The sequence below is a fragment of the Aethalodelphis obliquidens genome, unplaced genomic scaffold, assembly GCF_003676395.1.
Source record: "Aethalodelphis obliquidens isolate GAN/ISIS:26980383/991018 unplaced genomic scaffold, ASM367639v1 scaffold89, whole genome shotgun sequence".
In the NCBI taxonomy this organism is placed as follows: domain Eukaryota; kingdom Metazoa; phylum Chordata; class Mammalia; order Artiodactyla; family Delphinidae; genus Aethalodelphis; species Aethalodelphis obliquidens.
In genome coordinates, this window is record NW_020838033.1 from 1,683 (window position 1) to 128,971 (window position 127,289).

Consider the following 127,289-nt stretch of genomic DNA (forward strand, 5'->3'; position numbering starts at 1 on the left):
GGGCTTCCCTGGTGGCACGGTGGTTGGAAGTCTGCCTGCCGATGCAGGGGACGTGGGTTCGTGCCCCGGTCCGGGAAGATCCCACGTACCGTGGAGCGGCTGGGCCCGTGAGCCGTGGCCGCTGAGCCTGTGCGTCCGGAGTCTGTGCTCTGCAGCAGGAGAGGCCGCAGCAGTGAGAGGCCCACATACCGCAAACAAACAAACAAAAATTCCTTAGTAAACCCTTGCATCTTGATTTGAGATGCAGAAAATGTGCTTTTAGTCATTATCAGTCCATATTTACCCCTTGTTCTCTCTGTAATCAAGTCAGATTTTCTTGAACTCATAAAATTACATATCTAATATATGAAGCAAGCACTGAACTAGATGCTGGAGATACAGAGAGTAATAAAATATTAGCAGGACAGAAATATATTAACAAATGCACGTCAAGGATGGGTTGAGGGGAGGAGGAAGACTGCTCTCCCTGAGGGACTGGTATTAACTTCTCTTATGGACAATGTGGATCACAGAACTTTGTTTTTTTCTTAATGGAATCAGAATGATAGCATAGGCAAAGTAAGATAATAATAGGTATCATTTTCCCTCATTAGGTTATGAACAATAATATCCAGTGGTGAAATTTTATCACTGTTTAGCTGTCAAAGAGAAAGAAGGGAAGGGGAATGTTCATCCCCATCAGTGGAAATGTCATTGGCATAAAAGCCTTTTTGGAGAGCGGTTTTTATCAAACTTTTAAATCAAAAATTTTAATGTCTTTATCTAGCAATTCTATTTCCAGGTATCTCCCCTGGAGAAATACATATGTGTACAAAGAGCCTGTATAAGACAGTTAATTGCAGCATTGTTTAGTTTACAATAGTAAAAGACAGAAAACTACCCAAATGTTCCTCAGTCAGAGAGACTATGCAGTAGTTACAAAGGAGGTCAATCCATACGCACTGCCATATCGGCTGGGTAAGTGAAAATAAGTGCAAATAGTGAGTTGGAGAATACTGCAACTTGGGCCCATTGCTGTTTAAAAAATAAAACAAAAAATTTTAAAACATGTATGCATGTATCTGCGGCAAGCACTGTTGGTTTTCTCCCAACAGTCATTCCCTCCTCCTCCTCCCTCCTTGCAAACTGAATGGCCAGAAGTTTTCAAGCAACAGGCAGATAGCAATGTGCTATCTGGGGGCAACAGGTCCCACTGCCAGCCCCTGGGATGAAGCATGATTGGTTTTATGGAAAAATCGGTCCTCTTAGACAGTGATTGGTCTAGAGGTGGGCTTGTGACCCTATTCTGCCAAGGAAACATTAGGGAAAGTCTGCAGGGAGACTTCCATCAAAGACTTTCTCCTTTGATCAAAAAGAAAAGCCCTTGGCGAGGATGTGGAGAAAAGGCCACCCTTGTACACTGTTGCTGGGAATGTAAATTGGTGTTGCCTCTATGGAGAACAGTATGGAGGAGCCTCAGAAAATGAAAAATAGAACTATCATGTATGATCCAGCAATATCACTTCTGGGAACATATCCAAAGGTAACAAAAACACTGACTCAAAAAGATATGTGTGTTTATGGCAGCATTATTTACAATAGCCAAGACATGGAAACAACCTACGTGTCCACTAATGGGTGAATGGATAAAGAAATTGTGCTATACACACACACATATATATACACACACACACACATATACACACATACAAGAGAATGTTATTCCACCATAAAAAAATGAGGAAATCCTACCACTTGCAATAAAATGGACCTTGAAGGCATTATGCTAAGTCAAATAAGTCAGGCGAAGACAAATATTATATGATCTCACTTATATAGGGAATCTAAAAATAATAATAACCAAACTCACAGTAAAAGAGATCAGACTGTGGTTACCAGAAGTGGGGGTGGGGGGAGAGAGGGAATTGGAGGAAGGTGGGCAAAAGATACAAACTTCCAGTTGTAAGACACTTAAGTACTAGGGTGTACTGTACATAATGTGCAACATGATGACTAGCGAACACTGCTGTGTGTGGCATATAGGAAAGATGTTGAGAGTAAATCCCTCTGCCACCTGCATCTATGTTATCTACTATTAATGGAATTTTGTGCAAATCCCTTTGGGTGTATTGATAAACAAATTAATATGCAAGTCATTTGGGGGGATCTATATACTAGCTACAAATTTTCTATGCAGCAAACATGGTTTTTATATAAACTGTAAATTTATCCAACTAATCTGTTGAAATAATTCCAATGAATTGGAAATGCTAGGACTAAGGATATCCAAAATTTATAGTTTGAGTCCAAACTAGATTCCCCCCTACTATATATAGATGGGACCTCATCAATCTTGTCCCGTGTTTACGTGGGTCTGTTTCCTAAGGCTGTACAAATGTTAGATTTTTAATCTTTGGTAATATGATATTACAAAGAAATTGCTTTTCTTCTTATTGTTCAGCTCAGTCATCTTCATATATGCTTAATCCTTACTAGTCACTTGTGTTATTTCATTTTGTTTTTTCATTTCCCTTGGTACCTCAATGTCTTTGTTACTGGTTTCTAAGAACTCATTTATGACTGAGGATGGTAACCATTTGTCATGCAATGCAAATGAAATACCATACTTTACTGCCATCAACTTACTATGGTGATTTGTATTTTGGTTGTATATTAAAATATAATCATGTTGTGTTTTATAAAAAAGAGTAAATCCCAAGAGTTCTCATCACAAAATTTTTTTTCCTTTATCCTTTTCTTCTTTCTTTTCTTTTTATTGTACTACATGAGACGAATGTTAGCTGAACCTATCGTGGTGATCATTTCACAATATATGTAAGTTAAACCATCATGGCTGTATGCTTTAAACATATAGAGTGACGTATGTCAATTACTTCTCAATAAAACTGGAAAAAAGAAAAAGAAAAGCCCTGCCAGGGAAGAGACTATTTTCTCCCTGTTCCCTTCCTTCCAGCTTGGAATGCTCTTGGGTTGTGTGAGGATGTGAGACTTCAGGTACAGCAGCCATTTTGCAGCCATGAGTAACAGGCAAAGAGAACCCCAGACACACTGACCAAAGATAGGGCATTGCTGAGCCACCGAATGGATTCTGAAGCCAGCCTGCCACCTCTAGACTTCATCAACGTTAAATGTCCTTATGATTTAAGCCACTATTTGTCAGGTTTTCTTGCATCTGAACATATAATTGACTCAATACCCCCCCCAAAAAAAACTACTAGCAAAATATACATCAAACTGTTAATAGAGGTTCCGTTGGATAGGAAGGGAGAGAGGACTTTCACTTTTTCTTGAAATATATTTTTCCCCAAAAATATATGAGTATTGCTTAGGTCAAAAATGGAAAAAAAAAAATACAGTTCAACTTTAGTAACCACACATGGCCTACATATTTGGCTTCTAATTTCCCTTGTCTTATTCATTTTCCCAGGCTCTGATTCACTATTTTCGCTCTTTACTGTGTGTTTTGGAAGGCCACTTCCGATCTTCTGTTGAAAGACTGTATTAAAAAAAAATGCAACAAAGGCTATAGGTACTATAATAGAAGTCCATCTCAGTTTTGTTAGATGTGCAGAGTTTGAAAGGCAGAAATAGTAAAGGCAAGGAGGAAGCATCAGCAAGAACAAAGGCATGTGGGAGAAAAACAGCTAAGTTTATTCAGGGAAATCTCAAGTAGCTCAAGATTTCTGGAGTGGTGAGATCTAGAGAGATGGAAAGAGGCTGAAATAAAGGGTCCTTCTACGAGCATAGGAGCTTGAATGTCAGCTTGAACCTGACTGTGGTCATGATGATTCTAATGATGGCAGCTAACATTCACTGAGAACATGTTCTGGACCAGGTGCTGTTCTGAATCTAATAACTAGTCCTACAAAGCAAGTCAACTTTTATGCCCTTTCCATAGATGGAGAAACTAAACAGTTTGGGAGAGATGAGCTGTTGAAGGATTTTAAGCAAGAGTAGCATGTTGAGATTTATATTTTTAAAACACATCTCTATACATACTTAAATATTTAGAGATGAAATGATACATCTTGGCTTTGCTTCAAAATAACCAGTTTGTGGGTGGGGATATAGATAAAAATTCCCAGGAGCTGGTCATTGTTGAAGCTGGGTGATGCATAGAAGAGGGTGTGTTATACTAACCTCTCTTCTTTTGTATACATTTGAAGTTTTCCATAATAAACGTTTTCTAAAAATCTCTGGCTGCAATATGGAGATCCAACTGAAAGTGTGAAGTTAGGGTATTAACAGGTGAGAGCTGATGAGAGTCGGTGAAGTGGCAGTAGGATAAAAAAAATAAGACATTTTGAGAGAAACTAGTCTTTGTGGTGGGGGGATGGAGAAGCGGAAAAACCTCAGGTTTAAAGTCAGTCTTAGGTACCTAGCTTAAGTGACGCAGTTAATGCAGCAGCTGTTAACATTATAGGGAATAAAAAAACAGGTCTGGGAAACAGTGAAAGGAAGGGTGTGGAAGTGTGTTCAGTTTTGGATATGTCAAGTTTGGTATGGCAGTGTGTGGGGCATCTAAATCAGTGGGCCTTTCATAGAAAATCCTTGAGTATATACCTTCAATTCAATCAAACCTATTTGTTTACAAATTACCTAAATGATCTATATTAATATGTTATGTAACAAAGATACTTTTTGCATGGCATAGAAGTTCTAGCATTTCCTACCCACAACTTAATGGGCTCTATTTCATACTATTAAGAGCATGGACACACTACCCTTTGAGGACCACTGATCTCTGTAAGGGTGATGGTTTTAGACTGGAATGTTCAACCTCTCTGAACCTCAATTTACTTCCATGTTAATAGAAAATACTACTTTCCTTACAGAGGAACAATGAAAATGTCATGAGATATACATATATGCTGATGTGAGCACAAGTATGGTGCCAGGGGCTGCAAAATGCTGTTTATACTCCATTCTTCCTTCTCCCCACACCTCTTGCCCCAGTCTCCATTTCCTCCAGATTAGAATAACAGAATAGCCGATGCTTTTTGCTTCTTGTGTGAGGAATCTGGAGATGCATTTAAGTGGACTCCCGAGTGGCTTGAGAGCTGATTACAGGTGTGAGCAAGCACTTCATTTCACAGGCATTTGCTTGCTGACATCCCATCCCCAAGGTGAAGTGCAAAAATGCTGGTCACAAACCCTGCAGCTGGTCACTTCATTCTGCACAGGCTTAGAAAGGGTTACATACCCTCACCAGGAACACACCACACTTAACAGCTAGTACAGCAAGAGACTTCTCACAAATGAAGAAATTTTTCAAGAGGCTAAGAATTCTTCAGTTCATTGAGTATTAGCAGGGATTGGGCGAGAGATGAGTTGAATACACTAAAGGTCAATTCATTACTCCAAATAAAGCCCATGTGGCTCTAGATGACAAAGTATCACCTCACAGCTTGACAGTCCCCCCAAAACACATATAAGCCACATTCTTGCTACCTTAGCAACTGCCAATAGAGAAGTGGGTAAATAAGTTCATGACTGTGGCTCTTACCTCCTTGAAGAGTTCGCTTGGCACTGGTTACAAGAAGAAGGATTTGAGCTTGACTCAAATCCTCTAATCCCCATCAAGGGAGTAAAAAAAATTAGAACTGGGAATTCTTTATTCTCCCCCTAGTAGACTATAAATATGACCTAGAGATGTTAACAAAGTAGAATTAAAATTTAAACTCTGGGGGCTTCCCTGGTGACACAGTGGTTGAGAATCCATCTGCCAAAGCAGGAGACACGGATTCAAGCCCTGGTCCGGGAAGATCCCACATGCTGCGGGGCAACTAAGCCTGTGCGCCACAACTACTGAGTCTGCGCTCTAGAGCCCGCAAACCACAACTACTGGGCTCACGTGCCACAACTACTGAAGCCTGTGCTCTGCAACAAGACAAGCCACCGCAAGGAAGAGTAGCCCCCACTTGCCACAACTAGAGAAAGCCTGCGCACAGCAACGAAGACCCAATGCAGCCAAAAATAAATAAAATAAAATAAATTTAAACTCTGCTTCCATTATTTTTTTCTAGAACGATAAATTCCTATAAGTCTTTCACTCTGAAAACCACATGCAAAATAAGCACATATAACGCTTAGCGTCCATTTCTGAAACAATGATTGAGCTGAAGCTTAAGATAAGGTGATGACAAAAAGCTACAAAAGCTTCAATTACTCATAATCTAATGCTGCCCTCTAGCAACTCAAAAGAGAAATATTAATAAGCCTACTGGATCTAGGACTCTGAAATTTTTAGCCTTAGTATTATTTACGACAGAAGACGCTGAAAAAGGAGGCCACATAGGGTCTCCACAATTGTACAGCAATAGCTCATCTTAATAGAAAATGTTCTTTTAGAAAGATGCTGGGATACGTTAACACAATCCAGTGGGCTGCTCGAGGTCATCACCCGTAGACCTGGAAGGACCCTGAAGACACTGAAGGTACCCAGCACTGGCCTGTTTGTTTGTACATTTAAGTGGGATCTATTACTTCTCTGGGCAGAGCCAGAACCATTTTTTGTCATTGGAGTAACTTCCTTTTCTAACCTGCCATTTCTTTTCCACATTTTAGAAAGGAGGTGGGGTGAAATACATAATATAATGTCAGTTTTTCCTAAGAAACATAGGGACTTAAGCAAGGTTATACTATGATTAAAGAACTATGCAATCAACTGACAAACTTGGAACCTCAACTAAAACTTTTAAGTTGGCGTCATGTACATTTCCAGGAAGGGGAGTGGCTAGTAATTGGTAGGACAAGCATACCAGGTTTTCATATGCCCCCTTCCCCACAAAGTAACAGTGACAATCATTTGAAGTACTAAGCCCAGAAAAGTCTTTTCGCTTCCAAAACTACCTTTCTAGGAAAACCTGAAGGTTCAAAATTTATACCATTAGATCCCATGGTTCTCATAAATGTGGACTGACCTCCAGCTCATCAGAACCTCTGTTAGCTGATACCCAGAAACACAGAGAGATCTATGCTGAGAAAGGGGGAAATACTAATCAGGGTTAACTGTGAAACAGGAGACTAACTACCTGTATTATTTTTGGCTACAGACAGGTGTTTCCAATCTCTCATGTTGGGTCTTAAAAGAAATGCACCCAAATTAGCGTGTGTGTAGGTGGAGAGGGAAGAACCACATACACTTAGTTTCAAACAAAAGTTACTATGGGTTTATTAAAACATTTCTGGTAACTTAAATAAGCACAGCTGGCTCAATATATCATTATCCTTATATTATCACTCATTCTGGAAAGTTTCTGAGAAGATTTATCGGATGGGTTTCTCTTGTGGCTCAACTGGATCTGAGGAAAGAACAGAAGAAATTATATACTTGATTTACCGTCACTGGTCACCAACAAACAACATGCACTGGCAGTGCTGTTTTGGGAGGCAAGGCAGCTGGACTGCTTTCCCCTCCTGGCTAACGTTTTGCTCAAAGTTCCACCACCTTCAAATATTCTTTCCCCTAATTAAGTCTACATGCACTCCCAGAGTCTCTCCTCAACATTTATGAATCTCGTTAGTCAACTGTGATGAACAGCTGGTCGCAGCTCCACCTCAGAACCACCACCATATCTCAGGTGAAAAATCAAGCCATAGGAAGAGAAGCATGTCCTACTGTTTTAAATACCAAGCAGCAATTGGAGGAAGGCACAAATCTTGTACCTGGAAGTCAAAAGGTACAAACGTCCAGTTATAAGATAAATAAGTACCAAGGATGGGATGTACAACATGATAAATATAATGAACACTGCAGTGTGTTATACAGGAAAGTGGTTGAGAGAGTAAACCCTAGGACTTCTCACCACACAGAAAAAAGTTTTTCTCTATTTCTTTAATTTTTATCTATACGGATGTTCACTAAACTTATTGCGGTAATCATTTCATGACGTATGTGAGTCAAATCATTATGCTGTACACCTGAAACTTATACAGTGCTGTATGCCAATTATATCTCAATGAAACTGTAAGAAAAAGAAATACATATATGGCGTATATGTGTACATATATGCATATGCCAAATATATCTACTATATACGGCAGCAAAACTAATGACCACCATTAACTAGCTACAAGGCAAGCCACTTATAATCTCTCAAGAAACATACAAAATAAAAGGGTTTGAGCTTACGGAAGCTATAATTATATCTGGAGATACTTATCTCTCTCAGTTAAGTCTCTTCTCCTTTGTGGATTAAATATTCAGTAATTATAATTTTGATGACCATTATGGACACAATATTAAAGATCTGCCCTCAGAAGAACAGAGCCAGACTGTTGTGATTTGGGATAAAAAATTCCCAAGGAAGGTTCAAGTCCAACTAGGCTCTTCCTGATCTACATCCATCCCACTCCCTTAACTGAAGACAGAGTAACCCAGAGGCAAAGAAACAAAAATCAGTTAATATGGTCCCTCTGCCAATTGACAGCAATGGGTGTAACCTTAAAACTTTGTAGGATGAAAAAAAAAGTGAAAGATTTTCTTACTTCAAATAATCTCTTTAAAAGTCTGAGTAATGATGCAACCTGAAAAAGTAAAAGACACAATCATCAAAACAATTTTGTGATTACCCAGGATACTGTCAATCAGATCGCAGAATGACACTTAGGAAGACTTTGGTGCGGAAATGTAATCACAATCACTCTCACTAGGCAGCTAGGTTACTCCTCAAGCTGCCATTCTGAAGTATCCTAATGCTAATACCTCAGATTTTAGATAAAAGCCATCAGCTTGCTCCAAAGCATTACATCACGGTCTATGAAATACCTGATCAGCCACATCCAACAGAAATGCTGTCAGTCCAACCCACAGGCTAGAAACAGTCTCACTAGAGACCAATGCTCTGGTGAAAACTCTAATGAGCTTTGGGGCTTAAGAAAAGAAACAAATCAGTTATAATACACCAAAGCTTTGGAAGAGAATTCCTAAGTTCAGTAAGAATCTGCAGCCTTTTATAAAATCCAAACTGAAAGAACCACTCCAAAAATGATGTGAAATGAGAATGATGGAATTATCAATTTTCCCGGTACCACCCAACCATTTTCCTTTCAAAGTAAGTAAAACTATAAGCCATATTATTGTTTGCTCTGTTCTCTTTTCAAAACCAATTTGTATTCCTCCTCTTCTTCACCCCAGATTTCAGTTTCTTTGAAAGCAGGCCTTCCCTGAAGCATACAAACATAAACACAGGGCTCTATGCAACATTCACTGCCAACACATGGGAGCAAGGAAAGGTGGCTATTATTTTTAAGTCACAGGTTCTCCCCCAGAGCTACCTTGTCACCTGTATCTTCTAGCAACAATGTAATTAGATTTTATTTGTTCTTGCTTTATAGCCAAGTAGGTTGAGCACAGAAAAGAACCTGGACAGAGCACAGCCTTTTGGTATCTTTGTAGTTAACATCCTTATTTACAGCTTACAGCTGCAGGAAAAGAAATACCTCTTAAAAAAAATCACTTACATCTAGTGGAATAAATAGAGCATTGTCAGGTCAACAAAGGCTAATCTAAACATAAGGCACCATGAAAGTGGCAGTATTATTAAAGTGGCAACTTTTCCTCAATCTGACATTTTCAAAATATAGCTTCCCCCTTTCCTCCAAAAATTCCCCAAGTAAATTTTCTGCTAGAAAAATCTTATGGTAGAAAAATGCACATTTTTTTTTAGATATGACGATGGGAGTCGACTATAAACACTCTATAATTTATCAGTTAATAATTCTTAATTATAATTAATAAACTACAGATCTAATAAATTATATATAATTATAGACTTGAGAATGTAACAACTTTATCTTCACATTTTCAAAAGAAGCTGAGACTTCTTTCTGACTTCTAAACATAAATAATACCTACCTATACATCAGGGCCTTGCCCTTTTCATTCCCCAAAGCAAAATAACCACTTCTGGGAGAAAAATCCATAGTATAAACAAGAGAAATATTCTTCTTTTTAACAACTGGGAAGTTTGAAAATACTGTACAGGAAGGAAGGTGGACCTGCAGGAAATAATAAAAAGCTTTAAACTACAACAATTGGGAGCTCATGTTTCTTAAATTGTAGTCTTCATTCTGTCATTTTGCTGGAACAAAAAGTTCATTTTGATTGTAGCACACATCAAGTACAGTTCTCTTAATAAGGCAAAGTGTTCCAAAATTAAAATTTGATTCTCAATGTGCTATTAACTAAGAAGGAAGGGAAGGAAGAGAAGAAAGTGCTTTCTTGATGCTGCATTAAAATGCAGCATCTAGCATGGGGCCTGGGAGGGTCAAACGAATAAGTGAATGAATAAAGTGAAAAGTCAACAGTAGAGCCCATTAATGCTCTAACTTAATAACCACAGTAAAGGATACTAAAATTTAATCACAAGGAACAGATACTTCAAACATTATGAAGAGTTTGAATCCAAGACAAAGTCATATCAAATCTTCCAATATCATCTAACTCCCCTTTTTTCAGTTTTATTTCTCAATTTTGTGGTATATTCTTTGCCTTTTGCAATCTCTCCTTGAGGGCTAAACCATGAAAACCTAGTTCATCAAGTGAAACTGTGTTCTGATTGAGAAAGAGCCAAAAGCTCACCCCAAGGCCAGGTCTCTTTCTCCAGGAAAGTCTACTTGGGGGAAAACAGGCCCAAATCCAAGCTAGGCAAGACAAGTCCCCGTCCAATTTGCGGATAAATAAAACCCAAGCACGGAAGCCGTTACCTTAAGCAGACTAGGATTTTAACAAACTCTCATTTTCACACATTCTCTAGCTCTTCCAAGAAATACACCACCTTAATACTCACATACAGAATTATCATTCAGCTATTAATCATGGTAGTCTATCATCCTTCACTTTTAGATGAGACTTTAAACCACCCAATCAAGGTGATTTTCATAGACAAGTACCAGGTAAAACCCACTGTTAGATACACCTGTCTATTACACTGGTTTCAGTCAGTCACTAGGCCCTACTCCCCCAATAAATGCCTATTGACCATTTTTTGTCAAGAAAGTAAAGTTTACAGTGAATCTCCAAGCCATTTTCGATTATTTTCAACTTCTCTGGGAAGCAGGCTCTGCCTGCACAGCCTGGCATCAATGCAAAGGCACTAGAAGTGGTCTTGACCCATTAAAGCTAAGAAGTTCACAAAAGTTGGGGCACAAGACACAAAGCAATTTTTTAAAGTTCATTTTTACTAGAAGGTAGCTGTGTATTTTTCTAGCTAAATAAACAGAACAATTCTGTTACCAAAATTATCAGAAATACTACAGTAAATACAAACACAAAGTTTATGATGTAAATGGAGTCTCTTTAGATGTGGTGCCTTGTGCAACAAATAACCTACACAACTGTACACAGCGGCCATCGTTTCACACGACAAGCTGATGTGTTCTTCCTGATGGAGGATAAATACCAACTTATGGGCAATTTAATTTTTTTTTTTTTTGCAGTACGCGGGCCTCTCACTGTTGTGGCCTCTCCTGTTGTGGAGCACAGGCTCCGGACGCGCAGGCTCAGCGGCCATGGCTCACGGGCCCAGCCGCTCCGTGGCACGCGGGCTCTTCCCGGACCGGGGCATGAACCTGCGTCCCCTGCATCAGCAGGTGGACTCTCAACCACGGCGCCACCAGGGAAGCCCTGGACAATTTAATTTTAAATTTTATCTCCCCTACTGACTTGGATATCAGGGGCAAAAAAATGTTTATGCCCTCCTAAAAGACTCAACTGTAACTATTCCTCAGTGTTTTTAGTACATCTTCCCTCAGACCAATGACCCCCACCTGGTTAGAACTCAGCTGTGCTCTAACCTCTCTTTATGACCCCCGTATTAAAAGCTGTAATTGAACTAATAAGAAAAAGTCCTATAAAAACCCAACTTCTGGGCTTCCCTGGTGGCGCAGTGGTTGAGAGTCCGCCTGCCGATGCAAGGGACACGGGTTCGTGTCCCGGTCCGGGAAGATCCCACATCCCACGGGGCGGCTGGGCCCGTGAGCCATAGCCGCTGAGCCTGCGCGTCCGGAGCCTATGCTCCGCAACAGGAGAGCCACAACAGTGAGAGGCACGCGTACCACCAAAAAAAACCAACTTCTTTAATTCAGAAAGTTCCCTTTATCTCCAACGTAATTTCTGTATTACATTTAAGGGTCCAGATACCAAAATTCAACAAATAAAAGGTCTCTCATCCTTAATTTAATGGATAAGGAGTTCCACAACTTCTACAACATCCAAGATTGTAGATGTAATAACAATTTAACTTCTGAGTCTCTGACTGGTGCAATGGCTTAGATTCATATTCACTGCTTTGTGCTGGAGTAACAGAACTCTTTGGATCATTATAAGAGATTGCATTTAATGACACTACCAATGTTTCACTGAGGCATTCTGAAGCTATGCCTGGCTTCTTTCCATTAGATATTATGGTTGACTACCATTTAAAAAATGGGAGTTAAAAAAAAAAAAAAAGGGGAGTTGGCTGTTACTAATGAATTCCTTGTGTGATTTTGCCACAATAAAAAACCACAAATGCTGCCATGATCACTGAAGCAAACTAGGCAGAACTAACTACTAGGCATCTTGCAGAATACATTATGTCAACAGAGACTGATCCCACGGTTTTCTAAAACAACTTACTACCATTAAAATGATAAAAGGTTAATATGTACTAGTCCACCACTACCATTACAGGAGCGGAGATTTTAAAGCTGACTTGAATTAGGATCCCCTCATTTATCAAATGATTCATTCAAGAGGCAATAAAACACAATGCTATATTTTCCAAACACTTTTTCCAGCAGAACTCTTTCTTCCCTCAAAGAAAATCTTATGCAGAATGCCAATACATACCACAAGTAATACTGAAGCTGCTCTATATAATACAGGGAGGAGCTTAGCCTCCTACTTGCCCTACTTACCATCTGAAGTCCTATACACATTCTAGGGCTTTGAGGAGTTTAGTCAGAAAACCATTAAAATGTTAGAAAGAATATGGAATCTAGCATCACAGTTCACTGCCCTTTACTAGCTGTTGACTTGGGGTGAGCCAATCCTCTGAGGACTGTTATTTGGCTCAAAATATTTTTGTACAATTCTTTATAAATCTTTGTAAACTATACACTATTAAAGCTGATGAAGTGTGTATGGTTTATTTGCTGAGTAAGCAAGATAAGAATCTCTGTAAAGTGCTTATGGTATACACATAACAATAGCACAGTGTAATGCTGCCATTCAAAGTTCTATGCCATCTGCATACCTGGCCCACAGCAAGTAACTGTTGAATGAATGAAGAAATTGGTTCTGCCTGAAGGGTAGGAAACTTCACACAGATGGAGTGACATTTAAGCTGAACTCTGAGGTTGGGCAGAAAAGAGTCAACACTGGCCTGAGGCTGCTATCCTTAGAAAGGCCCGCTTGCAAGTGGCTCTTAGATGGCGTCTGGGAACTTGACTGGCATACAGGTCCCTACACACATGGGAAACTTTCCCTAAATGATAAGGACAGCTCACTATGCCTAAATGATTTGTCTCATGTGGTTTATGCTGAACACTTGCCTTTACTTCTGGGAGCCTCTACTTTGGGTACCTCCTAGGCAGAGGGTACCTACATGATCAACCCCCAATAAAAACCTTGGGCACTGAGTCTCTAATGAGCTTCTCTGGCAGAAAACACTTAACACATGTTGTCACAATTTGCTGTTGGAGGAATTAAATGTGTCCCATGTGACTTGCACTGGGAGAGGACTTGTATTAAATGCGTCCTATGTGACTTGCACTGGGAGAGGACTTGTATTAAACGTGTCCTATGTGACCTGCACTGGGAGAGGACTAGTATTAAATGTGTCCTATGTGACTTGCACTAGGAGAGGACTCTTGGAAGTCTGTGCCTGTTTCTTCCAGGTTTCACCCCATGCACCTTTTCCTTTTGCTGATTTTGCTTTGTATCCTTTCCCTATAATTATTCTTAGCCATGAGTATGACCATATTCTGAGTCCTGTGAGTCCTTTCATTTACTATTCTATTCACCAAACCTGGGGGAAGTCCTGGGGATCCCTGGCACAGAGCTATCTTCACAAGTAACTATCCAGCTATTTAAATTGCACTCTTTGTACACAATTTATTTTCAAAAATTAAGAACTGTCTCTACTCCATTATGACACCAGGCCTTAAAAAAGTAGATGAAGAAAGAAAACTAGGGATTTCCCCGGTGGCACAGTGGTTAAGAATCCGCCTGCCAATGCAGGGGACACAGATTCGATCCCTGGCCCAGGAAGGTCCCACATGCCGTGGGGCAATTAAGCCCGTGTGCCACAACGTCTGAGGCTGAGCTCTAGAGCTCACAAGCCACAACTACTGAGCCTGTGTACCATAACTACTGAAGCCTGCGCACCTAGAGTCCGTGCTCCACAACGAGACGCCACCTCAATGAGAAGCCTGCGCACCACAACTAGAGAAAGACCGTGCACAGCAACGAAGACCCAATGCAGCCAAAACTAATTGAATGAATTAATTAAAAAAAAAAACTATAGAGGAATGAAGTGTTTGCTTTAAACATATTCCTTCATGTGTATGCCGAAAGAAACCTCTGAAAATGAAGACTACCACTTAAGAAATGCTAGGAATGGACAGCACAGCTTTCCCAAAAGAACTGACATAATACAAATTTGGTGGCTACTGTTAGTCATTTCTATAATAATACCCAAAAGCTACAGTATAAGGAATTTCTACATCAAAAGAGGCTACTCTTTTTAAAATAATCCAACACTTTCCTATTATCTTTCCATGTTTTCAACTTTAAATTTTAAAATTATCAATGCTAAAAGGAAAGGGTAAAGAAATATTACCAATCTGACTGCTTCTTTCATTTTTTCTGAAGCAATTGCCAAGATTTCTGTAGTAGGATTGAAGGTCAGAGAAGTAACACCTGTAACCAAGTTCATTATAGCTTTTATTGGCTTTGGGTTTGCTTCTTGGAGACAAGAATCTTGATTGTATATGTTTACCACTCCACAATTAGAACTGCAAAGAGAAAAAGGAATACAACAGATTAAAAACAAGCAAAAGAGTTTTCACCACCTAAGTGAATAAAGATTTAACCCCCCAAACTGATATTTACAGGAATCGTATTGTGTTACACAGTGACCATGGGTTGGAGAGTTCATCCCAAGGCAAAAGCTAGACACAGTCTATCAGTTCTACTGTAGTCTTACCGAACTCTTGTTAACTCTGGCAGCTTTTTAGTTACTAGCCTAGCTAGAAAATCCTACAAAGCGTAAAATCTTCATTATTCATTCCTTCAATAACTATTTACTGAATTTCAACTCTATGCCAGGCACTATTTAATCGCCTGGGATGCAAAGGTGAACAAAAGAGAGTAAGACTGCCACTCTCATGGTATTTATGGCCAACCTAACATCCTAATATGCGAATGAGAGCTGTCCTTCCCCTATCTAAATAGGTCTCCTCCTTTCCTTTTTTATTCTATTCTATTTATGAGAACTTCCAAAACAGTGCTGAACAACAGCTGTAACAGCAAGCGTATTAATTTTTTGCTCTACCAGGAATATCTACAGTCAAGAGTTATGGAAATGATCATCCACTCCAAGTTTACTGAAACATTTACCAGCAATGAATTATACCCAATATTCATAAAAAGTAGATCTTAATGGCTTTAACAGAATCATCCACAGACAAGAACTTTCAGTAAACTTTTTGCCCTCAGTGTTCAGACAAACTAACGTTATGGGCATCATTTGTAAGGAATAAGAATAAGGTATTTGTAATTCATAGACACTTAATTCAAACTTAATTAGCAAATGCAACATCAACCTGAAAGATGCAAGAAATTAAGCCTCAAACTAACAAGGGCGACACACATGTATTCCACTAAGTGTTCTCTCATTCCTATACTCATTCTCACTTAAGCTTACTGCCTACAGTGAACCAGGCACAGTGCATACACAAGATAAATTCAGTTCACATACAAGATTCCATAGCTTGAAATTATAGCCAACACACAAATAGTATGTTAGATTTAGTGCTTTAAAGTCTTCAAACTGCTTACATATACAGTTTTTGATATATATTTCATATACATTAAGAACGCCTTAAAAAAAAAAAAAAAAAAAAAGAACGCCTTAATTTAAGGACAGCTAACTATATAGTCCATATTAACCACTCAGGAGAAACAACATATATCCTGGGTTTATATAATTTTGTTATGGACTGAACGTCTGTGTCCCACTGAAATTCTTATGTTGAAATCTTAATCCGAAATGTAATGGTATTAGGAGGTGAGCCTTTGGGCGGTAATTAGGTCATGAATGGGATTAGGGACTTTATATGATCTTTTTTTTTTTTTTTTTTGCGGTACGGGGGTCTCTCACCGTTGTGGCCTCTCCCATTGTGGAGCACAGGTTCCATACGCGCAGGCTCAGCGGCCATGGCTCACGGGCCTGGCCGGACGTGCAGGCTCAGCGGCCATGGCTCACGCGCCCAGCCGCTCCGCGGCATGTGGGATCTTCCCGTACCAGGGCACGAACCCGTGTCCCCTGCATCGGCAGGCGGACTCTCAACCACTGCGCCACCAGGGAAGCCCAGGGACTTTATAAAAGTGACCCCAGAGGCTCTCTCACTCTCTTTTCACCCTGTGGGGTCACAGCAAGAAGCCAGCCTATTGCAACCTGGGAAGAAGGCCCTCACCAAGGACCCAAGCATGCTGGCAACCTGATTTCAGACTTCCAGTCTCCAGAAATGTGAGAAATAAGCTTCTGTTGATTATAAGCTACCAATCTATGGTACTTTGTTACAACAACCTAAGACAAAATTTATATTTTCCTTATTTATATATTTGACTTGGATCAAAATATCTATTCACTGTACTTATTTTATACTAAATCTCTTTTCTTGCTGAAAACTAATTTATGCCTAAATCCATCTTAATTAAAGATGAAAAGTTATAATCCATATGCTCTCTTCTAAATATCAATTTCAGATCAAATCTTATCCTCGTGAACATCAGAGTACCCTTAAATATAGCCTATGTTGCTTAGATGTGTGGAACAAAAATGGTACAAGTTAATCATTTTGACATATGGGAACTTACAGTGGTATTTGTGCTAAAATATATTGATAACTGATTCTAATATGCTACTGAGAGTGGTTATTTATTGAATGATATCTATATAACCAGCAATACGCAAACTGTCACAGGAACACAGAACATCAGAAGGAATTTAACCCCAGAAAAAATACACCTGCAAGAAATACCCAGAAATACAGGAGAACATAAGCTAAGCTCTTTACGTGATCTAGAACCTCAAAGAAGGGAAAAATCAATATGAGGTGAAGTTGCTCCAGTGAAGCTCTGTGGAAGAGGTAGGTAAGACGTGAGATGGAGAAGGGAAATATTAGGTTTAAAAAACAAACAAAGAACAACAACAACTAAAACCAGGTATCGTAAGTGGAAGAACAGGACCAAAGGGAGAAAGGAGCTCATCCCTGAAATCCAAACTAAAGAAACAGACATGACTGTTATCTTTCCACCCTCAACCACAGCTGATTGGACTAGAAGCAGGCTCTTGAATCAAGAAGCCAATCCATTAGCAGATCAGCAACCATGACGTATCCTGGTACACAAAAATCTTCCCCAACAGGAATGATGGCAATTAACCACATCAACCTACCTCTAGTGTCTCTCTCATCTCATTTACCCCCATGGACCATCAGTGTCTTTAATTCCACTCACTTCTAACTGCTTGTGGAACAGCCCTGTGACACGCCTATCTCTGGCACGCCTCCCTCCTCCACCCTCATTCTATGGACAACTCCACTCTTCTGGCTGTCTTGGCCAGGAGCCTGATAATGTCACTGCTTCTCTCCCATCCCAATTTTCTAAGCAGTTATGACATATGTTACAAGCATTGTTTACCTATCTCCCTATTCCCATTCCCACCTTTACTACTTAATGCCTGGATTATTGCAATGACCTCAAGGCTCATCTACCTGCACCTCTATTCCCCTTCTGAAGGCTGTCATGCAAATTATCTACTTCAAACTCTAAAATTCAAATATCATCATGTTTCTCCTCTGCTTAAAAACTCTTAACGGTTTCTCTTTCCACTTAATGTCCATATTCTTCGACACAGCATAAAAGACCTTTCTACAAGTTATCCCCTGACTGCTTACCTTTGTAGCCTAACCCCCCTTAAGAGTCATCCCATCCAGACTTCTCTCAGAACACAAACCTGAATTTTCTCATCCTTTCCACTATCTGCAATGCCTTTCTCTGAACCCCACCTGGCCCTCAAAATGGCCAGCTCAAGTGCCAATATCCCCCAAACCCTTTTCCAGACATTCAACAATAACAGCCTTCACCATTCCTAACATTCTTAAAATTAAAACACTGTATCTCAACTGCAGCCCTTAAGACGTCTCACCTTGTAAATAGAGATACATGTATGCATGTCCTCACATAAGATCAAAAACTATGAGAAGGTGATGATGCATAGTTCTATCTCACAATCTCCAGCTCAATGCTCAATAAATGTTTTTATGAATGAGGAAACTGAAGCAAAAACATATCCCTGAATAAAACAGGTTTTCCTTGCGTTATAAAGCATACATGTCCTGAACAATCTCTAGATGAAGCAAAATGAAACCCATTTTATATGTTCAATGAGAGCCCTAAAATTAAAGAACTACTAATTCCAGGCCCTAAATCATAACAAATTTCATACTTTTCTATAGCCCTGAATTATTCAGTATTCTTTTAAAATAAAATCAAAAATACTTGGGGGTGGCAGTGTGGAAAGGACACAGAACTGGAAACTAGACAACATGAGTTCCAGATCCAGCTCTGCCAATAACTAGTTGATAAGTAACAACACTTGAATTACCTAACTAATAGACCTCAGTTTCCTTATCAATAAAATGACTGGATTAGACTGGCACTACTCAGTATACCTTTCTGTGATTCTGGAAATACTCTATAGCTGTGCTGCTCAATATGATAGCCACTAGACACGCGTGGCTACTGAATACATAAAACGTGGCCGGTGCCATCAAGGAACTAGATTTTTTTTAAATTTTAATTAATTTAAAATTAAATAGCACATGTGGCTAGAAGTTACTGTGATGGACGTGCAGAATTAGACTAAGACACCAGCAAGAAATTAAAAACAGATATACAAACAAATGGAAAGATAACAGAAAAGGGACAATCATCATCAGAATAAACTAATACTGAAAATATCTTAGAAAGAGAAACTTTTTGTTAGCTTTAAGTTATAAAAGACTAGTTTCCACATTCTCCCAATCCAGGTAGATTACTGAAATCACAAAAATCCTGAAGCAAAGTTTTAAGCTAAGGGTTTAAAACACAGATTTAAGTAGGAAAAATAGCAATCTAAGGTATATTTAGACATTTTAAAAGATAAAAGATAAAGCTAATAAAAGCTGAAGCACAGAATGTTTGAAGCTGATGTTCCAAAGGGATTACATACATGGCACAAAAGGATTCATTCTAAAGACACACTGGACTAAATGTTCTTTACTTCTTGTAAGACTCCTTAATTTGCAAAACTCCTAGTGATTGTACCATTTTATATTTAAACACATCAACACACAGAGATGTACCGTTAAAAAGGCAGTAGAACTCAACCATAAAAAACAATGAAATGTTGCCATTTGCAACAACATGGATGGACTTGGAGGACATTAAGCTAAGTGAAATAAGTCAGAGAAAGACAAATACTGTATGACACTTATATGTGGAATCTAAGAAATATAACAAACTCATAAATGTAACAAAAAAGAAACAGACACAGATATAGAGAACAAACTAGTGGTTACCAGTGGGGTGAGGGAAGCGAGTAGGGGCAATATAGGGGTAGGGGTCTAAAAGGTACAAACTATTATGTATAAAATAAGCTACAAGAATATATTGTACAACACAGGAAATATAGCCAATATTCTAATAACTATAAATGGAGTATAAACTTTAAAACTGTGAATCACTGTACTGTACATCTGTAACTTACATAATATTGCACATCAACTATACTTCAATAAAATAAAACAGCCCAGACAAAACTATAATTCAAAAAGATACATGCACCCCTATGCTATGAGCAGCTCTACGTACAATAACCAAGACACAGAAGCAACCTAAATGTCTGTCGACAGATGAATAGATACGGATGTGGTATATATTTATATTCAATGAATATACTCAGCCATAAAAAAGAATAAAATAATGCCATTTGCAGCAACATGGATGGACCCAGAGATTATCATATTAAGTAAAGTAAGTCAGAAAGAGAAAGACAAATACCGTATTATATCACTTATATATGTGGAATCTAAAATACGACACAAATGAACATATCTACAAAACAGAAACAGACTCACAGACATAGAGAACAGACCTGTGGTTGGGGGTGGTGGGGAGGGGCGGGAGTGTGGGATTAGCAGAGGCAAACTATTAGATATAGGATGGATAAACAACAAGGTCCTACCGCATAGCAAAGGGAGCTATAGTAAATATCCTGGGATAAACGATAATGGAAAAGAATATGAAAAAGAATACATATGTATAACTGAGTCACTTTACAGCAGAAATTAACACACCATTGTAGATCAACTGTACTTCAATAAAATTTTTAAAAAGAAAACAAACAAAAATTTTAAAGGTTAAAAGCTCCAGCTCTGGAGCCAGACTATTTGTAATCTTGGGTCTTCCACTTACTGTCTGACCCTAACCAAGTTACTTAACTCACAGTGCCTCAGCTTCCCCACCTGTAAAGCAGGGATCATAGTACCAATATCATGGAGTAGGAAATGAGAATTAAGTTAGATTATATATGAGAAGATATCTATATATATATTTATATACACACATACATATGTAGCTTACATATATACACACACACACACAAAATACACATATACAGCTATATATGAAAAACAGTGCTTGGCAGATACTAAGTGCTGAAAAATTTTGCTATTAATATTATAAATCTTTTTATTATAATTATTATTCAGAGCACAGTTTAAGACTATTTAGATGGAAACTAGTAAAAAGACAATCTTAATTTGTGTATTTTTAAGAAGGTAATGAAGACTAAAGTCAATAAGTATCTAACCACCTGATAGAACTTTGATGAGAAAATATAAAAACAGGTATTTTTATGGCTTTGACCAACAGTTCTCAAAATACAAAGAGCCCGAAGTGGTTTATAGGTTGCACACCCCCAGTCAAGGCAGGAGCCCAAGCCAGTGACGTTCCATTACTGCAGCACAAGATGCTCCTAACTTCTTCACTGTAAAGCAGAGAAAATAAAGCAACAGCAACAAGATACAGGGGATTCTCCAAGTCACCTTACGGGGCCACCTGAATTTAGTGAGCTATCTTCTGAAGTCTATGTATTCAAAGAGCTGTCACATGCAAAGGAGAGAATATGCCAGGTCTCAACTTCCCATTCTTCAATATACAGTGCTTTGTAATACATAGCCAGCATTCAAATTTTTTTTCTTTTTTTTTTTTTTTTTTACTGACTGACTTCTAGACTAGATAGGAAGTCACAAAACACACTACTGCATATACAGAAGATGCAGCAAAGGTACAACTTAACTAAGATTCTACCCAGTAGAGCGAGAAGGGCACTGCACCTGGAAAAGTAAGACTGCAGGCTTCAAGACCCCTCCTTATCAATGATTTCAGTTGTGTCTTACAGAACGCTTCAGGGCATCAGCGCCCCCGACCTGTAAGGAAGGGTTAGCCCCTAATGATTTCCCAAGTATGTCCTAACACTGATGTACAAATTAATGTGAAAACTTTCTAAAAATATGCAGCAATCCTTATATTAACCAAAGCCATAAAAAAAGATACTGCAAACTAATAGACCTCTCTATTTACAACATTCTTAGTTTCCCTATTTCCCTATCAGAGCAAAGCTGTAAATCAAAAGCAACCACTTTATGCCAGGACACTGAGAAGAGTTAATAGACACTATCAGACGAATTTTGAGATCAAGGGAGGAGTTAATTCCCAGCAGCAAAGTCCAGGATAGAGAAATTTCACACCAGTACATGGAGAGGGGTAAGAGAGGGAGGTGCGAGGAAGGGAAGGAGCAGCCAGCCAACCAGTCAAGTGAGTTCAGTTTCTCCTACCTCTGCCCTGATTCCACCACCAACTCTTCCCCGTCTGTCTGATAACATGGGAAATTCCTCTAACAAGGGTTAAGGCCTTTCTTTCCAGGTTTAACAATAAAAACCTAATAATGGTCTTTGACCAAGCACATCAGAATTCAATTACACTGAAAGGCAATTAAAATCCAATGAGTTTAAACAACTAATACTAGATTCTTTCCTCTTTGGGCCCTTCAAAGGCGATTAATAAAAAGTGATACAAAAAAGAGAGGCAAGGACTAGAAAAAGATTAACTTCACAGATTTGAGTGAAGGTTATGTTTGTGCAGTTATTCTTTCCCACATAAAGGCAAAAGCAGGTCTGCTTAAAATTATTTATAATTAATTTAAATACCAGTCTTCATTCTAAAGGAGCTTTAGTCTCAGAAGACCTGCTAATCATGAACTGCTGCCATAGTGCACAGTGCTCTAGCAACGCTGGGCTCAGGCTGCCCTACTGCCTATGGCAGACCCACGTGATGTTAGCCTGGCCTCCAAGCTCCACAGCCTGGTTCCACTTTCCTTTCTTCCCAGGCCCCAAGGTAGCTGCTGACCAATTTCCAAATGGTGGTAGGGATATTTATAAGCAGTTTCCCCAATTTTAACCTTTGAAGGAGTGAAATGAAGAAAAAGTGGTGAGTATGCTATAACGGCAAGACCCACTGGACCTCCCACCAAGGGAGAATTTGAAATCTCTTTATGGATCAATTGTGTTTAGTCTAAGAAAGTCATGAAGATTGACTTCTGGAAGTTCTAAAATTACAGGTGCTGATTAGTGATTTGGTAGGTAAAATCGTTTAGAATTATAGGTAAGTATCCAATACCCCCTCCTCCCACCCTGCATCTTTAAAATCAAGTAGGACAATAAAGCCATCTTTTCCCCAGTGTAATAACCATTTTTTTCAGCAATGACACAATAACATGTTCTAGATAATATTTTCAAAGTCTCTAAAATACTAACAACAGTGTTCCCAAAAAACATGTTTTTGGTTTATACCACCTAGCTAGCTAAAGGCAAAAATGCTTTAAGTATCTTTAAGACTTAAACAAATATTTCAAACATAAGAAAACATACCATAACATAAGGTAGTCCAGTATTTTCATTGCTAAAGAGCTGAAAAACTGCCATTAGTATTATTAAACACAAATATTAACAAATATTATTAAGACAATAAAATGTAAGACCTGGGTTTATTAATTTCATATTACTAGTTTATAAACAGAACTACTAGGCACCATTCAGTATACTCAATTCTTTTTTTTTTTTTTCTTTCTTTTTATAAGTTTATTTATTTTATTTTTGGCTGCATTGGGTCTTCGTTGCTGCACACGGTCTTTCTCTGGTTGCAGCAAGCAGGGGCTACTCTTCGTTGTGGTGCGCGGGCTTCTCCTCGCGGTGACTTCTCTTGTTGAGGAGCAGGGGGTTCTAGGCGCTTTAGTAGTCGTGGCTCGTGGACTCTAGAGTGCAGGCTCAGTAGTTGTGGTGCACGGGCTTAGTTGCTCCATGGCATGTGGATCTTCCCGGACCAGGGCTTGAACCCATATCCCCTGCATTGGCAGGCGGATTCTTAACCACTGCGCCGCCAGGGAAGCCCCTCAATTCTTTAATATTTTCTCATTAGCAAAAGGTGATTAAAGGTTACCAGAACCTCAGTTTACTTACCCACAAGCCACATACTGTCCATTCCTAGACGTGGCAATGCTTAATCCATATAAACTGCCTTCATCAACAAATCTGTTAAGGCACTTCCTAGAGTTCACATCCCAAACATAAACGTCTCCATCCCCTGAATGAAACAGCCAAAAATTGGGTTTGGTTAATTTTGTTTTAAACTTGAAAGGCAAGTGAACTGACTATTCTTAGTCCCTCTTTAATAGTACAAGATACTACAAATAAAGACCTACTATATACTATAATTGTCCTAGGTCTAGAAAACTGGCCTAAAAATGTTTCTTGTATACATTTTCATATATAGAAAACTACATCCTCATTAGTCATTAATAAACAATATCTTTAGGTTTAGAGTGAAAATCACAAACTCTTGGCTTGAGTTGAACTTTCAGAAAAAGTTTCTACATTTCACTCAGATAAATTATTGGCGCAAAATTTGAAAAAACAAAAAACCCACCAGCAAAGGTTTTCCAACATCTATCAAGAGGTATCAGAGTACCAAACATGTAAGGCTAGGTGATCTAGATACCAAACTGAGGATGAAGTTGACGACAGAGGAGGAAATGAAGAACGAACTGCTCCAGACCAAAAGGAATTTATAATTTAATTAAGGAGGTATGGATAATTTACTGTAGTAAGCACAAATAGTTTAGAGAAGGGAGAATGTGTGAAAGATAAAGGATATTAAATCTGATGAGAACACAAATATTTTCATGATAGAAATGGCCATCTAATTGCCAAAATCAGTCCTCCTTTTTTCTCTCTCCTATACACTCAATATTGATGATCACCCCCTTCCTCACACCCATTATAGATGTGTATAATGACCCTATACCCATCTCAAAGATGGCTCCTCACTCATGTATTTCATCTTTCTTTTACGTGGATATTGCTCTAACGTTCACCCTTCTATACTATTATCCTTCCAATGAGAATTCAATGAATCTCACTGTTTCAACTGTTTCATTAAGAAACAAAATTTCCCAGGCTGGCATAAGGGTTTAGGTTAGGTAGAAGTAAAATATGTATTTAGAAAAAATTTAATAGGCTCAAATTTTAAAAACTTTCTGTCTGTCTGTAGGGTAATGGTACGATAAAGGAAGGGGTTTAAAGATCAGCCTAGCTAGCAACAGACTAAAATGGGAACAGAAGGGATCAAGGGCAGGAAGACCATCTAGAAAGCAAGTGTATTAGATGGTCATAAGTTGATGTTGACTTAAGAAGCAATAATTAATCCAAGAGAAAACAAAAAGAAAAAACTGGTTCAGCTAAAAAGATAAAAGGTAAATTCTTTCTTCAACACTCCTTCTATCAAAATATTCTTTATATATATAAAACAATAAATATGAACAATATGCCACCAATCACATAAATCACTCCTTACAGAAGAAGGAAAGGAGGAAGGGGAGGGGGGAGAACACCAATCAAAATATAGGTAACCCCTAACTTACCAAGGCTCAACTTTTCATTACTCCTTCTCTGATTTTAGGACCTTTCTTATGGTAAATTAGACCTCCATGGTACTAACCTAATTTGTAAATATTTAACATCTATATCCAATTCATATAACCAAATCTCAGTATCTGTGCTGACCCTTCAACTCTTCTCCCCAACTCTGACTCTCCCAGGATCCAAGGGCCATTTCATTAGGAGCATTATTTCTCTGAACCAATGTTTATTCCTTACCCCTCATAAAACCTAGCATATTAATTAATAGAGACTATATATGCTGCTGACATTCTTATATTATTGGATTAAAAACATACAAATGTAAGTAACTCAACCTTGTGAAAGTTTGATTCTGGGCCAAAACCAAAACAAAAATTAAAGTTAATGCTAAACTTAATCCTTTTTTTAAAAAAAGTTATGAACAGATTGAAGAATAATACTCACTGGCAGAACCACTCTAATTCCTCCCACTACCAAACAGCATGAACTACGCTGAGCTTGTGATGGTCCCCAAGATCCTTTAGGAAAAGGCGTAAGAGTCACAGGACAGTCAGAAAGGCCAGCAGAAAAGCACAAGATTAGAGACTGTCAGGAATGATAAAGGGTTGGTTGGTAGTACTAAAGAAATGTCAGAATGAGATCAGAATTGTTTTCAGTCAATAATGAATAAAATTCCAAACATTATCCAAGTCGAAAGAGGCTAATAGAAGTGATGATTCTAAGTAACTTTCAAAAAGAAAGTAAGAAAGTCTCAGAATAAATCATCTTTTAAAATGCATTTTCTGGGGACTTCCCTGATGGTGCAGTGGTTAAGAATCTGCCTGCCAACGCAGGAGACATGGGTTTGATCCCTGGTCCGGGAGGATCCCACATGCCACGGAGCAACTAAGCCCGTGCACCAAAAACTACTGAGCCTGTGCTCTAGAGCCCGCGAGCCACAACTACTGAGTTCGCATGCCACAACTACTGAAGCCCACACACCTAGAGCCCGTGCTCTGCAACAAGAGAAGCCACTGCAGTGAGAAGCCCACGCACCACAACGAAGAGCAGCCCCCGCTCGCCACAACTAGAGAAAGCCCGCGCGGCAACGAAGACCCAACATAGTCAAAAATTAACTAATTAATTAAATAAAATGCATTTTCTTCCCATCTTTTCCCCAAACAGTGCATGTTAAGTGGTTAACCCTTCACCATTACTAGTTAGTAAATGAGAAGGCAAACAGCAATGAAAAATGAATTGTAAAAATAAAAATGATTTTCTTACTAACACAAAAAAGTCTAAAATCAAACACAGTTTTGGTTAAAGTTGGTATTTAAACACACCCAAAGCTTCAAAGAAGCTTCGGATCATCTTATCATTAACTTAACTTACCTGCAGATGCATATACTTTCTTACTGTCTGAAGAGAATGTGGATGCTGCAATCCTTCCATTAATTTTCATACTACCAAGTAGCTCTTTAGTCTGGAAGAACAATAAATATTATTTATCAAATTGTTAGGCACTGCAGAGAAGAATCACAACGTGCAGAATAAAAGCAATCTAGTTCTCTATTTTGAGCACCTACTCAACTTTGTTTTTCCCTACCCTCAAAAAAAAAATTCTTCCCGAACTGCCCACAACTTCTCCCGAAGTCTCAATATGCTCCTCTACTTGAGATGCAGATTTAAGGACACCATGAGTTATGGTTCAAGACCATCCCTACATTAATGTCTTATCCTAGAAGAACAAGCAACAGCTAATAATGGTTCACCTTCATTGACAGCAAGTGAAAATATCCAGCAACACCATTTATAAGCAAAAAGGACCCATCTGGGGAGACTTCGAAGCTCCTCACTATCTTCTCCTTCAAACCTAAGAAAAGAGATGAATCAATAAGGATTAATGGTTTACAGTAAAGCTTTCACTGACAATTGAGAGTTTCTTACTTTTTAAGTGCCTTAAATAAAACATGGGCTCAGACTCTGAATAAGTCTGACCCCATGCATCATTGAGTATGACCGAAATACAAGGTCACTACAAAATGCTTAGCAAACTTCTGTTCTTTGTCTTCGTTAACATTCACCATTCTAATTACAGGCCTGAGAGCCAGCTCTCCAACCAGTAAACTTATCGACTAATTTTCCAAATGTAAACAGTAATACCTGTAAGTAACTAAAAGGATAAATTATACTTCTTTGTCAAAACGTTCATCACCAGAAGGAAAACACACTGCCACAGAGACAGCTAAAACACACTAACATGCAGAAACTAGTTGCTAGCCACCTACAAAACATCCCATGATGAATGGGAGTCTAATTCTTAACTTTGTGGATCAAAAAGAAAAAACAAAACAAAACCATGTGTCAGTAGTGTATTCAAGAGTTGATAAAGAAGAAGTAAAGTTGTCACTTTACTTTTTTGCAGATGACACGATACTATACATAGAGAATCCTAAAGATGCTACCAGAAAACTACTAGAGCTAATCAATGAATTTGGTAAAGTTGCAGGATACAAAATTAATGCACAAAAATCTCTGGCCTTCCTATACACTAATGATGAAAAATCTGAAAGTGAAATTAAGAAAACACTCACATTTACCACTGCAACAAAAAGAATAAAATATCTAGGAATATACCTAAGGAGGCAAAAGACCTGTATGCAGAAAATTATAAGACACTGATGAAAGAAATTAAAGATGATACAAATAGATGGAGAGATATACCATGTTCTTGGATTGGGAGAATCAACATTGTGAAAATGACTCTACTGCCCAAAGCAAACTACAGATTCAATGCAATCCCTAGCAAACTACCACTGGCATTTTTCACAGAACTAGAACAAAAAATTTCACAATTTGTATGGAAACACAAAAGACCCTAAATAGCCAAAGCAATCTTGAAAAACGGAGCTGGAGGAATCAGGCTCCCTGACTTCAGACTATACTACAAAGCTACAGTAATCAAGACAGTATGGTACTGGCACAAAAACAGAAAGATAGATCAATGGAACAGGATAGAAAGCCCAGAGATAAACCCACCCACATATGGGCACTTTATCTTTGATAAAGGAGGCAAGGATATACAGTGGAGAAAGGACAGCCTCTTCAATAAGTGGTGCTGGGAAAACTGGATAGGTACATGTAAAAGTATGAGATTAGATCACTCCCTAACACCATACACAAAAATAAGCTCAAAATGGATTAAAGACCTAAATGTAAGGCCAGAAACTATCAAACTCTTAGAGGAAAACACAGGCAGAACACTCTATGACATAAATCACAGCAAGATCCTTTCTGACCCACCTCCTAGAGTAATGGAAATAAAAACAAAAATAAACAAATGGGACCTAATGAAACTTCAAAGCTTTTGCACAGCAAAGGAAACCATAAACAAGACCAAAAGACAACCCTCAGAATGGGAGAAAATATTTGCAAATGAAGCAACTGACAAAGGATTAATCTCCAGAATTTACAAGCAGCTCATGCAGCTCAATAACAAAAAAACAAACAACCCAATCCAAAAATGGGCAGAAGACCTAAATAGACATTTCTCCAAAGAAGATATACAGACTGACAACAAACACATGAAAGAATGCTCAACATCATTAATCATTAGAGAAATGAAAATCAAAACTACAATGAGATACCATCTCACACCAGTCAGAATGGCCATCACCAAAAAATCTAGAAACAATAAATGCTGGAGAGGGTGTGGAGAAAAGGGAACACTCTTGCACTGCTGGTGGGAATGTGAATTGGTTCAGCCACTATGGAGAACAGTATGGAGGTTCCTTAAAAAACTACAAATAGAACTACCATATGACCCAGCAATCCCACTACTGGGCATATACCCTGAGAAAACCAAAATTCAAGTCATGTACCAAAATGTTCATTGCAGCTCTATTTACAATAGCCCGGAGATGGAAACAACCTAAGTGCCCATCATCCGATGAATGGATAAAGAAGATGTGGCACATATATACAATGGAATATTACTCAGCCATAAAAAAGAAACGAAATTGAGCTATTTGTAATGAGGTGGATAGACCTAGAGTCTGTCATACAGAGTGAAGTAAGTCAGAAGGAGAGAGACAAATACCGTATGCTAACACATATATATGGAATTTAAGAAAAAAAAATGTCATGAAGAACCTAGGGGTAAGACAGGAATAAAGACACAGACCTACTGGAGAACGGACTTGAGGATATGGGGAGGGGGAAGGGTGAGCTGTGACAGGGCGAGAGAGTCATGGACATATACACACTAACAAACGTAAGGTAGATAGCTAGTGGGAAGCAGCTGCATAGCACGGGGAGATCAGCTCGGTGCTTTGTGACCACCTAGAGGGGTGGGATAGGGAGGGTGGGAGGGAGGGAGACGCAAGAGGGAAGAGATATGGGAACATATGTATATGTATAACTGATCCACTTTGTTATAAAGCAGAAACTAACAAAAAAAAAAAAATTGAAGCCCGACAAAATTTATAACATGGCCTTGAGAAAGAAGATACAGAGCTTTAAAGATGTCAGGTGTAAATGTTTCTATGGATTACGGAATGAGTTTTTTTTTGGCCACCCCACACAGCATGTGGGATCTTAGTTCCCAGACCAGGGATCGAAACCATGCCCCCTGCATTGGAAGCACGGAGTCTTAACCACTGGACCGCCAGGAAGTCCCAGGAATGAGATTTTTAGGTCAACTGCTGAGCAACTGATAGATAAGAAAAGAATGGCCAATTTAATTAGAATAGAACCAAATTCCATAGGATGGGAAGTGAACTGGTGCTTAGTTACAATCTTCTAAAAAATTCTTTTAATATTTTAGAACCCTTGAGCTTACAGAAAGAGAAAACTAAGGCTCAGCAATGACCATATGCCTATAAATCAAAATGGCTGCCTGACTAACTGAATTCCCAAATGGTCAAATTCTTTGTGAAGACAGAGCTAGAACAAGACAGCTCCCTTAAGAACTGCCCTTCTGGGACTTCCCTGGTGGTCCAGTGGTAAAGAATCCACCTTGCACTGCAGGGGACAGGGGTTAGATCCCTGATCAAGGAACTAAGATTCCACATGCCTCGGGGCAACTAAGCCCACGCACCCCAACTACTGAGCTCGGGCACCTCAACTAGAGAGCCTGTATGCTGCAAACTACAGAGCCCATGCGCTCTGGAGCCTATGTCCCAGGCACCACAACTAGAGAGAGAAACCACACACGCCACGACTAGAGAGAAGCCTGCACGCTGCAAGAGAAGATCCCACATGCCTCAACGAAGATCCCGTGTGCCGCAACTAAGACCCGATGCAGCCAAAAATAAAATTAAATAAATAAATAATAAATAAATCTTTAAAAAAAAAAAAAAAGAACTATCCTTCTAGGGACTTCCCTGGTGGTCCAGTGGTTAAGACTCGGTGCTCCCAATGCAGGCAGCCCGGGTTCGATCCATGGTCAGGGAACTAGATTCCACATGCCAAAAATAAGAGTCCACATGCAACGACTAAAAGATTCCCGCATGCCGCAATGAAGATCTTGCATGCGGCAACAAAGATCCCACATGCCACAACTAAGACCCGGCACAGATGGACAGATATAGATAAAAGAACTGTCCTTCTAAATGATGCAACAGAAACTGCTTCTGAACTTTGAAATAGTAATCTGTGGTTCTTAACCTTTCTGTGTGCCAGTCTGGTGAAGTGTATGATACCCTTCTCAAAATAATGGTTGTTTAAAACTTTCTTAACTGAAGGAAATGCTAAATTTCATTTAGAGATTAGTGAAAATAAAGATGGAATGTTTTTCCTATCCAGCTTCACAGACCCCTGCATTTTGAGAGTCCACGGACCCCACTTTAAAAGCCCTGACAGGTTAGTGGAAGGAACCATCAAAGTGGAATTCTTCAGAATGCATCAATTCTGAATTCTTCATTTTTCAGACTTGCATTTGCAAGAACCAAGAGCTCACATACATGTAAGCCTTGCACATCCTAACTTGTCAGCAATTTTCCCCCTTGTTCTACTGTCCTTAATTAATTTCGAGTTATGAATACTGTTTTATAATCACGAGAGACTGAGAATTATATTCAATAACAACATCACAAGAAGGAATACATTTGATTTACTATTATAATTATCATTATTACCAAGTTATGCTTATTGAGGAAAGAGAAGGAAAAATATTAAAAGGCAAAGATAAATGCCATGTCTTAGAAGAATCCGGTGATCAGATACACACCCCTGCACACCAGCAGATCCACAGTGGACATCACTAACTACTGGATATCAGCCACCCCTGGTTTGCTTTTCCCAAGAGGATGCAAGGCAAGGAAGGACCAGAGCACATTCCTTTTGATTAGTGGAATGACATTTAAGAATAATAACTACTACATGTTGTTTTCTATTTCAATATGGGGAGACAGTTTAAGGTTTTCCAACTCAAAGGGAAGTCCATGGACCAGTAGCATCAGCAGCATCTGAGAACTTGTTAGAAATGCAGAATCAGGCCCGCCTCAGAACAACAGAATCAGAGTCTGCATTTTAACAAGATCCCCAGGTGATTCGTATGCACATTAATGTTTAAGAAGCACTGATTTAAAGCATAAATAGATAAATTAAAACCGCCCTTGGAGGGCTTCCCTGGTGGCGCAGTGGTTGAGAGTCCGCCTGCCGATGCAGGGGACACAGGTTCGTGCCCCGGTCCGGGAAGATCCCACATGCTGCGGAGCGGCTGGGCCCGTGAGCCATGGCCGCTGGGCCTGCGCGTCCGGAGCCTGTGCTCCGCAATGGGAGAGAAAGAGAAAAAAAAAAAGGAAAAAACCCCTTGGAAAGGATCACTGAAAGTGTCAGGAACACAGGAAAGACCAGACCGGAAACACTGAAAATAAACTTCATAAATGTTTCTAAAGTTGGCCTTACTCACTTTTAACCACTAGCAGAAAAAAGGCTGTACAGAGCAACGTGTAACCTTTACAGCCCCACATATGTGCAATTTAACAGGGAGACTGCCAGCAAGCTGTAGCGTATGACAACACCTCCCAAGATTTATAATGTTAACCCAACCAACTTCATTACAAGGACTTTAGTTCCCAAAGGATTCATGAAGGTGTCATTATATTTTTGAGGTAATGGGAGTAGGAGAATGCAGAAGACGAGATAAGGCAGAGGAAAGATAAATTTTCATCTGATAAAAAAAGATGTACTATTTAAGTAGTTCATTCTTCAAAATACATTACAAATTCCAAAAGCAGTGCTTTATTTCCTTTAAACGTAAACCAAAATTGCATTATAACAAACAGCAGAAGAACTGGAGGGCACCCAAATTTCAGATCAGAGGAGTGAAATAATTTGTCCAAAGCAGTAGAACCCAGGTCTTCTAGCTCCCAGGCTCATGTTCTTTCTGCTGCAGCAACTGCTAATTTTACAGCCAAGTATTTGCAACTGCTTTTCTGGTCTAGGGGAATATATATTTGCAAATTATGATTTTCTTCCCATAGGTACTCAGTAAAAAGTCAGTTCACTTTTTTCATTCAAACAGGTTATCTCAACAACACGACATTTTCCAAATACTAAAACCAAAGAAATCCTTATATTTAATAATTCTATAGGGAGGAAAAAAAGTGGTTGTAATACTGTTAAACAAACTCAACTATGGGCTGGGGGGGGCGGGAGGTGCGTGTCAGCTGTATGTTCATTAGAAACCTTACCTCTTACTTGATGCACAGGAATTAGCTTTCCAGCCAGCATATCATAGACATAAAGAACCTTGCTGTGAGTACTCGTGGCTAAAACCTCTTCTCCATTAGCACTAAAACAAGCTTTAAAGATTGGAAACTTTTCCAAATAGATGCTCTGAATCTTAGGATTTGTTTTTCCATCAACCTATAAGGAAGTACAAATATTCCTTTTGATTATTTCCACAGACCATGTAAGCTGATTGTAAACACTTTTCACTACAAGTCTTTTTTTAAAAATTTATTTATTTATTTTTGGCTGCAGTGGGCCTTCATCGCTGTGCACGGACTTTCTCTAGTTGCAGCGAGTGGGGGCTACTCCTCATTGCAGTGCACGGGCTTCTCATTGTGGTGGCTTCTCTTGTTGTGGAGCAAGGGCTCTAGGCACATGGGTTTCAGTAGTTGTGGCACGTGGACTCAGTAGTTGTGGCTCACGGGCACTAGAGCACAGGCTCAGTAGTTGTGGTGCACAGGCTTAGCTGCTCTGCGGCATGTAGGATCTTCCGGGACCAGGGATCAAACCCGTGTCCCCTGCATTGGCAGGCGGATTCTTAACCGCTGTGCCACCAGGGAAGTCCCTACAAGTCTTTATTTAAAAATGCATACCTGGGGCTTCCCTGGTGGCACAGTGTCTTTCCCTGGAAAGACATTTCTAGGGCATCAAGTGAGTAGAAAGGTGCCACTTTAGGTAAGATGGCGAGGAAAGACATTTCTAGGGCGTCATGTGAGCAGAAAAGTAAGAATGAGGGTTTCCCTGGTGGCGCAGTGGTTGAGAGTCCACCTGCCGATGCAGGGGACGTGGGTTTGTGCCCCGGTCCGGGAAGATCCCACATGCCATGGAGCGGCTGGGCCCGTGAGCCATGGCTGCTGAGCCTGTGCATTCGAAGCCTGTGCTCCGCAACGGGAGAGGCCACAACAGTGAGAGGCCCGGGTACCGCAGAAAAAAAAAAAAAATGCATACCTGAAATAGTGATACAGCATTATCTAGGCCAGCGACCATCACAACCTGTGCACGAGGATGGAACTGCACAGACGAGATCCGAGCAGTAGTAGGACGTTCAGCATTAGCCTGCTGGCAGTGCTTCATCTACAGAAAAATAAAGCTGGAATTTTATCAATTCGAATGGGTTAACATTATTTTCTTTAAAGCAAGAAGACACTATAAAGTAGTTTACAATGCAGAAGAAAGTGCATTGGAAGAGTAACCAGAAGACCACAGCTCTGCTACCAACTAGTATTCTAGTACAGTGCTTTACCATACAAGAATCCATTTTTCGGGGGCTTCCACTACATTGAAAATGCAATTACATAAAAAACACAGTATCGTATGATGTTTTCTTTGTAACCCCTGAAGATAAATTTTTGTGATGACTACATTTTCAATGGAGGTGAATTCACCCTATGAGGAGCTAAATGAATTATCTGCACAGGGTGGGGAGAGACAGAATCACTCTGTCTAATAATTTACCATAATAAGGTCCCCTCTCACCATCTAAATTCGCATGCTACCCTTTTATAATGGGGAAAATTATGTCAAAGAGAGAACTGTTCATTTGGCATATATTTAACTGAAGCAAGTGCTGGGTAGGCACTTGGTTACCACAATGAACAAGTGAGACACAGTGATGAGTTAGACAGTAACTAGAGTAAGCCACTTCAGATAGGATGGCAAGGAAAGACATTTCTAGGGCATCATGTGAGCAGAAAGGTGCCACTTTAGGTAAGATGGTGAGGAAAGACATTTCTAGGGCGTCATGTGAGCAGAAAAGTAAGAATGAGGGCTTTGCTGGTGGCGCAGTGGTTGAGAGTCCGCCTGCCGATGCAGGGGACGTGGGTTCGTGCCCCGGTCTGGGAAGATCCCACATGCCGCGGAGCGGCTGGGCCCGTGAGCCATGGCCGCTGAGCCTGCGCATCCGGAGCCGGTGCTCCACAACGGGAGAGGCCACAACAGTGAGAGACCCGCGTACCGGAAAAAAAAAAAAAAAAGTAAGAATGAGTTGGCCACTGGCAGTGCTTAAAGAACACATGGAGGGATGAGCAAGAGCAAAGGTTCAGGAGCAAGAAAGAACTTGGCATGTGCAAGAAACAGAAAGAAGGCCTGTGTGGCATGAGTAAGGAATAAGAGGAAAAGGCATCAGATGAAGTTGAAGACATCGGCAAAGGCCAGATCCTGTGAAGGGCAGTGTAGACTATGGTAAGGAATTCAGAAGTTTTCAAAGAGCAATGAAAAGTGACAGGACATGATATTTTATTTTTAAAAGATCCCTCAGGCTACTATGGGAAGAACAGTTTAGGAAGAAGGAAAGTGGAAGTGGAGAGTCTAGCCACAAAGCTGTTGCTATGCACTGGGCGAGAGATGAGAGCAGCATGAACAAGGCTGGTGCCAACAGAAGGAACAAGAAATGCAAAAGGAGGAAGCAAATAACATTCCTAAAAAATTCCTGGGAACATAATTTAATCTTGTTTTTGCAAAAGGTAAAAAACCTAACACAAATATTTACCAAGTCAAAATGATAGCAAGCACATTTAATCCCACAGATAACAGGAATCCATACATTTGTAACTGGGAAGTATATTGGATTTCAGAGGTAATTAGTTGGATTGACCCAATTTTACTGATTCTCACCTTTAAGATTCCTTTAGGAAGAGAGGTTGATGTGGATATGAAATTCCCAGTCCTTTGCAACAAATCATCTTCATCCTCTTCACTTTCATCTAAATCAAACAAACCCATAGGCTGATCTTCAGAATCAATGAGATGGCCATTACCTATCCCAAACATCTATATTTCAAACTTCAACTCCCCTCCCAGTCTCCCAACCTCAATCGTTTTATTTAAGCTGCAACTGGTAAAACAGCAAAATAAATTTGAAGGAGAGGAAAACGATGACAAGACCTCCATGTATATGGTTAAAATCAACGCCTGACTCTGGAACAAAAGACACGCATTCACTACAGTGACTAAAACAACATGAAATGAAGATGAAACGGAGTCAGCATTTAATTTAAAAAGAGAAACTCGTAACAGTGGCAAGATGGGCAACAGGATGAACAGCAGATCCAGCTTAACAACTCACAGGAAAAAGAACTAGAACTTTTAGCTGACTGAAACAACAATGCCAGCAAACTGTGTATCAAAACTTCCAAGAGAGGTAATAGGGCTGCTTTTCCCCTGGAGATGACTGACGATTCTAGTAAAGAAAGCTGAGAAGCTAAGCAGAGTGTTTAAAACACTTGTAGGGTTAAGAGAGCAAGAACTAGTACCAAAAGCCCTCTAAGGTTCCTAAGGAGTCTGGTAAACCACCAGGCTCTGGATTGTTGCCACAAAAGGCTATACATAAAATTAAAGGTGAAATCAAAGAATTAGGAGAAAATCTCCCAAGAACGGAAACCCGGCATTGAATCCTCACACTCTCTCACTAGAATAAGATGTTCTAGGATTGCTAGTGCCCACTGCCCAACCACCTACCCAAAAACAAACATACAAATTCTCTGGAGAAAGATACCATTGTCCTAGACCTCTAGTTAATCAATACTATTTCTCATATACAATGCCCACCACTCAATGACATATAACCAGGTAAATGACAAGGTAAGATAACTTAACTGAAAACCTAAAGAAAAACAAACAATCCTCACAGGAGATCTAGATAATGAAGTTATCAGACATAAAATTTTTAAATATTACATTTAAAACTCATAGAAAAAGAGATCAGGTCTGTGGTTACCAGAGATGGAGGGTAACGTGAGGGGAATTGGATGAAGACAGTCAAAAGGTACCAACTTCCAGTTATAAGAAATAAGTACTAGGGATATAATGTACAACGTGATAAATATAACTCTGCTGTATGTTATATATGAAAGGTGTTGACAGTAAATCCTAAGACTTCTCACCACAAGAAAAAATACTTCTTTTCTACTTCTTTAATTTTTATCTATTTTTATCAGGAGATGATCGATGTTCACTGAACTTACTGAGGTAATCATTTCATGATGTATGTAAGTCAAATCATTATACTGTGCACCTTAAACTTATACAGTGCTCTATGTCAATTATATCTCAGTAAAACTGGAAGGAGGGCTCCCCTGGCGGCACAGTGGTTGAGAGTCCACCTGCCGATGCAGGGGGTCACGGGTTCGTGCCCCGGTCTGGGAGGATCCCACATGCCGTGGAGCGGCTGGGCCCGTGAGCCATGGCTGCTGAGCCTGTGCATTCGAAGCCTGTGCTCCGCAACGGGAGAGGCCACAACAGTGAGAGGCTCGCGTACAGCGAAAAAAAAAAAAAAAAAAAAAAACAAACTGGAAGGAAAAATAATAATAAAAATAAAATAAAATAAAAAATTTATGTTTAACATATTAAAGATAATGAAAGGCAAGACTCAGAATTAAGCCAGAGAACTAGACTATTAAAAAAAAAGAACCAAATGGAAATTCTAGAACTGAAAAACAGTAATTAAAACTAACACCCCAGTGGATGGTGTTAACAGGATATCAAAATTACCTGAAGAGAGAATTAGTGGTCTGGAAAAAGGATCAGAAAAAAATATCCAGACTAAAGTACAGAAAGCAGAAAGACAGAAGATACAGAAAAGAACACAGCCATACCACCCTGAATGCACCTAATCTCATCAGAAAAGAACAAAGAATGTTTTAAAAAAATTTTTTAACATACATGTAATTGGTATCCCAGAAGGAAAGAAAGAATGGAACAAAAACGTGTGAAGAGATAACAGGCAAGAATTTCCAAAACTTAGAAAAGACATGTAGCCAGATTCAACAGCACCTATGAAGACCAAGCAGAATACAAAGCAAGCTAAAAACACTGGAATACTGCGGCAGGGGGCTGGGGGGTGGGGGGTGGGGGTGAATAAATTGACAAAACAGCAACAATAAAACTCCATAATATTAAGGAATTACTACTGATTTCTGAAGGTGTATGATAATAGCATTATAGCTGTGTTTAAAGGGAGGAGTACTTCTCTTTCAAAGATGCTCAATCTAGGGACTTCCCTGGTGGTCCAGTGGTTAAGACCTCGTGCTTCCACTGTAGGGGGCACAGGTTCAATCCCTGGTCAGGGAACCTGCATGCCAGTGGGCCAGTGGGGGCGGGGGGAAGGTAATTCAGGGAAAAAAAAAAAGATAATCTAGTATTTACAGATAAAAACAAATAATACGTTGGAGATAACCGTGAAGCTGGGTTGTAGTCACCACTCCGCCAATAAGTATACCTTGGACAAGTCACTTCTATCTTTTTGAACTTTACTACTGTCATATGTACAATTAAGGTATTAGACTTGGATATCCCAGATAGTAACAGACTGGCTAACTGTTGACCTAATTCATTTCCTTTTTCTCCTGGGCACAAAGACAAACTATATTTCCTCGTATTGCATGCAGTTAGTGTGGCCTCATGACTGAGTTCTGGCCAATAAAATGTAGGTGAAAGTATCACGTACCACTTCCAGGACAGGACAATAAAAACTTCCCTTGGTGAGTTCTCTCTCTTCTCCTATAAGTCAACTGGTGGTCAATATCCTAGGCAACATTGGAAGAGCCAGCCTGAAGATGGCAGAACGTCTATAAACTTGGGTCCCTTAAGTAGAGCATCACCTTCTCACCACCTCAATTGTACTCATAGGAAAAAAAACAATTCTACTGGATTAAGCCACTGGGATCTGGGAGATTTCCTCCTTCAATGTCAGCATAAACCTAATCTATATCTAAACTGCTGTAGTTCTATGAATCCAATATTCTAAAATGGATAATAAAATTATATTTCATCCAGGGCCAAAAAAAAAAAAAAAAAAAAAACAGTGACAGGACAAGATGATTAACATATTTAAAAAAACCCGGAAAGACATTTCTCAAATAACAGAAGACTTTTATATGAAAGAGAGATAAGATTATATCTCTTCGAAAGGTAGGACTACAGTGTAGGGAGGCTAAATTTCAATAGTAAAAAAATTACAATTAGTTTTTAAAGAGAAGAAGAAAAGAGGAAGAAATAGTCTAATAAAGAGCACAACATTATTTGAAATATTTAAGCAGAGGCTAAATTATCATCTAACAGATGTTATAGAGAAGTTTCTTGCAGGAGATAAAGTCGGGCTACATCACTAAGAGTCCTTCAACCTCTAAAAGTATCTGGTTGGAAACCAGAAAGTAAGTTTCTACTTCATAACAGATTGAGTTTTCTAACAGAATTATATAAAACTGGCTCCTTGGAAGGGCTCTCTATACGTGAATACCATGGAGACTGACATGGGTGGGGAGATGGGAGGGAGAGGTGATGATGATAATCAAACAGAGGTTCATCAGATACCAAAGATGCTAAGAAAGGAGCTCCTGTATTACAATGGGAGGATATACTCTGGAGTTCCTCAAGGATTTCAGAAGTCAATTCCAAGGCTAAAATTTATAACTCCAAGAACTCAAATCAGATCTTGGCCAAACCATCCATATAAATGATATCTAAACTCAAAGATCTAAACAGCAGAAAACAGTTTTGGTACAAGTCAAACTTAAAATCTGCAGTTGAAAAATAGGTTTTTAGAAAGTGAATAATCATCTGGGCCTAACCTGACATGTGCTCCTTAGAAAGACATTCCATTTCCTAGTGGATAGCTAGATCAGCTGCTCATGTCTTTGGAAGGGGCTCTGAATCAAGAAATAACACTACTACTTATTTTTTACTTAATCTATGCCATAATGTAACACAGTTCTGTTGAGGAAAAACATCATAAAATCCATCCATTATTGTCTCTACAAGTAAAGAATATGCTGCTAAGTACCTCTTACACTACTGTAGAAGAGCTTCCTTCAGAGAAATGATAGACTTCAAAACCAGACATAAAAAAAAAAAAAAAGACATATTTCAAACACCAGGTTTTAACAAGCCTCGTGAGAAACCTCAAACAATAACAGAACAGGAATAGGAATCTATTTACCAACTTAAACAGAGGTGTCAACACTCACCATCTGAAGATGTTTTCCGCTTATTGGTTTCTGCCCAGGCAGGTACTCCCCCCATGGCATGCTGAAATCTAAGCAAAAATGTAAAAATAAAATATTGTAGTGACCACTGTATTTATATAGAGTTTAATACATTTCAAGAATATAGGTCAGAGCATGAATAGAATCTCTTCCAAAGAAGTTATCATCTTTCAGAACAGAAGGGCTACTCACACAGGATAGTCCTAAATTGGTAATAACCACCTGGATACATATTTGTTGTTATTTATTTACATCTAGTTACATAGTTGTCTTATTTGCACATATCAACACACCAGATTTGGTGACTAAGTAAAGAAATAGAAATCTCTTTGTGGTTATAAATCAATGCTATAGTACACAGAGTACACAAAAGAATACTAAAACATGTCTGAAAGAAAACAACCAGATTGGTAAAATAAACAAAACTTCATCCTATATCCTTTGCATAAAATGGGAGCATTTCATCCTGGAAAAAGTAAGCTTCAGGAGAAGCATGACAGTTATATTCTGAAGGGCTGGTATTTGGAAGCCTGAAAAGAATCTTTCTGTTTAATGCAGAATCACAGACAAGTCCACCAAACTAAGCCCACTAGCCATAAGTAACTAGAAAACTGGACAAAATATGTGAAACTATTTTCAGAAATTGGACAACAGGCAACATAGGACTATGATCTCTAAGAGAAGAAAAATAACAAGATGAGCAATGCCATTACTGGGATTTTCCCCTCAAGGCATTTTTATAAGACCCTGACACAGAAACAAGGAGAAAAAGATCAGACTTGAAGGAGGCTGAAACAACACGAATTTGAGGGGCAGTCAACTGTAGAAGAAAAAGAGAAAGAGCTCCAGAAATCTGCACAGGGGTCCACAGACACTTCTTCTGAATACTAAACTGCACACTCATAGGATGAAACTCCATGAGGTCAAGCAAAGAACTACTAGGGGTCTGTAAGTTGCACAGAACCAAAACTCAGACATTTGAGTTCAACCAGTCAGAGGAAGGGTCCTTACTGAACACTCAGGGCATTCAGGAGAAATCCCAGGAAGGTCATAACTTAATAATGGGGCTAAACCAGCCTAGAATAAATGCTACTGTAGAAGAAAGCTAAAAACAAATCCTGAAAGGATCAAAGTGATTTCCAAGTCAATTAACTGCCTGCCAAGGCAAAGTTCAACACACATTAAAAGCAAAAAACAAAATCCAGACACTGAACAACATTCACACTGCCCAGAATCCAATCAAAATTACTAGATATACAGAGAAGCAGAAAAACATGAACCATAACCAGAAGAAAAAGCAGTCAACAGAAACAGAAATGACCGACCTGACAGAATTAGCACACAAGGACTTTAAAATAGCTAATACACATAAAAAGGAACAAAATTGTGCCATTTGCAGAGATGTGGATGGACCTAGAGACTGTCATACAGAGTGAAGTAAGTCAGAAAGAGAAAAACAAATACCTTATGCTAACACATATATATGGAATCTAAAAAAAGAAAAAAGGTTCTGAAGTACATAGAGGCAAGACAGGAATAAAGACGCAGACAGAGAATGGACTTGAGGACACGGGCAGGGGGAAGGGTAAGCTTAGACAAAGTGAGAGAGTGGCATGGACATATATACACTACCAAATGTAAAACAGACAGTTAGTGGGAAGCAGCCATATAGCACAGGCAGATCAGCTCGGTGCTTTGTGTCCACCTAGAGGGGTGGGATAGGGAGGGTGGGAAGGAGATGCAAGAGGGAGGAGATGTGGGGATATATGTATAGCTGATTTGTTATACAGCAGAAACTAACACACCACTGTAAAGCGTTTACACTGCAATAAAGATGTTAAAAAAAAATAATATCATTGATTATATTTAAATGGTGGGATTACAGGTTTTTTCCAAAGTTTTTTGTACTTGATTCCTTCTCAGGCCCCCATACTAAAACTTAATCATGTCTTCCAAGAACAATGCTCTTCCAATTCAAAATGGAAATCTGACTACCCAAGAAGCCAAAGACTGAGCAAATCAAAATACTGGTTATAAATACATCTTGGCAAACCTATAAAAAAGGACACTTACTCTTCCTTAAGTCTCTTTTGAAGCTCATCTTTTGAAAGTTTATTTTCACTGGCATTTTTCATCATATCTTTCCGAAAACGATTGTTCATCATGTCAACCCTATAAAAAAAACAGAAAACAGCATGCTTTCAATAACTTAAAGAATCAACATAAATAGTTGCTGCCTTTAGTATTTTGAGCAAACAACACAGGTCAAGATTTATAAGATGTGGAACATCTCCAATGCACATTCTCCATTCTTCCCGAAACAAAAAGGAATCTCCAATATTTCGGATCATCTAGTTTACCCTTTGAAGAGCTATTTCAAATTCACAATTACTTATCTAGACACAGCTTATGCCATTCACCAAAATAAATTCCAGGTAAATCAGAGTTAAATACAAAAAAACAAAAAGCAAAAAAAAAAAAACCCAAACCTTAAAATACTGTGAAGGAAAAATACAGGCAAATATTTCTCTCTGAAGAACTTTTTACTAAAAACAACAGCAAAAAAAAAAAAAAAGGAAAAGTGTCATAGACTTCACTACATCAACATTAAAATATTCTGTGCATCAGACAACATTAAAACAAACTTAAAGGCAAACAAAAAGCTAGATAATGTGCAATAAATTTGACATATAAAGGTTTGAAATTCTCAATATGCAAGGAGCTGATATACTAAAATCATTAATAAACAGTCTCATCTGCCATTTGCAACAACATGGATGACCCTGGAGGACGTCAAGCTAAGTGAAATAAAACAGACATCAAAGAGAAGTACTGCATAATCTCACTTACATGTGGAATCTGAAAAGAGTAGAATACGTAGAAGCGAAGAGCAGAATGACGGTTACCAGGGGTGAGAAGGTAGAGGAAATAGGGAGATGTTGGTTAAAGGGTACAAAGCTGCAGTTACGTAGCATGACTGCAGTTAATGACAATATTGTAAGCTGGAAATTAGCTAAGGGAGTAGATTTCAGGGGCTCTCACCACAAATAAAAATGGTAACCATCTGAAGAAATGGAAATGCTAATTAGTTCACGTAACTATAGTAATAACTTCACCGTGTATACATATAGCAAATTATCATGTTGTACACCTTATGTACGATTTTTATTTTAAAAATAAAAAAACAAAATGAAAGTCTCCAGTAGACAAATACGCAAAGACATAATGGAGACTACTTTTAAGAAAAACCAACAACTAATAGTTTTCTCAACACAAGTTAGATGTTTCCTACCCTAAACTGTCACCCTAAACTGACAATGTCTGAAAAAAGAGAAATCATTGCTTTTATTTTTTTTTAAGATTTTTTTGATGTGGACCATTTTCAAAGTTTTTATTGAATTTGTTACAATATTGCTTCTGTTTTATGTTGTGGGTTTTTGGCCGCAAGGCATGTGGGATCTCAGCTCCCCCACCAGGGATCGAACCCGCACCCCCTGCACTGGAAAGCAAAGTCTTAACCACTTGGACCGCCAGGGAAGTCCAGAGAAATCACTGCTTTTAAAATGGAGTGAAACGGACACTTTTCAATGGAAAGGTAAATTAGCAGAACCTCAGGGTCAGCCTGGCAGTATTTATCAAGAACCTTAAAAATGTCTGCTCTTTGACTAAGTTCATCTACCTCAAAGAATCTTTCTTAAATAATTTTAAGTAGAAAAAGATTTATGCATAAAGATGCTCATCTCAACGTCAATCTATTAAAAGGAAAAATATTTATCCAACGATAGCTACGTAAATTATGGTTAAATCATATAATGGACTATAATACATCCATTTTAAAATGTTTATAAAGGTTTTTTTTTTTTTAATTGGGGAAAATACTTGCAATACAATACATTCTCATCTTAAGGTACATATTGTACATTATGGCTAACTTTTTTTGGTCTTTTCTCAATTTCAGGCATTGTGTTAAGAGTTCTACATACACTATTTAATCTCAAGAGCCTTCTGATATAGTTACTATTATCCCTATTTTACACATGAGAAAAGGTAGGTTCCAAACTTGCCAATGGTCAGTTAGGAACTGGCCAAACTAGGAGGCAAACTCAGGTCTGACCCCAAACACTGTGCTCTTTTAGCTTTTCTATACAGCAGAGAAGAAAGAGGGAGAGATGTATGCCAACATGTTAACAGTGGTTCTCCCTCGGTGATGGGATTATGAATGATCTTTGCTATACTTTCCAGTATTTTTCAAGTCTTCACGTACTCACATATTCAGAAAGAGAACTTTCTGAAAACCTGCAAAGTAACTTTTGAAGAATCCAGAGGGACTCCAGAAGAAAAATTAGGCAACCTACATCTCCTCATCTTCATCTTCTTCATCCAACCAAACTGGCTTCTTCTGAGGTGGAAAATTATCTTTTGCTTCATTCTCCACTTCAGAGTCACCTGAGTCTTCTTGTACTTGAACCTAGAAAAGACAAAATACCCACAAGCACTGAGTCTTTCATACTCCATGGTGGCAGACTTTGCAGAATGGTGGCTTGTAGAATGCTTTGTTTTTATGGCCCTCTTATCAAATTATGGGACAGAATGCTACCACAGCAAATGCTGGAGATCGAACAGAAAATGAGGAGATTAGAGAATGGCACCCCCCGTTGGACACATGAGGTAAGATTGGAATAGTCAAAGAGTCAACTTGCTGAAAGGAAAAAACCAAGTAAGACAAGTAAAAAAGGTAAGTTGACAGATGAATAAAGGAGCAGGGAAAATCACAGAACTACAGAAATCACAGGACCAAAGGCAGACACCAAAGATAAAATAACATGACTGAATGTCATAATTAAGTCATATTTCATATTCATAAACATACTTCTCCACTTTTCTTAACTGTTCTTGACCCCTCACCTCCTCAAGAAACTTTATACTACCCAAACAGATCTAAATCTAGACCACAGAATTTCACCTGAAGTGAGCTTGAGAGCTTTCCCAAAACCACATGATAGAAATGTCCAATTGATTTCTACTTGCTCTATTATTGGCCTATGATCCTTCAAAGCCCAACAAACCCCACCTCACTTAAACTGTTTCTTTTCCCGAATTGGAAACTGTCACACAGTTCAGCATTTTTCCAGTAGCATTTCTCTATCTCCCAACTAGATTCTGCAACCTCTCCCATAAGCACCCAAATGAGGTTCTGGCAATCAACTGATACTTGCTAGGTCTGCATTCGCTTATCAAACTGAGTAATTCTCAGTAAGGCTTTGCTTGACTATCCTATGTAAAATTTCACAGGCCCCCTCGACACACGCTTATCTCCCTTTTTTGAACGCCTTTATTTTTTTTTTCCTTCAGCACTTCACTGACATAACTTGAATTTTATCTTCTGCCTCTGCCACTAAGTATCCAAGCTCCAAGAAGGCAGGGATTTTTGTTAGTTTTCGTCCACTGCTGTTTCTCCTCTAGTGCCTAGAAACTGCCTGGGACTCCCTATATTGGAAGAAAAGACAAGTATAGGATTAAAAAAAAAAAAAGCAAAAAGCATGCAAAAAAATTATAATCAATTAATCATGCAGGGTTTGCACTGCCAGGAGAAGTATCTGGCGCCAAACTGGCTCACAAATATTACTTTAATAGACGAATACACGGTCACTCTCAAAAGTTGGCTTATCAACCACTCGATGTGGTTGTTAAAACAGACTCCCAGGCCTGTGCCCACAAATTCTGATTTCACAAACGAAGTGGAACCCCTGAATCACAGCAAAGTATTGAGGCAGGCGATTGAATGACCAAGAGAGAAGAAACACTGAGTCTGGGGAGAAAACAGTGGAACTGAGCCACTGCCACTAATCGAAAAATGCTCACGATTAGTTGGCTAAACGAATATGTGTTGAGCGCCTGCTACATACCAGGCTCAGCGGCTCCCTCGGGGGCGGAGAAAGGCGCGGTCTCCGCCCTCCCGGGACTTTCAGTCTGGCACCCCGCGGCGCCCGCATTCCCGGTTCCCTCCCACCTGAACGCTCCCCTGCGCCACAGGTCGCCCAGGCTCCGCCCTCGGAGGCACACCGCCCACCGAGCGCCCAGCCCGCACGTCGCGGCCTCCCTTACCCGCGGGCCCCGCAGACGCCGCAGCAGCGCGTCCTCGTCGTCCTCGACGTCGCCGAAGACCAGCTCCTCCAAGCACCGCTCCACGGCCGGCTTGTCCTCCTCCAGCGTCTGGCGGTTCCGCTGCCGGAGCCGTCTCTCCTCCTCGGCCGCGACTACGGCGGCCGCCGCGCGCGGCCGGGCCGGCGATTTCCGCTGAAATGAAGGAGCAGCCTTTTGGAGCGGCCCGTCCGGCCCCGCGGCTCTATCGTCCGGCCTCATTCGGGTCTTCCGGTCTGGTCTCGCTCCGGCTCTCCGGTCCGGTCTCGTTCGGCTCCTCCGTTCCGGCGGCATGGTTCGGTTTGAGAAGGAACGCAGGTGCTCACGTGGATCCTCACTGCGCGTGCGCCGAGGCCCTTGCTTTCCGTAGCGGCTGAGGCCACAGGGGGCCGGAAAGAGGCTGCACCGCCCTGTGAGCACGTGACCAGCACTGTCCCCCTTGTGTAACGCCCATCCCCTCACGAGCCCCTCCCCGTGTGGGAGTTCCTCCGAGAGAACCAATCTTCCGGGTGGAGGGGGAAGCGGCGTGACTGGAGCGGAAATTTTTTTCCAACACAACTTCGCAGCTGCAATTGATTGAAAGGAGCGCAAGAAAGCCAGGGTATAAACTGAGATGACAGGCTAAAACTGCTACTCTTCTTCCTAACTTTTTAACCACTCGACTTACACGAGCCCAATCGCCTTTTCCACCCCTTCGTCTTGGTACGGCCCTTGGAGTACGGAGCCTGCAGAGGGTCCCACGCTGGAAGACAGACGGAGGGTATGTAGGGAAGTGGGCCAATCGGGGCGCGGGTCACGGCGCAGGCGCGCTGGGGAGGGAGGGCTATGCTAATGTTGTTGATATCCTGGGGCCACCCGAGTTAAAGGGGGGAAATCCGGGGGCTGCCGCCGCCGCCACCGGTCTGGGCCCAGTCGGGGCCCCCCTGTAGTCGGCGTAGTCCCGGGGAGAGGCGCCTGCCCCCAGCTCGGGAGGGGGCGCCGCGGGCCCGGGGAGCACGGACAGCCCCTACCCATGAGGCCCTGATGGAAAACACAAAGGATCTGGTGAGAGCCGAGCGCGGCATCTGCTTTGTGTGCCAGGTTGGGGGGACGCCGGCAGCCCCCCGACCCCAGGAACCCCTGCAGCCCCCTGACCCCGCTCCCAGGCCTGCTTCTCCATCCCACGCCCCCTCCACCTCCGGAGCCCCCCTCCCCCTACCGGCCGTTAAACGATTCGGGGGTTCCCCTCCCCCCATCCCCGGACTCATCAGGGTTCTCTCTATCCTCTTTACTTTTTGGAAGAAAAATTTTAGAAGAAAGTTCTCTTCGTTCCGGTCCCCCGTCCCCCTTCAGCTCTGGCTTGGGGAGAAAGGCTGGATTTGAGACTTCCTTTTTTGGCCGCCCAAGATCGGGGAGTGGAGTCTTCACTTCTCCCAAGGGGGCAGAGTTTTGGTGCTTTGCAGGGGAAGGCGCCTCTCGGCTGTGGGGCAGGTGCCACGAGGCGTTTCGCACGTGGAGGTGGAAAAATTGAAAGGGGGCGGGGTGGGCACGTGTGGGATGGGAGAGGTGGGAGTGGTGATTGGGAAGCCGCCGCCTATTTAAAAGGGTTCTAGGTCGGTGGGCTTTCACGACCGTTGCGTTCTCTTTTGTGAAATAAGAATCCTAACATTTCAGAGTCGGAAGAGACATTAGAGGTCACCCAAAGCAGCCGTCCCCTGTGCAGCCTCTCTGACAAGTGGTAGGTAGCCTGGCCTCTGCCTAAACCCCTGCAAACACTGAGCGCTCGCTGCTGCCATGGAAAGCCCTTGCCGTTCAGTTCTGATTGTTGTCTGCCTACCCTTATTAGACCCTTTAGACTCATTCATGTCCTTATTAAGTGGATTCCCTTTTTACTTCTCAAATTTTCTCTCACATTCTCCTCACCCACTGCTCATTGGCCTATATTTTGTGTGCCAGGAAAGAACAGCAGGGAAGTGGGGGAAGGAGGGCTTGAGAGATAGTGAGGGCCGTCTGAAAACTTTGTTTTGTTACATTTGTCAGTTCAAATGTGCTGGCTTCTATGTCTGAGAATGGTTGATATTTTTCTACAGGAAGTTTGGGAAATAGGATCTGGGAATTTCATGGCTGTTTTCTCTCACTAGTGCATCTTTTTAAAGTTAGAAATTTCAGCATTCTATCTCAAATCACATTTCTCGTTGCCTAAATCACTTTCCCTAAGGGATGCCTAAATTGCCTCTTGGAGATAGTACCAAAGCTGTTAGAAGCATCTCCTGGTAGAGGGATGATCAGAAGAACTGCACTCCCCACCACCACCTCCTTTTGACCTGTGTTTTCCTTTCAAGCTGGGCTTCCTGCTTGGGGCCCCTCCTTCACAATACATTCTCTTTTTCGTTTCCAATTTTTAATGAGATATGAAATTTTTGCAACACTTTAATATTTGCCTAGAGTTTGCAATATTTTTCATGCTTCTTGTATTAGTATACATCAGTAGTTATCACTCGGTGGTTTAGATAGTTCAGTTCTACTATTGTCACTTAGCATTTTTCTAATACTCTCCTTCATTTGGTGAGCTATGCTGCTTCCAAGAGAAGTTTTATTGGCATAGGAATCTTGGGGGCACATGTTTTCCTCTTCCTAATATGGTGAAGTGGGAGTCAAGACGTAACAGATAAAATGTAGAGGTAATGAATCTAGTATAAAAGCCAGAGAATGAATTTTACTTTAAACTCCCAGTCCCCCGGTTAAAATGTTAGAGCACAGAAATTGTTTTCTCTGCCCCTTTTATGACTTGGAGACTGTTGCTCTGCTCTAATGTGCTTACACTGTATTTTTTTTCATTTGTTTACCTCTACACCGATGAGTGTTTAGAAAGAAAATAGCTGTCTTTTTTTGCACCACCTCCTTCCCTGAATAACAAGTAGCTTCTACTTATGTAGAACCCCATACTCCACGCTTCTGGGTGACTTGCAAATTATGGCAAAAACTGTCTGAATAAGTATCTGTTCATAAGTATCTTATGTTGAACCATGTTTTTTAACTGTCCAGTTTTTAATTTTGTACACACTTTGACATGTGATATTTTCTCTAAATCTAGTCACTGAAAGTTAACATGGGAATGAATACTAGATACTGATAAAAGTTAATGGAGCTGTATAATTCTGTCTTGAAAGTTTTCATTAACGTGAAATTCCCAAGTTCCTGTTCACTTTAAACATGAACTGTCATGACTTAAGCTGACTGACTTTGGAGACGTTTGCATTCTAAACATACTAGACAGGAATGACTGGTTTTATTTTTAAAGAAGACACTACTGTATATTTTTATGGCTCGTTATATGTTGATTTAATTAGTGTCTAAACCTTTTCTTAGATGTTCAGAGGCTTCAAACCCTCAGTTTCATCAGAAATTAAAACTATTTAAATTGTTTTAAATGTAACATAGTTGTCAAAGGAAGGTTAAACTATAGCTTAGAAGTGAAAACAACCTATTAATGTTATAAATACAAAACCACTAGATTACTGAAAGCCAGGAGTTCTCAGTGATTTGAGTGACCACATCCTAAAATTAGACAAGTCACTATTCTTTTGGTTGCTCTTTGTTTCTCAATTGTTCATCTTTAAAATGTTTGCTAAGTAAGATTTAACTTTTTCATATTTATAATGTTAAGGTAAGCCAATTATCATTAGTTTCAGAGTTTCAGATCCAAAAGAAAGATAAAAACATCAGGATGGTAAAAGAGGAAGGAGTTAATAGTTAAACTAAGATATGCCTCCTAACACTAGGGTATTCTTAACTGTCCAAGACTACTTTTAATTTTGTACAAAAATTGCAAATTGTTTGATTTTAGTCATGAATTTTAAATAAGCCTTTGTTTTTTTAGGATTTTTTTCCCATAAATTTAAAATTTCTTACTGCAACCCACAAGGAAGGGTGGAAAGAAAACAATTCCCATTTGAATAAACCCTAAATTTATGGGGATGAAGTGATGCAGTATGAGGGACACTGGCAGATTAGGTTAGCATTTCAATTCTGCCAGTAAATAACTTCATATGCCTTGTTGGACAAGATTCTATGCCTCAGTTTTCTCATCCTTAGAGTGGAAAGGTTGGTCTAGAATTAACATTATCCAATAGAACTTTCTGCAGTGATGGAACTGTCCTATATCTGTGCCATCTGTATGGTGGCCACTAGCCACATGTGGCTGTTGAGCACTTAAAGGGTAACTAGTGTGGCTGAGGGGCCCAATTTTCAATCTCATTTGATCAGGTGTAAATTTAAATAGCCACATGTCTGCCACACTGGACAGATAATAGAACAGTGTTTTCCAAGCTTAGCTCATCACCACAATCACCTCTTGGGGATCTTATAAAAATACAAAACCTCCCTCTTGTGGGTGATCAATCAGTAGGTCTGTGGTGGAGCCTTCTTCAGAAAGGTTTATCAGATTGGTTAGAGCAATACTGCATGAGAAGATTTCTGAGCTCCCTTCTAGTTCTCACTTTAGTATTGATAACTTAAAATGTAATGTAGTAGAAATGAGCTACGGACAAAGTTGGCAAACTGGCCAGGCTCTGCCTCTGCCACCTCCTGACCTGTGATCTTAATGCAGGTTGCCTAATCTCTTCAGGCTTCATTTTCCTCATCTAAAATAAGGGCCAGCCAGGAATCAGCCGTGCCTTCCTCCCAAGGTTTCCGTAAACCTCCAGTCAGATGTGATGACCACTGTATAAGAAAATGGGAGCTGCTATAAATGATAAAATGTTAAGATATCTATCCAGAATCCCTTTTTCTTATTTCCCTTTTCACTGTTATTATCTAATTCCTACTTATATTGTAGAACTAGTTGTATACAATACGCATTAATTAATTTAGTAATTTCTTGTTGTCTCAACTATTTGGCCGTAGTTTATAGTCTAGTTTTAGGATGTGCATATTAAGTTTAACACTTTTTTGTACTTCTGGTGCTTAGCATAATGATTTGTATATATTGCTCAGTAAATGTTGGATAATACCATCTGTTACTTTACTATTAGACTTCAAAATTTTAATTAGCTAGTTTCAGATTATTTTATACACCAGAGGAATAACCCCCTTGTGTGCACATGTGTGTTTAACTCTATTTCAATTGTTCCATTATTAATACCCTATAGTGTTTATTGTTAGTGATTGTGTATCTTTTGAGCAACCAGCTCCAAATATATTTTTAAAAGATAAACACCAAGAGAATGTCATCATTTTGCATCAGTATTTTTAGGTATATCAAATCAAGATGATGCTGAATAACCTATTTAACTTATTTTTGCTACATTAACGTTATAAATGTTCTTGTTTGATTACTTAAATTACATTTACACTTCAGCCCAGCCTTAATATGAATTCAGTTATTTGGAGTAGAATTGATAGCTTGATAATGAATGATCTCAAAGACCCTCTCGGTTACTGTATTTCAGACTTAATTTTGACGAGGTCATCTTATTTTTAATTAGCTTTTCAGGTTCATACTTAAGGATTCATAACTTTCTTCTGAAGAACTGAAAGCGCATTCATGTGAATTATTTTATTTTTCAAACATCCTTCCTGTGTGGTAAGTGGTGTTTTCCTTATTTAGAAGAAAGGGAAACTGAGACCCAAATAATTGTTACATCCAAAGTCCTGAGTAATAGAACCAGGACTTGAACCCAAAGAGATAGAAATTTGTATTTTTTATATATCAAAGATAGCTTCCCTTTGCTCACTGTTGCTTTAAATCTTAGAGTATTGTTATATAGAACATTGTCCTCTCCTGTCCTTCTCTGGGTACTTTTCACTTTCTCTAGGTGGGATATTCAGGATATTATTGCTTTCAGTTTCGATGACTGTATTATTGACATGGACTTACTCTTTCACATTGAACTTGTGGGAAACAAAAACCCAACAATCCCAAATCCTTACCATTTATTTTTCTCCTAATAGTAAGCTTAGAAAGCCAGAAGGCCCTTCTGTTTAGCCCAGTGAATTGTATCTTGATAGTGGTATGAGGAAGAAACCAGCAAGAGCTAAGTAGCTCTTACTGAGTCCAGTCATCATAGAGTATCTGTTAATTCTTATTTTGAACTTTGTCAGTTCACACATACAACTTTCAGACTTAAGGTTCTAGAAAACTTATATTCCATGACTAAATATAAAACTTTGATAATTATATGGGTCACTGTACCCTGTTAGTGTGGATAATGGAGAATTGGTTAGCTTTTGATTAGTTTATTCATGTTGAAATTATGCTATTAGGACTTGGTTGCATATTTATATGTGCTTGCATTTAGAATCTCAAATATTTTCTGTAAAATTTCTCCTGGAGAGGTTTACACTTTTATTGCAACCTGTGGGGTGATGATACAAATAAGTTAATGGTTATACTTTTTAATTCCTTTGTAGATTTTATAAGGAGGAAGGTTCATCGGGGTTACAGTCACGGTAGGAAAATGAAATTCTACTGCAATTTATGACTTCCTACATTTTGTCACTCTAAAAACCTCTTTTTTGTTTTATTTTTCATTATAGAAGTGTTACATATTTACTGTTTTAAAAAAAAGAAAATGAAAAATATGGAAAAGTTAAAATTATCCTCCCATCCCATTCTCACACTGTTAACAGTTTAGCTATTCCTTCAGGATCTTTCTAAATGCATACATAAACAAACACAGATATATCAATCTGTGCATATACCAGCATATATTGTTTCTTTTAATAAAAAATGAGTCATATTATTCGTATTTGGCAATTTACTTTTTTCAGTATTTCAAATACTTTTTACTCAGTATTTTACCTGTAGTAAATCACCCCCCTACTGATGGTTAGATTGCCTTCAGTTTTTCACTATTACATTATTGCTGCAAGAAATATCCTTCCACATGGATTCTTGTGTCCTATGAGTATTTCTGAAGGACAGATTCCTGAAAGTGGAATTCCCTGGTCAACGGCATGCTCATTTTTTTTAAGTTTTCATAAGTAATGCAAATTGCCTTCCAAAAAGATGGCATATGTTTGCCTTCCTACCAAGTGTATATGAGTGTTTTTTCTCCCATACATAAATTTGCCAATGCCAGATATCATCAGTCTCTCAATTTTTTACCAATTATTGAATTCTTTAGAGGTAGTTTATACTTTATAAAAATTAACTTTTATTTTTATAAAATGAATGCATGCACTTGATAGTACCATGTAAACAATAATAGAAGTGTACCCCAAAAAAGGATCCCTTGCAGCAATCTTTTTTTCTCTTCCCAGTTCAGCTTTCATGAGACAAGTACTTTTTTTTTTTTGGCCGTGCCTCATGGCATGTGGGATCTTAGTTTTCTGACCAGGGATCAAATCCATGCCCCCTGCAGTGGAAGCACGGAGTCTTAACCACTGGACTGCTAGGGAAGTCCTGGGACAACTACTTTTAATTCTTTTATCTTTTTGATCTAATATCCATCTCCATAATTCTAAATATTAGACTTCCATTACCTGATGTATGAATTTTAGGTATTATATTTTGACTTCCTCTGTGCTAGTTGAGGAGTTACCATATATGCCCTAATATTAGGCAAGGTCTCACCACCTGCAGTCATCCCATCACCTAATATTCAAAGCCTTGAGTAGTCACCTAACATGGTTTTTCAGTTTTATTTTGAAGAGCAGTGTGTTCAGAATGGCACATTACCTGAAACAGTTTTATTTGATATTTGTTTTCTGTGCTTACAGAAGTTAGCTGATAGAACCATAATTAAGAAAGAAAGAGAAAGGAGGTTAAAATTGAACATAGACTTAAGATTATTCCCTTGATTCATATTGCTAGTGTTCATTTTAGCTCTAGGACCTTGGGCAAGTTAATTAATCCGTTTGAACCTCTGCTTCCTCATTTGTAAAAAGGGAGTAATAATATTTGTAAGGATTAAATGCATTGCTACATATTAAGTGCTTAGAATGTCCCTAGCACATATTAAGCATCCTTTAAGTTGTATGACTTATATTAGTTGTATTACTAATCTTAACAGACTTTTTACAAATAAGGAGCAAAAGTATTTCGTAAGGTTACTGCGGAATTTACAAATAAACTCCTGTAGAGAAAATGTGTTTCTAAACCAAATTAGATGAAAATGAGCAAGACTTACTCTGGAGAACTGTCAGGTGATACAAACAGTGAATCTAATGTGTGACAGGGAAGCGTTTCAGAAAATGGCAAAAGCAATATTTCTAAGATAGTATATTCTAATATACTACTTAAACATGTATGTATAGACTTCTAAGTCTGGAGAACAGTGGCAGAAGCCTGATGCAATTTTCCCACCCACCTACCTATAAACCAATAAAAAAGCATGTATAAATCACACACCACCCCTGCCTTCAGCATTAAGAAACAGATTACCACAACCTTCAAATTACCTATAAGCAGAGAAATCAGATTCCAAGAGCTCCTCCTGCCCATATGAGGAGTGGGAAAGGGAAGTCTTCACAGGTTTGTTGAAAGAGTTTAGGGACATGGAAGGCTTAGATGAAGCACAAAAGTACCACTTCCAAAAGAGAGAAATTCATCACTTAAGTTCCAAAATACTGAACACAGGTTTGAAATCTGATAGTTCACAGTTCCAGCCACAGAGAAGAGCTTGAATGCAAGCAATACCAGAATTGGTAAGCTGAAATTACGAGTGCTTCATAGGGAAGGAGTGAAGACATGGAGACTTGGAGTCATGGATAAAGAGAAAGAAGGAAGAGGAAAAAGTTAATAATCTTTCAGAAAAAGAAAGAGGATGTTCTTTAACTAGGAACGCTGACCATGAAATGAATAGAAATAGAAAAGAATGGATCACATCCATACAGAACTTGCCTGAGAAGAAACAGTGTGAGTCAAAGCATATCAGCTGATGAATATCTCTCCTCCCCCAAAAAAAGAAAAACGTGAGGCAGAAGAAAATTGACACAATAATACTCAAAATGAAATAAAACATCTTCAAACCATATTTGGAGATAAGGGTAAAAAAATACCTTCACTCAGAAATATAACACAGAACAGAAAGGGACAAAAAACAGGATGAAGTAAGGTCAGATTAGATTAAACTGAGAAAGTAGAAGGAAAAAAATCATATCAGAAATGAAGACTAAGTTACAAGTTTCCCAACAAACAATAGAGTCAAATGCAAATGTGATAAAAGACATAGAAGAAAAACAAAACTAAGAGAATGAAAATGACAGTTTTAGTGAAAGGTGGGTACAAAAAGTCTCACATGTAATTGGTGCCTCTCAAGAAGGCAGAGGAATAAAAGCATAACATTTAAACGCATAATCAAGAAAACTTTCTGGAAATAAAAGATCTGAATCTTGAATTTTGAATATATGAAAAGTTCATACCAGAAGATAAACTCCAAGATATATTCTAGTAAAGCTATACAACTTTAAAGATTCAGAAAAATTCTCAGGGCCTCCAGGGGTAAAAAGATGAAGTGACTTACAAGGGCCAGAGAATTAGACTGGTATTGGGTTTCTCAAAAGCAACATACACAGCAAGAAATAGTGGCGCATCGCCAATTAAAAATATTTTCAAATTGGCTTAGAAAAGCAAAACCCACTTTATAACGTACAATAGGCCCTTAAAACAGTAGAAGTAAAAGAATGAACAAAGATATACCTGGCAAACAAATAATAAGAAAACAGGATTGGCAATGCTGATAACAAAGTAGAAGTCAAACCAAAAAGCATTGAACAAGACAAAAGAGGACAGTTTATAATGCTGCAACCACAATTCACAACAAAGGTACAATAGTTGTATATATGAACCAAATAACAGCAACAATCTGTGTAAATCAGAAGCTATAAAAAATGCAAGTAGTGAAAAACACTAAAAATTGGAGACTTTAATACTCTTAGCACAAGATAGGTGTTGTAGACAAAAAATAAGGTTATAAAAGATCTAAACCACATAATAAGGCAGATCATCAGGTATATCCATTGCTACATCCTAGTAGACACTATATTTCAAACACAGAGTATTCATAAAAATTGTTGCTAAATTAGAAAAACATCAGTAGGTTCCATTCAAGAAAGCAAAAGCAAAACCAAAAAGCAAAAGGGCACTTCCATCTTGAACTTTAGAAACCTTCTATTATATGTTAGAAAGCCTTGTGCAAAAAAGTTCATAGCAGGTTTATTCATAGTATTCAAGTCTGGGTGGAGAATGGATAGACTAATATATTGATAAAGTTCAGTTTCACTCAGCAGTAAGAAGCGTTGAACCATTATACATGCAATAACATGGATAAATCTCAAAATGTCCATATAGTTTTATTCCATCTATGTAAAATCTTAACTATATGCAAAATTAAGCAATTGTGCTAAAACTGGGAGGAGGAGAAAACTGAGTGTGAAAGGACATGAGGGAGCTTTCTAGAGTGATAGAAAATTTCAGCATCTTGATTGAACTTGAAAAGTTCAGCATCTTTGATATGCATTCAAAATTATGCCTCAATCTAAAAAAATCAACTTTTGGATAAACAGGGAATGCAAACAAATTACAGAGTTTCTAAAAAGTAATAATAATGGGGCTTCCCTGGTGGCGCAGTGGTTAAGAATCCACCTGTCAATGCAGGGGACATGGGTTCGAGCCCTGGTCCAGGAAGATCCCACATGCCGCAGGGCAACTAAGCCCGTGTGCCACAACTACTGAGCCTCTGCTCTAGAGCCCATGAGCCACAACTGCTGAGCCCGTGTGCCAAAACTACTGAAGCCCACGTGCCTAGAGCCCATGCTCCACAACAAGAGAAGCCACTGCAATGAAAAGCCCGCGCATTGCAACGAAGAGTAGCCCCTGCTCGCCACAACTAGAGAAAGCTGCACACGGCAACAAAGAACCAAAGCAGCCAAAAGTAAATAAATAAATAAATTTATAAATAGTAATAATGAAAATGCTACATACATACCAGAATCTGGAATACGTTTAAAGCAGTGAGCAGAGGAAAATTCGTACTCCTAAATTATCAGCTGTTAAAGGAAAATTCAAAAGTAAATTCTAAAGATTTTATTGGCTTTGTCAGCAGTTGATACATTGGGCAACATCCAGTCTAGCAGGTAGAAAGGAGCTCTGAAGAGCTGCAGAAGGCCAAGAGATTTTGATAGACCAAAGTGAGCAGGAGGAACAAGGAAGTTATACTGGGCATTTGCTGATTGGTTAAAATGGGGTTGCTGGCCTTAATGGAGCAAAAGGAAGTCTTGGAGCTGGGTCAAGTAACTTGTGCTGATAGGTTGACTTAGGCTTATCTTTTTCTGGAAGAGCTGAGTGTAGAAAACTAACCACTAAATTTTGGCTTTCTGACTTGGGACTTAGCATGAGCAACTCCACCTTGGGCCTAATCCGGTTACTTTAGCACAGTAAATACAGAAGATTGAAAATAAATAATTCCCAATTCAGAAACAAAAAGAGCAAAGCAAAACACACAAAAAAAGGGAATAATAGATAAAAGTAGAAGTTAATGAATTAAAGGACAGAAAAACTATACGTAAAATTGATGAGTCAATCCTGGACCTTTGTGGGAAAATTCACAAAGTATGTAAACCACTAGCTAGTTTAATCAAGAGGGAAAGGAGAATGCACAAACATACAAAATAAGAAATAAGAAGGAAATAACTTGATACAGAAGAAATTGAGAAAATCTTACACAACTATTTTGCACACACTGTGCAAATAAATTTGAAAACGTAGATGAAATGGATTATTAGGAAAATACAGTTTGAGAAAATTGACCTCACTAGAGAGTTTCTTAAAAACTTAGGTAAATTTCTCTATTTCTTTTATGGAAATTATCAAGGAGCTATCCCACAAAACACCAGGCCTGAGTGATTTCACAAGGGAATCTGCAAAACCTTTAGATAGCATGTAGTCCCAATGCTACACAAATCATTTCAGACCATAGAAAATGAAGGAAAACTTTCTAATTATTTTTATGAAGCAAGACTAATACTGATTTCTGAACCTGATAAAGATGGTGCAAAAAAATGAAAATTAGACATTTATGAATATCAGTGCAAAATCCTAAATATTGTGCAATCTCTTAACACAATATTCAAATACATTATGACGAAGTGAGCTTGATAGTAGCAGTACAAGAATGATTCAGTATTTGGAAGTTTGTTGATATAATTTACCATATTAATAGCTCTAAGGAGAACAGTCATATTCTCTTTTTAGATGTTGGGAAAGTCTGTGACAAATTCAACACCTATTCCTAATAAAAACTTAAGAAAACAGGAATGGATAGATCCTTCCTTAACATGATTTTCATAAATGCACATGCACACTCACATACATACATACATCAAAATATCTTAATCCTGGGGCTTCCCTGGTGGCGCAGTGGTTAAGAATCCGCCTGCCAGTGCAGGGGACACGGGTTTGAGCCCTGGTCTGGGAAGATCCCACATGCCGCGGAGCAACTAAGCCCGCGCACCACAACCACTGAGCCTGCGCTCTAGAGCCCGTACTCTGCAACAAGAGAAGCCACCTCAGTGAGAAGCCCGCGCACAGCAACGAAGAGTTCTTCCCACTCGCCGCAACTAGAGAAAGCCCGTGCAGCAACGAAGACCAACGCAGCCAAAAATAAATAAATAAATAAAGCAAATGCAAAAAATACAGTTAGGAAAAAGAAAATTATAAGCTTAGTGGAAAAGAGAAAAGTTTCTTTGCAAGTGACATTATAGTGTATCTGGAAAGCCCTAGAAAATCAATGATAAAACTTTCCAAATAATTTAGCAAGATTGCAGGATATAAAATAATAAATCTAAGTGTACTCAGTCAATTCAACAATATAACAAAAGGGAAAATTGCATTTACATTAGCCACGAAAAATAAAATACTTAAATTCATAAGGATTTCCTTTTAACAAGAATTGTTCAAAAGCCTATATGATGCAAACTATACAACGTTTCTTGTTCTCAGTTAAGACATTTCAACATTATGAAGATTCCGAAGTTAGTAAATCTAATGAGGCCCTAATAAAAATACCCAACAATTTTGTGGTATAGAACTAAGCTAGTTAATACTGAAGTTCATTTGGAAAAATAAAACATGCAAGAATATCAAAGCATTAAAGGAAAAATATTGGGGGAGGGTGTCTAGGCCTACCAGATTTCAGACTCTACTAGGAAGGCTCTCTAATTTAAAAAGGAAGCTATTGGCACATGAATAGACAGACCAATAAGGTAGTATAACGTTTAGCTATGGACACAACTACATGTGGAAATCTGAAACATAAAGTGGTATTTCAAAGCACTGTGACAAAAGGGACATTTTAGTAAAAAGCGATGGTACAACTAGATAGTTGGGAAAAGATAATATTAGGGCCACTGTTTATACCATACATAAGAATAAACTCTAGGGGCTTCCCTGGTGGCGCAGTGGTTGAGAGTCCGCCTGCCGATGCAGGGGACACGGGTTGGTGCCCGGGTCCGGGAGGATCCCACATGCCGCAGAGCGGCTGGGCCCGTGAGCCATGGCCGCTGAGCCTGCGCATCCGGAGCCTGTGCTCTGCAATGGGAGAGGCCACAACAGTGAGAGGCCCGCGTACCGCAAAAGAAAAAAAGAATAAACTCTAAATGGATCAGAGATGTAAATAACAAAATATGGGTGAATTTTTCTATACCATGGTATAAGGGAAATTTTTCTGTGACTCAAGGTACAATGAAAGAAAATACTGATAAGTTTTACTACATTAAAAAAATTTTATTTAATTGTATGGCAAAAAATTCCATAAAATCAAAATTTGCCATGTATAACAGAGGTAAATTTAGGGTAAATTCCTAAATACAAAGAGTTTTGAAGAAAACATTTAAAAGATTAAAAACACTTAAAGGGCAAGAGATAAGAACAGACAAGTCCACACACATATACAGAAAGGTACAAAAATGGCTTAGTGTAGAACTATACTGGTTTTTAATACCAATCCCCACTAAAAAGGATGAGATCTCCTTGGAGAAGAGGTTGATTTAGGAGCTGGAGCAGTGTAGGGTTTAAAATGATCCTAGAATATCTTGATATTACAGAAAGTAAGGTACTGCTCAAAAATTGATGTGGGCATGTCAAAATGACACGGGAGTCAGTTCAAGGGGATCCTAGTAGCCAAATCTGGGATAATTTGAACCCCCAAATAATTAAAGACAGAAATGAATTATGAACTAGGGGGGTGGGGCGGAGAAATAGGAGTTAGTGAACTTATACTGATAATGAATAGGTAGATAGATATATAAAGGAGATGATGAGAGTTTCCTGCTGACTGGTAAGAGAGTACTAGCACTAGAAAATCATTTTGCAGACATCATAATGTTTGGTTCTGCAGGAGTTATTGGATGCCTAATTTAGGGATGAGGGGGGTAGAATTTCAGTGAGCAACTGTATTAGTTTGTTTTAAATGTGTCCCCAAGATTGCTTATTAGTTGCAAGGAGAAATATGGTAAGTATACTGGAAAAACTGGACAACACCTTGGCAGGGTGATGAAAATGAACATCACCACTGAGGGGCAGATATGTATCTTGTGCCTCTGGGTGTAATACTCTTGAGAAGGATATATCACTTACGTAGTATTATGGGGATATATAACCTGAAAATGAGGAAACTTCAGATGAACCCCAAATGAAAAGCATCCCATTAAAAAGAGGAGAGGTCTTCCCAGCATTGCTTGGGTCTGGATGTAGGTGTTTCCCCAATTGGTGCTGTATGCACTTTTATTTCTATCTATATATATATTGCTTGTTCTCCCAACTTGGTGATGTAAGTTCTCCCAAATTGGTGATGTATGTACATTTATCTCTGTCTCTGTCTCTCTCTCTCTCCCTCTCTCTCTCCCTCTCTCTCTCCCTCTCTCTCTCTCGCTATATATATATATATAGCTTGTCCTTATATTGTAACTTAATACTAATATAATAAATTTCCTTATTTCTTGCTTATTAAAAAAAAAAGAGGAGAGGAGGCCTACATTCTCCAAAAACAATCTTCTAGATTAAAGGAAACAAATACAGCATGTGATGCTGGACTAGAGGGAAGAAATTCTATAAAGGACATTCGTTCCATTGAAATATGGATGGTAAATTAGGGCAAAGTATTAACATTAAATTCCCTGAAACTAATAACTGTGCTATAGTGATGAGAGAATGTTTATATTCTCAGGAAATGCACCCTGAAGTAGTTTGGAATAAAAAGACATGTATGGGACTTCCCTGGTGGTCCAGTAGTTAAGACTCCACACTTCCACTGCAGGGGGCATGGGTTTGATCCCTGGTCAGGGAACTAGGATCCTGCATGCTGCTGCCAAAAAAAAAAAAAAAAAAAATTGTATGCAACTCACTCTCAAATGGTTCAGAAAAACATCTATATATTTCGAGAGAAGAATAAAACAAATGGAGCAATTTTTTAGTAATTGGTGAATCTGAGTAGAATACACAGGATTTCTTTGTACTATATTTCCAGCTTTTCTGTAAATTTGGAGTTATTTCCAAGTAAAAAGTTTTTTTTTAAAAAACGGGAAAAAAGACTACTGACATACCATTTTCATTCAGCATATTATATGGCAAAAAAAAAAAAAAACTCCCAGTATTGCTGGAGCAAATACAAAATGGTAAAGTTTCCATGGAGGGGAATTTGGCAATATCTAACAAAACAGTCACCATTCTACCCAGCAGTCACACTTCTGAGAATATACCCTGAAGTTATACCTCAAACAATTTATATACATATATGTGTATATGTATATATACATGTATATATGTTCATTGCAGCAATACTTGTTATTGCCAAAACATTGAAAACTATTGTGTCCAAATGAAATTGATTGAATAAACATGCGCACAGTGGAGAACTGCGCAGCTTAAAAAGGAATGAGGAAGATGTCTGTGCCCTGAAATGAAGTGGTTTCCAGGATGTATTTCTAAATTAAAGGACAGAGGAGTTTAGTATGTGGCCTTTTGTGTATATAAGGAAGCATAAATATACCTGTTTACCTTTTTAAAACATACACACATAAGAAAGATGAACCAGAAAGCAATAAAGTTGGTTACCCACCTACAGGAGACAGTGGCGAGATAAGGGAAGGAAATATTTCTCCAAGTTATACCTTTTTGTATAGCTGTTTATATTTGAAAGCAGGGTGATTTTTTTGATAGTCCCAGTAAATGAAATTAACTCAATAAGGATGTCAAGGGAGACTAAAACCAAAAGCAAACCAAAACCAACTTATTTCAAACTGACAATTGAAGGAGGGAGAAATAGCTAATCCAAGTAACTCTAAAACTCAGTACTCTGTTCCTCAGTTTGAGGAGAAGGGACTACAAAGAAATTCTGAACTCAAAAGTTCATTTTTGTAACAGTATGGATGTTATGCTCTGAAACTATTTAAATATATAAAAGGATGGAGCAAATGAATAAATGTTAATTTTGTTGGAAGCCAGGGTTTTCAATAGAAGAAGAGAGAGACGAATACGGATGTGAGAAGGTAAGGAAAAGCCCTGTGGGGATGGATTCTAATTGGAGGTGTAAGTGTAAACTTATGATTTTGAAAATACATTGTATATATACATAAGTCATATGTCACATACATGTCTGCATATATATTCCAACTCACATGCACTGAAAGGCTCCAGAAGCAAAGAGATACCCCAGTAGCAATGAACACATGGACCACCTAGATCTTTATTTCTAACATTCCTAGTAAAAGAAACCAAGGCTCTTTGGAGAAATGGTTGATTCCAGAGCTGAGACAGGAAAGTGAGATAAGCCTAGAATGTCTTGTTATGCCAGAAAGCAAAAAATTGTTCAAAAATGATAGGGGCATGTCAGAATGACACAGGAGTCAGCTTGAATGGGTTCCCACTGGCTGAATCTGTCATGATTTGAGCCCCCAAATAACAAAGGACAATAAAGAATTACAAACCATTGAAAAGTTGGAATCCAGGAGTTAATACCCATAAGAGAAAAAAGAAGGATCTTCCTGACAGAAGAATGCCAACTGATTAATATGGAAGGAATTCTGGGATTGGAAAATCGTAGTAAAAGATTGGGCAAGAATCATTGGATGCTAAATCTGGAGTGAAATTTTGATGAGCAGTATATTTGCATGGTCTTGAAGTGTCTTCCATAGGTTGCTTATTAAAAGAGGGAAAACAGTAAAACACCAGTGGAGAACCAGATCCCACAGCTAGACCAAGTCTTATCGTCACCAATAAGGGGCAGATGAACATCATATAATCTGGGTTTACTACCCTGAGTAGCATGAGTTATGTAGTATTTCAACTGGGAATATACAGTCTGAATCTAATGATGAGAAAACTGCAAACCCAAAAAGGGGAAGTTTTTAAAGGAGAGGAAATCTATGTGAAAGAATTCCAAATAATTTGTGTAGATAGTCCACGCTCAAAGAGGGGGTGCTTGATGGCCTCTTGCTGATGTGCCTTCACCTATGCTGTTCTCTGCCTAAAAAGATCCTCCTCTTGCCCATCAGAAATCTTTCTCAGCCTTTAAACAAGTATCATTTGTGTGTGTGTGTATGTGTGTGATACTGAGTTGACCTGACCCCCTATTTTTCTCTCTTGGAAATTTTCATTCCATTCATCCACATAATTGTCTTTGGAGCTGCTCTGTTCTTTTATGCCCCTGACCCTCTGGTTGAATACCCCTAGGCATGCCCTTAACCCGGGTGAAGACAACATACCCATTATTTGGGATTTTTTAAACTTAGGAACTCTGCTCTTAGAACTGTAAGATGGCAAATTTAAGAAATGAATGATAAAGAGATCATAATACCAGGGGAAAAAGCTAAAGGCTTTGACTAAGATTTTGTCTGAGAATAAAGAGGGATCCTCAAATATTCAGGGACAATAATGAGAGAATAAAATTGGTTCCTGCTTAGCCCCTACCAAATTCAGTTTGTTCATCAAATTAGGAACCACAGTTTAATTAGGTTTCTGTCACTTATAACCAAAAACATAAAGCCTCAGTTTAAATCAGGGTTTCTCACCAGTGGCACTAAACAGCGTTTTGGACTCTCCTGTCATGTTAATGCAAAGGAATGTGACTCTTTTCCTCCAGTCCTCTTAAGGGATATTGCCAAATATCTACCAGGGGGCTAATATCCACTGCCTCCAGTTGAGAGACAACAAATATTTGAGTCCTGCAATGCTGATCTCTGAGAATATTGTGAACAAGACAGAAATACAGTTCAGGGAAGATAGGCAAAAAATTAAGTGCACACAAAAATCTTAAAATCAAATTCATAATAAATTCTCTGAAAGAAACAGGATACTGAAATGAGAAATAATGGGGTGAAGAGTGCTACTTCATTTAATTAATTTGTTTAAGAGTGCTACTTTATTTTTTTTAATAAATTTTTTTAAAAAGAGGGGGTGCTTAATTCCCCACTCCTTGAGCATGGGCTTCGAATAGTTACTTCCTTCCAAAGAGTACAGTATGGAGAGAGGTGAAGAGTAATTTTATAGTAGAAAAAACTGCCAAATAATTCTTCAGGCAAGTGGGACTTCCCTCATGGTGCAGTGGTTAAGAATCTGTCTGCCGATGCAGGGGGCGCAGGTTCAATCCCTTGTCCGGGAAGATCCAACATGCCGCGGAGCAACTAAGCCCATGAGCCACAACTACTGAGCCCGAGTGCTGCAACTACTAAAGCCCGTGCACCTAGAGCCCATGCTCCACAACAAGAGAAGCCACCGCAATGAGAAGCCCGCGCACTGCAACGGAGAGTAGACCCCACTCGCCGCAACTAGAGAAGGCCCACATGCAGCGATGAAGATCCAACACAGCCATAAATAAATAAATAAATTTATTTATTTTAAAAGAATAATTCTGGCAAGTAATCAAGGTCAACATCAACAGGGATAAGTTATGTTGACAGGATATATCCCCAGTCTAATCATGAGGATATGAGACAAATTCAGTAGAAGCGACGTTCAACAAAATACCTGACCAGTACTCCTCAATTGTCAAGGTCACCAGAAACCAGGAAAATCTGAGAAATTTTCACAGCCCAGAGGAGCTTAAGTAAATCTAACAGCTAAATATAGTGTGGGATCTTGGAACAGAAGAAGAACATAGGGTAAAAATGAAGGAAATGTGCATAAAGTATATATAGACTTAGTTGACATATCAATTTTAGTTCATTAATTAACAAATGTACAATACTAACATAAGATATTAATAGGGAAACAGGTATAATATGGGAAATCTGCGCTGTATTTTCAACTTTTCTGTAAATCTATTGGAACTATATACATTGTAAATCATTTGTAAGTAAAGATGAAATATTTTGCAAAAATAGCCGTCTATTGTTACCATTCTTAAGGGGGGGACATAATCTTATAATAAAGAGTAGTCATTTAGTCATTTAAGTTTAATAAGTTAAGCTTTATGGAAAAAATTTATAACCAGGCAATAAATATAAGTTGACATTCGCCCTTTTTATCTCCATCCTCCAAACTTTTTATTCAAGTTGATCAAAAAACTCACTTCTTGTTATTTTTAATCTCATGGGGAAATGAGGAATCACTATATCTTTATACCTATCCACTTCATAAGTTAAATCATTAGTGTTTATATGATAATGTTTACGGCTGCACAGCCCGGTCACTGGATTGAACCCGGACTACGGCAGTGAAAGCCCAGAATCCTAACCACTAGGCCACCAGGGAACTTCCTTTGTTCCTTTTTGTTTGTTTGTTTGTTTTGCGGTACGCGGGCCTCTCACTGTTGTGGCCTCTTCCGTTGTGGTGCACGGGCTCTGGACGCACAGGCTCAGCGGCCATGGCTCACGGGCCCAGCCGCTCTGCGGCATGTGGGATCTTCCCAGACCGGGGCACGAACCCGTGTCCCCTGCATCGGCAGGCGGACTCTCAACCACTGCGCCACCAGGGAAGCCTTCCCTTTGTTCCTTTTTGATATAACTTCTTTTCCTGGAGTTAACAACTGTCTCATATTTTTTAGTTTAATCATTTAACACTATTAAAAGTGTCTATTGCCTTTTTCCTAAATCCTCCAACAAACTGTCAAACACAAAGTTTTATTTTTATCCTGGAGCTGCCATCGTCCATCCTCCTCCAGTAGAGTCTGGTTGCTTTGTAGGCCTCCTGTACAGCTGTCATCCGAGGACGTCCCTTTTATCATTGTCTTGGGAATTCCCTGTCCTCTGTTGGATCTTTCTCTTTCTTCGTTACTTTGGTGTTACAATGAAGCACATCTCCTGAGTAAAAGTGAACATGGGATCTAAGTTTTTTGAGACTTGGCATATCTGAAAATATCTTTATCCAACCATTATACGTGGCTGATAGATTGACAGGATATAGATTTTTTTAACAACTTTCTTGAAGTAAAATTGACACGAGATTTAAAACTTTAAAGTGTACAATTTAATAAGTTTTGACAAATGTAACACTCGTGAAACCATCACCACAGTCAAGATACAGAAGCTGTCCATAATCCCCAAAAGTTTCTTCATGATCCTTTATAACCTCTTTCCCACCCCCGGCCCATCCCTTCCCCAGGTAACTTACTGATCTGTTTTCTGTCACTATACATTAGTTTGCATTTTCTAAAGTTTTATAAAAATGAAATCATGCAGCTTGTGTTCTTTTTTTTTTTTTGGTATGGTTTTCGCTCAGCATAATTATTGTGAGATTATCACTGTTGTGTGTGTCAAAAATTAATTCCTTTTTATTGCCAAGTAGCAAAATGGAATCATTGTATGGATGTACCACAATTTGTTTATTCATTTACTTTTTGATGGACATTTGGGTATTTCCAGTTTTGAGCTATTATGATCATTCATATATATGTCTTTGTATGGACTTAAGCTTTCATTTTTCTTAGGTAAATACCCAGGAGTGGAATGGATCGTAGGCGGTGTATATTTAGCACGTCTTATTTAACACTGTATTTAAAACTGCGTGTTCTCCAAAGTGCTTGTACCATTTTACATTCCCGTCTTCAGTATATGAGAGTTCCATTTGCTGCACAGACCATAGAGGGCTGTGGGTTTGTTTGGCCATTCTAATAGATGCATAAGAACATCTTGTGATTTTAATTTGTAATTTCCTAATGACCAATGATGTTGAACATGTATTCATGTCCTTATTTGCCGTCCATGTAGCTTCTTTGTGAATTCTCTTTAGATCTTTGCCTGTTTTTTTTTTAATTATGTTGTTTAAGTTACTGAGTTTTGACGGTTCTTTGTATGTCCTGGATACAAATCCTTTATCAGGTATATGATTTGCAAATATTGTTTTCCAGTCTGTGGCTTGTTTTATTCTCCTAATAGTGTCTTTCAAAGACCAGAAGTTTTAAATTTTGATTAAGTTTAGTGATCAGTTTTTCCTTTAATGGGTCATACTTTTGATGTCATATCCAAAAACTTTTTAATACCTAACCTAACATTGTGAATGTTTTTTTCCAGTTTTTTTTCTGGAAGTTTTTAGTTTTTAGCTCTTACTTTTAGGTCTGTGATCCGTTTTGTTTTTGTTTTTGGCCATGCCGTGTGGCTTGTGGGATCTTAGTTCCCCAACCAGGGATTGAACCCAGGCCACAGCAGTGAAATTGCCAAGTCCTAACCACTGGACCACCAGGGAATTCCCTGTGATCCATTTTGAGTTACGTTTTGTTTATGATATAACGTATAGATCCCAGTCTCTTTTTTTTTTTTTTTTTGCATATGGTTATCTGCTTGTTCCAGCACCTTTTGTTGAGAAGACTATATTTTTTCCACTGAATTGCCTTTTCACACTTGTGAAAAAAAATCAATTGACCATATATGTATGGGTCTATTTCTTTTGATCTATTTGTCGGTCTTTATGTCAAAATTCCACTGCCTTGATTAGAGTAGCTTCAGCATACATCTTGGAGTCAGGAAGCTTAAGTCTTTCACCTTTGTTCATCTCAAATTTGTTTTGGCTATTCTAGGCCCTTGCAGTTCCATATGAATTTTAGATTCAGCTTGTCAATTTCTACCCCAAAATCTTCTGTGTTTTGATTACGTTGTGTTTTTCGGGGTTGGTTTGTTTGGCCACTCCATGTAACATGTAGAATCTTAGTTCCCCAGCAGGGATTGAACCCCTGCCCCCTGAAGTGGAAGCACAGATTCTTAACCACTGGACCACCAGGGAAGTCCCTTGATTACAATTGTGTTGGATCTATAAATCAACTTGGGAAGAATTGGCATTTTAACAATATTTATTCTTCTAATCTGTGAACACAGTAAATCTTTCCATTTATTTAGATCTTTCTTTAACCCTTTCAGGAACATTTAGTAGTTTTCATGGTATTGGTCTTGCATATCTTTTGCCAGATTTATCCCCAATTATTTCATACTTTTTGATGCTATTTTAAGTGGTATTTTTTTATTTCCAGAAATTGAACTCCAGAAATTGAAATTTCTGGAGTTTTGTTGCTAGTATATAGAAATGCAGCTGATTTTCCTGTACTGATATTTTGTCCTGCATCCTTGCTAAACACTTATTAGCCCAACACTTACTGTATATTCCATCAGATTTTCTACAATCATGATGTCTGGGAATAAAGATTTAGTTAAATTTACTTCTTTACAATCTGGATTCTTTTATTTCTTTATTTCTGTACTTTTTTTTTCTTATTGCGCTGGCTAGAATTTCTAGTACAGTATTGAATTAAAATGGCAAAAGCAAATATATAAACTCCCAGTCTTAATGGGAAAACATCCAGATTTTCATAATTAAATTTCTTTTTTTTGGCTGGGCCACACAGCATACAGGATCCTAGTTCCCCTACCAGGGATCAAACCCGTGCTCCCTGCAGTAGAAGCATGGAGTCTTAACCACTGGACCGCCAGGGAAGTCCCCATTAAATTTCATGCTAAGTTTAGGATTTTCCTGAATGTTCTTTATCGGGTGAGGAGGAAGTTCTCTTCTATTTCTAGTTTGCTGAGGGTTTTTTTTTTTTAATCAGGAATAGGTCTCGGAGTCTGTAAAATGCTTTTTCTGTATCCCTTGAGATAATCATATGACTTCTGTTTTTTAGTCTATTAATATGATGAATTTATTGATTTTCAAATGTTGAATTAGCTTTGCCTTCCTGGGATAAACCCACTTGGCCATCCTATACTATTCTTTTTATGTAGTGTTTGATTCAGTCTGCTAAAATTTAGTTTAAAATGTTTGCATCCTATATTCATGAGTAATATCGCTCTGTAGTTTTCTTACAATAGCTTTTCTGGTTTTGGGATCAGAGTAATGCTGGCCTAATAGAATGAGTTGGAAACTATTTCATCCTCTTCAGTTTCCTGGAAGAGTTGTTGTAGAATCAGTAGTATTTCTTAAATAGAATTCTCCAGTGAAGCCATTTGGGCTGGAGTTTTCTTTGTGAGAAGGTTTGTAACTACACATTTAATTTCTTTACCTATTCAGGTTATTATAGTTATTTACCTATTCAGGTAATATGTTTATATGTGAGATTTGGTTTTATGTCTTTCAAAGAATTTGTCCATTTCCTCTAAGTTGTCAAATTTATTAGCGTAAAGTTGTTGGTAATATTCTTACTCTCCTCTTAATATCTCCAGAATCTATAGTGATGCTGCCTCTCACCCATGATACTGGAAATTTTGTCTTTTCTCTTTTTTGCTTATCTCTAATCAGTCTTATTGATCTTCTCAAAGAACTGGCTATTGCTTTCATTTTTTTTTTTTTTTTTTTGGTTTGTTTGTTTTTCAGTTAGTTGATTTTCACTTGGAGCTTTGAGTATAGATTTTATGATAAGAATTTTTTTCCTTAACCAGCTATTACTTTCTTTTTTTTCTTCTTTTTGTTTGTTTGTTTTTTAGTTAGTTGATTTTCACTTGGAGCTTCGAGTATACCTTTTCTGATAAGAATTTTTTTCCTTTAGAAGTTTGAGGGCATTACTTTTGTTAATCTTGTCATTGAGAAACCCACTGATATCCTAATTCCCTTCTCTTTTTGTGTGACATAGTGTTTTTCTTGAAGCTTTTAGTACGGCAAAGTTCTGTAATTTTTATAAGGATGTACCTTGGTATAGTTTGGTTTTTTTCTAAGTCATTAAGCTGGGCTTGCGTGGTCCCTTCAGTATAGGAACTCTGTCTTTTGATCCTGGAATTCTTGTTGTTGTTGTATTTTTTTCTTTGTTCCTGTCTGTTTTCTTTCTTCAGTATCTCTGTTCTTTGGATTTTGTATCTTCTGTATTTAACTTTTCTCTTTTCTCTTTTATTATCTACCTATTTGTCTCATGTGTACACACACACACATGCTTTTTGAAAGATTTCCTTGATTTTACTATCCATGTATTAATTTATTATTTTGCCTCCTCTGGTTTTTAAATTCCAAGATCTGTCTTGTTCATTTATAGCATCCTATTATTATATTTCTCTGAAGAATTTTTCTTTTTGAAGTTTTCTTTTGCTCCCTGTATTACTTCTATTTCCTGTAGATTCTTTTTTCTGAAGATTTGTTTTGGTCTTTCACGTTTTTTTAATTAATTTTTTTAATTTTAAAATTAATTAATTAATTTGGCTGTACTGGGTCTTCAGTGCGGCACATGGGCTCTTCATTGAGGTGCACAGGCTCAATAGTTGCAGCGCAAGTGCTTAGTTGCAGTATGTGGGATCTTAGTTCCCCGACCAGGGCTCGACCAGGGCTCGAACCCAGGCACCCTGCCTTGGGAGCGAGGAGTCTTAACCACTGGACCACCAGGGAAGTTCCTGGTCTTCCACATTTTTAAGAGGCCTTTCACAAATGACTGGTAATCCTTGCCTGTTTATTCATATTTAATGGTTAGTTACTAAGCAGCTGATGGGACTAAATGTGCCTAAATTGGACTTGTTGACTAGTGAGATTCACTGTTGTGATTGGTTACTTTTAAAATCTCTCTGGTCTCCTGCACTTTTACTGTGATCTGTTTAGATGTGGATATCTTTTTGTTGTGCTTAACATATATTGTAGTGCTTAACATATATTGTAGTTCTATCTGTGAATTCATGTTTTTGTTATTTCTTCAAAATTTTCAGCCAGTATCTCATTCAGCTTTACCTTTTTCCATTCTCCATAGTCTCTCCTTTGAGAATTTTTTTAATATATATAAATTTATTTATTTATTATTTATTTTTGGCTGTGTTGGGGCTTCGTTGCTGCATGCGGGCTTTCTCCAGTTGCAGCGAGCAAGGGCTACTCTTCGTTACCATGTGCGAGCTTCTCGTTGCAGTGGCTTCTCTTGTTGTGGAGCACAGGCTGTAGGCACGAGGGCTTCAGTAGTTGTGGCACTCGGGCTCAGTAGTTGTGGTCCGCGGGCTCTAGAGCACAGGCTCAGTAGTTGTGGCACACAGGCTTAGTTGCTCCACAGCATGTGGGATCTTCCCAGATCAGGGCTCGAACCCATGTCCCCGGCATTGGCAGGTGGATTCTTAACCACTGCACCACCAGGGAAGTCCATCTCCTTTGAGAACTCTTATTGACATTTATTATTAGATCTTTACATTCAGTGCTGTTTTAACCTCTTAGTTTCTATGTTTCTGTTCTTCTTTGCTGTTTTGGGTTCTTTCTTAATGTTTATCTTCCATTTCCCCAATTATTTTTTAGGCATGTCTAATCCATTTAGGGTTTTTTTGTGTTTTTTTTTAAAATTACAGCAATTGTATTTTTCATTTACAGAAATAACATTTGGTTCTTTCTGATTGTATTCTCTGTTCATTTTTCAATAACATTTTTTATTTCTTCTTAGTTCTTGTATGGTTATTTTATATTCTGTCTCTGGCAATTCCAGTGCCTAACTATTTGGGATATCTAATCTATTTCTGCTGACGCTTGCGGTGGACCGCTTATTGTGTGTTTGATATTTGATTGTGTACTGATATTTGATAAAAATCTGTGGAAATGCTGAAAGGCCGGAATTGTAGGTGATTATTTCTGAAATGATTTAGGATTGCTTTTTCTGGGTGTCAAGGGGCACTGGTATCCTAGAACCACTTTAATTTCTTGACATGGGAATTTTCTGACCATCTAGGGTAGGATAAGTTATAACCTCAGGTCTTTGGTTGCAAAATCCCAGAGAAGCCTCTCCACCCAGAGCATGGACAAAAAGGCTCCTTTGTAGGTCCCCGAGCTGTGCAGCTTGTGGGATCTCAATTGCCTGACCAGGAATTGAACCCGGGCCACCGCAGTGAAAGCCTGGAATCCTAACACTTAGGCCACCAGGGAACTCCCTACATGTAGTCAGTTTTTTTCCCACCCATTTTACAACTTACATTGAAGTTGCAGCCCCCTCAGGGGCTTTGGTCTGATATAGAGAACATTTCTCTAGAACATTAGTCCTTAAAGATGCTTTGGGGGCTTCCCTGGTGGTGCAGTGGTTGAGAGTCCACCTGCCGATGCAGGGGACATGGGTTCGTGCCCCAGTCTGGGAAGATCCCACATGCCGCGGAGCGGCTGGGCCCATGAGCCATGGCCGCTGAGCCTGCGCGTCCGGAGCCTGTGCTCCACACGGGAGAGGCCACAACAGTGAGAGGCCCGCGTACCCAAAAAAAAAAAAAAGAAAAGATGCTTTGGAAAACACTGCATACTATATATACCTCTTAAATTATTGTAATGTTCACAAGCATCTTAAGGGTTCAAAGAGGGCTTTGAAGTAAGGAAAATTTCCCAAATGTATTTGACCGTAATACGTTTTTTTAAATGTTAACAGCCTATACTTATTGAAACCAAAATGTTTGTAATCATTGGGTCCCTGAAATTTTAAGTTTATATTCTCTAACAAGTTGAGTCAGAGTAAGATATTCTGTGTTGACATTTCAGGATCAGTAAATAGCTGCTAACCAAGCTGACTATAAAGTGGACGACAAACTTACATGAAAACTCTGGATGTAAAAGATCATCTCTGTATGGAGTTAGGGTGTATGAATTTATTAGGATTTAGAATTCTAGCCAGTGTTTACTAAATGTATATTCCAGGCATTGTGATAAATATTTCATAGTGTCTTTATGTTGCCCTCAGGAAGAAAATATATCAAACTTTAACCTAGCCTTCAAGGGCCCTGGTGATCTGGCCACTGCATCCTCCTCAAACATTTAGCTTTTCATTATAAAATAAAATTATCAATTCTCAGGGCTAGATTTTCATTTTTAAAATCTCATTTATCACAATTTGAACTAAGGTCTTTTAGGTAGTGTACATGAGTGCTGTGTCATGTGTTACTGATTTCTTCTACTTTTAAGACTGAACATTCTTCACGATCCGAAAGGAAAAGAAGAGACTCTTTCGGGATGTTTGACGGTTATGATAGCTGCAGTGAGGACACGAGTAGCAGCTCCAGCTCTGAGGAGAGTGAAGAGGAAGTTGCTCCTTTACCTTCTAATCTGCCAATTATCAAAAACAATGGCCAAGTGTACACATACCCAGATGGTAAATCTGGCATGGGTGAGTATGGAGATATATACTTCAGCTCAGGTGAACAGCCTTTACCTGTTACACACCTTTATACTTGAGGGTATGTTTTGATTCCATTTCTCCTGTCATTTCCCTTAGAATTTTTAAAGAACAGTTTGAAGAAACACGGTCTGAAACTTACGGTTCTAGATAAGATCACTGGGTTTGTGTTAGATCTCTTTATTTTGCATACCTACCACCTGCTGGTAGAAAACAAGTAGAAAAAAATGAAAACAAAAGGCAGCTGAGAAACTTAATGGGACTTAAGTTCCATAATTAAATAATAAATCCCTATGTAATTGGAAGTGTGTAAGATAATAGACTTACAGAGTTGAAAGAGACTTTCAAGGTTAAGTCTTCCTTCTCTTTAACGATTCCTTATAAGTTTTCTGTTTTAACACTTTGGCTATAGGGTATCTCTAATTACCAGAATATCCTTTATATTGAACCAAAATTATCCTTGCTCTAACTTTGTCTTTTGGTCTTAATTTTGATTTTTAAAGGTACACAGAATGATTCTAATCCCTGTAACAAAGACATCTCTTCCCATCACATTACAACACTTATTTCTAGGGTGTCTCTAGGACACACTAAGTAAACCTAATTGCTTCAGTCATTTCTCAGCATCAATGATTTAATTCATCAGTATCCTGCTCACTTTCTTCTGGGAATACTTCAGATTACGTGGTAGTAGGGTGACAACTTGTCTTACCTGAGACTGTCCTGGTTTTAGGATTAAATGTCCCACATCCTGGAAAAGGACCTCAGGCAAATAGTTGGTCACTCTGTGTGATTAGGACAGAAGGTAGTTCAGCTTTTATCTCCTTTTTTTATGACACTGTGTTTCCATTCAGGCCACCAAAATTGCTTTAACTTTTTTAAAACTAATCTGAATTTGCAAATAACTGAAACCACATGAACTAGACCAATTTAAATCAGTCTTGCACTTTTGCAGTTGATTTTTTAAACCCAAGGTGTTAAGACTTTAAAACCCTCCATGTAACCTTTTTCTTACTAAATTTTGGTCTTAGAAATATTTTATTCCTAATCCTTTCATCTAATGTTGAATGCAGTGTCATCTGATCGTCATTTGCAGATTTGATGATAATGCCCTGTAAGTCATATTCTAGTCTTTTTTTTTTTTTTTTAATTAGTTTCCTTTGGCCTTTAATGACATTGGTACTTTTTTTTTGACTGTGTTGGGTCTTTGCTGCTGCACGTGGGCTTTTCTCTAGTTGCGGCGAGCGGGGGCTCATCTTCGTTGTGGTGCGCGGGCTTCTCATTGGGTGGCTTCTCTTGTTGTGGAGCACGGGCTCTAGGCGCGGGGGCTTCAGTAGTTTTGGCACACGGGCTCAGTAGTTGTGGTTCACGGGCTCTAGAGCACAGGCTCAGTAGTTGTGGCACACGGGCTTAGTTGCTCTGTGGCAAGTGGGATCTTCCCAGACCAGGGCTCGAACCCGTGTCCCCTGCATTGGCAGGTGGACTCTTAACCTCTGCACCACCAGGGAAGCCCTATATTCTAGTCTTTTGATTAAAACGTTGAGCATCGAAGGCCCTGGTACAGAGTCCTGCAGATCATATCAAAGAACTTAACTTCACTTATCAGGACTCACTAGGTGTAGTCATCCAACCAGTTAAAACCTACCTAGGTGTTTTCTACTTCAGCTTGAATTTCTCAATCCTTACTGACAAAGCTACATGAGAGATTTTATCAGATGTGTTTACTCCTGTTAATATACATCTTGTCGTGGTTTAGTTATGATATACCAGTCTGGTAATCTTATAACAAAAGGGAGCTTTATATGTGCCAGACTCTGTTTTACAGATACAAATAGAAACAATATAGAATAAACTCCCTGGTGGAGCTTACATCCTGGTCATGAGAATTCTAGTTTGACATGTTTAGTTCTTGGAAAAGATATACTGTCCCCTTGGGATCGCTTTTTTTTTTTTTTTTTTTTTACGTAGATGATCCACAAACCTTTTAAATAATCTGTTCTAGAATTTTTACAACAGAAAATCATTCAGGCTTTTTTTCCCTTAGACACCCTTTGTTTATCTCTTATCCTTGGCTTCTTACATTTTTTCCATGATTTCTCATAATTTGTTATGAGAACTTACTGGTTAAACTGTAAGTTCCTCCAGTTATAACTGTTTAGATGGAGATTGGAACCCACTCAACAACATACTTGTTTGCTCTGTTATCTTTTTTCCCCCCAACTTTAGTGAGGAATAATTGACAAATATAATTGTATATGTTTAAATGTATAAATGTCTATAAATGTGGTGATTTGATACACATGGATACGGTGGAATGATTACCAAGCTCAAGATAATTGACACATCTGTCACCTCACAAAGTTAACTGAGGGTGTGTGTGTGTGCGCGTGCAGTGTGAGCACAAGATCCACTCTCAGCAGCTTCCAACTACACAATACAGTAGCGCTATTAACTATAGTCACCATGCTGCACATTAGATCCTCACAACTTATTCTTTTTATAACTGAAAATTTGTGCCCCTGGCAACCACCATTCTATGAAATGGGCTTTCTTTTTTTAAGTTTCCACATATAAGTGATACCATACACTATTTGTCTTTCTCTTTCTGGCTTATTTCACTTAGCATAATCCCCTCCAGTTTTGTCCATGTTGTCAGAAATGGCAATATTTCCTTCTTTTTATGGCTGAATAATACTCAATTATAATGAATAATATTCCAATTTAATGAATAATATTCCATATATGTGGGTACCATATCTATCTGTCTATATATAGATATATACCACATTTTTTTTTTAATCCACTCATCCATCAAAAGACGTTTAGTGTGTTTCCATAACTTGGCTATTGTGAATAATGCTACAATGAACATGGGAGGGCAGATATCTCTTTGAGATACTGAGTTGCAGTCAACTAATTTTTGATAAGGGCAACAAGAGCACACAATGGGGAAAGGATAGTCTTTTCAGTAAATGGTGTTGGGAAATTTGATATCCACGTGCAAAAGAAAAACTGGACCCCTATCTTATACCACTCACAAAAATTAACTCGAAAATGGATTAAAGACTTAAATGTAAGACCTGAAACTATAAAACTCCTAGGAGAAAACATAAGAAAGAAGCTCCTTGACGTTGGTCTTAGCAGTGATTTCTTGGATAAGACACCAAAAGCACAAGGCAACAAAAGCTAAAATAAGCAGTGAGGTTACATTAAACTAAAGAGGTTCTGCTCAGCAAAGGAAACAGTAAGTTGAAAAGGCAACCTACAGAGTGGGAGAAAATATTTGTAAACCATATATTTGATAAGGGGTTAATATCCAAAATATATAAAGGACTCATACAACTCAATAGCCAAAAAAGCAAATAATCCAATTTAAAAATGGACAAAGGACCTGAATAGACATTTTTCCAAAAAAGGCGTGCAAATGGCCAATAGTACAGGAAAATGTGCTCAACATCACTAATCATCAGGGAAATGAAGATCAAAACCACAATGAGATATCACCTCATACCTGTTAGGATGGCTAGTATCAAAAAGACAAGAGATAACAAATGTTGAGGAGGATGTGGAAAAAGGGAAGTCTTATAAACTCTTGGTGGTAATGTAAATTGGTATAGCCATATTGAAAACAGTATGGTGATTCCTCAAAAATTTAAAAATAGAACTGTTATGTAATTCAGCAATCCCACAACCTATGTATCTTTTTTGAGCTTCACTTCTTACTACCCTGTTCTTCTAATTCTGCCTTTCAAATTATTGTCCATTATGCTAGTTTACAAAAGAGACCCACTAGTGGTTAGAGTTTTGTTGCCCTCTCTTATCAGTTAATAATAGTGCACGTACTTCAAGCTTTGAACCTATCCTGTTTCTCTCGTCTCCTGAATATAACTTGAGAGAATCCTCATATTGCCTTCAGCATTTTTCTGAGTTGGCCATTTTTATGTTTCAGTCTTTGCAGTATTTTAAAGACCTGTGCTGCACTTTGTATTAATCTTCAGTTGTGTTGCACTTTTTTTAATCTTTTGTTTATAATCCTTTCAAACATCAGAGCTTATAATGTCTGGCACAAGGTGAGCACTAAGGAAATGTTAGTTGAATCTAACTTATATTTGTTTGTGAGTCTTTTGACCCTTTTTAAAGCCCTTTCAGACCTTAAGCTATTGTCAGACCTTCTGGAGCCTGTAGCTGTGGTATCATTCCAGTCTTTCCCCTACCTTTTATTAGGTTTTTATATCATTTATGTATCAGATAGAAGAAATTTTCTATCTGCTTTAAAGAAATTTTTTAAATTAAAACCTTTAGATAATTGGAGAAATTATTAAACTGTTAGATGAAAATTGGTTTTATTATATGATCATAACACCAGTGTTTTTGTTAATTAGCTACCTGCGAAATGTGTGGGATGGTTGGTGTGCGAGATGCTTTTTACTCTAAAACAAAGCGTTTCTGCAGTGTTTCATGTTCAAGAAGTTACTCGTCAAACTCCAAGAAGGCAAGCATTTTGGCCAGACTTCAGGTAACGGTACAGAAACCTTATTCTTTATATCTGTTATTTCTATGGCTTTCACTGTTTATCTGTCATTTGATTGTGATTCGTTGCACTTCACCTTTGCCCAATTGGCCAGTTATCATTTTATACCCCACATTTTAAAGAAATATGTTCATTCTATAAAATTGAGTAGCTGTTATAAATAGAGAAGGCATACTATCCAAAATAAACTATGACTTGTTTGTGTCTTTTTTCTGAATAAGTATAGCTGTAATAAACGTCTTTAGATATACATGAATTGAAGCCATTTTTCCCCCTGATTTTCTTTGGAGTTAACATCAAAGTAGAAACTTTCAGTGTTGGGAGGGGGAACGATTTACCCTTCGGTTTTATTTTTCCATCATCTTTGGTTTGTATTTTTGATTGTAACCCATTTGATACGTTGACCAAGTGTATTTGGTTAATCCAACTAACTTTTTGGAAAAATTCATAATACAGAAGGCAAATCATCTTTCTGTAAATGCACGTCAGTGCCTACAAAATGACTGGAGATTTGACCATTTGACTAAGTTATTACTGTTGTAGCATATAAACTACTTTTTAAAGGCATCACGTAACTGATATTTGTGATATATTTTATTTGAATGATCACATTTTTCGTATTCTTCTTTACCTTATTGTGATCATTACATAGCACTGAGAGGATTATTTAAATTCCCCAGATCAAGGAAATACATCACTTAGATGTATTTCTATATTTCAGATAGACAGTACCTAAAGATCCTGAGCAATGGTCTGTACCCAAATGGATGGCAGTTTGTCACACTGAATTTGGCCCATGATCATTTTGTCATTGATCTTTTGCGTTAGCGCTAAAGGTATAAACCTCAGTCACTTGCTCTTTAAACATTAAATTATCTTTTCTTATATGAATAGCAATGCTTGGCAACCTGCATGAGTGAATAACCACTGGTTTTATCTAGTACAAGAAGGAATGAATTATCCACCACAGCCTATATTTTAACATCTTATGGGATATAATTTTTTATTAACATATTAATTTGCATATTGCTATTTTAGTCTGTGCCAGCTCTGCTACCCATATTACGTATCTACATTGTAGCAGAACTCCAGAAAACGTTTCTCATGTTAAAATTCCTTGTATGTTTCCTCTGCTTTAATAATTTTCTAAACCCTCGATGTTTACTTAAGCAGAATGAGTAGTATGCAATCGAGTTAGTTTTCAGATTTGGGGGTGGGAGGATGAGAAAGAATCCTATTTACTTAACTCTTCTTGTTTTAGGGTAAGCCTCCAACAAAGAAAGCAAAAGTTCTTCAGAAACAACCTTTAGTTGCTAAACTAGCTGCATATGCTCAGTATCAAGCTACCTTGCAAAATCAAGCAAAGACTAAATCAGGTAATATGGGTGACTGTAGTGGAGGTGAAATATTTGGTACTGATTCATCTAGTTTTAATTAATAACATTTTAATTTTGGATTCTGTTAACTAAGCTATTTGTGTACTGTATTTGCACATTATGACACTGGGCTTCCTGGTAGTGGTTTTGGTTTCAGTAAATTATTCTAGAATAGAATAGTGTTCACAAGTTATGGTGCTATTAGGTGGTGGATACTGGATAGAAATCTCATTGAAGTGCACGGTAACAGCTGCGTGGGAATAAAACACAAGAGCAGCCAGAACGGCATTTGTTAGCCTGAAGGTATCTGCTCTCCGCTGCTCTTTGTTTCTTACAACTGGAGAGCTCTTGCCTCACTTCCCAAGGAGCATATGTTGTATATAGAAGAGTTAAACTGCTATTTGTTTGCAAATATGATATATGCTAAAGTTCATGTTTATTTAGAGAAGTTCTGTCTTTATAGAAGAAACTTTCTTCAGAGGTGATAAATTTATGTCATTTCACATTTTAAAATAATAGCCTTCTTACAAATTTGAGAACTGTGATATATCTAAATTTATTTTATTTCAGTAGCAGTCTCCATGGAAGGTTTCAGCTGGGGTAACTACATCAGTAGCAATAGCTTTATAGCAGCTCCAGTTACCTGCTTTAAACATGTGAGTATGGAATTTCTCAGCTTATGTTGAAATGCTTAGTCATTGTTTAAATCTGAAGGCACAATGGCATTTAATCATCTTATCCTTAGAAGGTCTTTATTTTATACGTTGTAATGGAAATGTTTCTTTTTTTATTAATTATTGTACTATGAATAGTTACATAACTTCTCTAAGTTTTATAAGTAAAAGTTTCCTATAAAGACATTGCAAGTTGAAATTGTTTCAAACGGGGAAAGCCACTAGTCTCATCCAATTTTCGTATTAAGTTGAACCATATAAAATTGCTGGTTTTGTGTATCAAAAATAGTTGTATATTGGCAAAGTCATATGGTTCAACCTCATAGAAACCACATGCATTGTATATGTTACCTAAATTTTTGTGATTTGACCTAATAATTGAGAAAAGGAAAGATCTTCCAGTTTGGTTTTGTCTCAAATGTAAAATCACAAAAACAAAGAAGGAACTATTAGTAATACAGTATCGTGGGCTGAAATGACCTGTTGGGAGATGTTCTTTTTAACAAGTAGTGTCACAGAACATCTGAAGTAATTGAGAGTTATGTTTAAAATGTATCTAATGATAAATTCTTTCCTTTTGATTTCATTCCCTTTGATTCAGTTATCTGATTAATTCTCTTCAATACTTTTTTTAACCTTACTGTAAGCTTAATTTATATTTAAAGGTTCTATCTGCTACTGACCATGTATAAGAAGGAAAGAGAATTTAGAAAGTTAATGAATGAAATTTTGTGTACACTTAACATATGGTTAACTTAGGGCTTGACTGTTAAATAATAGCATGTGAACAAAACTGAGCTTGAGTTCTTGCTGTGGAAATCCAAATGAATTTTAATTCATTCGTGTCCAATAAAGGATGTTGATCAAAGCCAAACATATTAATTCAGTGGTAGAAGTATGAATTAAAGCCAAATTCATTCATTTGCTAAGTTTTCTTTCTTAAAAGTCCAGGTGTTAAGCCCTTAGTCGGTGGCATGCTGACCATCTGAATCAGCCTAAGTGGAATCTTAGATACTTTACCTTAGTATCCAGTAGCTGATATATTTTACTGTAGTGTTGATAGTAGTGTCACGTTTATGAGATACGTTAAATACATGGCAACAGCAGCTTTCATGAGAATTACAAAGCAAGTCTTTAACTCTCCTCTCTTGAGATAGTTCTTTTTGGTACTAAGAAGATAAGAATTAGATTAAGTTCTCAGTTATAATAACTCTTTCATCCCAGATTCCTGGGACATTTGTCTGTTGTCTCCTTCTGAGTATCCTTTATCTCTTTTCCTATCTTTATTTTAATATTTTGGTTTTTTAGGTTTTAATACCATAAGCCATGTTCAGCTATTTTATATAAGTAGTCAGGATATTTTTTAAAATAGCATTTCAAAGTCCCAAAAGTATAATATTTTATTTCATGTCCGTATCTTTGAATAGTAATACTATGTTAAAGTTCTTTGCAAGAAAATCTCTATTATAATGAAACAGATTTTTTTTTGACTTTGCTTTTTTAAGATTAAAGTGTTCTATCATATAGAATAGAGCAGGTAGCCTTAGCTGTATGATTAATAACGATACTGTGGGACCTCCTGTTTCTCGTTCAGAAGCAAGGTATCTGTCACCCACTGCTCCACTCATCTTCCTTTACTGCCTTCTCCTTACCAAATAGGAAACATTTTATACTGCTAATGTCTTAATATATTTTAGTACAAAATGAGTTTGCTTTGTTGCCTTAACGAGCATTTTTATTTGAAGTCATTTGGTTTAGGAGGTCAGACTTTGTGCTGTACTTGACTTTTGTCCTTTAGAGTTGACTCTTCATGGTTCTCCCCCTTAGATAGTTTTTGGGGTCTCCAAGGAGAATTACTGGCTTTAGCTTTAGAAAACCTATTGCCAGGAGCAGCTGCAAGCACAAGGTCCTGCCTTGAATCATCAGTCTTCTAATCTTCTAACACTTGATGCCTGCTCTAACACTGGTTCATCTGTGGGGCCTCTTCCTCCACACTCTACACCTGCGTTGTCTCCAACTTGAGTGCAGGTTGGGAGCCTTTCCCTGCTCCTAGGGGATTCTTTTTTTTTTTTTTTCGGTACGCGGGCCTCTCACTGTTGTTGGCCTCTCCCGTTGCAGAGCACAGGCTCCGGACACGCAGGCTCAGCGGCCATGGCTCACGGGCCCAGCCGCTCCGCGGCATGTGGGATCTTCCCGGACCGGGGCACGAACCCGTGTCCCCTGCATCGGCAGGCAGACCCTCAACCACTGCACCACCAGGGAAGCCTAGGGGATTCATTTTTCAAGCATAAGTTTTTAACACATTCAATCTGTGGGAATTCCCTAGCAGTCCGGTGGTTAGGACTCGGTGCTTTCACTGCTGGGACCCAGGTTCCATCCCTGGTTGGGGAACTTAGATCACGCGGCTTGCAAGGCAGTGGCACCGCCAAAAACAAACAAACAAAAATTCAATGTGTACATGGAAACAGAGCTGTTCTGGTTGAACCAGGATTTGGGGGTGGGGGTGGTGTCACAGCTTTGACTGCCTTGCTTCTTTAAGGTAACTCAACCTCTGCAGTAGGGACCCCAGGTAAATATATTTTCCAGCACTTAAAAATGATAGTGATTGGTTCTTAAACCATAGAATTTCAGTAGAATTCCTCTTTTCCATGGTCTGTCTTTAAATTTCTGGGAAGTTTCTGCAAAGTATATCATAGGACAATATTCTCTTTGAATATTGCTGTAATTGTGCATAATGGTTTATACTTAATCACTCAATTACAACAGTGTTTGACATTTTTTATAATTATCAGTGTAAATGGAGCCCAGTTGTCATTAAATATATCTACTTAGAAACCTGTATATTATGATTGCTGTATATCTGATGCAACTTTCATTTCATCTAGGTAGTAGTTTTCAGACTTTTTTTTTTTAAAGTATTACGATTCCCGCTTTCCCTAATAAACAGAGCTAGCATAAGGGGAAGTTATACTGATTGGTCTGGCGAGAGTAGGGTGGTATGGCTGGAGCCTTGGCCCCTGACCCTTGGCTTTCCCTTCTTTGGCAGTCTCTGAGGTTGGAAACCACTGAATTAGGTTAATACCATTTTTAAAAAAATTTTTATTGGAGTATAGTTTATTTACAATCTTGTGTTGGTTTCAGGTGTTAGGTAATATCATTTTTAATTAATCCTAAATCATATGGTCACAAAGCTGTAAGTTATCTTAAAAATCATCTAGCTCATCTACTCCATCTCTTATTATAAATGAAGAAACTCTTGCTACATTTTTCAGTAGCTGGATTGAAATTTTCAACTTTGGGCTTTAACCTGCTTTTTCTCATGCAGTTTTTCTTATTTGTTCGGGTTTTAACATAGTTTTGAATTAAGCCCCTATAGGAAAACCCTCCTGTGCTCCCCCTTTACTTACACAACTCGACCACACAGTGCTGCTGATAGCAGATGTGTGGGTTTCCTCGTATCAAGCATTTCTCTGACACCAGCTTGGGTGTCCTACAGTTTAGTTCAGTTCTGACACTGTCTGTCGGGAGTTAGCATCAGATCCCACACTTACGGACTCAGTCCCACAAGACTGCCCCTACTTCAGACACCAGTTGCAAATCCCACATTGTCACCTCTACTTCTGACAGATAGCTGTAAATCAGAGTTCCCATGCTCCTTCCTTGGGTTTGATAATTTGCTAGAATGGCTCACAGAATTCAGGGAAACACTTAGGTTTACTGTTTCATTATTAAGGATATAATAAAAGAGATGAACAGTCAGATGAAGAGATGTGTAGGGCAAGGTATATGAGAAGGGGCATAATTTCCATACCCTCCGAGGTGCACCACTCTCCTAGCACCTTTACTTATCCACCAACCCAGAAGCTCTCCAAATCCTGTGTATTGGGATTTTTATGGAGGCTTCATCACATAGGCATAATAGGTCATTAACTCAGTCTCTAACCCCTCTCCCTTTCCTGGAGGATGGGTGATGGGGCTGAAAGTTCCAAGCTTCTAATCATAGTTGGATCTATGTGGTGACCAGCTCCCATCCTGAAGCTATCTAGGGGCCCACAAAGAGTTGCCTCATTAGAACAAAAGACACTCTTATCACCCAAGAAATTCCAAAGGATTTAGGAGGTCTATGTCTTGGAATTAGGGTCAAAGATCAAATATTAAAAGAAAAGATACCTCTAGTACTCTTATCACTTAGATAATTACGAAGGCTGTTAAGACCTCTGTGCCAGGAGCAGGGCCAGAGACTAATACATACATTTTTTTATTTCACAGCTTCTAAAAGCACCTTTTAGCCTTATCTTTACTAACTGTGGAACAATCTCCAAAATACTACTGCAGTATCACATGCCAGTTAGGTGCCCCACGTTAATGAAATTCACAGACTATTTTCTCCTATTGACAATTTATGTTTGAACCCAAGAGAGTTGTTCTGTGTTTGCAGAACATTTAGGTTTCAAGCATTCTTAATTTTTTTAATATTATAGTCTTTTAAATAGAAGCGCTCCTGTTCCCCATTATTTGCCTTATAAAATCAAGTACAGAGAGTTCCATGGTGGCCTAGTGATTAGAATTCCGGGCTTTCACTGCCTTGGCCCGGGTTCAATCCCTGGTCAGAGAGCTGAGATCCCACAAGCCACATGGCGTGGCCAAAAAAAAAATCAAGTAGAATATGTCTTTCCTGAGCATTACAGCACAGGCCAAAATGTGCTAATATCAAATGTACGTGAATCATAAAAAGCTAGAATCATATTCCTTTAGTTATGTATTTACAGACTTCAGATTTCTTTTGTTTGGTACCTGGACTATATACTCTGGTGTCTTGTTGATACTGTCATTGCCAAACCAGAAATGTAATCATCCTACTTTCTTCTCCCTTGAAAATAGTTGTAGTTAGGTATTTTTTAAAAAGGTCCTTTGCACACGTGCGTGCCATAACTTTAAAGCTGCGTTTACTATACTATTTCATCCTTTCTCCACAGATATCACCTTGTATTGCTTACATGATGTTTTCTGTTCTGTTTTTTTTTTTCGCGGTATGCGGGCCTCTCACTGTTGTGGCCTCTCCCGTTGCGGAGCACAGGCTCCGGACGCGCAGGCTCAGCGGCCACGGCTCACGGGCCCAGCCGCTCCGCGGCATGTGGGATCTTCCCAGACCGGGGCACGAACCCGTGTCCCCTGTATCAGCAGGCAGACTCTCAACCACTGCGCGACCAGGGAAGCCCTACATGATGTTTTCTAATCCTCTCTTTGGTACCAGACCTGTATGCCAGCTATTTTGAAGGGGATAAGGTTATCCATATTTCTTTGCAACACATATTACAAGTATATTTTTGGATTTTAAGGACAAAAACAGAAACCTTTTTGTTTGTGTATGTGCGGTAACAGTAGCTTATAGTAAAACTCATGATTTATTTCTCACGTCTGTATTTATTACTAAAATAATCTCTTTCAAATAAAATTATTCTTTGTTTTTTTCCCTAGCCTTAACCATGCATACGTAACTCCATTGAAAATTGAAAATAAATGTGATTTCACATCCATTTTAACTAAAGTTAGACTCTTCAGTATGTCATCCTAGACTGCAAAACTTCTTTCTAATGGAAATAAGACTTAAATTAGTTTCTGGTACTTGTTAGTACTCCATCCAGTTTAGCTATTATGAGTGTTGCCACAAAATAGATTCTCTGCAGGAAAGCAGTGGACTCTGATATAATAAAAATCACCTGTTTTAAGGAAGGCCTAAATAATCTAGATTATTTTCATGTGATATGTTTTTTTAAATTATGGGCTGTTTATGCCTTTCAAATTAGTAACCACTGCTTCCTGTCTCTTTTTACATACACTAGCATTCCCTCATTCTTAATCTTGCTTTCACCCCAAACATCCCGTTTTACTTTTGAACTTGCCTTGTACTCCCTATCCCCCTGCTACCACCACCCCAAAACGTATTGGGATGGCCAAAAAGTTCCTTCGGTTTTTAAGTAAAAATAAGAATACACATTTTTCATTTTCACCAAGAACTTTATTGAACAACATATTCACTCTTTTGTTCCACTACCTTCTGCCATTTTTTCAGGCAGCTTCATAATTCCATCTTCCCAAAGCTTTATCTTTTTGAGCAAAGAACTATTCCAGGTACCTTTTAGTCTTCCAGGGAATTGAAATTATTTCCATTAAGAGAATTTTGTAAAGACCGAAGTAAGTAGAAATCCAAAGGTGCAGTGTCTGGTGAATACGGTGGATGAATCAGAACTTCCCAGCCAAGCTGTAACAGTTTTTGCCTGGTCATCAAAGAAACACGTGGTCTTGTATTATCCTGATGGAAGATTATGCATTTTCTGTTGACTAATTCCGGATGCTTTGCCGATGCAAAGTGCTGCTTCCAGTTGGTCTAATTGGTAGCAGTCCTTGTTGGAATTAATCTTTTGGCTTTCCGGAAGGAGCTCATAATAGAGGACTCCCTTCCGTTCCCACCATGTACACGGCATCACCTTCTTTGGTTGAAGACCGGCCTTTGGTGTGGTTGGTGGTGGTTCATTTCGCTTGTCCCATGATCTCTTCCATTCCACATTATTGTACACTATCCACTTTTCATCACCCGTCACAATTTGTTTTAAAAATGTGTTTTAAAACAGTAGAGAATCCCATGCAGAAATACGGTTAAGAAGGTTTTTTTCACTTAACTTACGTGGAACCCAAACACCAAAGCGATTAACATAACCAGGCTGGTGCAAATGATTTTCAATGCTTGATTGGGATATTTTGAGTATGTTGGCCATCTCCCGCGTGGTATAGTGTTAATTGTTCTCAATTAATGTCTCAGTTTGATCGCTCTCAACTTCAACTGGTCTACCTGACCGTGGAGCATCATCCAGCAAGAAGTCTCCAGCACAAAACTTCACAAACCACTGACACGTTCCATCAGTCACAGCACCTTCTCCATACACTGCACAAATCTTTTTTTGTGTTTTAGTTGCGTTTTTACCTTTCTTGAAATAATAAAGCATGATAACGCTGAAAATTTTGCTTTTTTTCTTCCATCTTCAATATTAAAATGGCTACACAAAAATTCACCAGTTTTGATAAGTTTTTTTTTTTTTAAGTGCACACTGATACGACAGCTGTCACAATACAGTCTAACAAAATTGTTTCAAATGAAGTTAAAGACAACTAAGGGCTACTAGAGCCAGCTTACGGAAAAACTGAACGCACTTTTTGGCCAACCCAATAGATTGTGTTATCAAATCAAAAGGTGAGTGGACTTTCTGGGGAAAGAGGGATCAATTATTCTTTCTGTTTCTACTTCCTATCAGTTCTAGCAAATAATACTTAGGAGTTCTAATTTCTTTCTAGTTAATTTCCTATAATGTTTTCTCCCCTTTTTGGCCAAATAATAGTCTATCTTTCTCTACTAGGTTCATTTTAGTCATCATAATGCCTATTAGTCCAAGTATTTTAATGGTGGCTTTTTGTATATTTGCCATATCATTATTAGGATCAATAATAGTTACCTATGTGCAACTTGAAGGCTAACTTCTGCCCACTTAAATTCTTTGTCACTGCTGAAGATTGTGATTATCAAAAGTTGTAGGTTGTCAGCTCTGTGGAGGGAAATCTGTATTTCTCCCATAAAGCATCACATGTACAGTGTGTCAGCCCTCCGAGAGTCTAAATACTAGCCATCTGAGCTGTTGGACTATCTGGGAATATTCTTAAAGCACAGAAAAGTAAGAATCCCACCCAATGACTTTCTTACAGATAGACAGTCAGGTGGAGGTTATCATATATTTGTGTTGGGGAGCCCTCAACATTTGGATTTGGCCATGTCCTGCAGGACCTGATGACAGCGTACCTTGCAGGGAAGGAGAGTCGCTCCCAGATAGCCCTCACGAGTGGCCCTGGAGCAGGAAGTGGTGAAGCAGATCTTCTTGGTTTGGGAGGAGCCTGAGGTGGACCTCTCGTCCTGAGTCTGGAAGGTAAATTTGTTGTTACCTGTAAATTATGGTTCTGCTAGTTCATGCTATGCCAATCCAGACTTTCAGAGGTATCCCTCCTGCCAGCAAGAGAAGACAGATGACTTGGACGAAGATGGCTCTCAAGCCCTGGGTCATTTAGTCTTCCACACTTAAGAGTATTCATTTTAAACAAAAGGGCAGATATATCTATGAAATGACTTTATTATTTCAACACATTGAGCACATACTATGCAATGACTATGGTGCTCGTTTTTGTTTCTTCATTTTTTTTCTTAGAGTGAACCATATGGATTGGTTTAAGAGGGCCTAGCAGAACCACAACCTTACAGGCAAGAACAAATGTCACTTTCTGCTACTTTCTCCTATACCAATCCAGACTGTAGGGAGCAAAAACATAACATACCCCACTAAAGTGAGCATTAACTTTATTTTCTAAGTGAGCATATTGACACATTCTCTTTAGTAAAATGTGACCAGAAGTTATTTTCTCCAAACAATTGTTAAGACTTAAAAAAAAAAGTCAGTATGACATTGTCACATCTAGCTCAAAAGGGAGTCAGTCCTGTATGGCAAATTCATTTAACGGTGTGCCCACCTAACACACAACTTGTCAGCATACCCATGCTTCTTCCTTCTCAGTGAAAAATAAAGCCCATTCCACAAGATTTGGCAGCCAAACAAAGAGGAGTGGATATCCCACCTTAATTTAATGCATACATTTCACTGCATCTGTCTGCTCTAATTGGTTCATCCTCACAGAAATTAACACATGGTCTTTGTGTTAATATATGGTAGCTTAATCTGTTACCTATCTTCTTTCCAGCCTCTCCTTTTCTAATCATATCTGCTGGCAATAGGGATGGCCCTACAGTCTAGAATGATATAGGGGGAGATAGCAGAACCTGAAGAGTCCATTCTTTCAATTTAAAAAAAGCAGAAAGAGGTAGTCATAATAGATGTATTATTTTTTTGCACAGCTCGGGAAGATAGTTATGTGTATCCTTCCAGAATTACAAATAGTTGAGATAGGCCACTGTCTCCAAGTGATTGAAGTATATTCATTGCTTGCTACTTTAAAAAATAGCCGTAAGTTGATTCTGTGTTTGGTTTCTAGACTTATCCTAGTTCAGTGTTGTTTGACATTATCTTCCTCTCCTTCAGAAGTTCCTTAAACTATTGAGAGCATAAGGGTTGAGTGCTGTTTTAAGCTAATCCTGTTGGGTTAGCATCCACCCAAGTATGAGCAGCCTTGCATGGAAGACATTTGCCCAGTGTTCAGATGGACTAGTTTGTGTGACTCTTGGATATCTTTGTTTAGTCATCTTTCAGCTTTGAAGCTATTTTGTCTTTTCCTGATTTGTTCATATTATCAGGTCTTTTATAACCTTACCTAATCCTTTTTTCTGTGATCAAGGTTCTAAATTGTATTTAACGAGGAGCTGATTATCAAGGACCACAGAAACTGTTTGGTAGTATCAGCATTTAAATTCCTATATTCATTTATTTGGTTTAGTTAACCATTGCTAAATTCCAAATAGTTGTAAACTGCCTCAAATTTAAGGATTAAAATATAATGGAAATTGTAATTTGGAAACATACTAAGTTTTGGAAAATCCCTTCATGGTATTCATTTAATAGGTTTTCTGAGTCCCCATCTTAACCATTTGCGTGGAGGCTATTGATTACCAGATCTAACACTGAAAGTTTTCTCTTTGTTTATGTTAATTCCTGCATGAGAAATTTTGAAATAATAAATTATTTAACAATTTACCATGGTACGATTCTCCAAAAACTCTTCCACTCCACCTTTTTAATAACTTTATCTGGTGCTTTTGCCACAGGTCAGTTGTAACAGACTATATTTCTATTCTATGAATTTAACTGAAGTTGAAAATATAGATAACTAAGTTTTGTTTCTCTACGTTTCTGAAACCACATTGCTGATTGGAATTATCTTTCTTTCTGCTCTTTGACCAGATCTTTTAAAATTAGAGGTTAAGGTAAAGTACATTCATTCAGTTCATATTAAAAATAATGAATTTCTTAAATCAGCTTTTTCCTTTGAAACCTACTATCAAGTTTGTAATTTGGATTTTACAAAAATTGCTGCTCAAGTCTTGTTTTAGGGCAGTTTTGAATTTTGAACTCGACATGGATCTATTCTAATATATGTGAATTCTCTTCATCTTGAGCTTGTCCCTGACGTCGGCTTTTTCCAAATAGAATTCTGTGACACAGGGAATAACAATTATATTTTTAGAGAAAAATGAATGAATTAAACGGTATTTTTAGTTTAATGTTTCCATGATTGAGAGTAGTGCTTAATTTTGAATGATGTGTTTTAGGCTTTATTTAATAAGATGATAATTTAATAATTTTTATATGACAGGCACCTATGGGGACCTGCTGGGGTGATATCTCAGAAAATGTGAGAGTAGAAGTTCCCAATACAGACTGCAGCCTACCTACCAAAGTCTTCTGGATTGCTGGGATTGTAAAATTAGCAGGTGAAAAGCATGTGTAATAATTTACTTTAAAAATGTCAATTATATTTGTAACTTATGAGAAAGCATATTTGTAAATTTTCAAGTATTGCCAGATAAGTACGATGTAGGGCAGAGGTTAGCAAATTTTTTTCTGTAAAAGACCAGACAGTAAATATTTTCAGCTTTGTGAGCAATGCAGTCTCTGTCATAACCATTTAACTCTACCATCATAGCATAGAGGCAGCCGAAGCAGTACGTAAATGAATAGGCATGACCGTGTTCCAGTAAAACTTTATTTATTGTTATGTGTCATAAAATATTATTTTACCTCTGATTTTTTTTTCAGCTATTTAAAAATGTAAAAACCATTCTTAGATGGCAAACTAAAAAACATCAGGCAGTAGGCCAGATCTGTGGGCCATATATAGTTTACCAGCCCCTGATAGAGGGAGATGCTTTGGAAAGTAACAAAAAAGTCGAAGTACTAAAAAAAAGTGATATGGTCCATAATATGAGAAGTAAACTAGTGATGAAAATTTCATCTATTTTGGGTACTACCTTTTTCTTCATTCCCACCTCTTCCAAGTACCCCAGCCCTTATTACATTGTTGCTCATGAAGTAAATGCATTAGGCGTCTGCAGTGTTAGACACCGTGGGCAGGTGACATGCAGACGTATAAGATGTGTTTTTTTTCAGCGAGCTCACATCTGCTAAATATTGAATACATTTTAACACAAGGTGCTTAGTGAGTGGTGCAGTAGGACACTAGTGCTTCAGAGGGGGAGCAGCCGCTCAGATGATAAAAGTTGTCCTGAGATCACTGGAAGAGGTGTCTTACTCCTCCTACTCTTTCTAGGCTTATCTCCAGCCATTCTCCCCCATACACCCTGCGTATTGCTCCCTATGTACTGCTGATAGACTTAATTTACCTAAAAATGATCTCAATTCCATCTTTCTGTCTTTAATGGCTTCTTCGTCCTTAAAGGATCAGGATGGTCAGCATTTACAGCTATTGATGAGTTTCACCATACGCCACTGACCAGATTTTTTATTGTTCCCCAACATAAATGATCTGTTCTTGTGAGATTAGTTTTCCTCCTCTCTCATACAGCCTGTTCTGTGTCACCTCCATGCCTTTACTCACTCACTCTCTCACTTACCGTATTTAACCCAGTTCAGTTCCCGCCTTTTCCTTGAAACATTTCCCCAGCTATATAAGCATTCTTTAAATGCTTGTATTATGCTCTACACCTTAATTGAAAACAGCAGTATATATTTTTTTGCTTGATGTTTAAATCAGTTGCATTTAAATGGCTCTAAAGGTCAATGTATTTAATATCCAAGAATTATTTCTATCTTCCATCTGGTTTTACATTTCTGTTTTATCTAATTGCACCTTATATCTCATTTTAAGCCCCTTTAGTGACATTTTAGAAGTGAGCCTGATATTGATCATGAACCCAGAATCAGCAACAGTTAGCAAAGTCATGAGTTGTTCTGTGAATTATTGAATTTTAAAACTAAAAGTTTAATGCTATAAATTTTCATCATAAATATTAACACATGAAAATGCTGACTGAACTTAGCTCCCAGCCTGAAATACAAGTTTATTGGGCCTTTTTTATTCCACTAAAGGCCTTAAATTAAACCTTAATCTATTATCAATACAAGGTTTATTAAATTATAAACAATATATATCCTATACTATTTGTTCTTTTCAGGAAATAATTCTTCCGATTTGTTTAGTACATATAGATTTTAAGTGATTTCACATACTTTTATTTGTGTTTACTGAACTTTTTTACCTCGCATTTTCAAATCTTATTTCCAAATAAACAAGACAGAAAAGTTTAGGCTCCTAAAGGAGCCACATCCAAATTATCCAATAATAATTTGGTCACCTGATCACTTGGATAAAGCAGTTTCTTTGAAATGTACTTTAACTGGATTTCTGTGACTTAACAAGGTTATACTAACTTACCACAGTCTTCTTTATTTCCAAAACTACACATTCTAATAGAACTTTCCCACCCCTCTTTTCACTGAGAATTTCTTTTCTAGAATTTAAGAAACTATGGGTCAAGTTGAAATATATTCAGAGGAGTAGGCCATGCTCTGAAAACAGTTAAACTAATTACATTGTTCAGATAGTTCTCAAAGTTTCATCTATACCATTAGTGACAGCAGCCTCTGGGAAGGTGTTATAATGCAGATTCTCAGGCTCACCCAAGATCTACTGAATCTGGATCTCCGGGGTGTGAGGCCCAGCTATCTGTCTGTTCACAAGCGCTGCACGTGGATCTGTTTCAGATGCTCACTGACATTTGACAACCGCTACCAGCAACTATATCCTGTTTTATTTCATTTGGTTTTCTTATTATGCGGCAATTGCTTTGTTGGTTTCAGGCTACAATGCCCTTTTAAGATATGAAGGATTTGAAAATGACTCTGGTCTGGACTTCTGGTGCAATATATGTGGTTCTGATATCCATCCAGTTGGTTGGTGTGCAGCCAGTGGAAAACCTCTTGTCCCTCCCAGAAGTGAGTAGCTTCTTTACCCTTACTATAGAGTATTTGCACTTTAATGCAGTTTTACACTTAGTAACGTTAAAGTGACATAGAAATTAAAATAATGTTTTTTGGTTTCAAGTAACTTACTTGCTAGTAAGACATGCTTATTTTCCCTATTTTTGTTACTCTTCTTGAGAACTTTAATTGCAGGGAAATTTGTTATTTTTTTTTTTTTAACAGTTTATGAAGCAATTCTATTCTTTGCTAAAGTGTAACTGGTTATTTCTTTTGTTTTAGCTATTCAGCATAAGTATACAAACTGGAAAGCTTTTCTAGTGAAACGACTTACTGGTGCCAAAACACTTCCTCCCGATTTCTCACAAAAGGTAAAGACAGGATCTTAGAAAGGACTGAAGTGGCAAATGAGAACTCTAAAAAATGGAATACCTTCGAAGTTTTTTAAGGAATTGTTTGAATTAGTGAGTCAGATGACCTATGTTAACTATCGAGTGCGCTCGGTATTTTTATAGTACAATACTAAAATTATTTGTAGACCTTTGTCATGAATTCCCAACAGTTCTGCTTTTGTTTCAAGGTTTCAGAGAGCATGCAGTATCCTTTCAAACCTTGCATGAGAGTAGAAGTGGTTGACAAGAGGCATTTGTGTCGAACACGAGTGGCAGTGGTGGAAAGTGTAATTGGAGGAAGATTAAGACTAGTGTATGAAGAGAGTGAAGATAGAACAGATGACTTCTGGTGCCATATGCACAGCCCATTAATCCATCATATCGGTTGGTCTCGAAGCATAGGCCATCGATTCAAAAGATCTGGTAAGCACCTGTCACAAGAACTCCTGTGGAAAATATCATTGAGGCTAAATTGTACTCGTTGGTTATTTTTCTCTGCAGAAGAGCATAGATCAAAACTAGTTGCCGGGGCTGCTTATTCTACCTTAATTAGGAAAGTTTCACACCAGGATGTTAATGTCCTAACAGTTCCTTTATATTCCTTCCATTTGTGCTCAAGTAAAAAATAATGCACTTTTGGTCACAACTACATTTGTTTTCTTACACTTTTTTATCCAGCCTGTTTGAAAGAACTGAAGATAGCCTTTCCCTTTCCATTCAATTTTAGTTGAAATAGTGAAATTAAATGTGGTTAGGCTTAATACTAAACACATTAAAACGTACTTTCTAAAGTTGTAATTCCCTAACGAGGGAACTTCCAGCATTCTGATTGGCTGAATGTATTTAACAGCACATGTACTCTAACGAGAGAAAGACTTTTAAAGAATATTATTCACCATAAATGTAGAAGGCATGTATTTTTGCCATGTTTTAGAGTATACATACCTTGTGAGTTTGAAACCTTCAAAGAAACGTGGTTTTTGGTCTTCCCACAAATGCTGACAGATTAGTATGTAACTTTTCCTTGTAGATATTACAAAGAAACAGGATGGACATTTTGATACACCACCACATTTATTTGCTAAGGTAAGAAGTTTTTATAAGAACCCTCATTTGTAAATTAGGTTTGAAATAGGGTTGTGGGTTTTTTCCTGATATTATGGAAATCGTAATTACATATGTTCACCTAAAAGGATTAAGACCTTGTAATCCATATGTGTCACAACTGTTGATTATAATTATTCTTCAATTCTATTTGCCTGAATTCTCTCTATTCCCTAATGGAAGTTTGAGTTATAATATTAGGTAGGTAGGAGAAGACACTTGGTATTTTCATCTGGTAAACTTCTTCAACTTGGTATTATTTTAATTATTAAACTGATAACACTTGTGACAGTAGATGTACTTTCATGTAATTCTTTAGGTAAAAGAAGTAGACCAGAGTGGGGAATGGTTCAAGGAAGGAATGAAATTGGAAGCTATAGACCCATTAAATCTTTCCACAATATGTGTTGCGACCATTAGAAAGGTAAGAGAATAGGTTTTAAAATATAGAAATGCAGTTATAGGAGCTAGGTTTAAGGTAATAGGAGAAGGAGGCCCCTAACGTATTCATTTTGACATAAAATGTGTGCATCTGCATCTTCACTGGGGAGAACGTTACTAGTAATTTCAAAATAAATTTGAATTCTCTTAGGGGCTTTTCTTTTTATATAGCTTGTTGTCAAGATTGTTATCTTGAGTCTGCTACCTTTATTTTATGGAAGTATATCCTTAAGTTAGAGGAGGAATAGTTATTTAACTTACTTCCTGGTCAAAGCTTGTCCCACACAGAATTTGTAACAAGGCCAAGTTTATCTTCAGTTTCCTACGTTTCCTTTGTGTGCTTTTTTTTTTTCCCTTTTAGTAGTACTTTACTTCTTCTTTTCTCTTTTTTTCTCTCTTCTGAAACTGTTTTTATAAAAAGATGTAGAAGAGTGGTTCTCAATTCTCAGTAGGCATCAGAATCTCCTGGGGAACAAAAAAAATACCATTGACTAGGCCTCTTCCCTGACCCTGCACCCCCATTCTGATTTAATCAGTCTGGTTTGGGGCCCTAGCATTGGTTTTTTGTTTTTTTTTTTTAAGTCCCCAGGTGATTCTCAGGTACAACCAAGGTTAAGAACCATTGATCCAGAATCTGCTTACATAAATTGTGATTTGCATTTCAACACAGTTTTAAGCCTTAAGCCAGAAGAATTAAAAATAGTTGTGATGGCTGCCATGTCCCAGACACTTGTGTTCAGGTCACACAGCTAGACCAGACAGGCTCCAAAGCCTTGTTCTTCTCCTTCACCTGCCTAGTGATCCAGACCACCTGGTACTATTTAAAACATAGATTTCCATGACCTACTCCAGACCTACTCAATCAGAATCACAAGAATTATTGCCCAGATATCTGTATTTGTTTAAAAAATAAAGAAAATAAAAAGTTCTCTCGGTAATTCTGAAAATCAGCCAGGTTTGGGAACCAGCGCCATGCTCTGTGTGAAAGGAAAATAAGTGTCCAGCGAGTAGAATACCCAGCTTCACTCAGAACATACTTTATGAATTCTTGCCATGCTAGGTTTGGTTTGGACTTTAAGAAGCTTACAGTCTTATAGAACGAGATAAGATGTATGAAAATAAGTTTAACATACAAGATCAACTATGATTTAAGAAAGGTACAAGTACTGTTGGAATTCAAATAAAGAAGAGGTCACATGTTCTCAGAGGAATCAGGGAAAGCTTTATGGAAGAGAGGACATTTGAAAACTTTGTCTTGAAGGATGGGAGAAACTCTGCCAAGCAGAGATGCAGGAGGAAACTGTGCCATGGAAAGTGAATATGCACAAAAGCATCAAGAGTGGAAAGTACAGGCCACGTTTAGGAAGTGGAGAGTGGTTCGCACACATTACACATCAGACAAGTTGCTTTGAATATTCTGGACCGGGCTTTTTGTTTATAAGGAACAGAAACCCACTCAAGTGAGCTCTAAGAAAGTTACTCTAAGGTTGCAATGGGCACGCTCACAGACAGGCAAGGACACAGGGACGAGACCTGGGAAGGCATAAACTAAGTGTTATCCTCCACCTCTCAGGGGCCTCTTTATTCCACCTATGCTCTGTGTCTGCACCACTCTTCTTTCACTCTTTCTCTGTTGGTGTCCTGCTCACTCAGTCTGCACATGGTAGCCCGTGTCCCTGTCTGTATCACAACCTTTCAGTGCCAGCTCCAACCGATGGCTTGACTACTATCTCTGTGTTTGTTAATTCTAATTACTGAGAGAGAATCTAAACAACTGAGCCCAGCCTTTGGCCTGGTCCTCTGAAGGTTGATCCAGTCAGCTGTATTTAGAAAGGGAGAAAAGAATCCCATGTGAGTGGAGGTAGTCCTTTCCAGAGGTCTTAGAGCTGTTAAGGTTGAAGAGAAAGTTAGTGTACATATCCAATATAGTAGAAATAACTAGGAGAAAGGAATCTGCAGGCAAAGACGAAAAGATGATGTGGAATTAGATTATGCAGTCTTTAATGCTTGGTCAGGCTGTCTGAGTTTTCTTTATGAACAGGAGAAGTTGGTAAAGGTTTCTGGAATGAACAGAGGTCATACCATAGGAAAGTTTAACTGTGTAAGAGGGGAGATGTCCATAGAGGAAGGCTGAAAGCAATGATATCAAACAACATAATGGGGAGAGAGTTAGTTAATGGCAAGGATAAAGGGACTGAATGTTTAGGGAGAGCTGTGGGGACCCAGTGATTGATTGCCTTTGAAAGGAGCAGGAGAAGGAAGTTGTTGGTTTGATGCCCTGTACTAACTCTCAGAGAATATGTTCAGCATGCAGGTAAAATGCAGGACTGAGACAGTTTGTTTGAGGGTGACAAACTCATGATAAAACTTGAGAAATTGTTGGCATAAGAGTCAACCATTGAAGAGTGGATGCCATCATGAAAACAAAAGAAAAGGGCTAAAATCAGAAACAAGAGTTGGAGGGTGAAAGGGTGGCCACCAAAATAATGTGAAGGAATGAACACAGAGGTGAAAAGATGGACCAGTAGACTGTAATGTAATGAGAGTATGGGAATAAATGTTTCAAAAAATTGAGTAGTCAACTGGTATGGAATACTGTAAGGGAGGCTGAAGTGTTGGAAAAAAGGCACTGGATTTGACAAACTAGGAGGTCATCGGTGAATTTAGCAGTTTAGTAGGGTCAGGACAGAAGTCAGACTTCAAGGAGTTACATAGTATATAACTTGCATTGAGTCTCTGGGTGAAGAGTATATAGGAATTCATTGTATTATTCTTGTATCTTTTCTGTAAGTTTGAACTGTTTCAAAATAAAATATTTTTAATGTAATGGGAATTGGGAGACATTAGAGTATAAGAGATGGTGTTTTAGGAGCAAGGTACCAGTGCCAGTAGGTCAAGATGGAGAAGTTTGTCTTGAGGGGCAAAGAAAGGACTACTACTTACAACAATTTGAGGTGCAAAGGATGGACTGTGAGGCCCCTCACATGGTTTCTGTGATAGAGGAGCACGATCATCCAGAGCATGAGAGAGGTAAAGTTGGAGCTTGAGGAAGGTGGAAAAGGTTTAGAAAAACTTCTCTATGTGATAAATCAGTTATTACTGAGTAGGATTTAAAGCTTAGCTGAGACTAGATAGTTAAATTGTAGAAGAGCACTCAGCCCACTTTCACGTGCCACAGCAGCAGACAGCCTTGGCCACTGGCAGAGGTACTGTTTTCCCTAGACCTCTGAAATCACTTCTGTGGAACCATGCTGTGATTTCTGGTACACACTAGAACTTACACAGATTTTTTTCATTATAATTTCAGTTATTTAAGGTAATTAAATAAAGAAACATTTTTCACTTTTAAGAGATCTTTATGTAATAGATTTTCCTTTCTTTTAGAATGTTGACTTAAAGAATCATTTTTATAATAGTGATACCTAATTTTTTTTTTTTACATCTTTATTGGGGTATAATTGCTTTACAATGTTGTGTTTCTGCTGTACAACAAAGTGAATCAGCTATATGTATACGTATATCCCCATATCCCCGCCCTCTTGAGCCTCCCACCCCTCTAGGTGGGAGCATCGAGCTGATCTCCCTGTGCTATGCAGCAGCCTCCCACTAGCCATGCATTTTACATTTGGTAGTGTATGTATGTCACTGCTACTCTCTCACTTCGTCCCAGCTTCCCCTTCCCCCCACCTCCATGTCCTGAAGTCCATCCTCTATGTCTGCATCTTTATTCCTGACCTGCCACTAGGTTTGTCAGTACCGTTTTTTCCCCATATATGTGCATTAGCATCCGGTATTTGTTTTCCTCTCTCTGACTTACTTCATTGTGTATGACAGACTCTAGGTCCATCCACCTCACTACAAATAACTCAGTTTTGTTCCTTTTTATGGCTGAGTAATATTCCATTGTATACATGTGCCACAACTTCTTTATCCATTCATCTGTCAGTGGACATTTAGGTTGCTTCCATGTCCTGGCTATTGTAAATAGCGCTGCAGTGAACATTGTGGGTACCTAATTTAAAATACTTGGAATTCTGTTAATTTAAAAGGTGCTGGCTGATGGATTCCTGATGATTGGGATCGATGGCTCAGAAGCAGCCGATGGATCTGACTGGTTCTGTTATCATGCAACCTCCCCTTCTATTTTCCCTGTTGGTTTCTGTGAAATTAACATGATTGAACTTACTCCACCCAGAGGTACTTCTTCCTAATATATACACTGGGTTTTCATCCTTGCTTTCCTTTTACATGGTACCTGTTTACAGCATTTACCACAGCCCTAGATTTCTTGCTGTATGAAAATATAGTATGTGTGTATACGTATATATAAACATATGCGTACATAACAAGAGCTGGGGGGTGCTCTGAAAGCATAAAGAACTGTATCCTAAGTAACTTTAATAAATTACATTGGTGTAGAATTTTCCCTTAGCATGTGTACATTTTATAATAAGAATTGGTATTCTCAAGCCCTGTTGAGATGTTGATGTAGGCTCAAAGAGCTACTGCATACATGAACTTTTTTAAAAAATAGGTACTTTAGCCTTTGAGAGAAAGCAAGTTTTCATCTTTAGATTAACATATGAAGGAATAATTCCCTGGCGGTCCAGTGGTTAGGACTCGGGACTTTCACTGCCGAGGCCCTGGTTCGATCCCTGGTCGGGGAAGTAAGATCCCACAAGCCAAGCAGTGTGGCCAAAAAAAGTTAAAAAATAAAAATGATTACCATGTGACTTTTTAAAAGATTACATACCCTTAAATAGCTCATATGGCTTAACCAGTGACTTTCCTAATTTCAATATCTGAGCCTTGGATTTTTCTCTTAAGAAGGAGAAAAGCCAAACAGAAGACTATAAAAATAGTATTTGCCCAGCCAGTGTTCTTTCTTACAAAGAAAGAAAAATACTACTGAAAAAATATTAAATATTAGACTGTTCTGAGCCTAGGATTGAAAAGCAAAAGTCTGTAGTTCTTACACACTGAGGAGAGGAGAGTTACTTCGGCATTAGAATAAATGGGCACACCTGTTTCTGCCTAGAAAAAGAAGAATATCCATCTAACAGGGAGGAACTCTTGTACTGTACAGCATTAGCACTTGTGATTGTAGTGCGCACTGAATTACTTTATATCTGCATTTTAATATTACACTAATTTTAGGTGAACTCCTAGTTAAACCAGTTATGTTTTTCAGGTTACACAAAACTTCCTTTTAAATGGTTTGACTACCTCAGGGAAACTGGCTCCATTGCAGCACCAGTAAAACTATTTAATAAGGTAAATTTAAAAGATCGCATAATACTTACGTGGATTTTTTTTGATGCTTCACAAATGCAAATCATTGTTGATCAAAATGTCTTTGCCTTATGTTAGAATTTCTTAGTGGAGATTAATGTAAACAAATATATATTAGTAAAACAATGTACATATTTCCTTTACATAGGCATTGAAGCTTGTTTCCAAACTTTGTATCATTTTTAATCTGAGTAAAATAGGAATGAATACATTTCCTAACTAGTTCTTATATGCTTCACCTTCATACGTTTCAATAATTAATTATTTGGGATTTTTTTGGTCTAAATTGTTAATTGGTTATGTTACTTCTCTTTTGTCTTTCTTAGTGTTAGTAGAGTTACACATTCTTCTTTTCACCAGTGTTAATATTTTGCTTCTCCATGTTAGGATGTTCCAAATCACGGATTTCGTGTAGGAATGAAATTAGAAGCAGTAGATCTCATGGAGCCACGATTAATATGTGTAGCCACAGTAACTCGAATTATTCATCGTCTCTTGAGGATACATTTTGATGGATGGGAAGAAGAATATGATCAGTGGGTAGACTGTGAATCCCCTGACCTCTATCCTGTAGGGTGGTGTCAATTAACTGGATATCAACTACAGCCTCCAGCATCACAGTGTAAGTTGGTATACAGAAAAGGTGTCCTTTTGTAAAAATCAGCAATTCTCCGAGGACTATCTCACATAAATCATCTTGTGAGCTCACAGGACAAGAATATACCTATGTCTGATTGGTTGCCAGGTAAGATCTTAAGACTCAACAACAATATCACAGAATCAGACCATGTGTACCATGGCAGTGTGAACTCAATAGGCAGTTGCTTAATGACTATAGAAACACAACATTAAGAGCACTCACCAAATTAAACTAGACTTCCTTTAATGAGTTTAAAGTTATAGGCTAAAATTTATTGATATATAATAAGTGCTTATTGAATAAATAATGGAATCTGTCTGGTATTGAGCTTCATGGTTTTGCAGGAACAAGCACCCTTATTTTCAAAGCATCGTGTACTTTTATAAACGTCATGGTTTTGGTGAAGATAGTTCATCTAAGTTGTACCTAGAGTTGTAAGCAATTATTTGATATCAAGTTTCTCTTTTATTTTTCAGCATCAAGAGAAAGCCAATCAGGTTCATCAAAACAGAAGAAAAAGGCTAAGTCCCAGCAATACAAAGGACATAAGAAAAGTGGGTCACCACATGGTGTTTATATACATTTCCTAACTTGTCAGCCAACTGGGATCTTGGTATTGTTGCACAGAAATGGTATCCCTTGTGAGAGCTGGTAACTGTGCATTCTGTATTATGCTTAAAGGTGCAGTATGCCATAAAAGGCAAACCTTTTCAATAATGAGAAGCACTTATCTTTGATTGACATGAAAAATTATTACCATAATATTTGATATATGGTAAAGAATAGAGTCTGTGAATGATTCGTTTTTTGTTTTTTTGTTTTTTGTTTTTTGTTTTTTTTGCGGTACGCGGGCCTCTCACTGTTGTGGCCTCTCCCTTTGCGGAGCACAGGCTCTGGACGCGCAGGCTCAGCGGCCATGGCTCACAGGCCCAGCCGCTCCACGGCATGTGGGATCTTCCCGGACCTGGGCACGAACCCGTGTCCCCTGCATCGGCAGGCGGACTCTCAGCCACTGTGCCACCAGGGAAGCCCTGTGAATGATTCTTGAAGTAATATGTAAACCTTCTGAAAATTAATCCTTTTTTTAAAAATTTTTTATTAAAATAACTGTAAAAGCAGATGCTTGATGCTTACAATAGACTTGGAAACTAATAAACCCATCCTTCTTATAAACCAAAACTCTCTTTCTAGAATGATACTTGTAAGAAATTGAAGTTAAAAAAAAGAAAAGAAAGTCAAGTTGATAGGTAGCACAATCAGGCTTAAGAAACTCTTTTTCAATATGCTGTCTATATTTTACCTTACAATGAATGATTACTGACATTGATGCCAAAGTAATATAAAATATATTGATAGCTCTGATTCTTTTAAAATCTCCCTCCCCCACCCCATAGTGAACTACAGATTTTTCTCTTCATGAAACCTGTCATGGAATATTTCATTCTGAGATAAGATTATTTTTACTTAAAGATTTTTTTTTTAAGTAAAAAGTATATTAGAGGATTGAAAGTAAAACAGATTTTTCCAACTGATTTGCCATATGTTCGACTAAGTGCTAATCTGTCTCATTAACAACAAAGAGATTGAAACAGTGTGAAGAGTCAAATATACCTTCACACGTTTGATTATTGATGTTAATTGTTTTTCCAGTGGGGACTTCTAGCAGCCACTGCAGTGGTGCTTTAGTTTCCTCCCCACATGAAACGCAAGTCAGCCTCACAATCGTGATAATCATCAGGCCTGTCTCTCACCCTCTCTTTTATATTATGGACATAAGCCTCCCACAGACCAAAAATTACTTTGCTGACTGGCTGTTTGATATTCACCTAAAAGAACTCTAGAGAACATTGCCAGACCAGATAGATGAAAGTGACTTCCCACTTATCTGGAACTGATTAGCAAGAAGTCACGTAGTAACTTCATGTCAGTGGACTAACCATAGCAGACGTGATCACTAAGCTTTCTCTAAGACAGGCTGCTTTGGCTTGTCTTTTCACTTTTTATTTATTACTATGAGATTTCAGAATTTTCTTTGCAATGTGTCGAATTTAAGAATGCTTTTTATTACTCAGTGACGTTATGACATATATTTTTTAGGACGAATTTCTGAGCATTGTATACACAGTTCACATACCTCCTCAGTGTGACACTCACATGATTTGTTTATGGTTTATGGGGCTTAATTATTTTGAGTTAATGGGCTGGGGACATGGGAAGAAATGTGAAATTAATGAAGTGATGATATCACTATCCCAGTTTTTAGTGACATTTAACATTATCAGATTTCTGGATTAGCTGAAGAAATGAATTTAGCTAAAAGTATAATTTGTTCTTTAACATTTTAATAGCTCCTAATATTATGACATCATCTCTAATGCCTTTATTTTTTTTAATTTATTTATTTTATTTATTTTTGGCCACGTCGGGTCTTCAGTGCTGTGCGCGGGCTTTCTCTAGTTGTGGCGAGCAGGGGACTACTCTTCACTGCGGTGCGCGGGCTTTTCATTGCGGTGGCTTCTCTTGTTGTGGATCACAGGCTCTAGGCGTGCAGCCTTCAGTAGTTGTGGCACGCAGGCTCAGTAGTTGTGGCTCGCGGGCTCTAGAGCGTAGGCTCAGTAGTTGTGGCGCACGGGCTTACTTGCTACACGGCATGTGGGATCTTCCCGGACCAGGGATCGAACCCATGGCCCCTGCATTGGCAGGTAGATTCTTAACCACTGCGCCACCAGGCAAGTCCCTCTAATGCCTTTAAATTGTCCTTTGGACATAGAAAAGAAAAGAACTAGGGACTCACAGCCCCTTATTAGAAATCCTAGAGACCAAATGTGTTTTGGAATTTAGAATTTTTTGGATTTTAGAAAAGTACAGTGTGTGTAGCATATATTATGTAACACCCCTTGCAGACTCTGCAGCATATTTTTTTTTTTTTTTTGCAGTATGCGGGCCTCTCACTGCTGTGGCCTCTCCCATTGCAGAGCACAGGCTCCAGACGCACAGGCTCAGCAGCCATGCCATGGCTCACGAGCCCAGCCACTCCGCAGCATGGGGGATCCTCCCAGACCGGGGCACGAACTCATGTCCCCTGCATCAGCAGGCAGACTCTCAACCACTGCGCCACCAGGGAAGCCCCATCTGCAGCATTTTTTGAAGCAAAATATATATAAATAGTTACATTTAATGGGCCAAATAAAGATTATAAATAGTATCACCAAGTGAGGTCTGATTTTGTTGCCGAAGTTTTGCCAAAAAAAACCTTTGAATTTTGGAATTGAGGATAAGGAATTGTAGTGCTTTGTGAATGAAGAAGCAGTCTTCATTGTAAGGACACTGTTCCTTTTATTTTTTCACATTACTCAGCAAATAATTTATTAGAAATTTTTTCCGCAAAACTTTACCCACCAGAATAAGAAAGAAGTTGGGGTCCAGGAACCTAAGTCATCCATTGCATGCAGATTTATATCAGTCAGATAGGCCACAAAACCTTTTATTTGTTTTTAAGTTTGTCTACAGATTATTATATTCTGGCTCTGTTGTTTCATCTTAGGCTCTTTGGTCTTTTTGTACCTAAAATCATCCATCAGTGTGTTCTTTGTTAGGGCTTATTTTTTATGGAACTAGACAGTTGATTGGCTTTCTCTAGTTGTGGCGAGCAGGGGACTGCTCTTCATTGCAGTGCGCGGGTTCTAGCCTATTTTTTAATTAGCTGTGTTCATGCTGCAGAGGGATAACTATTAATTAGTGCTTCTGAAAAATAAGGGTGATGTTCTGTCGAGGGAATCATGTAGACTGTTGTGTGCGCATGATCTGTCCAATCTGAAAAGCCTTTTTTCCTCAAGGCTTAGTAATTCTAGACCAGGAAAACCAGCACTAATTTCTGTACCATCTTCAGGGGCTATTGTAAGTAGTAGAGAGTTGGAGATTCTCCTTGCATTTTTACCTCCAAGTGTGTAGTACATTAGACTTTTTCGTCTAAATGAATGCTGCAAGTGGTTTTGGTTTGGCAGTTGAGAGTGTACTCACAGGAGCTTGGTTTCCAGATCATTTTACATAAGAATACTGTCTAACTTAGATTTCTTTTAGTTCTGATTTTGCAAAGGATAATTTCTGATTGCTCTTGCCTGAGTCATTTGTAAACTCTGGAAGAAAACAGATATAATTTATAGTCACAAAGATATGTAAGTATCCTTCAGCTTTCGATCAAATTAATGCAGTATGCTTGGTTGTTCAGTATTTGCAAAGCTTATTTTCTTTTTGTTGGTAAGAGCATTGTGTAAGTCTTTGAAAGCTTATGTGTGCTTATGAAACCGTAACCAAAGGGTGTTTCAAAAGAAATCAGGTTGCTGAAGAACTTGCAGGCAACAAACATTTAAATTTTAGAACTGCTTTTCAGAATAAGAACTATAATTGTTTTCTAAAAGAGTGAATTATAAACCAAAAGTTAGGGGAGCACATTTCATATCAGTAAAATCCTGCCACTCATATAATTCATTAATTAAACTGTTTGATTTCTCCCTGAAGGACAGTGTTTGTTTGGGCTTATATGGGCAGTGAAATGCCTACAAGTAGGGTTTTAAAACCCTCTCTGCCATTGGATTGTCAGTCCCCCTCAAACTAAAATTTTTTTGAAGGTAATTAGCCAGCTGTTCTCCACACTCGATGCTCTCTGTAGTTCATTTTGCTTTGTTTTGTTTTAAATTGATTAGAGAGTCAAGAACCAGGATTACCAGACTCTGAGAGACTAGAAATAATCTCCCCCATCATCCACTCCCCAACACACACACACACACACCCCCCTTGTTTTCGGAAATACAAACCTTGCATAGTTGGTTCTCTTTTCAGAGTATCCTGTGCAGCACAACCTTTCCTAGTTATGATGCAGTTTTCTTACCACACATGTAAGTAAAAGCTTACTTTAGTTTAACTTGATATTTAGAGAGGAAGATGCCAATTGGGAAGAAGCCTGTCAGTTTGTCGAGCCTGCCCATGACAGGTGGGGTACGGAGGAGCTTCTCTGGTGGCGAAGAGTTGACTCCCCCTCTATATCGAGCCCTTCCAGCACAGACAGCCCTGGAGGCCTTCCCACCTCCCCGCACTAGCCGAGAGTTCAGTCCCAGCCTCAAAACAGGTAATTGGTCACATCAGCACCTCAGGTACTGCAGAGGGTCAAAGTCTGGGTTAGGGTGGTGGGAGACAGAAGCATGGTCTGGCATGACAGATGCTGACATTAAATTTTTCTTTTTCTTTCAACTAAAAAATTCATTTTCATTAGTCTTTGGTAGTCACTTCACTAAAATGAATAATCAGGGAAGGATTTTTATTTTGTTACAAGCCACTTTTGAGCTTCAAATTCAGGTAAAGCTGTGATTTCAGTTTATGGAATTGTGAGACAACTTGTACTGTTTCATGGTTTCGTTAAAATGATTGAACGTTTTGCATTGCAGAATTCTACGTGACTTGACCTGAGGGAGAAATATGCCGTAAGGGAGCAATCTGATTAATCAGATCCAAAAATGAGGCTTTGTTCATAGCATTCCATAGCGTCTCATTCAGTAGACAGGATGTGTTTTGTATTCCTGTGTGATTTTAGTTCTGGTAGTAACATTTACCACAGTCTTAGTTGAATAACGGATTTGGAAATATAATGCCTCTATAATTTTGGTATTGAATTTGAGTGAAATTTATTTCTATAATTTCACGTTTATATATGTACAGTGATTAAGTAAGTAAGTGACATTTAATTTGAGTTGAATTGGTTAGGCTAAGCTGGTAGAGTATAAGGAAGAATGCCCTTTGTAAATGCTAAGAACAAACATGTTACCGTAGAATGTCAGAGGCTTCACTTGCATATGATGAATCTTAGACGTGAGTACAGATCAAATAGCCCCAAATCCAAAGTTGTATCTGCCTTGGCATATATTCTGCCATATCCTAACTATTGCCTTTAAACAATTTTTTATCGAATTTGCAGTCTTTAAAATGCCTTTTATATGTTGAAAAGCATGATGGGACTTAGTACCTAGCTCTGTTTTCTTCTCAGTCCTCTGTTTGCTAATATTTTTGCACCTGAAGTTGTCATCAGCCTTTTTTTTTCCATTTTAAAATGTGTTCTTTAGCTTTTGCCTTCTTAAACAGTGTATTAGGTGATCTTGATCCTTCCTAGTCTGTTTCTCTGAAGATCACTCATATCTTTATATCTAGAGAAAATTACTATACCTCTGTTGTATAAGAAATGGATTAGGACTGCAGATGCAAGTTTATCTGCTCTTTTATGGAAATACCTTCAAATGACTAAAGAACCTTTCAGCTTCTTTTCTTGTCTTTGTAACTTTTTTCTTTTTGTACTTGTTATTATGAAAGTTTTCTGTAACCTAAGTGATTAACTATAGATATTGTGAGCTCTGAATATGTTTGAATTTTTATTGCATTTGAGGTGTATTTTCTTTAAGCATTAGACTGATTTTGAAGGCGTGTGTCACGTTTTGTGAGAGAACTTGACTTTTAGGATTGGCAAAACCCAGGAACTTGGAGTAGGCATACAGGATGGAACCCACAAGGCCTCCTAAGTGACTTCCCTTTCCACTGGTGTCTATTGTGTGTATCTTCTGAGCTAGGGGCACATCTTGTGGGATTTAATGTGATTTTACTGTGGTGAAACTACGTAGGGACTACATTGCTGTCTTAACTCTGAAAGCTACGGTTTGTTTAGCTATTGAGAGAATTTATTATTTATGGGCTTCTAACTAGGAAAATGTGATTTCTGTTAGACTGTCTTTTGAAATGTTAGTGAGTAAAGTCAGCAAAGTAACTTCTTTTTAAAAACAGAGCCAAGAAAATGCATTTGTGTAGAAAGTGACATCAGCCACAGGATCTATTTTATTTCATCCATCATTCATTGAGAATAAGGCCTGTAAAGGAGAAATGATAAGTGTGAAGATACCAGACAGGCTTTATTTTAGGTTCCTTGAAAACACTGAAACTTTGCATTAGAACATTACACATCTGAGTGACTGTTTCACCTTTATCTTGAGTTATTTTTTTTAAGAACATTGTTTCCATATTTTAACATGAGTAGAAGCATAATCCAGAACTTTGTTGTTAATAATAAGTGCAAATAGTTTCAGGATGTGCTTTAGAATTTCAATTTACTTTTCTTACATTTAAAAAAAAACAAAAAGCATCTGTTTGAATGGAACATGTTTGGTCTTGAAGCACAGTAATTCTTTTCTCATTCATTTAGCCATCTGATCATCATATAACAAGATATTGTCTTAATCAACCTTTTATTGTGGGTACTGCACCTTTAATGAAATTTGGGGTTTTTTTCCTTTTCCATGTGTTTATTTTCATGGTATTGTTCAAATGTCCTTAACAACGCATGTTGGTCTGACTTGAAGGATAACTGTTATATGTTTGATATCCTCCATAAAAGCATTTTTATCATATTAACTAATTTTTTTAAAGGATTTTTTAAAGAAAGTAAGCAGAGTCATGTTTGCTTTACCTTTCAGCGATCTGATTGGTATGTGTTTTGCTATTATTATAGGCATAGTGTATTCACTTTTCAGTCTTTGGGCTATTAAATTTTTTAACACCATTACCAAAACAAGTACCAAAGTAAAATAAAATGAATTAGCGTTATTTCAAAAGATTATTCTTCTTTTAAATTTTTATTTATTTTTGACTGTGTTGGGTCTTCGTTGCTGCACGTGGGCTTCTCATTGCGGTGGCTTCTCTTGTAGCAGAGCACAGGCTCTAGTCACGTGGGCTCAGTAGTTGTGGCTCGCAGGCTCTAGAGCACAGGCTCAGTAGTTGTGGCGTACAGGCTTAGTTGCTCCGCAGCACGTGGGATCTTCCCGGACCCAGGCTCGAACCCATGTCCCAGGCATTGGCAGGCGGATTCTTAACCACTGCGCCACCAGGGAAGCCCCAAAAGATTATTCTTTAAATTATTAAATAAGATGTCAAAGACCATTATTTTTGAAACTAATCTTTTGTAACTAAAATCAAGACACGAAGTATTTTTCTATCACTATTTGACTTTAAAAATAGCCATTTTAATATTGTTCCACGTGGTGTTATTGTTTCATGAAACTTAGTTGGCTTACTACTCATCTAAATACTCTGAGTCCTAATTCTTCTCATAAATTGACCTTTTTCCCCCTGTATAAGCAGTTCCCAATTTACATTCCATATATATCTTCATCCTCTCACTCCAATTGTTATGAAAAGAGCCATAAAAAAAGAAACAGAAAAATTTCATCTTTCCTTTGGAGACAGTCCCTGCAGGAAGCAGACAGGTGGGTTACTCAGTGGCTGAGCAGCCAGTCTGAGAGTCACAAGTTGTGCAGAGGGAGGCCTTAGGCTACATTGGTTCCCGCTGTTAATAGCCCTTCAAGAATGCTAGTCTTATGTTACCAAGTCTCCCTACTTTTCATGGTTTTATATGAAATCTCCTGTTTCAGAATATTCAGTCAATTTGAAAGAACCACAGGGCAGAGGTGAGGGAGGGAAAAGCCCAGTTTGTGAACTCTGACTTAACAGATCTCTGTGCTGAAGAAATTGAAGAAGAAAGTTAGCATTACTCACCATGGGATTAGATTCCAGTGAGAATATAAGCATAAAAGATCACCTGTTCTTTAAATTATTTGAAACTTTACCAACTCAATTTTGGTTAAACAGTAACTTTTTAAGAAACTCAAATACATCTCTGAGAGGTTGGCAGTTACTAAGACTAGTGTTTGTTTAACACCTCGCTGAGATCATTTTCATTTAAAAAGTAGGAAAGTAATTTTTTTTAAGGGAGGTGTTCTATAGGAAGTAGAGGGTGGGCTTCGGGGAAAGGATTTAGGGCAGCCTGAAATTACTGACTAACTGCGTTGAGGTAACTTAAGAGATGTTTATAAAAAGAGATAGGAAAATCTCAGAATTAAACAACCTGAACTTTTGCCTAAGACCAGTGCTGGGACCAGCAAAGAAAACATTCCTCTTTTTCTTCTTGCTTGTCCATGCAGTAAGAAGAGCCCTCCTGTCACTAAAAATTATGACTAGCATGACTTCCGTGACTACCAAGAAACCTAAACCCCACTGAAAATACTGGAAACTGAAAAACAGTTGTCCATAAAAATAAAGACCTATTGGAACATGACCTGTTCATAAATTGAAGATTGCCTATACTGTTGTTTGTTTTCATTAAAAAAGAAGTCTTCGGGGCTTCCCTGGTGGCGTAGTGGTTGAGAGTCCGCCTGCCAATGCAGGGGACACAGGTTCGTGCCCTGGTCCGGGAAGATCCCACATGCCGCGGAGCGGCTGGGCCTGTGAGCCATGGCCACTGAGCCTGCGCGTCTGGAGCCTGTGCTCCGCAACGGGAGAGGCCACAACAGTGAGAGGCCCACGTACCGCAAAAAAAAAAAAAAGAAGCCTTCAGATAAGAACTCAAACAGGTAGTACTACTGTTAAGTGATCCCATTGGTAATGTTAGCTGTTTTTGTTTTTGTCTTCTTTTTTGGCCGCACTGCACAGCTTGCAGGGTCTTAGTTCCCCCAGCTGGGATTGAACCCGTGCCCTTGGCATTGAAAGTGCAGAGTCCTAACCACTGGACCACCAGGGAATTCCCAAAGTTAGCTGTTTTTTATACCAAGGATTTTCATGTTGCTGGTGTCAATCAATTTTTATTTTACCTAAAATGATTACTTAAGTTTTTCTTGATTTTAGTTTTAATACAGGTGTTTAATATTATCAGATTTATATCTTTTTTATGAAGAGAGTCTTTAGGTACTCCTTGGAGATAATAACATGTTAAAGTCATTTGTTGTGTTACTTATTATTCAGAACTATCCAAGAAATATGCTGTTTATGTAGACATTGACATAAAAGTGAATACTTAATCATGAGAAAACCTCTAATCATTCTAGTCAAATTAGTGATCACTGTTACCTTCAACGTTTCATTGACAGTGTCCATTTGTGCAGTGTCCATTTTGCAGTATTGTTCCTTTTTGGAACTCTTCTTAACTACGAATATACTTTGAAACTTAAAATTAATTAAATGCTCTTCCTTCGGGGGGGTTAGTTTTAAGAGTTACTGAAGACATGAAGAAGTCTTATTAACTGTGAAGCTGGTGGAACATGAAGCAATCTGAATATTCTAGAAGGACTTAATAACATCTTGTACATTTATTTCTTACAGTGACTACATTGCAGCTGAAGGAGGAGTTGATAGATGGAGAGGATTATAATTTCCTCCAAGGAGCATCTGATCAGGAAAGCAATGGCTCTGCCAACTTCTACATCAAACAAGAGCCCTGAGGTTGCTCAGAAACTGAGGGTGGGAGGGAAAGAATTTTACACAGGACTGATTTATAATCAATCCAGCTGTACAGCGGGGCTATTCTACTGGAACATTTTGCTAAACATAGAAAATTTCAGTTCCAGATTTTTCAAGTGGGTAGGGAAACTATTTTAGCTGTGGGGGGAAATTTTTCAATTTATAAAGATGGACAATTTTTGTGTTGTATTTGAAGCTTTTGAAAGAATTTTGTAATATTTTCCAAGTTTGGATTTATGTGCATTGTTAACAAGAACTGAAATTCTAACTTTTTTGGTAAGATTAAAGTTTAGGTAGCAGGATTGAAGGAAATGATTTAAGAAGGATATAGTTGTAAATGCAAATGAACTGTCATTACAAATGAACCTTTTTGGTACCTGTTGGGAGATTTTGGGATTTTGGAAGTTAGGCCAGTCACATCTCCAGCTTCCTCTGCTGCAGAATATGCAACTGAACGTCCCCCCCCATCCCCGCCCCATGGAGAGCTCATCACCACATAGATCACGGAAGGGTAATTAATTCTGCTTGTTGGCATTTTATTGCAGCCCATTTTAAATATTTGTACAGAAATGTTTTTCATTCTGTGAAAATTTCTTTAGAGTTCTGTATGAAACTGGAAGAACTCTGGATACTTTTATATGTTCTCTTTTAATTAAAAAATGAGTAAAATTATCCTAACACTAAAGTGTTAAACTGGAATGGTTGACAAGATATACGAGATCTCAGTCTACATGTTGAGGGGTTGGGGAAAATGCAATATTGTCCTAAGTTTATTTTATTTTCCTTACTAAAAAATACCCCACAAAAGGGATTCTCATCAGTTCTCTGCCATTTCTCTCCATCTGTGAGATAATACTTGGTATAACCACACCCCAAAACACATGTTCTGTATTACCAGGAGAATCAAATTAACAGTTGTTTAAAGCCAAGATAAGTTTAGATTTCAAAATCATTCCAGCTCTGCTTTTAACTATCCTGGATTTGTTAGAAAACTAATTTGAAAGAGAATTTAATTTTCTTAAAATTTAAAAACAATTCATACTAATTATATATATATATATATATGTATATGTATAAAATTAGTATGAATTGTCTTTAACTCTATTCAGAATTAATTTTAACAATAATAATGGATTTGGACCATTTTGAACATTCCCTACTTTAAAATTCACATGGCTTCCTTTGAAAAAAGGATATAAAGGTAAATTGGTGAAAGGTTTGCTCTCTGCATTTTTTGACTTTCTGAGTTGTGACTGAATGAGAGAGCTTTAGCATTTACCAGTGAGGTTCATAAACTAAACTCTCAGGAATTACTTGCATCTGTTCTAGAAGTGCTTCTGGGTCTTAGCCTGGCCTCTTCAGAGTGGTAATATTGACCATCTCCTCTGGAATATAGGTAGGGCTAATTAGAAATTAATCAAAATGATTAACCTCTACAGTCCTTCAGCCTATGGAATGCTTTAAAAAATGTTAATGGAAAGCCCCAGGAGACCATTTTAGGTAAGATTTTTTTTGTTTGAATTTTAAAATGCATAAAACATTAAAAACCAGCAATTTATTTTCTAAAATATTGCTCTACTTTTGGGAATAATAGCATTGGTAATATGCACAGGTTTACCTCATTCTATGCAAGAGGGGTTAATATCATAAGGTTTTATAGTTGCTACTGGAAGTAAAATTTGTTACTTTATAGTGTAAGAATGTATGGAATCGCATGTCAACATTTCTTAGTACTGACTCTTTAGGGGCATAAATGCAGACCATATCAATGCCAAGTTGATTCTCATGTGTCAGATACATGTGAATTCAGCTGTTAAATTACTGGATATTTATCTTAAACAACATTACTGAGAGGGACCTACTGTAAATGTGACATCCTCCCACTTCCCAAATCTTTAACTTTTAAGAATCTTCCTATAAACTTAAAGCCTGGAAGACTTCCAAAAAGCAAGGGTTACAACAATCTTTATTCTCAGGCTTAGTGAATTAAACCCAGGACTCCGATTCCATGATATGGGCACCAGAAGCCAGTTGTATCGTGTGCTCTAACAGTACCCTGGGCTTAGGGGCTCTATAGGGACCTGAATAAACCAGGAGGGATTTGATTTGGAGCCTGGTCATTAGTTCTGTGAAATGCTCATTTGTAGCCAGGTTTTATAAGCTTCCAGTTCTACAGCAAAGCCAGGCTCTGAGTGTTTTCAGATTTCCCACCTATTTATGAAGTGTTTCGTGTCTTAATCCCATGACCAACGTTAATTGTTGGTAAGGACTTCCTACCGAATAAACACAATCTGAAGCCCTCTTCATTGTTCAGACTCTAACTCCCTGCTGCCGATGAACAGAAAATGAGTTGATGCAGAGGAGATTTATGTCTTAGCCACAACTCCAAGTGTACAACTCAGTAGCCCCATTCTATTCTACGGTTCAAATGTACTGCTGACCTTGGGTTTGTTTTGTTTTTTTCCTGTTAGGATTATTTGGGGATTTTTGGTAGTTTAAACTCTTTAACCTTTTCCTTGCTGTGTATGAGGAAAGCTAAAGCTGTTATCAACTTCTTATTCTACGGATACTAACACGGGTTTTCAGTGTTTGTTTGTTTTTATTATTATTAATTTTGTGTGATGTGAATACCCTCTCCCGTCAATATTTGTATTATGGTGCTATATATTTGGTAATGATCCTTTACTATTGGGAAGGGATTTTAAAAATACTGTGATTAAACTGGGTTTCTTCCTTTGATTTTCATATTTTAAATAAAGCCACAGTCATTTATACAAAAGAAAAGTATCTGTCCCTGGGCAAATCTTTTGAGGACAGAGGTCAAAGTAAACTGCATAAGGTTTTTACATCATTTCTGTATGTATTTGATAAATAGATCAATATCTGTACAAATTTAATCTTTTATTTTCTTGGTAACTTGTGATCATTGAGAAAGTGTTTGAAACTTTCTCGTAAAGTGTATATAATGGCGTGAAAAATTCCTTTGGAGAAATTTATGTTCCTTTCATTTTTACCAAATTGCAAATTTTCAGCATGGATGTGAAAAGCATTAAAATTATAACTTTGTGTACAAGATGAAAATAATTCACTAAATTTGCCCTTTTTTACACAAAATAAAACGTTAAAGTTAAGTTGTATATGAGCAATTCTTTAATATGCTTTGATATTTGAGGGATTTCCTTTTTTATTCAAAATATTGAGTGCCGCCTTTTATTTATTTATTTGTTTGTTTTTTTGGCCGCGCCACACAGCATTTAGGATCCTAGTTCCCCAACCAGGGATTGAACCTGCACCCCCTGCAGTGGAAGCACGGAGTCTTAACCATTGGACGGCCAGGGAAGCCCCTTGAGTGCCTTCTATAAGCAGTCGAAGGCACCTGGGAAAGTCAGGTCAGTTCCTCCCTCACAGAACCTGTACTCTCATAAGGTAAGCCAGCACAAGTGAGGAAGAATTTACCACTGGCTGACGAGAGGAAGAGGATATGGGTGGATATATGGCCATAGCTGCATGTGAGCCAGGATCTCACTTGGAGGGAATAGGCAAAAAACACGGGAGGGGTGAGTGTGGACCCCTTGTGGGGAAATTAAATCACTTTAGTCAGAACATGGTGTTTCAGGGTTGGCATGATTGCTAGGAGACTTTTTTTTTTTTTCCAGCTCCATTAACCTCAGCAACAAGGTTCATAGGATGTAAATGAATTATCCCAGCTTGCTCTTGCTGTTTACATTAAGAGGGAACGCAGACACCCTCCTTTATCAACAGCTGATTCTGTGGGAAGTTATCCAACTTTTACTGCAGAAGCAGTTTGTAGAGAATTTTATGGATGTTAGATAGTAATGAGATGGATTGGGTATCTTTAGTAGTTAATTTCATCACTTTAGAAAAATATAACACACTCCAAGAAAGACAGAACCTAATTTCTGCCCTGCTTCCTACCTAAAATGGCTTGAAAACAGTTGCCCTAGTAAACTGGAATTCCCAGGTTGGCCTCAATTACTACCCCGAGCTCTGACATATACATTCTTCTTTAAACCCTTACGCGCCTCTTGGGAAACTAGTTTCCTAAAGTGCTTTATGCCCATGTTTTAAGAGGAACAAATGTTTCCCCAAAACAAGTAACTTTAGCACTGTGCTGTTTATCCAGCCTTGTGAGACGGGGAGAACAGCAACTATTTCCTTTCTGCAGACTCTTACTGAGGCTAGGTTGACATCCCTCTTTGGCCTGTTAAGAATTCCAAGCCTCACGAGCAGGCCAAAGCAGGGCTTGCCTATTAACAAATAATTATATAAAAAGTAATGCATTTTTTAAAATACATTTATTATATGTTTAAAATACAGTTTTATGAAAGCATAAAAGTTTCTGAATTAGTTGTCCACTTTCACACACCCAACTGTTACATAGGATTAGGTCCAACCTTACTCCAGAGGCAGTGCTTTTGTCCTCACCATAGCCTACCCTTCCTCATTCAGTTCTACCAAATTAAGTCCTAACATTCATATCCTTCCTCTCAGCTCTCACCACTCCAAATTTGACTTCATCACCCTCCAAACTCATGACTTTTATCACGTCACTTGGAAAACTATATAAAGGTAGTAAAGCACAGTGGCCAAGAGCAGAGTCTGAAGCCAGCTACTTGCATTGGAACTTGACTCCTTCACTTGTTAAGCGCTCTAACTTGACTCAGTTTCCTCAATTATAAAATAGGATACTAGTACCAACTTCCTAAGAGTTGTGAACATTAAATGAATTCATGTACGTGAAGTTCTTAGAACAACCCTGGCACAGAGTAAGCCTGTACTATACTATACTATACTATGCTATACACAGAGTAACCGCTGCTGCTGCTGCTGACAGGTACCTTAGCCACTGTGCATGTGGGTCCAGGGTGGGCACCTCCACATTAGAATGCAGGCCCCAGGCCTGCCCCAGGATCTAATTTCAGTAAACTGCCATTTAATGCAGTGAAAGCACGTAGCACACAAACATGAGATTCACTTGAAACTAAAAAATAATTTAGAAAATGTTAAATTTCTTGTCAATCATTGACTCGAAATTAGAATCCTGACACTTCTGTACCAAGCTGTTGATGTGTTTGTCGTTGTCTTATAGCAGCGTGCATAAAAAAATGTAACGTTGAGGGCGTTCCCTGGTGGCCTAGTGGTTAGGATTCTGGGCTTTCACTGCTGTGGCCCAGGGTTCAATCCCTGGTCGGGGAACTGAGATCCTGCAAAGCCATGTGGCCAAAAAAAAAAAAAAAAAAAAAAAACATGTAATGTTGAGTCTTTTATATGGAAGTGGCATGAAAAGCTTTCACCGGTTTCCTGAGAAAACAGGTATTCATAAACCCACATATTTCTGTAATCTCATTTTTAAGGCAGACTCCAGATGATAGTGAACATTTCTATTGATAGGTGCTCCTTGGCACCATTTTACAACTGTACCAATCCAGCAAAATGAACAGGCAATGCGGATTTTGTAACCACTTACTACTAGCCAGGAAATAGGCATGATGAATACCTCATCCCAGGGTAGGGTAAGAAGGGAGGTAGGGTCGCAGGGAAAATTTGTGGAGCCAGGCACTAGGTTAACTGCTTTACATGCATTGTTTCATTTAATCCTGCATTGCCATGGTATCATCCTCACCTTACAGGCGTCCTTAGGCTTCCGTTTCCTCATACGTAACTTGCCCAATTTGCAATCAACAAGAATGTAAATCTGGACAACTTGACTAGTCTATGTTTCATTCTGCCAAGTTTCAACAAATTCTTTGTACAGAAATGTGCATTTCTACATCAGCTAAGGTGGTTGGGATCTTTATTATGTTCATTATTTCCTTATTAGTTTCCTCAGATACACAGCCAGTGCCACACTTGTCCTCTTCAGCCTCACTGCTTTCCCTCCTAGAGTCTGGAAGTATACCAGGTGCTGAGAAGGATTAAATCATTTTTCCATAACAAGCAGGATTAATTTGTTCTGGATAACACTACGATAGCCAGGGAACCAAGTCACGTCTTCTTCCAGCTTAGTAACCAGTAATCACCAGAGTCTGCACCCCGTTTTCAAAGGCTTTATTGGTAGATATACTTTAGGAAAGAAACATCCATCCTACTGCTTCCAAGTTAGTGGAATGAAGGGCTGTGCCCAGGGACACATCAGGTGGTGCCAGAGGGGACTATGCTCCGTCCACCTCTTATTCATAAATCCAGTCAAAAGCACAAGACTTGTACTCAACCAGTTCTTCAGGCTTAAACCACAGGCTGATTTCCTTCTCAGCACTTTTTACTGAATCACTGCCATGAATGATGTTCCTAAGAAGGAGAACAATTTCTAGTTACATTTTAAAGTACAAAAGTCTGTTCAATGGATAAAGCAAAGGACAGTCACTGAAGACCTTTTCAGCCAGTTGCTCCTTGAAGCAGCTGACCACCCCCAAGTAGCTCCTCTTAAAAGCAACTATAAAACTATAAATAAAGTACTTAAGCCAAAAGCATCACTTGGTTCAACTTTATTATGCTTCTAAATTTTCAAAACAGCGCTTGTACCCAAGATTGCCACAAAACATTACTTCTCAAATTTTGAAAAATACAGGAATACCCAGACCAAAACCCAAACTAGATGTGACGTATTCATTATCAACAGCCATTGCTGCTGTATTTTCTTACAACGCTAATGTGCAAAGTCCAATCAAAACATTCACGATTATTGACAATCCCTTTATTCCATTTGAGTCTCCTAACTATACAAATTTTTGTAGAGATTCTGTATGAGTTAGGGAACCAAAAAGGCTAAAAGTGACACACCCTTGGACACAGCACCACAAAGGGCAGAGCCAAGGCTAGACCCCTTCCTTGCCCCACCCTCCGCACTTCCTGCCGTCACGAAGGACCCACTGCAGGCAGCTCCCTTGTGCAATGCCTTGGCTAAAATTTTAAGTAGCCTAGAGAAGTAACTATTCAAGAAAGCGTTCATCCAATGATAATTACCACCTAATTTAAACGTTCAGAATTTTCTAAAATTGGAATATGCCAAAAATATTTGTTTTAAACCCAAGTTAGGTGGCTTTGAGGAAAAGTCAGTGTTCCTTGGAACTTACCTGCCAACTTGAATGCAGAAGTCGCCACGAATGGTGCCCGGCTTAGAATCCGCTGGGTTGGTCTCCCCAAGCATCACTCTCCCTGTCTTCACTACATTCAGGCCCTCCCAGACCTTGACATTAGGGAAGAGGAATTTCATCAGTTCTGCCATTCAGGACCATTAAAAACAAACATTTACCTCTACCTAACAGCACGTATCAGTAAGACCAATCAGTGACATGATTATCAGCCAACCCCAGTAGTAGTAGGGGCCGATATAAAATACTCCATACTCCATCCCAAGTGTATTGCTAGGATAGAGAGAAAAAGTCTGCCCAACTTGGGGACTTCCCACTCTGGCTGAGACAGAGATTAAAAAGACTGAAGAATCTTTATGCAGCCACAAACTCAAAAAATAGTGGGGAAAGGGTAAAGAAAAGTGAGCAGACTGGAACAGGATCAGTGGGAAGGGCATCGCAGAAGACTGTTAGAGCAAGACATGGCAAAGACTGACATGAAAGGGGAAAATGTATTCCAGGGAAAAGCAGAAAGAAGAAAAGGTCACCCTCAGGGAACAGGAAGTAGGGCTTCTTTCCCAACAATTTTATTAACTCCCTATTATACCCTCTACCTCTATTCACTTCATTTCCAATTGGACATTAATGCCACAGGAAGAAATAGACCAGTTCATTTCTAGCACAGGATCACAGAGAACTCTTTTTAAGTTCTGATTCTCACTTCCTTTTTCCTCCCAAGTTCCCAGTTGGTCTGTAAACTAACTCACTCCAGCAGGCTGCCTTTGTAAAACAAGGAATTTGGAGCATCTGCAGAAGATGTCTAAAAAGGAACATGAAGACACTGAGCAAACCCAGTTACCTATCAGCCGTTACTTCCTTGGTTCCCTCTCCTCCAGCACAAGCACTTACCATGGCCACAACCGGCCCAGAGTTCATGTACTTCACCAGCCCTGGGAAGAATGGGCGGTCTTTCAGGTCAATGTAGTGCTGCTTCAGGAGTTCCTCAGAGGCCTGGCATTGAAGAGGAGGTACCAATTAGGAAGTAAAGTAGAAAGGCTCCCATCCTCAGAACCTGCCCACCTCCCCCCACCAGTAACACGGTAGGTTCTCTAAAAGTCTGGGTGTGTATTTTAGCTCACATTCATAAGGTGTGTATTTAAAAAAAAAAAAACCCATCCAAACCATGAAACTGATGCTATCTTAGCGGAAAGATTGTTCTGATCATGAAGACACCCTCATGTCAATGACCTGACGGATGTTATAATCCTTAGAAAGAGGTGGTTAGGGAGTTAAGTGTTGGCTGCAATCAAAGGAAATATGCCAGACAGAGGTCATATCAAACCCTCTGGCCCATTCCTAATGCCCTTTTAAACATTTCAGACGTTAACTGAGAAAGCTTGGTTTAAATTTCAGTTCTTAGGTACTTATCCCCTAAGGTCCAGATCTGTACCCCAAATTGGAAGATAAAGTTACTGCCCTATGCCAAAGGGAGCCTGCAGAGAAAGGGCAGAGTAAGGCACACCCCACCTAAGACCTCAATCATCTCAGAGTTGCAAGCTGAAGCACAAAAGGATTCCAGCCTCCATCCCGTGCCTGGGTGGACCTGCGTGGGCCCGGGGCGCAGACCTCATCCACTCCCTGCTGCCCCCCTGCGGCCCACTGCCCGTCGCAGCCGCGGGAAGGAAGCAGCCCCGGAGCCTGAGTCACGTCACCTCCGCTTAACCTTCCAAGGGCGTCTGTCCCCCCGGACCTCGGGGAAGGGTCTAGCGGGCCCGTGGAGCCCTGGGTGGGGGGTGGGGGGGGTTGGAGGCCCAAAGCAAAGGGGTATTCGCGGGTCCGAAATCAGCCAAGGGGGACTCCGACTAGGAAAAGACACTCGGATCGACGCTGCGGGTAAGGAAAACCACCCGCGACCTCGCCGCCGCGGGAGGAGGGGAGCGGGGCACGTCACCTGAAGGAACTTCATGGCCACAAGGCGGAATCCCTTCTGCTCGAAGCGCTTGATGATCTCGCCCACCAGGCCGCGCTGCACGCCGTCGGGCTTGATGGCGATGAAGGTGCGCTCCGCGTGGGCCATGGTCCTGCGGGCGGCAGGTGCGGTCAGGGCGTCGCGGCCGCGTTCACACAGGCCTCGAGGGGGCCCGGACCCCGGGCCGGAGGCCACGTGGCTCCCGCGCCCGCCAGCCGCTACCGCGGGGACACGTGGCCTGCGGGACGCCTCAGCCCTACCAGCGCCGCGCCGCAGCCCCTCAGCCGTCCCCGGGTGCCCGCGGAGGACACTCGGCAGGGGTCCCGGGGGAGCGCCCGGCCTGCGGGACCGAGGGGGCCCGAGGGCGGGGAGGGATAGGAGCCGCCGTCTTACCGGTAAGAGGGCGGGCGCGGGCGGCGACACGGGCCTGAGCCGAGAGCTTAGCGACCGGCACCGCCGCAGGGAGCCCGCGGAGGAGGGGCCGGCGGCGGCCACACCCCGGACGGCCCTCCACCCAACCCGCGAGGCCGGACGCTTCCGGACGACTCTGTCCACGCCCCGGGTTTGTAGAATAAGCCAGCGAGGGCTCCAGGGGCAGGAAGTGATTTCTACCCCACCTGGTTGTGCCCGAAGTAGAACTGCGCGCGTCCAATCCAGCTCCTGTCTTCAGTACCTCCTCACACGCGCGCACGCAAACCTCTACTGGTCTTGAGTCAGTACTTACCGGCCAGTACCATCTGCTTTTCCCCATTCACCGAGCACCCAGAGCTGCTTTCTCTCCTCCCCGTCTAGCACAAGTCCTTATCCTACCTGTGAAATCCAGTTTCCCCTTCCCTCCCCTCTGCTTGAGCCCTGCTTCAAGCCCTCCACCTCCCTCATCCGAACTGGCGGCCTCCCAATGCGCGTCCACCTCACTTCTCCCCGCAAGGAGCCTCCCTCAGCACCCTCCCCAAACACCATCTGACCCTCGGCCCCGCTTTGATGACTCCCCCTGCCTGGAGGATGGCATCCAAGGCTAATTTAGCAAAATACCCCATACCCTGCTCCCTCCTGCCTGTCTCCCCACCCACCTTCCCAGCCCAGTTAAGCTGCCCTGTTCCCACCCTGAGTTGATGATCTCTGCCCCCAGCATCATTGTGTGGCCAGGTTATCCAGTTCAGCCTGAGACACACCCTTGACAAGATTCTAGATTCTCTCATAGAAATCAGGCCTGTCATACATTTGCAGACAATCCCTATCTCTTCTCTGCCTGACAAACCACTAGCCACCCTTTGGTGGTGTCCAGCTTCCCTGGAGGAGCCAGCAAGCCCCTCCTCTCAGTAAGTGTACACTCACCCCCACCCCCACCCCTCCAGCAGTGCTTACAGCCTGAGGTGGGCAGAGCCCCTGAGTCTCTCTCCTCAGGGCGGTGAGCTGACTACAGGAATCATGTGTCATCACCCTAGTGGTCCTGGCACTGCACTGATAACCTGTGTTAGATGCTGTGACAGTCCAGGCCTCTATTATACCTTGCTGGCTTTCCAAACTTCTAGTTGCAGAGCATTAAACCACAGTACACGAGCAGTCTTCATTCTGGAGCAAGGACACCCAGTGTTCCCTTGGGCCTCAATCGGCAGTACACTTTTATTTGGGCTTCCTTTTCAGGGTTAGCAAATGTCAATTGTGGGAAAGAGTGGGAATTTCACTGGATATTTCTCCGCGGAGCCGTTTGCCCCTTGGTCTGGTCACTACCTTGCGGTACAGCCAACAGCAGCCCTCTGCCTTTCACCTCTCCTTTCCTTCCTGGGAAGACTGTCCTTAACTGCGGAAGGTATAAATGAAGAGGCAAGGGGGCAGGGCACAATCCTTAAAGAATGACACAGCCCTTGAGAAAAACTGGATACAACAAGAACTGGTTAGAACCGACTAGGCCCAAGATGGTGGAAGATTCAACTTCCAGTAGAACCTGCGCCTCATTATACGCTCACTGTAATACATTAGCCTGCTAAATGACACAACCACCGGCACCATGACAGTTCCAAGGCCAACCATAAAGGCCAAAAAGTGGGCAGTGGCCCAAATCCTGGAAATCCCTGAGCCTTCTCCGAGGTAGTTAGAATATTCCTCCCACTCCTTAGCCTATGGAATTACCCAGCCCATGAAAACCAACCACCCCCGCACCTCGGGCCTGCTCTGCCTTCTGACACAGACTGCATTCTGTCTATGGAATTGTAACTGAGCAGGACCCTGTGGGGCCTTCTGGGGCAGACCCTTCCCCCATATCCTCTGCTCTAGCTCCTCTCTGAAGTACCCAGATAACAGTACCTGATGCACATTTACTGAGTTGTTTTACAGATGTGAAAACCCCCCACCAAATGGAAGATATTAACTATTTGATGACCATGAACACATAGCCCCCAGGCCTCCTGGAGCCTTAAGGACTGATTATGTTAACCCCTGGGGCACCACCCTGTTACTTCACCATCAACCAATTAGAGAACTGTGCACAAGCTGATCACATACCCTGTGACACACACACCCTCTCCCCCACCCCACCCTCCAGCCCCCCACACCTCTACCCCCCCCCCCCACCCCCCCCCACCCCCGCCAACCTGGCCTTTAAAAATGCTTTGCTGAAACCCTTTGGGGAGTTGGGGGTTTCAGGGGCATGGGCCACCCGTCTCCTTGCATGGCCCTGCAATAAGCCTTGCTCTGCTCCAAACTCCAAACGCCTCACTGTGCATCAGGCACACGAACACAAGTTCAGTAACAGAATGTGCATCTCTCTCAGTCAACCTCTTTGACTTCACCACGGCTTGCTCTTGAATTCTTTCCTGCGCGAAGCCAAGTACCCTCACTTAGCAGCCTGTCCCAGGAGCTCGCGCAAGACCTGGGACATGACCATTCTCTCGCACCCCATTTTCCTGCAACATCTTTACAAAGGAAGAGGAAGAAGGTGGTCTTCTCCCCTCCCCACTTTTGCTTTGATTATAAAAACGTAGCCCACTTAGTTCTCAGGGAAAAGCCCTCTTGCCTGCCCACTTGTATCCTTCACAAGTGTCCTATATTAATAAATCCACTTCTTACCTATCACTTTGTCTCTTGCTGAATTCCTTCTGTGCCAAGACATAAAGAACCTGAGCTCCATTAAGTCCTGAGATGAGCTGTGCAGTTTCATGACCCTCCTGCCTCGCTACACACATATTCATTCCCCCAAAGTCCTGGTACTCTATTTCACTCCCCATTCTTTGTATGAAACAGAAACACATCTATTCCTCAGCTGCCCAAACCAAAGGTGGCCCCCCATGGGAGAAATCCTTTCACAATGTAACTTACAGCAAATCATCATGTTGTACATTTTAAATATCTTACAATTTTATTTGTCAGTTGTATCTCAATAAAACTGGGGGAAAAAAAATCTAAGCAGGTACGGTACATAGAAGTGGTGATGGTGGTAAGGCTCTGATCCTTGAGGTAGTCCAGAGATTCAGTTCCCTCCAACCAATCCAAGACGGTTACCACCCCTATATCCGCCTTCCAGCAAGTGGGAAGGGAAGTATGATTATCCCTTCCTTTTCAGGGTACAACCTTGAATTTACCACCTTCACTTTTTCGTGTCTCTTTGGCCAGAACTTCGTCCTGTGGCTGTATCTAGCTGCAAGCTAATACAATCACGCTAATTAACATAACAACGGCTTCCTACGGTTACCATTTCCTTTCCTTCTTTCTATCTACCTTTCTTTCTCTCTCTTCCTTCCTTCCTTCCTTCCCTCCCTTCCCCTCCCTCCCTCCCTCCCTCCCTCTCTCTCCCTCTCTCTCTCTCTCTCTCTCTCCTGTGATGAGCACAGATCTACCCTCTTAGCAAAGTTCAAATATATAGTACAATATTGTTAACTTTAGTGACAGTGATCTACATCAGATCTCCAGTTTGAACTTTTAAGTAAATGATAAGTAAATTTCCATCTTGTCTCTATTAAAGCAACCAAATCAATATCCTAACTAATCAAAACTACTCACAAGATATCTTCTGCTTCTTTTGAGGTCATCCCAGAAATCCAGGCCCACTATCCACATAGCTTCTTGGCTTTGGAGTAGTTACAACTTCTCACACTCCCCCAGCCACTGAATCCCTGAGAGCTTCTCAAGGGCAGGAAGGGTATCTTTTATTTCCAGGGAATCTTCAATGCACAGGACAGTCTTGGCAACGTAGCAGATCCCGGACAGAGAGCTGTTGCCTGGCTCAGCGCCAAGAGTGGATGGAATGCAGGGGGAAGAGAGGGACAGGCAAAGAATGTGTGTGTATGTGTGATCTCTCAGGCCAACATAACTTATATAGTCTTTACACTCTCTATTAGCTTAGGTTAGCCAGAATACGTGAAAAAGGAAAAAGAATACAAAGCAATACGACAATACGAAGTACCTTACTCAATGACTCCTTCCTTGAGATGAGACATTTTAATCTGATGATAGCACATAACACTGTTCAGGGAGCATCCACAGCTCCAAGAGTTTCCCTCCAGATGAAAAGCAAGTTCTCAGAGATAACTAGATTTGCTATGACCTGGCCCCTGCCCATGAGAGGGAGGGGAAGTGGGGTGGGACAAGCACTGTGGTCTGCTTCCATGTCACTCGTAGATCCAGTTCTGAGCACAGCTCTTGTAATTCACCAGTTCCTCAGGGTGAAACCACAAGCCAATCTCCTTCTCTGCACTCTCCACAGAGTCACTGCCATGGATAATGTTCCTGGATGGGAAAAGAGATGGCCACATTACCAAGGTCAGAAGGATTAAACTGCCCAGAAGCTCCCCTCATGTCCATTGCCAGAAAGCCTACAGCCGCCGGAGCAGAAAAAACCAAAGCTCCATGTACATTATTCCATGTCAAAAGAAAAAACCCATGACTGCCACTAATGTAAGGATAAAGAATGCCCTCTCCACGTCCAGCCCTCCTAGCAACACTGATGCGAGCAGCGGGAGCCTCAGGAAGGACTCTGGCCAGCAAAGCGCACTGTACCAGGTTCTACTCTCACAACAGAGGCACAACCATAGTGATGTTGATGACCAAAGGCAGGGGGCCTGCAAAGCCAAACACCAGTAAGAAGAAGGAAAACAATAAACTCTGATTACAAATTGCTCTGTATATGGTATCATGTCTACCCTCAGCTTCAGAAACCCAAATTCTCGTGGCACTTGGATTTTAGAAAAGAGTAAAATGCACCGACTCTCACCTGCCAACTTGGATGCAGAAGTCCCCACGGATGGTCCCAGGCTTGGAGTCCACAGGGTTGGTCTCCCCAAGCATCACTCGACCTGTCTTCACAACATTCAGCCCCTCCCAGACCTCCAAGGACAAAAGAAGATATGGTCAAGGAAGGAAGCCAATCTCAGCAGAAAATCTGAAAACTATTAATTCCAAAAAAAAAAAGAAAAAGAAAAAGCACCCCCTTAAAATGACATTCATTCATCGAACAAACACTTATGGGGCATCCAAGTGTTCCAGCACTGGGAATACTGGTCTCCCTGCCCTCCTCTTGCCTTTCTACAATCCATTCTTGACACAGAGTGGCCCTTCTAAAACACCAAGTGTAGAAACCGCCCATAGCTTCCCAGCACTCAGGAAGTACAGGGCTGAGACAGCCCTACATAATCTGGCCTCTGCCTGTGCCTATGAATTAATCTCATCCAACCTTCCCTTTCACCCACCAGGCTTCAGTTACGCCAAGCGTCTTTCTGTACCTCAAAAAGTCCCCCACCCCAGGTCCTTTGCACATGCTATTTTCATGGTTGAGAATGCTCTTCACTGTGAATTTGTACACAGCCGGCTCCTTCTCATCCAGATCTCAGCTTGAAAATCACGTTCCTTGACCACCCAGTCTAAAGCGCTCACTTGCTATCACATAATCCTATTTCATTTCTGTGCATATCACTAATCATTAGCTGATATATATATGTTTTTTGGTTTCTTTATTATCTGCCCATCCTCCCTTTTCAGGATACGTAGGCAAGGAAAGCTATGAAAACAGTTACCTATTTTGTCTCATTCATGATTGTATCCCCAGTGTCTAAAAGAGCCTGGCACAAAGATGACAAGCAATACATACTAAGAGAAGAATCACTGCAATAAACAAGACACAGTCTCCCTCACCTCCATGAGCTTACAATCAGGCATATCTCTCCTGATTTCTCCCAGATGGGAGTCTTCAGTTCAGCAAGCAAAGGTATTTTGTCTTTGGTGAGCCAGAGAGCTGACTCATACCCTAAATGTCCAATGCCCTAGCCTCAGAATCCTCTGCAACAATGAGGACCTGGCCTTAGAAGCAAGAATCACAATATTCACTCTTCACTCCCAGCTGAGTCATTCACATCAACATCCCACACATGTTACACTCACCATGGCAACCACTGGCCCTGAGTGCATGTATTTCACCAGGCCAGCAAAGAATGGACGGTCCTTCAGGTCAATATAGTGCTCCTTGAGAAGGTCTTCAGAAGCCTATCCCACAGGATAGAGAAGAGAATTGATCCCAAAACTATCTAAGAACCAGCAATTTAGTTATTTCCCACTTACCCATCCTGCTGTTTAAAACGTGAGCTCTCAGCTCACTTGTTCTATTATAACCCAATTCACTCTTGACTTTACCAAAGGGAAGAAGTGACAGGGACTAAAAGTGCTTCAGCTTTGTACCAGTTTTCCCCCTTGATTGATCAGCATAAAATTACAGAACATTAGAATTGAATCCAGCCGTGGTATTTTACACAGGAAAACCAACAATACAATAAATTTCCACGTTCAAGCAAGCCTCAGCTAAAATGTTACAGGGAGGTGGTCTCAGCGTTGGATGAGAAGCAAACTGAACCAGGCCATTTCTCTTCATATTTATTCAGAGAATAAAGGCCTTAATTAATTTAATCTAATTTTTTTTTTTTTTTTTTT

General features: G+C 39.1%; 4 protein-coding genes across 25 annotated transcripts in view; 1 reads left to right on the plus strand and 3 right to left on the minus strand.

The window, feature by feature from the left end:
* Positions 1–7,149: 7,149 nt before the first annotated feature.
* Positions 7,150–46,490, minus strand: UTP18 (UTP18 small subunit processome component). 5 transcript variants are annotated; one of them, XR_003430340.1, is made up of 15 exons: positions 46,095–46,490; positions 44,345–44,457; positions 42,063–42,161; positions 39,972–40,039; positions 35,623–35,711; positions 33,958–34,083; positions 32,970–33,144; positions 27,045–27,145; positions 26,665–26,755; positions 23,836–23,959; positions 14,829–15,003; positions 9,860–10,002; positions 8,491–8,529; positions 7,622–7,668; positions 7,243–7,304 (listed from the first exon to the last, which is right to left on the minus strand). XR_003430340.1 is itself a non-coding variant. In XM_027094561.1 (14 exons), exons 1-13 carry the CDS (start codon positions 46,422–46,424, stop codon positions 8,505–8,507), a joined length of 1,659 nt encoding a protein of 552 aa, XP_026950362.1. In that variant the 5' UTR covers positions 46,425–46,490; the 3' UTR covers positions 7,150–7,304; positions 8,491–8,504. The 5 variants fall into 5 exon arrangements, 4 of the variants coding, with proteins under 4 accessions (XP_026950362.1, XP_026950364.1, XP_026950363.1 ...); XM_027094561.1 differs by lacking the exon at positions 7,622–7,668 and having other exon boundaries at positions 7,150–7,304; XM_027094562.1 differs by having other exon boundaries at positions 7,170–7,668.
* MBTD1 (mbt domain containing 1) lies at positions 46,474–114,448 on the plus strand. Of its 14 annotated transcripts, none has more exons than XM_027094555.1 (19): positions 46,474–46,890; positions 47,784–47,847; positions 51,596–51,693; positions 73,348–73,549; positions 77,941–78,080; positions 79,351–79,465; positions 80,036–80,121; positions 90,502–90,619; positions 93,006–93,140; positions 93,408–93,496; positions 93,706–93,940; positions 94,548–94,603; positions 94,941–95,045; positions 99,112–99,259; positions 100,254–100,336; positions 100,742–100,976; positions 101,471–101,548; positions 105,928–106,119; positions 111,180–114,448. In XM_027094555.1, the coding sequence occupies exons 4-19, from the start codon at positions 73,396–73,398 to the stop codon at positions 111,296–111,298; spliced, it is 2,088 nt and encodes a 695-aa protein (XP_026950356.1). In that variant the 5' UTR covers positions 46,474–46,890; positions 47,784–47,847; positions 51,596–51,693; positions 73,348–73,395; the 3' UTR covers positions 111,299–114,448. The 14 variants fall into 14 exon arrangements, with proteins under 14 accessions (XP_026950356.1, XP_026950354.1, XP_026950352.1 ...); XM_027094554.1 differs by lacking the exon at positions 46,474–46,890 and adding an exon at positions 46,956–47,174; XM_027094553.1 differs by lacking the exon at positions 51,596–51,693.
* A 2,922-nt stretch (positions 114,449–117,370) lies between these two features.
* Positions 117,371–120,888, minus strand: LOC113613524 (nucleoside diphosphate kinase B). 2 transcript variants are annotated; one of them, XM_027094292.1, is made up of 5 exons: positions 120,771–120,888; positions 120,360–120,489; positions 119,318–119,419; positions 118,412–118,524; positions 117,371–117,626 (listed from the first exon to the last, which is right to left on the minus strand). In XM_027094292.1, the coding sequence occupies exons 2-5, from the start codon at positions 120,483–120,485 to the stop codon at positions 117,509–117,511; spliced, it is 459 nt and encodes a 152-aa protein (XP_026950093.1). In that variant the 5' UTR covers positions 120,486–120,489; positions 120,771–120,888; the 3' UTR covers positions 117,371–117,508. The 2 variants fall into 2 exon arrangements, with proteins under 2 accessions (XP_026950093.1, XP_026950094.1); XM_027094293.1 differs by lacking the exon at positions 120,771–120,888 and having other exon boundaries at positions 120,360–120,603.
* Positions 120,889–124,773: 3,885 nt separating this feature from the next.
* NME1 (NME/NM23 nucleoside diphosphate kinase 1) overlaps positions 124,774–127,289 on the minus strand; it is a 12,191-nt gene continuing 9,675 nt past the window's right edge. For all 4 annotated transcript variants that reach the window (XM_027094296.1, XM_027094294.1, XM_027094295.1 and 1 more), the window contains 3 exons: positions 126,747–126,848; positions 125,584–125,696; positions 124,774–125,099 (listed from right to left, as the gene is read on the minus strand). In XM_027094296.1, the coding sequence (XP_026950097.1) occupies positions 124,982–125,099; positions 125,584–125,696; positions 126,747–126,848 (333 nt within the window). In that variant the 3' untranslated portion in view covers positions 124,774–124,981. The remainder of the gene's footprint in view (positions 125,100–125,583; positions 125,697–126,746; positions 126,849–127,289) is intronic.

Excerpts from the sequence above, each read along its gene's own strand:
- UTP18 (XM_027094561.1), bottom strand. The coding sequence starts at position 46,424 with ATGCCGCCGGAACGGAGGAGCCGAACGAGACCGGACCGGAGAGCCGGA. Across the intron at positions 42,162-44,344 it reads GAAGATGAAGATGAGGAGAT|GGTTGACATGATGAACAATC; the intron begins GTAGGTTGCCTA and ends TTTTTTTTATAG. Across the intron at positions 26,756-27,044 it reads TTCACTTGCTGTCAATGAAG|ACTAAAGAGCTACTTGGTAG; the intron begins GTGAACCATTAT and ends TTGTTCTTCCAG.
- MBTD1 (XM_027094547.1), top strand. The coding sequence starts at position 47,154 with ATGGAAAACACAAAGGATCTG. Across the intron at positions 79,466-80,035 it reads TCAAGCAAAGACTAAATCAG|TAGCAGTCTCCATGGAAGGT; the intron begins GTAATATGGGTG and ends ATTTTATTTCAG. Across the intron at positions 94,604-94,940 it reads CACCACATTTATTTGCTAAG|GTAAAAGAAGTAGACCAGAG; the intron begins GTAAGAAGTTTT and ends GTAATTCTTTAG.
- LOC113613524 (XM_027094292.1), bottom strand. The coding sequence starts at position 120,485 with ATGGCCCACGCGGAGCGCACCTTCATCGCCATCAAGCCCGACGGCGTG. Across the intron at positions 119,420-120,359 it reads TGGCCATGAAGTTCCTTCAG|GCCTCTGAGGAACTCCTGAA; the intron begins GTGACGTGCCCC and ends CTTCAATGCCAG. Across the intron at positions 117,627-118,411 it reads TTCTGCATTCAAGTTGGCAG|GAACATCATTCATGGCAGTG; the intron begins GTAAGTTCCAAG and ends TCTCCTTCTTAG.